The sequence below is a fragment of the Bemisia tabaci genome, chromosome 3 (genome assembly GCF_918797505.1).
Source record: "Bemisia tabaci chromosome 3, PGI_BMITA_v3".
NCBI classification, from domain to species: Eukaryota; Metazoa; Arthropoda; class Insecta; order Hemiptera; family Aleyrodidae; genus Bemisia; species Bemisia tabaci.
Window position 1 is genome coordinate 55949213 of NC_092795.1, and position 144179 is coordinate 56093391.

The following is a 144179-nucleotide window of genomic DNA, read 5'->3' on the forward strand; positions in this document are numbered from 1 at the left end:
TCCTTCCAATTTTATAGGCAATCGTGTTTGCAATTTCATCTGAAGTTTCTGAGAATTTCAAGGAAAAATATCCATAACTTTCCTGAAAAATAAACATTTTATCGAAGGAAATTTGGCGACTTTCGAATGTTCATACGGCGTTCTTCCTTAGCACGGCAGTATATTGGTCACCTCACACACCAAATGTGCAATGATGCAAGTTGCTCTCGAAGGGGTCAAGCAGGGATCAAATCCCTAGGGTCAAGGCCCAATTTACTGGCCGCTCCCTTTCGCTTAACCTCTACCTTTCTCTTTTTCTCGGTCAGTCGAATATCACTGCAGGGATGAAATACTGAAGGAAGGGATACTAACCACCTCCCCTCCTATCCTTGAGTGCATTAACTAAGAACTAACCCACGAAGAAAGCGAGAGGCCGGGCTGTCCCGTTGACCCTTTTCCCGGTGCACTTGGGTGCATTTTTACGTTTTCACCTTGGAATGCAAAACAAAATGATCGGGGATGCAAAGATGCGCTCGGCGCTGCCAAGTCGCTCGGAAATTCTACTGGATTCTGAATCTCCGACGAGAGTGATCCGTAATGCGCGGCAACCGTGTGTCCAATTGAATTAGCCTATTAGGCAATCTCATGTAAATAAAGCGCTCGATCGGCCCCTTCAATTCGTGACGTAGGCAGTCCGTCTAGCCGCGTCTGTGTTTTGTTTTGTTTACGTTTTTCACTTTTTATTCATCTCCCTCCGGCCCAGGTGCATCTGAAACGCGCGCTTGATGTGTGCCTCCGCGTGCGATTACAGACAGTGCTCGCGCTCGCCATGTGAAACCCGAATAATTCGTATCATGTTGATATGAAAGCCTATTTGGTGGTTATCATATTAGTTATCGATCAGTGTTTTTTAATCAGTTTCGGGTGTAAGTATCTTCTCATCGAGTGTCGCTTTTCTTGCGTGGAAAGCCTGGATACCCGATCAAAGTGTGTGGCGGCTATGCGCATGTTTTCGGGCTCAATATTATTCTTTTCCCTTGGTTTTCTCAGTGTGTTCTCTGGCGTTTCAGCGCATTACTTTTTAACGATATCATGATTTTCTTCCTTAATATCATGGATATTTCTTCGAGTTTTTAATCGACCAAATAGTCACGTGATACTGAAACATCTAGGACGGCCTGCGTGGGTACCAGCGCATCTATTCGGCCGTGCTAAGGAAGAACGCCTTATGAATATTCGAAAGTCGCCGGATTTCCCTGGGTAAAAAATGTATTTCTGACGAAATTCATGCATATTTTTTCTAGACATTTTCTGATATTTTAGTTTCTTGTGCGAACAATATTGTCTGAAAATTTTTAGGGAAAATTTCCAAAAGTTTCCCAGGAAATTCAGTTTTCATTGAAGGAAATATGGCAACGTCTGAAGTCTAATACGGTATTCTTCCCTGGTACGGCACACACTGTACTAATTGCATACAAAAAATCACAGGTTTTATTGTTTTTTTTATTTTTATAAAATCATAAAAATTGAATCTGATAGAAATCTTTTCTGAAGTTCGAGATGATGATTTATAAATTGGTATAATTTTACAATCTAACAAATTATTTTTAGTGCGTAGATGGTGCGCTCTACCCATCATTTATTCCGCTGTAGTGCTTTGATCGAGTATTCAGGCCTGGATGGATTTCTAGTTAGGGATATAATTATTACAGCATCGTCAGACACGATTCCTCATCAAAAATTTTGCGCGAAAAAGAGCAAGCGTATTTTAAAGTTATCGAATCATTGCGTCGCGTCAGTGTCTTTGTTATGTTATCAACTAACATCGATGGCTGTTTGAAATCAAAATCACGTTTACGGCGTTGCAAAAATCTCGGCATACTAATTGTTTTCATCTAAAAGCTATTGGGTCGTAATTTTCGTCTCGTTCAAAGATTACACGAAAGATATCTGTAGTAATTTGGGTTTTGTATCCCTTCGAAAAATGTAGATCGGGAATTTTGAAACTCTGCAATCGGGGGGAGTCCCCAAGTTTAGTATTGAAATGTCGAATCGAGCATTCACCAAAATAATAATTAGTGCAAGCCAGGTTTCGCAAAACCTGTCCTCGGTTTCTGATACTCGGTATTAATAAACTCTCGAAAATATTATGTGTGCTTTGGAAAAACTCTTCGATTACAAAACACACCGAAGTTAGCTCAATACGCAATTTGTATGGGGTATTTAGTGGTTTTCTGATCACCGAGACGTGTTTGTTGACGGATACAACACTGCAAAAATTAGTCTTGTTTTCGTGAGACGTTCTCAGAAATGTGTACCTGTCTCGCTTCTTTCTTCTATTTAGAATGAGGAAACGTGTCTTCCGGTGTCTATTTTTTTAATACATATCTGAAAGTTGACATTGATTCCGAAGGAAAACTTTTATGGTTCTGATTATTAAGGCCCCAAACGAAGTCGGAAACAAACTCCTTCATGGGTTAGTTGCGTTTGTCTTAGAATCTCAATTTGATTATTCAAGCTTGAAAATTAGCCAAAAATACCAAGATCTGCTCATTCGCCTATTTTCTACGTCTAGTATTAACGGAAATATTACCCTTCGGAAAACTCGGCGTATGACGTCATTCATTGCAGTAGTACATATCGTCACCTTCCGGCCAAAGTATCACAAGCTCCATCCGACGTTTCAAAATTTCCGCCGTCATTTTATTTTTTATAGAGAAATTGTGGAACGAAGCTGTCCGAAAATTTTACTGAATTTTCTCTAAGCTGTCGATAAAATTCAGTGAAATTTTGAAACAGAACCAACAATTTCCTCGTAAAAAATTAAAATGGCGGCGGAAATTTTGAAACGTCGCATAGCGCTTGTGATAGTTTGGACCGAAGGTGACGATGACGACGTACCATCGTTTCTTTCGCCTTCGATTGACAGTGCGGATTATCTCCGTTATTATTGGATAGGGAAACTTTGTGTTTGGACAGATCTTCTTATTTTTTGCTGATCTATGATACGGAATCTGTAAAACACTAATCTGTGACCAGCGCAACCGACCCATTGTTAGAGTCTTTTGTCCCACGCATCGTGTATATTCTGTAATGATTGTGTGCATAAAAGTGGCAGGGTGGTGTGTGTTTTGAAATGTGTAAAAGGTATGCATTTGTGTGGTTGAATAAAATAATACCGTGCTGGGCTTGGGCTGACCAATCTTCCTTTCCGCGAACGATAGATGTCTCCTCCCCCTTCGACGCATTGCACCCCAAACCCTCCGGTATGAAAATGGTTCATTCCTTTTTTACGAAATGAACATTTAACCTGCTATATCTTTTCAAATACCAAATGCTAGTATTGAAAGTTTGGATATATCTTATCATTTCTCACTCATCTCAAATACAACCATCAAAACACGATTTATGAATTGCGCAACCACGATCTAGATTATTACGTGTTAATGATCGGAACATATTAATATTCTCAGTAACATATCTCTAGAATTTAAATAAATCCAAAGATTGGTACCTACTCCGACAGTGACATATGATGATAATTTACGCAGGTTATCTTCTTCACTTTTCGGAGCAAAACGGTTCGAAGTAACCCAATTTTTTACCCTCTCAAAAAATGGAAACTTTTTCAGAGCTCTCCTTTTTTGAAAATACTAACCTGAATAATTCTAGTTAATGGCTTGAGTCAAAGCACACGTATCCACGTCATGACTCTAAAAAAATTCACTCAACTACGTCTCGGAACACTAAATATTATTTTTCTTCAGAACAGTCGTAATTTTTACTATCTCCTTTCTAATACCTACCAAGTATTTCAAAAATTTGGAAAGATAGTGAGGTCAAATCCCATCTGAGAAAATGTATTTATTCCCATCGGTAAAGAACTTTAATTTTTAATCATCACATGAAGAATGCGTTTTCCTTGTTTCAAGCCATTGATTACAACCTAACCATTCCGTGAATTTTTCTATAAGTGTATGAGTTCCTTGGATTTTTAACTATTTGTTTGTTTTGTTTTCATCCCGGGCTGCCAAAATGCATGGAGTATTCTTCAATTCTTATTCAGTGACTTTCACATGATATAAAAAAAAAATCTCTTCCTGCAATTTGGCAACCCTCTTTTAATTATGTGAGTGTGTGTGAGTGTAGGGTGTGTGTGCTAATCCAAAATTTACAAGGCGCCTAACCAGGGCAGGTTGGAAGAAGAGCAAAATCATCGGCTGCTACTGAAGCAATAAATATGTATATTGGCTTGCATTTTCTTCCAAGCAGCCCTGGCCGATTCAGGTGCGGTATATGCAAGTAGTAATACTTTCCAAGTCCCCCAAAAGAATCTTGTGGGCTTATTATTGAAAAGACTACCAGTTGACTAGTTGTTTGAATATGCTGATGCTGAAAAAAAATGGTCCGTGATTTTGCGAAAGTCCGAAAGTTTTTGAAAATAAATTTAAAATAATTATATCATTTTTTCTGTCGTGTTATGTACGTTCATGAAATACCGTCAATATATCTACATATACACAGCATGCATATAATTTTCAAGTCTTTGTTGCAGAGATGTGTCTGAGCGTTTTCTACTGCTTTGTCTGTGACTGGGAAGGGTTTTTTTTGTTTTTTTTTTTAAAAAAAAAAAAAAAATACATATCCTCGTACAATATAGACCGAGTAGAGGGTCATAATTTCTCCTCGTCGACAAAACATTATGTTCCGGCCAAAGTTACTACTTGCAAATCGCACCTCATTCTCTAGTTTATAGTCCTCTGGAAATCTAGCTGAATAGGGAATGCGGATGCCAGCTTCTTTGGCCGTAATTCTCTTCTTATATCGAGTTACGATAATTATGCAAAAGATTGAATCTTCCTCAGTCCACCCGAAAAGTCCGTACCAGTATTTTGACATCACTTTTTTTGAATGTCTTAATTTGGCGACCAGCTGGAAATCTTTATAGATATCCCATGTTTTGGAGGTTTCTCCTTTTTTTAACGCGAAAATAATTGGGACATTTTTTTAAATGAAATGAATTTTTCAACTTTTGTTTTTAAAATAATGACAGGGAAGATACTTTGACATAGATTCTGAAAGTTTAAATGTCCAATTTCTCAAATTTTGTGTTATCCTCGAGACGAGAAGAAGTACCGAAGGTCTCCGTCCGTTCTCAGCGAGGTTTTTCAGAACTAAAACAGAGAGTGATTTGTGTCTCCTTTTCACTCCCAATATTCTTCCCGGTTTCCTAAGCGCTTCTTTACGCATGGCTTTGACCTCGCAAAAGCTTTTCCCTGTTTATTTTTTTGGTTTTCTCCTGTACAACCTCTACAATCATTTTTTATTTTATCACGCAGACCTAAACCCGCTTTTATTTTGTTTTAAATAATATATACCATTGTTTGCATTGAGTATCGAGCGAACATTTTGCTCACTTAACGTTCACACTTTTTTTTTCTTCGGCTTGACTATTTACTAAGTTTCATTTTTGTAGCTCACTGAAAGTTAAACTGTGTTCCATACTTGTCGTCTTTTCTCTCTCTCTCTCTCAACCAAAAACTACTCTGTTGTACTCATAGTTTATACAAGACGCATCTCAAAATTTCAAGCCATATACGTAAAGTCTCGGTCAAGTATCTGTTTGTTTCTTTTTTTTATCCTACCGGAAGTAAAAAAAAAATAAAAAAAAGTAATTTTGAGGCTGCTTCCTCCATGAAATTTATACTGTATCCTTTGTAGAATAACTCGTAAACTTTAACTGTACACATTATATTTTAATAATTCAATTTTATGTCAGCACTGGCAGGTACTCTTGCAAGTGCATGTCGTGGTCAATCAGTTTTACTCTACACTCGACTTTTTTTTTTTTTTTTTTTTTTTTTTTTTTTTTTTTTTAATGTTGAAAAGAATTTGTATCTATGATTAGTTTCACGTTGTTTATAGCCTTTTTAAATTTGCTGAAAAGAAGGACTTGAAAATTACCTACCATTTTCAAAGCAGTTCATGAGCCTGTGTCGGTATTTTTCGTTTAAATCAAGAATCATCACTGAACCTCAGCAACCATGCTTTATTTGCATGCTTATCAGTTGCACAAAGACTTTGAGCAAACAGTTTCATAGTTCCGGATAAGTTTCTTGTATCGACACTAAATTTTTACAAGTATGATAACCGTTCAATTGGTCAACTACAAGTGTTCTTGGGTAAAGTTACGATTCAAAATGTTTCTCTGCGATCAATCACTCAGAAATGGCGTCAAAAAATTAGTGTTTGATGCAAATTTTGCATTATGGTTCCAATGCTCTAAGAAATGCAGTTACAGTTTGCACGACACCATTCATGAATCACTCAAAATTTTATGTTCTTTACTGTAATTCATTAATTTTCTCGCCCATTCACTATTACTTAGTTTTAGAGGTATTAACCACTCTCATGCATATACTTTTCGATTTTTGTCTTCATTTTTTTATTCTTCTAAATCTATCAGGTGGCTCACAGCCTATTCACTCTATAGTTCCGAAGTTTCAAATTTTATTATGTCTCAGCTAGTTTAGAAAATCTGTGATTACGCGTTGAGCATGCTTGCGGCAGACTGGCATGCAGAAATTGTCGGTAATACGTCGAGTTCTGTTTCGCCATTTGGGAATTTGTGTTGTCTCACTCTGGAAATAAGTAAATTGCGTCCTACTGAAGAAAAAATCTTCGTGATTTCACATGTGGTGTTGGAATATTTGCAGTTCTTTCTCTTAAGTTACCCTTGCTTGTTCATTTACCAGGCAGTGTGGTCTCAATTGCACATGATGTCGATTAGGTCTTTCCTCTCAATTGTCGGCAAGCAGCATAGCTCTGTATTCAGTGGTTTCTTCAAAAATAATGAAGACAACAAGCTATGATGAAAGCCAAGATGCTGAAACATTTATCACTCTCGGTCACCAGTACCTAATTTCGCGCATTGACTTTAAATGTTCTTCAAGCACAGCCAGCCCTCCTCGTCAACACATTTTTAGTCTCTCTACAAAGAAAATCTTCGCCAGCTTTTTCCCTTTTTATTTTAACGCTTCTCCACCCACCTCTCATCTGTTCTTGCTCACACCGAAAAATTTTATTTTCTCCGCACCATATTCTCCTGCTGAAGTCATCATCTGACTTTTATCCCCTGATCTCCCTTCTCCTTCCTCCCATTATCCACTTGATTGAATGAGTCTTGTGATCAGTGCGCTTTGTTTTGTCAGTGTTATCGATGGAATTCGATAGTTCAGTCTGTTTCGATTCAAATCAAGCAGCACTCTGTATCCATCCCTTCTTTTTAAAAAAAAAGTCTCATTTCGGCCTCTGCTTATTTCAAAAAGTATTTGGAAATTATTGCGTCAATTTGTTGAATTGATTAGTATATATGTGTGAATTTCTTATGATAACGTATGGATGTATGAACTACGGGTTGATCGTATTATGCGTTCAACGGAATCTCTTCCTCTTAGGTGAGTTCTTGAAATTGTATACTCAGAAGTATAGTGATATTACCCTTTTTTCTTATATTTGTACTTACTCGGCTGTTATATTTTTGGAACTCTCTAGTGCACACTGCTTCAACTGAAGGAAATGATGGCTCAGTGGATTTTGATGGTTCCAAAACGCAAAATCAGCCCGAGACATCCATTTCAGTTCAACCAGATTTCAACGAAGAAGCGACGTTACCTAAACCCAGTGAAGATGAAACTGTCTCTCTTCTCTCTATCAAATCACAAGAATCAAAAGCCAAAGAACCACTGCCAAAACCCTGCCCTATAACAAATCCCACTACTAACGTTATTTCAATAATAAGCAAGTATGAAGCTTTCAATGCCCAAAGTAGAAGTCAAGAGCACGATTATTCCTCTCATGAAACTCTGGTGACCGCAAAACAGTCTAGTTCCGAAGAAGGTGAAGGAAAACCCGAGATAAGTTCAGCAGACACAGATGGCAGTACGATTATATCTTCACAACTGTCCAAAGTTGATCCACAAGATGACGATGCCATAAAAAAAAGTAAATTAAATGCTCCCTCTACGAAAACAGTGGCTTGGTCTCCATCAGTTCTTTCAAGCTCTGACAGCTCAGAACCTAGTGAAAGTGATCCAAGAAGCCCAGAAAAAATCAACGCAACTGAAATTAATCAAAATAAGCCACCCACTCCAAAAACCACGTTTTTAGAGTTGAATTTATCAGACACTCGACCAAAAGGAAAGGATTATTCCGCACTTGAGATCAAAATTGACTCCAAAATGTCGCGATTTGAAAGCCTCACCGAAAAGTCAAATACTATTCACATCGAAAGAGAGTACCTTAGCACGAGTACCGTCTTTGAAGGGTCAACCTTAATGATTGAGGAATCTGTCGTAAGCGAGAAACGAGTTCACCATCGTGCTTCAGAGGAAACAACAGTCCACATTGAGGATTCTGTTACGAATGAGAAGCGTTTACACCGTCATGGCTCAGAAGAACCCACTCTTTATGAGAGTCCAATAACGGATGACAGTATCTCTCACCACATTACAGATACGGGAATTAGTCTGACTCGTGGAACGGTATCATCAGAAATGAGTGGCTCTCCACGTGCAGCTATTCAGCCGACTGCTTTCACATCTGACACGGCAGTTGACGTCGATATCGAAGAGGAAGAACTAACGGATGCTGGTCTTAGTCCAATCCATCCAGATGCTACAGGTCTACGTCTGGCAGAGATGCCTCATGATTTAGAGTCTAAAGCTAGATTCTGTGATGTCGCCACCAGCCCATTAGAACTCAGGACTGACCAAAGAGATCACACCGATTTGTTAAAAGTTGAGAAGTCTGATGCCGAGACAATTACTGACGAGATTGAGAAGCGAGATATCGGATTAAGTCCAAACATTTCACAACTTCCGACTCCTTCTGTCCCGAGCACTCCTGGAGATTCGAAGTACGAAGATGCGCCGAATCTAAATGTGCTTGATTTTGGAGTTTCCAAACCAGGAAACGAAATTAAACCAAGTTCCACATCAAATTTGAAATCTGAAAGTGAGCCCAAGATTCAAGAAGAATCTAGCTCTTTGAATAAGTCTACTTTGGATGAGACAGTAAGTAAGAGTGGACTGAACCCCATGGAAAAACTTTCGTTGTCAACGAGAGGAGACGCACCATTGCATCAGGAGGAATTTGAATACAGCGGTGACAATGAAACTCTGCCTCATGTCCCAGAACAAGCCATTGAGAAGTTCAATCGTTCTGATGTAAGATCTAATTGTTCTGAATACCGAACCTCGGCAATTGCTCAAGTGACCGCTGAAAAAGATGCCACCGACCCTGAACGACATTCCCATTGGGATTCCAAAACTGTAGCATCATTAGAAACTTCAGAAAAAGCAGATCATAAACACTCAGATCAGTCAGAAATTTCAGATCACAAACCTTGTGATTTAGATATTAAACAAACGGAACAAGTATTGTTGGTTAGTGACCCCATCCCTGATAATTTTGAAGAAAAAATTTCATCCTTGCCATCGCAGGTCCAAGATGAATTGGGAGTAGTCTCCTCTGCTAAAATATCACTTAAAGAGCAAGGTAGTAAGCTCACACTAAACGCAGTTTCAGACTCTGAACTTAATCTCAAACCTGACACTGAAATCGATTACAAACCTGATATAACCTCTTCCGGTGCACTTGAAAGTGAGACGCCGGGAAATTTAGTTCCTAAGTCTACACATGACATTGACATTGAAACATCTTCCAATGATCTTACGAGAGATTACGCAATTGACGAGCCTCTAAAATCGAATTTAAAGCGTCTCAAAATCTCTGATTCCGAAACCGTAATAACTGAACCCGTCAACCTTGATGTAACATTTAAACTTCAACATGACAGCAAGACCACCTCCCTAAACCAAAGTTTCTCTATGAGGGATGACTCACTTTTTAAAGTTGAAGAAGAATCAAAAGCAAAGGAAGCCGCTCCAATTATTCTCGATGAAACCAATAGTGAACAAAGGCATGCACAGGAAAAAAAATTAAGTGAGTGCGTCAATAAAGAATCCGAGGGACGTTCAGTTGGAGGTGATGGAACAGAGGACCAGTCAGTGTCAGATGCAGTATCCGTTACATTAGCTGAATCACAATCACAATCAAAATCTCCCTCCGAGAAAACCTCAGCTGTGAAAGTTTTGAGTACAGATTTTGAAGCTGGAGGAAAATCTGATTCTCCATCCTCTGATGACAATAAAAGGCTTGTTTTAGATTCAGTGAAAGAGATTACACTCATTACTGCTAGTACCGTACCCCTGAGCGGTGATACGAATGAAGAATCACCAGCACCAGACCCAACAAAACGCAACGAAACCACCGCTGAGGCTATTCTGGACGCAGGTTCCAAAGTTGTAAGTGAACCTGACTTGATCTACTCTAGTAATGAAGGAAATTTGCTGCTTGAAAGTATGAAATCAAAAGAAGAGCATAGAATGATATCTCAAAAATTGTCCGAAAAAGAGCTCATATCGGAGAAGTCTTCGACGGCTAAATCATTACTAATAAATGTTTCGGATGCACAATCAACAACCGCAATCTTTACCGATGAAACGATTACCAAAGTGACGGATGCTGGTGGTTCAAAGATCGATCGCATTCTTGAAGTAGAGTCAGTTGTTCATGATACAACTGACAAGACTAATACCAAGGACTTGCACTCTGAAGGGGAAGTAATAAATGAGGATGAAGCAATCTCAAATGCTAAGATTTCAAGTGAACCCAATACAGCTGCGGCGTCATCCGTAGGGAATCCTTCAGCTATCGAAATACGTGAAACACTGATCTCAGCTAAAATATCCTCTCATGGAACAAACCTTGAGGAATTACAGAGTTCAGATTCAAAGTCTGAATCTAAATCTGATGATTTATCTGGTAAGTATGACGGAACTCTTTCAGCGCAGCCTTGCTTTGAGACACGAGGAGCAGAAACTATCAGTGAAAAACTATCCGAAGTTATGAGTTTTGAGGAGAATGTCCTCTCGAAATTAGAAACAGCCGTGAGACAAACGCATGATACCAGTGAAACGAATGAAGTTCTGTCCAGCATTATAAGTATTGAGGAATCACTCAAAACAATAAATGAAACCCTAGAATCCGTCCCAAGCGATCAGCAACGGCTCGATACGAAATTGCATGATGTCTGCAGGTCTGCAGATAGTATAGTCTTTACGACAACATCTGAAGATGTTTCCTCAAGGATATCCAAGACGGAAACTCTCGCCGAACTTCCGATGCAAAAACACTCAGTATCAGCTTTGTGTACTGAAAACCGGATAGAGTCTAATAAGATGGAAGTTGAAGACATAATGATTAAAAAAGAAATTCATGTTTCCATTGATGAACGTGCTGAAGATGAAAAGGAATCCTTCCCAGAATTTAAATTGGATCAAGATACTAAAACATTGATTAATGATATTATGTCAAGTGAAAGCCATGCCACTGTACCTAAGGTCAGCTCTACTTCACTCACGTATGAAAGTAGAGATGAAGTCGTCGAAGAGGTAATTGTTCCAAAAAAAGTTATGCCGACCATGGAACGCCTTGAAGTAGACGGTATCACGCGTTCCGATTTCGACTCTCAGAGCGTGCGTGTATCTAGCACTGCATTCGATGATGTGGATGTACACCACGAATCACATTCTGATGTGGAATTTGAAAGTCAGAGCACGTATTTCAATGCCACTTCTGCCAACGCTGACTCTCATGTTGAAGTGAATAATGACAACCAAAAGATAGACTCATACTCTACCGATGAACGTGTGATAATTACTGCCAAAAATGACACGCGCACACATTTAACTCAGAATATTATCTCCGACAATGACAAAAACCCATCGGAAAACATTTCGGTGGAAGAACCACGCACGTCTGAAGGTCTAGATTTGCCGCTCTCAGTAGCCAGTGACTCCAAGAGCACTGAAAATGTGCCCTTTCTAACGGAATCATCGTGCACATTATCTTTGGAAAGTGGTCTTTTGTCTGAAACTATTCATCAAATCGCAAGCACAACATTGGCACAACATGCTTCTCCCTCAGTATCTACCTCTGAAGCACTAATTGATAGTGCTTTTGATAAGAAATCAACATTTAATCACGCACATGCTGATACCAGCCCCACAGTACCCTCAGAAACTCGACTGCCCTCCAAACACAAAAATCAACTGTCAGAGAGTTCTATTGAGGACAGTTTAACGTCCAAAGTAGCCATCAGCTCACCGGCAGATATGCAAGACTCGATACCTGAAATACAATCACTCATTAAGATCTCGGAAACACAAGTAGTAGATCAAACAACGGATGAAACTATGGAGCAATCAAAAGTAAATTCCAAATCTGAAGAAAAATTACTCACAGCTGACATTTCCAGCAATGATAATAATGTAGAAGTAAGCGTTGAGCATTCTGTGGAAGCACAGTCTCAAACAGATGGTACGTCTAATATCTCCTCAGCTTCAGAATCTCAATCCCTCTCTAAATCAGCAAAGGTGCTAGAAATTTCTCAAATTGCTTTATCGACTGAATTATCAGACTCTCAACAATCATATGACATTTCAGAAAATTTGTCGAATCTTCAAGATATGGACGATGAAGTTTTGCCCCCGCATCCAGGTGCAGACAATCCAGGGCAACCGTTGAATTTTCCATATCATCCTATTGAGGTATTAGCAGATGCAGAAGCAAAAAAAACAACTGTCATTCTTCCTTCGGGTCTTTCGCTAAGCAGCGGAACTGACAATGAGACGATTGTTCCAGCAGCTGAACTCGTTAGTGAAGCTTCTAAAATATCACGCGACTTCTCATCTGAACCAGGCCAGACTACATCACAGAATCTTGGTGAATCAACCCAGATCATCGAAGAATTAAATAAAGATGAAGTTGTAAGTACATCATCTGTAGAACCCTTTCAAAAGGAAATTACCAATGTGGATTTTAAGATGGAGGGAAGTATCATTGAACCAAGCTCACGTTTACATGTAGCAACGGCACCAATTGAACCAAACGGAATTAGTTCCACCCCTTTGCAAAACGAGCCGCATCACGTCGGAGCGCCTATAAAATCTGCAATTGTGCTGACTTCCGACGTTAGCTCTCAGAAACTAACTGAAAAATTGAAACAACAGGCTCCTGAGGTAGAAGAAAGAAATGCTGACAGTGCTTTATCCACAAATATTGAATTCCCAACAGAAACTGAAGATCTCGCAACACATGCCCACCAAATTTCTCAGACAATCAGTGTTTCGCATCGTATGACCAGTGAGTCTCTTGAAAAACATGATGAGATACGTGAAACTCCACTCAGTAAGTCTACACCTGAATTTTCTGTGCAAGGTATTTTATCTATCTCACAGTTAAACCAAGCCACCGCAGATTTTACAGGAGGAAGTGGCACGGTCCCTGTTGCTGATAAATCTAGTTCGTCATCTCTTATGTCGAGTGGAGATGTGAATAATCAAAAACTCGAGTCCGCAAAAGAAGGAGCCAATTCTACTTCTATGACGGGAATTGATGAGCATCTTGATCGACGAATCGTCAGTTCTTTCAAACCAGACAACGAAGAACCTTTGTCCCCTGGAAAAGAGCCTTTGAACATCTCTTCATCGCCCAAATCTCAAAAAGAATCAGAAAATGATGAAATTTTGCTTGAAAGGCATTCCATTTTGACAACCGCTTCAGAAATAAATCTAAATGTAAAGTACAATACGACTTTTGATGAGGTAGATCCAAAAATTGGAAACTTAACAGGCTACTCAAAGCTAACGCGTGCAGAAAAAGACGTTCTCATGCCTACGCCTGATATGCTTATGCTGGAAGGCCAAGTTTCAAAAGACGAAGAGGGTACAAAATATATAGAGGTTGTGTCCGTCATCGAAGAAATCAACTCAAAGTCCTCAAATTCTTGGTCGTCAGCCCAAGAGTCTGGAGGTAGCTTATTTGAAAAGGCTCCAGATCATGCTGAGGTTGAAATTCAGCGGTTTGGTACCAGTCTGGAAACAACTGATAAATTACAGAAAATGAGTAAAGAAGAGCTAACAGAAATTGACATATCACAAGAAATCCTTGTGCAAGAATCCAGGAATGACAAATCTCAAGGACTGGAGGATTTGTCGAAATTTAAGGCCAATGAATCAATTGAAACTGAAAAGACAACTCTAGCGAGAGAAAACACGGTTAAACAAGAACATGTTGCAACCGAGGCTAAGAAAACACATGAAGATGGTTTGGATGATGAAGGTGCTCAGGATGCTGGGGAGGAAATTGAATCATCAGATGTCCAAGAGACAGAGCGTAAGCTGATTGCAAGGTTCGATGTTGTAGCCGTTGATAGCGACCCACTCTTTGAAAAGTTACATAAAGGTGACGAGGTGTCAGTAGGGAATAAGATTGATCAAGGAGAGGATGGTCAGGAGACAGGGAGTAAACCGGTTCCAAGTATTGATGATGTAGCTGTTGATAGCGACCCACTCTCTGAAAAGTTACATGAAGGTGATGAGGTATCAGTAGGAAATAAGATTGATCTGGAAAGGGATGGTCAGCAGACAGGGAGTAAACCGATTCCAAGTTTTGATGATGTAGCCGTTGATAGCGACCCTCTCTCTGAAAAGTTACATGAAGGTGATGAGATATCGATAGGAAATAAGATTGATCTGGAAGAGGACAGTAGCATATCGCAGCAACTTCAACACAAAGTCGGAAGCGATCCAGTCGAGCTGACCAATGCACGTCAGGTTGAAGCATCAGAAACCGAAGGCCTTGAATGCAAAGAAGCCTTGCAATCTCAACGGACAGTCCCAGACGATGCAGATGAGCAGACTATTGTAATTCAGGCTGAGGTATCAGAACTTAAGGAGGTTGAATGTAAAGGAGCCTTAACAGATTCCTCGAGTCGGGGACAAAGTGGGTCTTCTGCTGAAATCACCTCCAGAATGTTCGTCAAAGCAGATAAAATCTCACAAGAGCCACCCAAGTCAATTGAGTTACTCTCTGGAACCATTTGCACCCAAAGAGCTGATACAGTCATGCCTAAAAAATCGCATGAAGGAGTCTCTTCCGTTACGGCTGAACGGATTTTTGAAGAGGAGACTGAAATTTTATCCGACAACAAGGCTCTTGAAACAAAAAACATTATTCAGGACTCTTCCACCTTCATTTCAAGTGAACTTTCATCAGTTGAGCCTATCTTCACAAGCACTGCAGAACCAGAAAATATTTTCCAAGATACAGTCAAAATAGAAGGTATCTCTTTTGAAACTAACGATACATTGATAAACGATTTAATCGAGCATAAAGAAGTACAACTAGACAAACTAGTCATTAAAGATACAGTCGAATTACCAGATGTGAAAGATCTAGAAGTGCACCCTGAGGGTGCTCTCACTAAAATTGCTCTTGTTGAAAAGGAAACTACCGAATTCTATGATATCGATGAGCCTGAGAAGAAACCAATCCTTGAAGATTCTTCAAGTGCCGAAAATGGTGGACGTGTAACATCCGAACTTAGTTCTGGAAGAGTCTTTGAACCAACAAAGATCTCTTTAAGCACAGATAAACTAGAAAAAGTCTCATCTAAAACGGAAAGCACACAGGAAATAGACACAATCGAGGTGCAGAATCAACAGAGAGCCTTCGGAGATGAGGGTGAACATGTTTTTCAAAGTGAGCTTCCAATGTTGGAGGAGGAGGATTTTAAGAAACAATGTCTGACGGAATCTTCGAGCCTTTTACAGACTAAGGTGCCTTCTGGTGAAAATACTCCTAGTATGTCCGTTGACGTACAGCAAATGACGGAAGAGGTACTGGAAACTGATAAATTTTTCTCTGAGCGGCGTAAATCCCCGAAAGATACTGCTGATGAAGCTCATACGGAATCCCTTTTGATTCAAAGTGAACAAATTTCATCAGAAGACCCCAAAGTAATATCAGAAATAAAAGAACTGGAAAGAATACGAGTTTTTAAAGATGCTTTAAATTCAGAGAATTGGGAAATTGAAGATGGACGAAAAAAGGAGGAGGCTCATACTGAGGAAAGCCAGCGAAAAGCCTCTGACGAGGAAGGCAGACAGATCGTTCAAAACGTGGTGACAGTATCACAGGTGAAGGAATTCGCGCATGAAGAGACACTGCTAGAATCATCGAGGCTTTTACAAGCTAACTTTCCTTCCACTGAAAGCAGTCTTCCCTCATCTAATGGAGCTCAACGAATAATAGAAGAAGGACTGAATACTGATGCAATACACCTAGATATGAGTAACTCCCGAAAAGAGCCTACGATACCAAATGAACAAGCAACTTCGGGAAGCACTTTGATCGAAGTTGAACATATTTCTGATAAGGAAGCTGAAGTATTATTTGTAAAGGAAGAGTTTGACAGAAACCTTTTTCTTGAAGATCATTCTAGCTCTAATAAGGCCGAAGTTATGTCTTTTGAACTTAAACCAAGCCCTTCAGATATGATAAAAGCCGAAGTTACTTCTCTTGAAACTGAAGACCATAAAACCGACAAAATCCGCGTTGAAGATCTACAGGAAGCAGATTTTGAAAGTAAGAGCAAACAATCAATCCCTGGTGAGGTTGCAGTATTAGACGTCGAGGACCTTGAACGCATCCAAATTCTGACGGAATCTTCGAGCCTTGAACAGGCTAAGTTTTCCTCCACGATACTTACATCTGATATGTGTGTTGAAGTAGAACAGCATTCGCAAAAAGCTTTGGCGAGTCAAGATTTATTATCCAGAAAAAGAGACTCTTCAAATGATTCTGTGATCATGATTGATGAAGCAAAACCCCAAAGCCTTCGAATGGAACTCGAGCAGGGTTCTGAAAAGGAATCAGGAGTTTCCATCAACATGGATGCGAAGAATCTGGATACCAAAAAAACTGTCATGACTTCGTCTGTTCTTTGTGAGGATGAATTGAGATTAACTGATTTTAGCCCCAGGAAAGACGTCGAGCCAGGACATATTCCCAAAGATGCAGCCAAAACAGAAATGACTCCATCTGAAATCGAAGACTCGCAAGAAAAGGTCACGACCAAGATTGAGGACAAGCCGCAAAAATGCTTGAACGGTGATAAAATACAGCAAATTCAAGGTGGAGATGCAACTTTTACAGTCAAGGACCTCGGACCTGAGTCAAATCTTACAGATCATTCGAGTCCTAAAGAGGCTGAGTCAGCTTCCGGAATGATTTCAACCATATCTGCTGAGGAAAAAAGAATATCAGAAGAGGCACTGAAGACTGATGAAAACTTACTCTCAGAGACAATTAGCTCCCAAACAGAGGTTGCCGTCGTGACTGAAGATACTCATCCGGAAGCTCCTCTCCTTGATGTTCAGCAGGCTTTCAATATAGAAACTGAAATATCACTTGAAATCAAGGAGCTTAAAGAAGGAAGTGCCCATCAGGACTCGTCTGGTTTTGAAAAAGATGAATCGTCAGTTGAACATGGTCTCGAGAAAGTCGCTGAATACGAACTTATTCGTGAGTGCGTGGTCAAACCAGAAAAAATTACATCCGACACGGAAGGTATGATCGAGAATAAGGGGCAAAAAGGCTGGGATGATGACGAAGTACAGCTAATCCAAAGTGACGTTTCAGCATCCGGTGTCAAGGATGTTAGACCGAGGCCAGTTCTGAAGGCTCCTTCAAGTCTTGAAGAGACGGGGTCACCTTCTGCTGGAGACATTTCTGCCATGTCTGCTGAAAAAGAGAGAACGACAAACGAGGCTCAGCAGCTTGATGAGTCACTTTCTAAAACTAGTAGTTCTCAGAAAGAGGTTCCAATCGAAACTGAAGAAGCTCATCTGGAAGGTATTGCCCTTGAAGTTCAACGAGCTTCTATAATGGAAACTGGAGTAATCCTTGAAATCAAGGACCTCGAAGGACAAGCAACTTTTTCAGAAGCGTCGATCTCTGGAAAGGATGACTTCAAGTTACTTGAAGCCAGCTCCAAAAAAGTTGTTGAACCTGAAAATATCTCTGGCGTAGTAGCGGTAACTGGAGAAACTTCGCGTGAAACTGGAGATACGCAAGAACCCGACACAAACGAAGATAAGGATCGAAAGCAGAAAGGTAGTGAAGATGATCGCAAGCAGGATATTGAAAATGAGGTTGCAGTGTCGGTTTTTGAGGAACCTGCAAGGAATCAGATCTATCAGACCGTCTCCGTTTCCGAGAATAATGAACGTGTATTAGACCAACTTACCTCTGGGAAAATCATCGAGCCTGAGCAGTTTCCTCGAGAAACAGTGAAAACTGAAATGACTTCATCTGATACTAAAATCAGACAGGAAGTATCTACTATGGAGGCTGAAGATCAACAGCAAAAACGTTTAGACGATAATGATGAACACTTAACCCCAAAAGACGTTAACATAACAGTAGTGGAAACTGGAGGCCGACTAGAAATGGATACAATTGAGGCTAAGGATCCTGTACAGAAAGGTTTCCACGATGATGGTGAACAAGTTATTTCCAGTGACATTGGAATAGTAGTAGTCGAGGAGCTTAAAAGAAATCTATTGCATGAAGAGTCTCCCACCTCTGACAAAGATGAACTTATGTCATTAAAAATTAGCCCTCAAAAAGGCGTTGAATCTGAGAATTCTTCACGGGAGATGGTCAAAACGGATTTTATTTCATCTGAATCTGAAAATGTCCAAAAAAAGGACCAAATAAAGTCTGAGGATGGACAAGAAGAAGCCTTACAAGATGATGGTAAAGAGACCATTCAGAGAGATTTTACAAAACCGACTGTCAGTGATCTTGAAAATAAAGCAACTGGGACGGATACCTCGAGTCTTAAACGCACTGTGTTATCTTCTTCGGAAATCTTCTCCACTGAGGCCTCTGAATCAGAAGAAACGACGGAAAAGGTACCAGAACCTGAGGAGTTTTTCGCGGAAAGAAGTAGAACTCACGCCGGAGCTGCTATCCTGATAGAGGAAACGTATCCGAATGATACTATTCTTGAAGTCGGGTTGGTTCCTGAAAAGGAAACTGAAAGTATGATTGATGCCAAAGAGCTGGTAGAAAGTAAGATCCAGGTGGTCTCGTCAAGTTCTGAAGAGGATGAATGTGGGTCAGTTGAATGTAGCACAAGGGAAGTTGGTGAAGCTGAACATATTCCTCGAGTGATGATGAGAATTGAAGAGACGTCACGTGAAACTGATAGCGGACAGGAAAAAGGTGCAATCAAAGGCGAAGATCGACAGCAAAAGGGCTCTGAAAAGAAGCTTGAACAAGATGAGGATTTAGATCAATGGGATGTCGCAATTTCCGCTGACAGTGACCTTCGATGCAGGCCAAATTTAACGGATTTTTCGAGCCTAGAACAGGCTCAGCCAACTACTGCAGAAATCATTCCTCGCTTGCTTGATGAACCAGAAAAAATGGTAGGACATGAACTAAAGACCGACTTTCCACTCTCTGAAACGGATCGTAGTCAAAAAAAGGGTGCAGTAACGATTGAAGGATTCTATCAGGAAGTTTCTTCAATGCATTTTGAACAGATTTTTGCCGAGGAAGATAAAGTTTCATTGTATACTAAGGATCTGGACAAAAAAGAAACTGTTCAGGGGTCTTCAATTTCAGGGGAAGATGAATTCAAATCAGTTGTAGTTAGCTTTGGAGAAACTGATGAGCAAGAACAGATGCCCAGGGAAATAGTTAAAACAGAAATGATTTCGTCCAGAGACACAGAAGAAAAGATCACATTTGAAGTTAAGGATCGACAACAGGACAGCTCCGATAGTGACAAAGTGGATACCATTCAAGGTGAGATTGCAATTTCCGCTATCGAGGACTTCGGCTGTAAGTCAAATGTGATGGCCCATCCCCGTCTTGAACAGATTGAGCCAACTGCGGCTGAAATTACTTCTAGTATGGCTGTTGAAGCAGAATACACGACGAAAGGTGTACTGCAAACTGATGAGCTGTTCTTTGAAGCGAATGATTCCTCAAAGGAAACCCCAATCGTGATTGAAGAGCCACAGGCTCCCGAAAAGCAAACTGAAATATCCTTTGAAATGAAGGAGTTAGAAAAGGGAAGAATCCTTACGGATACCAAAAGTTCTGAAATAGGTGAACTTACGCCAGAAGAATCGAGCCTAGGGAAAGTGGTCGAGCCTGAACACATCCTCCAAAAGGTAGAGAAAACTGCAGAGACGCCATCTAAAGCGGAAGATGAACCAGACGAGGCCTCAATCAAAGCAGAAGATAGGCGGCCAAAAGGTGCTCATGGTGGCGAAGAGGACATTCAAAAGGAGGTTTCCGTTCAAAATTATATCCTTGACGCCTCAGCCTCCCTTGAGAAAGATAGACGTGTATCAGCCGATGTTAGCCGTGGTATAGTCATTGAGTCTCAGCAGTCTCCCCTAGAGGTCGCTGCAGCGATAGTAACATCACCTGACAATGAAGTCAGAGAGGGAACGGACACTACAGAGGGCAAAAATCGAAAGCATGAAGGCACGGTAGATGACGACGAGCAGGCTGTTCAAAGTGAAGTTGCTGAATTAAAAGTCGCCGACCTTGAAAGGAGTCAAATCATTGCAGCTTCTCTCACCTTGGGAGGAGATAAACGTGCATCCGCCGATATTAAACCTGACCAAGTCGTTGAATCTAAACAGTCTCCTCAAGAAGTCATCACAGTAGATGGAGCTTCACCTGAAAATACAGCCATAGAAGAATTGAACACTATTGAAGCCGAAGATCAAGAGCGCGAAAGCTGCTTGAATGAAGGCGAACAAGCTATTCAAAATGAAGTTGCAAAATCAATTGTCGTTGATCTTGAAATGAATGAAATCATTGAAGCTTCCTTCGCCTCTGAAAAAGATGAACATACATCAACCAGTGCTAGCCCCAGAAAAGTCGTTGAACCTGAACAGATTTCTCGAGAGATGGTGAATTCTGAAAAAACTGTCAATACATATGAAGTCGGACAGAGAATGGACACTATCAAGGTTGAGAGTCAAGAGGAAAATGACTTTGTTGATGACGCCGAAAAGTCTGCTCAAAGTGAATTTGCAACATCAGGAGTCGTAAATCTCGAAAGGAACCAAATCGTTGAAGGCTGCTCCACTTCTGAGGAAAATGAACTTAAATCAGTTGATGTTAGCCCTAAAAAAGTTGAATCTAAACAATTTCCTCGAGACATTATGGTGAACAAGGCAGTGATTTCATCTGACACTGAAAACAGACCTGAATTGGACACTACCAAGGCTGAGGATCAAGACCAGAAATGCTTCGACAGTGATGATAGACAGGTTATCCAGAAAAATGTTGACATCGCAGTTATCAAAACTGAAGTCGGACAGGGAACCGACATTATCGAGGCCAAGGATCAACAAGAAAGAGGCTCTCACAATGACGATGGACGGGTAACTCAGAGTGATGTCATCATAGAAGTAAAGGAGAAGCTTGAGAGGAGTCAAATCCTTGAGGCCTCCTCCATCCGTGAAAAGATTGATGGTCTATTAGTCGACATCATTCCCAAAACAGTCAATGAATTTAAACTGACCTCCCTAGAAATAGCCGAAACAGAAGGCATGTCCTCAAAAATGGAACTAAGGCAGGAACTTGACCCTGCCAAACCTGAGGATCAAGAACAGAAAGTCTCCGACGGTGACGGTGATCGAGCTGTTCCGAGTGAGGTTGCAAAATCAGTACACATGGAGCTCGAAAGTATTCAAGCGCTTGGAGGCTCTTTCACCACTGAGGAGGATGATCGTACGACAGTCGACGTTAGTCCTGAAAAAGAAGTTGAAACTGATCAGAATCTCCGAGAATTCGTCGGAACAGAAGAAACTTCATCTAGTTCTAAGAAAACACGTGAAATGGACACAGTCGAGGGCGAAGATCTTCAGCAAATAGCCGGAAAACTCGAAAGAAATCAAGTTCCTGAAGACTCTGTCACTTCTGAGAGAGATGCCCATGTCAGTCCCGGAAAAGTCATTGAATCCGATCAAATCCCTAGAGAGACGTTGCAAACGGCTCCATCTGGAGATGAAGTTAAACAAGACGTAGGCACTATCAAGGATGATGATCGGAAGCAAGATGGCCGGGAAGATGGTGATAAACACGCTGTTTTAAGTGAAGATCCAAAATCGGAAGTCGCGGACTTTGGTAGGAATCAAATCTTTGAAACCTTCTCTGAAATGGATGAACATGAATCCGTGCATGTTAGTCCGAGAAAAGATGTTGAACCTGAACGATGTTCTCTAGAGATCGTCAAAGAAACTTCATGTAAAACAGAGGAAGCACGTGAATCTGACCCCGCCGAGACTATGGATCGGCAAAAGAAAGGGCTTAGCGATGATCGTGATCAAACCGTTTTAAGTGAGGAACCGAAAACAGGACTCTTGGATCTTGTAAGGAATCAAATCTTCGAGGGCTCCTCCACCTCTGAGATTAATGAAAGTAAATTAGATGATATTAGTCCCAAAGAAGGAATTGAACCTGAACGAATTTCTTCTGAAATGGTAAGGGCGGATGAGACTGCATCGGAAACTGAAGTTAAACAGAAAATGGACACTATCGAAGCTGAGAATCGAGAGCAAAAAAGCTTTGACAATGATGATAAACTAGCCATTCTAAGTGATGTTGCAAAATCTGTAGTCTTGGAGTTAGAAAAGAAGGAATTCCTCGATGACTCCTGCTCCTCTGAAAAGGATAAACCCAAGCTTAGCCCCAAGAAAGTCGTGGATCTTGAACAGATCCCTCAGGAAACAGTTAAATCAGAAGATACCTCTTCTAAAAATGATGTTGAGCAAGATGTAATAAATTCTATCGAGGATAAAGATCGAAAGCAGGGTGACTCTAACGCTGATGAAAATGAGTCTAATCAAAGTGATGTTGCAGTACCAACTGTCCACAAACTTGAAAGGAATCAAATCCCTGAAAATTCCTCAAGCTTTGAAAGAGCTGACGTTATTTCAGTGAATCGAAACCTCGAAATGGTGGTAGAATCAGAACCTATCCCTGACGAGATAAGGACAGCGGACGTAAATTCCTCCGAAAGTAATGATACCACGGAAAAGAGTGCAATCGAATCTAAAGGAAACCAGCAAGAAGACCCTTCTCTAGAGGTTGCGGATGTGAACGAGACGAAAAAAGAAGGCGCTGTAGAGGACTTTCCTGGCTTAAAAGAGAGTCGTTCAGCCCAGAGCCCTATTAAGGACTCTCACGGCATGTCTATAAAAACGACACATGAGGAGATTCAAACTATTACTGATGTAGAAAATTTAACAAACAGAGACCATGATAAGTTATCACTCGCATCCCATGATACGACAGACCTAGAATCCCCTGAAAATTTAAAATTCGATGAAGTTAACCAGTCTAATGCTTCAACAGAATCGCATTACGAAGGAAGGAGTGAAGGTTCACTTGATGAAGTTTCGACTGCACAATCCATAATAAAGGATAGAGAGGATCAACAAGACTATCCTGAATTGTTGGTGAAGAAACCTAAAACATGCACAAATCTTTCCAAAGACCCAAAAGACATGCAAACCAAACTTATTTTTGAAGATTCAATCGAACCAATTTTGGAACCTCCGCTTCCGAAGTTTGAGAATGCTGAAGAGCCAGCTGTATTGGTGAAAAAATTATCAAGATCTAAGGTTGGGGATACTGGAGAGTCTCTATCATCACATCTCATCGCAGCAAGAACCGAAGTTGCTTTGGTAGATTTACCTGAAAACATGATAATTTTGCCAGTTCATGCAAATGAAAGTCTTTATTCGTCTATCGGAGAGAATGCACTTTTAGTCTCATCTGTCTCAGATAAATCGACTCCTATAGAGCCTGTAGGCTTGGTAAAATCTGATTCTCATAAAGACATCGATGACAAGGCAGATAGAATTACTCATGTGGAATGCAGTTCAACACCCAAAACATCAGAGAGAGAAAGTGTTAATCCAGAATTGGAATGCACCCCAAGTACAAAATACGAAGAGACGATGGACCCAGAAAATATTTCATTACCCTCTTCATTATCAAACAGATCTGGTGAACTTGCCGAATTTCCCATAAAAGCTGAAATATCTTCTGACTTAGGAAATGAAAACAATTCCAAGCAGGTTGGTGACTCTGAAAAACTATTGAGCCAATCAGATTCTAGCCTCAATACATCAGCTCCTGTTAAGAAAGACTCCCATAGAACCCAACTTGATCTTACATCAGATGTACGAGAAGCAGACACCGGAGACTCATATGAATCAGGAGCCTCCACCGCTCCCACCAGTCTAACCAGCTACTCCGAGAATGATTCTCAAGTAACATCTCAGTCACTAACTGAAGAAGACACTAATAAAGGAAGCAGTTTTCAAAGTGAATCTTTTTCTGATAATTCTTCAGGCCCTGATTTTGCCTCTCAACGCAGCACCGGTTTTTCTGAGGATTCGGAGGAACAAGGCAGTCTCTTCACTACAAAATCCGGTTCAACGTATGTTTTTGTAAAATCGACCAGCACTAATTTATTATGCTCCTGTGATGAAATTGAGACAGCTCGAGATGTAACATTGTCAAACAAAAACCATGAAGGAAAAGTTGAAATTATGGCAACGACTTTGCACGAAACAGTAGCAGTGGAGGAGTCGCAGAAATCTCCGGCGCAAAATGTTCAAGGCTCTGAAACAGCTGAAACTGACTTTTCAGGCTCTACTGTCGAGCGAGCTGCCCCCACTTTCAAGGTAAAGTCATTAGTTTCGACTCAGGTCTCTATTATAAATGACGATGCTAGCAACATTGTTGCCTCCGATAGTGATAAACACAGAGAAAAAAGTGTTAAAACACCGAAACGACCCGCTTCACTGGCATACGCAGAAAAAGCCAAAGGTACAAATAAGAAATTGTTTTCTTCCTCTTTAGCTCAGAAAGCCGGGCGTGATACTTCCGTTTCATCCCTAAAACCTGCTTTATGTCAAGAGCAATCTGAAGGAAAAAGGCCACGTAAAAGGTTTACTTCCTCCGGCTTGCCAAAACCTATGATACCCAGTGACTCCTCGCCAATGAAGCATGTATTTGCTAAGACTGATTCAGGTTTTAAACAGCGCAATTTAAGTTCATCGGATTCTGAATCAGCAAATAAAGTGAAACGTGTCATGCATTCTGCTAGAGATAAAGTAGATTCCCATGTAAAAAAGCCCTCGCTTTCATCTACCCAACAAGTAGCCTCTCAGAAACGTAGTGTAGACCTTCCCAAACCCAAAAATGAAGATGTCAAGTCTTCTTTCACTGAACGCCATCCTCAAAAAATTGGAAATTTCTCCAACAGTAAATTTTCCAATGAAATGAACACAACATCCTCTACCATTCGCCGTACAAATGTAAGTTCTAAATCAGAAAGTAAAAGTCAAATTTTGAAGCTTGCCAATCAGGGTGACTCAAAATACTTGGTCAGACCCTCTAATAGAAGTTCTTTCTCTGATAAAGATATCCCCAAGGAGCAGCAAATAATTAATCAATCAACAAATAGTTTATCCTCTGGAAAAGTTGAGAAAGTTCCTGAAGTAACTAATGAATCAAGAAAATTTGCCTCTAAGCAAAGATCTGATATAAAAAACAAAGGCTATGCTGCCTCTACTCTCTCCACTACCATGAAAACTAAGATCACAAGTAGCACTGAAATTGAAGTAAAAGTAACGAATAAACTCAGAAATAACTCGGCAAGTCGATACCAAGATTTGAGCAGTCATAGAGTTTCGGAAAAAATTGAAAAAGATGTGAAAAACTTGGTCATGAAAAATAGTAAACTGAAAACATACAATACTATCACTTCATCTGTTAGCACAAAAGAAACAAGAAGAAATGTTAGGAAAAGTTCCGGTAAAGATACAGAAAAATCTGAAGAAGGCAGCAACATGGCACAATCTAAACCAGGTTCCAAAACTCAAGGTAAAGTCACAACAAGACGAACATCTGGGGAAATAATAGCTATGCCTAGTGAGCAACATAAAACTATTCACAAAATATCCAGTTCAAAAGAAGGAAACAAATTTAAAAATGAAAGTAAGATCATTTCTTTTGAAAATAGGAGCAAAAAAAGTGTCAGTTCTTCCTCAGCCCTCTCAGATTTGCTCACGACTTCGGACAAAAAAAATGTTCATTCAGTACTCTTCAAAGACGAATTTTCTTCTGGCACATCGAATGTGGCTGAACATTTCACCTTTTCAGAAACATTAGAAAATCTCAAAAAAGTGTCCTCTGCAACTCTTGGTGTTTATTCTTCCCCAAGAGAGCAAGAAAAACTGCGACTAAGGCGCAAAAGTGATCCGAAATTTAACCTTAATAATCTTAGTTGTTACGATCCTACTTTCATTGGATACCGTGGATCATCCTCTCTCTCATCAAGTCCATGTCATAAACGGAGATTTTCCAATGGAACATCAAGCTTCCTCACATCTGAAGTATTTACACAGTACAAAAAAACAGGACCAAATTCTGGTTCCTTAAATGTTCTGTTTTCGCAGCCGTCTAATTCAGTCGTGAAAGAACCCTCCTCCTCTCAAGGAAGTTTTCTTGTAGTTGATCCGAACATTAAAACCTCTCCGTCTGTTAGCACTAATATTTTGCTTAAAACTGACTCCTCTATGCTACCCTGTTCCTCCATTGAAAATTATGTAGAAACTAGTAGTAACGTCCATTCAACAGTCTCATCCTCTAGTCACTCCTATACCTCTAGAATTTCGACTAAATCTTCTCAGAACCAGACTCAGGCAGACAGAGTAGTATCACATGACCGAAGCATCTGCTCCAAAGATAGTATTCTAACTCATACTTCTAAAAATATTGAAATGTCTCCTTTTCACAAGGGATCTCATGAATTCAAAGTTATTAAAAAGTCACCGGGTAAAACGAACCTGACAATATGCTCGGATGATGAATCGAAAGTCAGATTAACTCAATGCTCAAAAAAAGTTTGCGAAGAACAATTGTCTCCAGTACTTCAAGTCCGGGCAAGGACACCTCCCCGTGTCAAGCATAGCTTTCAGTACCTAGATTCTGATGAAGAAGAGGGTATCGGCTCTTCATCTGATAAGTCTGCTTTAGTGGATGTAGACAAGCCTCTTCCCTCATCTAAAAAACAGTTTTGAGGTATTATTAATTATTTTTTTTTTTTTTTTTTTTTTTCCGCTCGATGTATGCACTGTAGTGCCCGTAGATAAGTACAGCTCATCCTGTCAGACATACCTACATTTGCTGCTACCACCAGCCATCTCAGCTTCACACACTGTTGAAACCGTCATTACAAGATAATTGACCCGATAGATTAATAAATTTGCAGTGCTACTCATTAGGTTATTGTCAATATCTGTTAATTATTTTAAGAGATGATTTATTGTATGCATGGACTCTCGGGTCAAAATATTATCCATAAGCTTGGCTTATTCGCAAGCATGCAGCTTGACATTTGCATTGCTTAGCACCTTTTTTTGAACATTTATTCAAGACAGAAAAAGAAGCTACTGAATTGATTATGGATAGAATTTCGAATGAGCCAATAAATTTTCTAAAAATTATCCTATGATTAGCTATCTTCTTAAATATGAAGTCAATCGTACCTCCTAAGTTTTCTTCATTTCTCTCTTCTTTGCTTGTTGATGCCCCAACATCCTGCTGTTATTCATGCTTTTTTCAGTGCTGTACACGCTTTAAAGTCATACCTCTACTTAGTCACATTTTGTCTGCTCCAATTTAAGAAGCCATTGCCAGTGGCAAGATCTTTACAAAAAATGGGGCGAAAGAACGCTATATTGTATTGAATTTTTTAGTTGGATGTAATGACACTCAAAGCTGTTTTTCAGTTTTCCACTTTTTTCGCGCTTGTCCACCCGAAGTTTTTCTGCCATCTTTACCGACGCATTGAAGTTATGCTCGCATTGTATGCTAGTAGAAGCTGTGATTTTATCAATCTCAAGCAATCAGTTTGTTTTTATTAAATTTTATTTAAGGATTTATGTGGCACACAGCTCTATTGCTACCTTCAATCCTCAATGAAACTTGTCGGTTGAAATTACGTATCAAACACATTTTCTCCTCAGCTTTCGCTTAGACCCATACCTCTGAATAAAATTGGGGTAATTTTGCTAAATACTTTGTACATTCATCCTATTCGTCCTTCATTTACAAATGAGAATCCGTGTACTATCATCAGTCTAAAGTTGAACAATCTTTACTTCATTGGAGTAATAAATGAATGTCCTGCAGGCCTCTCCGTCTTAAAATAGTGCCAGTTATTGCAGAATTTTATGCGCCTAATTCCTTGCAATTTATTCAATGTGTTACATTACAAGGATGAGGTTTTCGTTGTGCCCGTCACTTGTTCAAGGAGTTGGAACTATTACCTTTTTCTAAAACTTTTTTTAGCTTGCTAGCATATGGTTTTTCGCAAAACCTACCTACAGCAAAATCTCAAAAATCGTTGACTCTAAATCATTGTAAAATTTTTCATTATTTTATCCATGCCTAAACTTCAACAAGAAACGTCTCATGCATCGATAATAGCCTGTTAGACAAATTTCAATCTATGTTTTTTCATCACCTTCAAAAATTTGTTTTTGAATCTCCATCAAAATCGCCACTTGATATTCCTTTTTTGTGGTTTTTACATATACTTCTTACTAGTGAAGTATGATCGTCTTCACAAAATGGTGAAATTGGCACTCGGAAATATTTTGTCTCGAAGAACTTATTTTTTTAAACAATAAATTTGATCTCTTCACAGGTTGAAACGTGGCAGCAATCTAATATCTCTCTGTCGTCGATCGGATGTATTTCATGGAATTTGCCTGACATTGAAGATAAGATAGCGCCTTTTAGTTCGGAACAAACCGTAGTTCTGAATACAGTTTTGACGGAGGACCACTGCTCCTATGATAGTGCTGACCAAAAATCGCAGCAATCATTATCTGAAGAACGCAGCAAAAAACCCCCTTCCGTTCCTTTGGAACCTGGCTCACAGATGTTAGGAGCAACAAACCTGGAGCTTAAAAATCTTGAGGAGAATAAATTTGGCGAAATGAATTTGAGTGGAATGGCGTCTTCTCAAAATCAGAAAATTCCTGTGATTGCAATAACGCCAGAAGATGGGCCCAAACCATTGCCCTTGAAATATCTAAGAATTGGATCAACACCGGAGCCTTTAACAGACACGGAAGACTTAGAAGCTAGCACTGACCAAACCCTCAAAATTATTAGACTTGGAATGGATGATGCTGCCACTACAGATGTAGAAGACATGCAGGATTCTGATGACAATGATGCCCAAGAGAGGAACATCTACAAATATCCTAAGACATTCTCCGTAGACGATATTCTAGATCCTGGCTCTTTTGAGGAGTCTATCAGCATCAAGTCCAAAAAAAATGGAATCAAGAAATTGCTCTCTTCATTCACCAGATCACTCTCTGAGCCAGCTTACAAAAATAAAGGACTCCAGTTACCTGTCTCTGATGCTGAAGAATTAACAGACGTAGACCTGTTAGACTCAGATTGTGATGTCAATCCACACTATGATGAAGATCATTCTGTCCTATTAAATCATCTAATGGATACTGATGATACCCATATTACCTCTGAGGATAAATTCAGAAGTTTAACGCCCTCTCCGAGTGTTACCCCTGAGCCTTATTTCTCCGAAGGAAGGGTCAAGAAGTTTACTAAGAAGTCTGGAAAGTCAGGGGCCAGTCATCTTTTATCCCCTCGGTCACTGTCACCCCACTTGAGCGACTTTACAGACACTGAAATTATTTACTCTGACAATGAAGATGGCCATTTTGATGATTTTCTAACAGTCGACCCTGTTGGACTGAAAAAAAGAAAAAATCGCAAGCGAAATATTTATACGAACTCTTCGGTTTATATCGCTGAAATCGAGCCTCAAGCGCAGCCTGCTGATTATAGTACAGACACTGAAGATATGCTTCTCACGGATAGAGAGGAGTTGTCTCCTATGCCTGCAAGAAATGTTTTGTATGAGGAACCCAAAACTCGTTCCCCATCGAGACATATAATGAAACCTGAAGCATTGAGTGCAGAAGTTAGCGATGGTAACACGGACATTGAAGACTTCTTCTCAGACACAGATGAAGATATACCTCATACCTCTCACATGGTTCCAAAAATAACTAAAAGTCAGGATCAGTCCAGTTCCGTTCCTCACTTTCAATCCTCTCAGGTGTTACCTGATATTGAAAACGATTTTGAAATACGATTTGTAGTTATTCATGGAGAGAAGAAACCAATGATTGTTACACCAGAGCCCATGAACAACGAGGGGCTGGTCCATGGCACACAAGATTGGGCAACAGATGTTGAAGACCTCTCAGATGATGAAGGAGTTCCCAAAAAAGTACCTGAGCTTGGAGGCTTTTTGACTGTCAACCAAGCAGCTCCCTATGACAAATTAACAGATACTGAGGACATTGATTATGACGGAGAACTGAGCCGATCGAAAACTCCTGAACCTGAAGATGGGGACGATATATTGGATGAACTTTTGACACCTGTCAGAGAAATTCATCTTGTGAAGGAGGATGAAAGTGGGGCTCCTTCAAGAATAATTCTGCCATTAGGAGATGCAAACCCGTCAGGCTTGTTGTCACCAAGTGAGGAGACCGGAGGGACATCTGAAATTGAAGAAGTAGCAGACTCATCTGATGAGTATCAGCCTACCAGTTATCAGTATCAGTCCCCTGAAATATCGGACATCGATGGTGGTTTTGTTGAATCTAGTGATATTATTAAATCAGTAAAAAAGAAAAATAGGTTAACTGTCGATTCTCAACATATAGACCCATCAACAGACACGGAGGAAATCCTCCTCTCAAGTGGCGCGAATAATGGTCTGCGGAAAAGAAAAACCAAAGGAAAAAGTAAGAGTTCATTGAATCTTAAGGTTCCGTCCGTAACTGGCTCTGGATTAACTGATACAGAAGAATTTGTGTTAAGCGATTGTGATTCGAATACCATTCTTGGAATTCCCTCGGTGAGTATTTCAAGCCCTGCAGTTGCGACTGAAAACATTCCAACCACCGATGTCGAAGACATGGAAGCATCTGATGATGAAGACTATGAACGTGATAGATCGCTTTCAGTCACGCCCGATTGTTTGAGCAGTTTAAATAACGAAACAGTGACGCTCTTCCAAGAAAGTGACAAACCATTCTCGAAAGAAACTGAAAATAACTTTTTTAAAATAATGCAAGATGTGAAAAGACATAATTTCACAACGCCAGAACCCCAGATTACAACCCATACAGACACAGAAGAGCTTCAAGAATCAGCTCCCGAAGAAGAAGATCTGAAGACTTGTGTTCAGAATTGTGATTACAATTTAGATCTGGAAGACGGGTTTTCAACAATGGTTCACACGAAACATACTCGATCCTTCATTATCGATCAAAATGAGCTCATGCATGTGAAGGGTGCACCACCTGTCCTCAGAGATGTAAACACTGATGTGGAGGATGTTGCATTGTCAGAAGACGAGGCTCTCAACTTGATATCTGTCCACGATAATGAAAAAGATGTTTGCGTCTGCATCCAACCAGCTGGGGATAAAAAAGTATGTGTCTGTGTCACACGGGAAGACAACGAGTTATCCCTTGTTTGGGATGCTACAAAGTCTTCAAATGATACATCCAAATCTAAAGAAGGTATTCTCATATTGAGATCTCGCTCCTCTTGTTTGATGGAACCCCGTAAAATTAGTTCCCTTCACAGTATAAAAAGGAAGCCTTTGTTGCGCATTAAGGAATGTAGTGCATCTCCAAAGCAACTTACAAAGTGCTCCTCTCCTGTAAAGTTTTGCAATTCTGATGAAAGTGTATCTATAAGCTTATCCTTTCTGAACCGAAGTATGATCTTTTTGAGGGAGATTTCAAATTGCTGTAGTGTAGTATTCAGTTTTAAATTACACACTGAAAATAGAGACATTAATTATTATGTTGAAAAAGAGGCTAATAGTTCAATTCACAAATCGAAAATAGATGTGTTTATTCCAAACTACAAGCCCAACGTTGTTTGTGTATTTTTTTTGTACCAATCTATTGAGTTTGAGCTGACACCTTCCCTAGATCTACCTTCCAGCTGTTCCGGCGCTCCCAAAAAAATATTGAAAACCTATGAACGTGCGTACACAAGTAGTTTTATCCCTGACAAGAACATTATCTTTGATGTTTCTAATGTGAAACGTGCATCAAGTGTCTCGAAGCTAATTGAAAAATTTGAAAGCTTATCCACCAATTTGAGTTCATTTTGCTGTCAATCATCACCTGCCTCAACGCATACGTCTTTTACGAATGAAAAATGTGGAAGTTTCAAGAATAATTGGTCTTTGTCTCTATTTAAAGATGAAATTATTTCTTTAGATAATGACAGACTCAAGAATTGTCTTACCCGGCCTAGCTTCAAATTCGAGTGTTTAAAAGATCGAAGTATTAGTCCTCAAAGGTTAAATCCTGCCCCAATCGCCCAGACCGCTGCTTATCAAGCTATATACAAAAAAACAACAGTAAGCGTATAGATGCTCCGTTCCAGATAACTACCTTCCCATTGGAAGCCGTAAATTGTTATTCTTTTTATATGCGTTCCTCATCAGTAATCCTGTCGCGGTGCAGAGTGGGTCATAATTGTCTGTATTTTTTCTCTTTTCCCGGAAACAAGGATCTGCCAGATATCTGACCAAATATTGTTCATATATTGCATTTATTTTACTGTTATTGGCTCGATGAAAAATTGTATTTCTTCTCAGCGGGTTGATTAAGGAGAAGTTGTACATGTACATTGATAGATATTATGTCTTCTCAGCACTTTCTGTGGATTTTTTATCATGCAGTCTTAAAATATTTTTAATCTTAAGTAGGAACTCAATGAGAAGTCGTTGTTGGAGTTAATTAAAGTTCCTCAGTTGATTCTCTACCCCTACAACACTTTTTAGAGGTAAATAGATCATACTTTAATTTAGCACTCTAATTCTAAACTCATACAATTATCGCCTTAGGATTCATATCAGATTAGGATTGGTTGAACAGGGTCTACCGATTTTGCAACTTAATTTGAAAAGCTCTCACCCCTTTCACCAATAATCCTTGTCACTGTCGACACAGTTAACATGGACTATGACATGGATGAAATTATAACCAGAATCTCTTACTTATTTGTGTTTAATACTGAATAGAAACCTGGTTTTTTGCTTACTTATTTTTTGCTGTTTGCCATACTAACAAATACCGACTGACCTTTCTCATCCCTTCCTATCATGCCCAATTGTTTTTAATTTGCTTATAAGTTTTCACCTAGCATGCTCAATATATGCTTGTTTGCTCATGACTTTAATTTGACTTAAGAAGTTTGGCGTATTCTTGCTGTATCCCCTTCCTTTGCAATCCTTCTCTTTTGTGCCTCATAGTGTAAGTCAGTGTCTCCCAGGATTCCTTTAATATGTCTCATCAGGCTCTGAGGAAAACTAACCCATAGTTTTTACCCCAATATTGATTTTGCTTGTATAAAGTAAAGCATCCATTCTAATTATGGAAATGAGCCATGAAAGTGGAATTCTTTTGTGGGGATCAGTCAAGTAAAAGTAAGACTTTGAGAGTGGCTATCTCACTTGCACAGTATCTTACCTACAGGCATGTATATGTAATGAGGCTATCTCTTCCTGGTATCCGTTTTTGAACGAAACTGTTAGTATTTTGTTGTAGCTATGGTAGTTCATTTTTCCTCCTGTACATGAGACATTTTCTCTTGGCTGCTTCCTTCCTTGATGATTTTTTATTGATTCTAATGTGATAATGAATAACACGCATATCCACTATGGCATCTGTACTAGTGTATAAATTTTTAGAAATGTCACAATAATTTAGCTAATTCAGCGGAAGTTGTAAAATCCAAGCATCTTAGTCTTGGGTCTCCTAATTTTTATTGTGATAGAAGTGGGAGAAAGATTTTTCATGTTTGCACTTTTACATTTTTAAAAAACTAATTTAAAAAACAAATGATATTTCCTCAATCCTTTTTTTTCTGTCACTATTTTTCCTCTGTGATTGAGTTTGAAACTAGAAGCCACCATAAAATAGTATCATTTGTATACAATGAGTCACAATTTTTTGTTCAGCTCTTAATTTTTAAATGTTTTATTTTACTTTTCAGAGGCCGCTAAAAACAATGTAGTAGATAGCCCAACATCAGATACAACTGGAAAATCAGGTAATCTATTATTTTTGTTTGCTTCAGTTTTTTAATATTAGACTTATTTGTTATGGCTTTGGATCCCTAGGAAATTCTTAATTTTTTTTTCTCGGATCCTTAGGCCCTCTCATTCATGCCCCATTAAAAAAAAAAAAAAAAAAAAAAAAAAAAAAAAAAAACTAAATATTAAACATATCACCTTTATTTTTGAGTTCCCATACATTTTCACAAACACGGGACATTTGTCATTCGGCTTTTTACAAATTTCACTATCACAAAATAGTACTCATCACTCATTTACCCATAGATTCATCAAACATTAGAATCTATTTATTAGACTCTTCTTATTTGAGTCTTTAACTCATTCGTGTATGAGTTATCAGTGTCTGTCACTTAACTCTCATGAATGCTAATCTATTGGTTGCCTTGTGAACTGTTACTTGTGCTTCTGAAACACTGACGATAGTTAGTCATTTTACAATTCGTGACCTTAACTGTAAAAGGTTCTTCTTCTATTTGCACTATTTTCCTTCTCTTTCTCCAGTATCCATTTCACTTTATGCCTTACTACGAAGAGCAGCAGTGATTGCCCTCTGTGAATAAGCACTTCAAGTATTTATCCTCTGTGGATGTTTTTTCTCTGTGTATGAATTAATTAATTTTTATCCTCTGGCACTGAATCTCACTCTTATTGAATGATTTTTAAAAGCTAGCCCTCGTAAAACCTGAATTTTCAGAATCCTCTCTTTGAAATGAATTCCTCAATTCCTCATCTCTAGTAATTTCTTTTGTCTTCTCATAATTCTTCATATTTTTCATGCCGCAGTAATATTGACCCATCGTTATTAGGTGGAAGGAGTCTTCTCATATCCCTCATGATCCTCTTTCATAACTTTGGGGCGTTTGTTTATAATTGGATGTGCTCGAAAAGTTTGCATTTTTTCCCATAAAATTCTTGACAGGAGTGTGTAGCTCATATGGTTCTAAGAAGTTTGAGTGTGACTAGGACTAGTCAATTTTGATGATCACCCAATAAAATACCCATATATTACAGAAAGTATTGAAGTCGGTAAAGGCATCCCTCTTTTTTCTGTGCTTCTAAATTGTAAAGTATCGGTGCCCATAAATTGCCATGCATATTCAAGGAATTAGGAAAAATCAAGCAGATAGGAACATGTCAGAAGGTATTTTAGAGTCTTTGGTATTGGAATATCGGCATCTTGGTCAGTGGACATTAAACAGCCTGATCACATTTCAACGGTTAACCCTCCCTGTTTAGGCGTTTTACAAACTCAAAACAAAATTTGTACTCGTTTTTGGTCTGGCGAGTCTCTTTCATGCCATAATTTTATCCTTACAGATTTCCGTAAAAAAGGTTGTTACACAATTTTAAATCATCATAACACTTTACTGAAGGAAAATAGAATCAAGATATTTGGAGTTAAACCATGATTATCAAGTAGATTACTGGCGTTTGATTCCTTATGCTAATGAATGCTTCAAGGAAAAGAAGTACTCTCTATTTTTTGAATAATCTGAATAACAGTACCCATCCAAAATGGCGTAATCCCCCAAATTTTTCAACGAAGTTGCTTAAAGTCCACTTTTTCATCATTGAGTATCTACTTCCAGACTGCTTTTCTCTTAAAAACTGTCTCTGTCAATGCAGTTTTTATAAGAATTGAGGATTTTCAATCTCATCAATTTTTTCTCTGATCGAATTCTCATTAAGCATGATTGCGTTGCTGGTTTGGCCCTAGATCAAGTCCAAAGCTCAAAAAAAGATTTCTAAGGTAAGCTCTTAATGGAAGAGCATTACGTCAATATGAAATGAGCCCACCAAAGCAAGGCAAGCTCGATTCGGTCTAATTCTCCTGAAATTTTTGCCACTGACTCAGTGTGTCAAGAACATGATTTTTAACGTTAACCCTGAATCTGCATGGAGAATTAGACTAGACAGAAAATAGATGTGAAGTTCTGTCTACTATCGTACGGTTCCTTCTACTCAGCCTCAATTTCAAGGGGTTTTTTTTCTGTTTGTTTAAGCTTTGGAGTTCATTTCAGACAAAACCTTTGCATTGCCTCGTTATACTCATCAAATGTTATGTCAAAATTGGTACTTCAATAGAACTTTACATCTTTTTAGTCCTTGACGCTGATAAGACTGTAAAACTGCCCATCAGAATTTTACACTTCAAAATGTCCATTTGTTGCTATTTTTCTTCTTTTTTATTTTTTTGATTAAAGTCAAATAAGCCAATCTTATAATTTCTAATTTTTACCGATTATTTTTCAGAGGGAAACAAATTGAAAGCATTATAAAATAATGATGAAAAAATCAAAGTCTGATGTAAAATTGAATCATGTGTGATTGAATCTTTGTAATATTCTCCTCTGATTTTCACCGAAGTTTGCTTGTATTTGCAGAAATATTATCCACCGTCCTTTCATGTTTTATGAAACTCCTAATGTTAAGTGTAATCTTCTCCTAAGCTTTTCCAGGGCTGCTTTAACTCTAACTATCCTCTTACAGCCTTTGAAGTATTTGTGAAGAAGCAATACCATTTTTTTAAATCTTTCCTTCTTTTATTAATTAAACAATCCCAGGGGAAAATAAAATGTCAGCAGCTTATCCAAGGTATTGATTCAATGTTGGATATATTAACCTTTTTAGTACAATCATTGCATGATTACTCTCTTTATTCCTGCAAAAAGAAGTGTACATCATTGAAATGGGTTCTTTGTCGTTTTTCCATTATAGCAGAGATCTGGAGTGTTTCTGAAAAGTAAAGTGTGAAAACTAAAAGACAGCAGAGCTTGTGTAGCTACAAATTCTTAGGGTTAGTCGTGATAAACATTTTAATTTTATATCAATACAATTCTTCGTCAGTTTTCAATTTCTCACTAAGTTAAAAAGTATGTTTTTAAATGTACCGCTAACTTATAGTCAAATCTAAATTTTTCCCAATTCGTACATTTGTCTCAACAGATTTATGCGGTTGTTCTATGGCTGGTGATAGGTTTTCGGAGAGGAAATTTTCGGCGGAAAGGACAAATACTGACCTTTTAAAGCAGCAATCTTCCGATTCCTGCTTCATCTCCAACATTATAGATAATGAAGGAAAGCAGCCGAAGAAACAAAATAATGCTGATGAAATTTTGTATGAAATGAGTGCACAGCTGTCGAAAGTTTTACAAATATTGAAACCATGTCAGGACGTGACTGGAATCTTCAGGAAGTCAGCATGTGTCTATTCACCAAGTGACCCATTTTTGTTGGAAGATCATAGCACCTCTGTTTCCAGTGCAAACCATTCCACTAAATGCTCTAATATTGACGCAGAATGTGATACCTTGGATGAAGTCATAGTGAATCTCATAAACAGAGTCAATAGTTACTATCCTCAAAATTTTATCAGTGACCATAGGTGTCTCAATGAAAAGGTCAACTCGTCTTGCAATGAAGTCATTCGTTTTGAAAACTTGGACGATTACGGTAGTCATCTTCACCTGACTAGTTTTCAACCGAATAGGAGAACCAGCGGCCAAGAAGAATTAGAGAGAATTGAAAGGACTGTTGAAGATATGCTCGCCCAGGTTCAGTTGCAGGAGGAATTTCTGGCAAGAGATGAAGAAAATCTATCCTCCCAGAGGAACCTTCCAAGAGATAATGAAATTTTTCATTACTTTAGTCATCACCAATCTTCCCCGGGTGAAGAGCTCCAACTTCTTGAAAATAAAACTCCATCTTGTAGAACTCGTTTCTTTGATCATAGCATGCCCCGAAGTTTAAAGAAGTATGAAACCAAAGTCGGTCTGAATTCTGAATGGAAAAAGGCGAACCCAATATTAATCAGTCATGCTGAGATCCAGGAAAACCGCAACTGCCCCCGAATTAGAAATTATTCTGAGAAGACATCATTGAAAAACAGTGAAGTTCATGAACCTAAATTGTCTTATAGTCTTAGACCAGAAACTTATCTTTTCCGCAGTATTTGGTATGAAACCGAGCAGAGAAAATATAAGGAGCATGAAAATTTGTACTCAGATTCAGAATCTGCCGCTTCAGATTGCCGATTACACAAAAGCACGTTCCCTGAGAACGCATACTCCTCTTCAGAGGCAATTGACTTCAGTCTCAGTGATTCAAGTCAAGGAGATGATGCTGATTTATCAAGTTTTGCTGATAACAACGAAAGAAGATACAATCGAATAATGGCAAACAGAGAAAATTGGAACCCACAGCAGAATTCTCAGAAATTTACTGCATTGCCTACCAATTTTGAAGAAATTTCCAAGCAAAATAATTTGCATTTAATTTGCAGGAGTAATTCCTTTTCTTCATCTTCTTCTCTCTACGGTCGAGCGTCTCCAACAGCCGTTGATAATTATTACGGGAGATACGTATCCTTTGATAATATAAATGAGATACCTCACGGCTTAGAAAGAGATGAGAACATACGATTCTTGCAACAGAGGAACAATTTTAAATCACTTCAAGTTGAGTACTTTACTCCATCTCAAGCAGCTGTACAGACAACTAACAATTCTGGTTATTGCACGTGGTACTCAGAACCTGACCTTCACCCCGAAAATAATTCCTCTCAAGGTAAGAACAAATCAGCGAGAAGAATATTGCGTTCAGATTGTTTGGACATAGTTGCGATGTTACCAGCATGATTGATAACTACTGTTCTTACTAATCGAATAACTTCAATGTGCTTTGTTTGCAATTTGCTTGACTGTTCCTTTCCATCAAATATCTGGTGCTGATTTTGAGGTGTAGAAATAACATATTTATTTTGAGAAAAATAAGCTGTTCAGTTTTTGTTCGATTTAGAGATTTTTAATCTTTATATTTTAATTAGTTAGGTCTCATCCCATTAACGACGAGTATGCGATCAAAGGACCTAGACTTCTGGCTCCAATTTGGCCAGAATGAAATCCTATCGATCCCTTTTTTACCCGTAGGATATTTTTCTGTATCCACTTCTTTTTGGTTTTATAGAGGGTTCAATTGCGGCAAATTTGATTCAGTAGTTTGTATTGAAATTCATGTCAAACGTTATCATCGACTCTGAAACTCACTTTAACAAACAATTGCTTACTTTCACGTAAATTTCACTCGGAAAGAACGAAAAGCGTTTCCCAACTCGTAAATTTTAACAATTTTTGTATGTCTCCTTGAATTCCTAATTCCACAGTCCGTGTTACCCAGGATAATTCCTTCTTTGTTACTCTGCCTACTGAATATGGTAATCATATCAAATACATGTAATATTTCTGGATGTAATTGGTACGCACTGAGGTTATACCAAGAATTCTTCAAATAGGCATTAAGATTTGTATTGAATCCTCCTTTTTTTAATACGATTTGGTGTGATAATATTTCTGCAAACTTCTTCTGTCTCCATATTTCATTTCTATGGAACTGTATTGGAGAAAAACGCAGGATAGTCTGCCTTCATCTCGTCTAATGTTAAGTTGAGCAGGCTTTTTTAGGCCCTTAGCATTGTATGTAATCGAATTTGTGACTTTGTATAGTGCTCCACAGCATTGTTCTGATTACTCCTGGGGATCATTTGTAAGAATGATGAGCATGAACTCAGTCATGTGTCGCATATTGAAAATGCGGAGATCGTACCGTGTCTACAATTTTTCTATTCTCTCTTTGATTTTTTCATCTTTATTTTTCCTCCTTTTTTCAGTAGGTAGTTGCAAACATTTTTGTCCAGCCCCTACAATAAGTTTACTTTTACACGTGTGACTACCCATGGGAAAAGAGAACTTGGAGGACCCAGGCAAATTTTTCATCAGAATGATTTTTGACACATTGGGTGGAGAAACTGGATTTCAGAATCTAGTGTCACAAAGAATTAGTTTCAAATGATTTAGTCAATTTTTGTGCCCAAAGACAGCATGAAATTATATTTCAATTTGACAATTGTCAACTTCCATCGAGGACTAACAAAACTTTCAATAGCTCTATATCTAAGTAAAAATTTTTATCAATGTCTTTTCCTTAACTATGAAATATTTCATAAGTCTTAAATTATTAATTGTCTATTTGAGGAAAAAGAAACAAAATCTTTTCTCTTGGACCTACAGATATGAGTACGCCAGTTTCCAGTGTTGTGATGTCCATTGACGTGATGGAGAACCCTAAATCCTCTTCACAGAAAACAAAAAAGAAACTTGTCAGCGGAAGTACTGTAATATCCGTTGACATGGCTTCTGCATCAAAAAATCTCAACGACTCAGCCATAGAATCATTCATGGAAAATGAGAAGTCATCTCAACCTGATCCACTACTAAGTTCTGGAAAGAGCTCAGAAACTTGTGGTTCAAGAACAGTGGAAAACGAAGTTCAAAAAACGGTCGAGTCGAATCAGTCTGTTCCGAAATGCTCTGAAGTAATGAATATTAATTCTTCACACCAGCCAGAGAAAAACAACGTATCAGGTTCACCATACAATGCTTTTGCTCAAAATGGCCAAACTCAAAATCCACTCAAGTCAGCATTTTGTATTAGTGGAAGCACTCCTTCAAATAATTCCTCTGGTTTTTTAAATGGGAATAGTCCCATCAGTATGATTTCAAAAATGCCAATTTTAAGTTCAGATGTGCCCAGTTTGGATGTTAATGAAGCATCCACTATTCCGCAAGTAGAGATAGATTCTCTCAGCTCAAATCTAGTTACTGCCATTGAGAATGCATCATCTGTACTGTCTACAGGTGGTAAAGAAAATGAAGAACATGACTTGCTATCTGACGAACTGATGAAAAGTAGTGAAAAAAGTATAGAAGAATGCAAAGCTCTCGTTGAATCTGTGATACATCAGAAAAAAGACTCAGAAAGTGATGAAACCCTGGTTAATGTGAAATCTGATCCCCATTTCAGTCCAAAACAAAACTTGCAATCTGTGGAATCTGAAAAAATGAACATAGTAGAATCCTCAAGCAATTCTTCGAGTCTATCTTCGTTCAACACTTTAGAAAACGCAGATTCCGTAAACCAATCACACGCAAAAGTTCTCTCTGCTCTAGAAGACGTTTGTAAACTATCAGAATCTCCATTAAGTAGCTTACATGATAAAATTCAGAACGTGGCCAAAGCAGCCTCAGAAAGTGTTTTTGTCACTCGTGCCGAAGAGGTGGCAGATCTAGAGATTAAGAAAATCCCTCCTCTTCATAAAGACATGGTGGACGAAGTCCTTGTTAATAGTTTTGAATTACCTGTTGATGAACAATCCAAGGACAAGTTTATTGACATGCTAATAGAGCAAGAAACAGCAAAATTAATATTGTCTGATAATGAGTCAATCGATGACTCCGACGAATCAACGGATAATGATCTTGAGAGTAACGTTAAAGGTATCGCACCGGGCTTATTCACAAAGCCAGATACCGATGAACAGAGTCCATTTTCTTCTGATGATGAAAATGCATCGTATATCATCGAAGAGCCAACGCCAAAAAAGAATGTCACCTTTAAATTGGACTTCAGAGACTGCGATGATAACGAAAACGAAGGTGGTGTTGAATTTGTAGAGATCACTGATGAGGAAGATGAGGCCCAAGACTCTGGAGGAGAAGAATTGAGTGATGAAAGCAAATTTATTCCAGTAGAACGAAAATTTGAAAGAATGGCTTCGCAAACTCTGGATGAAGCGGAAAAAAACAATCCTACTTTTGATCGAGAATATCAAAGAATCGTTTCCCAATTATCGAATGAAGAAGTTGACGAGTGTTTGCTAATTTGGGACGAGTGTGCATTTGCTCCTGGCAAGGATCGGCCATCCAAACGAAAGCAACCAGGAGAAATGAAAAATGCTGTACAGAAAGAAGGTATTTAATGACTTCTAGAACTGAGTTTTGCTCTAACATCGCATTGCAGTTTGGTAGAGCTAAATAATCATGCTTCTGAGTTTGGATTTCCTGCTTTATTTTACAGTTTACTTTCTACAGTTAGTGTGTCGTGTAAAACAATGGTTATTTTTATGCTGAATTCTTGCTATTTTATTTATGACCATGCGTTAGATGACAACATTTGGTGGACGGATTTCCAGCAAACTGAGCAGATGCCCACTTCAGAAACCTTTTAAAACACACTTTTCCGGGTCGATAGTCCATTTTATTGGAAACTTGGACACAAATATGCTAGCAATTACCTCAAGAGGAATTATCTAAGCAAGATTTGTTGATTATCAAAATACCTTTACCAGACGAATTAATTTAGGGGATAATTCTCCCGAAAATGGCAGTGAATAAATTTAGCTCAAGTGGCTGTCCTTTCTAAAGCTATTTGAGAAGTGTGAAGTACATCAATTGTGTACATAAATTTTTGCAAAATTGCAGCACAGTCAAGTTCCATTTATATTTTTTAAATGCTCAGCAGTAATTCTTTTTAATTCCCAACAATGACTTTTATTCGTAACAACTAAAGAACTGTTACAGTTTGTCAAATGTAGAGTTTTTAGGAAGACCAATAGAAGTCTTCTGAATATACATAGTTTCCTTTTATGTTCTCATGATTTTTATGATAAAGCCTTTTCTAAGCCTCAAGTTCCATTTTCGAATGGGATTCGAGTTCGTCCCCCCCCCCCCTCCCCCCTTTCCGTGCAGTTTCATTTTTCTTGCTTTGTCCAAACCTTTTACTTTCAATTTATTATGATTTTAAGTATCATTTTACAGAAGTTTCCATTTTTTTCAGTGGCTTTTGATTCCTCTAATCAGTTTGAGCTAACGACAAATTCTGTCTTATCCTCTCAACAAGATCTTTTGAATGACTTGGTCCAAGAAACAAGTGATTTTCCGTCCTCTGTTTATTGGAGTTTTGAGCCCAGCCCTCAAACAACACCACGACTCAAGAAACGCCCCATGTCTCCCTCAATACATCCAATTCACAAACCATGCTCCGTCAGTGAAAGCCCTTTAGGATCTTCTTACGAGTCTAGAAGCTCGTGTGAAGGTAATGAATAATAAGAAGAAGCTCTCTCGTGAGTTATCCATCACATCTTTATAACTTCCAACACATGGCAGAATTTGAAATTTTGAAATTTCATATCCTTATTTTTGGAGTGGCATGTTATTCACCTGCTTACAGCTCTAATCATTCGTTTGCCCCCTTTATAACTAGAGTTCAAAAATAATTTTAACAAACATTTCATCTGTAAATATACTTCATTATTCCCTCTTAATTATTTCAATTTAATTTTTTTCTTTTGGTTCAACTGGAAATTTCCCGGAGGGGTTAATCCTGCGGATGGAGGTAATCCAGGGAAACAAACCCGGAATCTTCAGATTATAGAGCCAGAATATATATGGGGAGTTTTGCATCGAAAGTAGCATTGGTGCAATCTCAAAAAATTCAAAATTAAGCCTGATCATATCTATAAAATGTGTTTCTTCTTTGAAACATTATGCTTATTTTGAAGACTTTGACTGCTGGTCCTTAGCAGTCTTTTGAAGTTGCAAGTAATGTTTGGACCAAGCCTGAATTAATCTTTAAAACTCTGAGAACACTTGTTTGTTCCGCATTTTTCTTTTCACTTTCTTTCATCGTGGGAGATATTTCAATTTATGTCATCGTTGCCTTTTTTGCTCTCATCCACCAGTAAAATGATGCTATAAATGAGGATACTCGTGCAGTAGGTTTACATTGTGGTGACAAATCAATTTTTTGAAAACCCTCATAGATATCCACTGTTTTTTTTAAATCCCCGCGTCCTTAACGATGCATTGAAAGTGATACAAGGTTGTTGCATTGTTTGGTTTTCGAGTTTTTATTTTTTGATAGAAAATTGAGTTGTTGCTACATTCCTTGAAGACTCATTGGGCAAGTGTCAGATTGTTTTTGCACGGAATTTGCAACCTTTCAGTTGGTCATCTTCGTTGACTTAATAAAGTTGATCTCTCTTTTTTTTCTTGCGGTGACATCAATCAAAGTGAACATCGACGGTATTTGAATGCCAATTAAGTATTAGATCCTCAGCCTCCGGTAGGAATTTTCGTCTCTTTTCCCTCCATCTTTAAAATTGAATCTGCTGTGCTCTATGATAAATAACTCCTTTACCTTTTGATTCTTCACTTTTGACTGACAACAGCTTTTACTTACTCTGATCTTGTCTAAAATATTTGTTGACAAATAATACAATAATCTATTTCTTGTGTTTTAACTGGTTTGTGTGATTATTAAAATTTCTAATACTCGGTTGTCCGTGTGATTGTGTGATCTTTAGAAACTAATCGGAAGGACCCGCAAGCTGTGGACAAGCATGAACAGTTAACAAGAGCTCCAACCATCTCATCTCCCTCTCCCCAAGTACTTAACCTAACAAACCTTTCCTCCAATCCTCCCAAGTCAGAACAATCCTCGGAACTCAGCGATTCAACCACTGATGCACAAACATATTCAGTTCAAACAACAAAAAAATTCTGGGAAAAGATTTCATCCAGTAGTACATCATCCGATGACTCTCCTGTGAGAAGTGAAATTCCTGCTCCTAAACCAGAAGCTGTTTCAAGAGCTGTGAAACCAATTGCAAAACAACGAACTCTGTCTGTGACATCCTCCGTTTCTATAGACAATAGCTCCGGTTCAATAGATGTAAACTCTACTGATACTTCAAGTAAAGTTGAAGTTTTAGGTAGGGACGACAGCAGTGCAAAACCTATGCAACCCTCTGCTGGTATTCCATCTACAGATAACTTTGTAAATGTTGCAACTACCATCGCAGAATCCTTTAAAGAATCACGGAACACGAAAAGTATCGATTCTGAGACTGAGTACATTGGTAGTCATCCATCTGAATACTTTGCGTATGAGAATCCCGCTTTGAAAATCGACACCACAGACCTAAGTAGTAGATTCTTAACAGAAAGAGAGAGTGGTATCTTTGATAAGAGGTATTCAGAATGCTTGAATGAAATTCCGCCCATCACTATCCCTCGGAAAACTATCCATGAACGCTCTGCATCCTTACCGTGCTCTGAGCTGTCAGACGAAAGTATAAGAACTCGAAAAAGAATTTTTGAGTCTCAAATTAAAAAAGAAATGGTTGTGGACCAATTAATGACTCAGTTGGAAGAAGAATCATCTCTAGAATACAAGACTATCTCAGACACTGAGAAAAGAGTTACAGAAGTAACTCAAGAGGACATGATAAATAGGCAGATTCATACGCATATTTTCCGTTCTGAGATTAACGAGCAGATTGATTCCTCCGTTCCTGAACACAAACAAATAGGCTTAGAAAAAACGGTCAAAGAGACCCAGTCATTAGAAACCATCGAAGCCCCTGATGATGATGCGATCCAAGTGGTCAGTTCAGAGGTTGTGAATGAAATCATATCAGAATCTATGCACCAAGTAAGTCACCTAAGCAGCTACGACGAATCTAATTCATCTACTGATCTTCCAGAGACGTCATTAGAACCTCTCTCTTCAAATCTGAAATCCTGGCCAAAGGACATTGGGGAAGTGCACATTGATAAAAGTGAACTGGAATCAACGGAAAAAGGAATAGAAAGAGAAGGACCAGATCGTAGAACATTTGACCCAGACAAAGAACCGGTACCCTCTATCACTTACTCTTTATCTGGGAAGCAACAAACAGACAGTTCAGACCAAAGTGTTGACACGCAGTCCGAATCTGACGTTACCCCGGCTGACTCCAAGGACAAGCAGATTTGGGATACCATAGAATATGACATTGCCACAAGTACCTTGATCGATAAACAAGTAGTATGTACGCCCGAAGAGCATGTGCCAGATACAGTCTGGGAAGTTCCAATTCAAGAAAATGAGCAAGAAGTTTATGATCAAGGTGTACCGATCGAAGCTCAAGAGCATTTTGAGGGTGGACTAACTGAAAAAATGATCGAATCCTCGAGTGTTAACGAGAAAGAAATACGCTCAATGGCAGAAGGAGTCATAGCAGACATTGAATCGGTGTTGAGTGGGAAAAACATGGATTTCCTGTCATCAGATGCTGCACAATCCAAATTATCAGAATTTTTGGAATCGATGCATGAATCTGGAGTAGACAAATCTGTCAGTAAAGATTTAATTGAATCAGTAATTGCTAAAAAGCATAGAGAAAATATGCAAAGAATGTTTAGAACAGACACCAACACATCAAGTGTCGAGATTACCGACGAAGACCTCAGGAGCACTGGTGTTGAAACTGATTTATCTCTGCAAGACTGCAAAGTTCAGGGGTCACTTGAAACTCGAAGAATAAGTTCTTATGAAGATTTAAGTGCTGATGTATTTGAGAAGTCTCCAGAGGATGCACCTCAGGTTGAAAGCTCTACAGAATTAGAAGATGCATCAGGACTTGGGGAAAAAGCGACGCAACCTCCATTTAAAGTAAAAGACAAAGAAAGCGATATCTGCACAAGCAAGCCAACTTCTGCATCAAGTTTAGAGAGTGAAGTGTTACAAATAAATAAACCTGATAAAGACATCATCGTCTTTACAGAAAATAGTGAACATACGCCCCCATCTACTAAAATAATTGAAAGTGATGCACCATTAGATAAATTGATTGCAAATGTACCAGAGATCCCATTAGATCTACGAAGTACAGAGACATCAAATGCAGAGAAAACAAGCGGTCCAACAGTTCCGCTGGATGTTGAAATCAGTCAGATCTCTGCAGCCAGTGATCAATTTGGTCCATCAGTTCATCAATCTTCAGAGAAAGGAGTTAAGAGCTGCCCCAATTCTTCCGGGATGTTTGAAGGCACCAAAGAAGAACTCTCAAGGATCGAGTCTCGAAAAAAAGATGTAGAAGTAGGTGAGGCGGTTTTCCTTGATGCCTGTCCAGAAACCATGCCATCATTAAAAGAACACTCTGAAGAGACAAAGTGCAGTATTTCAGAACCGTTCCTTCCTGAAGAAATTGATGAACCAATCTCTGAATCTAGTGGCGTTGATGACGACCAATTGGTTGCTCTATCAGATCCTCCAAAAAAATTGCTCAAAAAACGATCGAAAGACATAAAAAAAACTGGTAATCGCAGATCTGGAGCTGACCATGATGTGAATTCTAGTTCTAGTGAAAGCAATTATCAATCATGTGAACAGACTGACACCAAAACACCTAGTAGGCCTCTTTCCTCTGATGTAGAGGCTCTTTTAACAGGCACTGCTGGAACAGCATGCTCTTCGGAGTATGAATCAGCCATGTCACGCGAGATTTCCTCTCGATCCAACATTGGGACCTCATCACACGATTATCACACTGCGGTAAGCTCTTTGAGCTCTAGAGAATCGATGAAATCTTTGAGCTCTGAAAGTTCAGGAAATTTGGCTAGTGTAGAGATATCAAGCGAAGCGTCTGAAACTCTGATTGCCTCAACACTAGAACTTGATAGAGATGACGTGATGTCTGCCACAACTATTGATGAAGACGAGTTCAAATCCCAGCAAGTATTTGAGCCGTATGAAACAGACATTCCGACGCATGTAATTTGTGGCGATTCATCTCCTTTCAAGACTCACAAACAAGATACGTACGATGACGATTACGATAGTGAAGGAATGCGATACCCAGGAGGGTCTCAAAGAATGAAAAGATCTCATGAAATGACCTTTCAGCCTGAACCGCATGCAGTCATTCCCGAACATTCAACGAGTGATTCTGTTACACAGGTGGCAACTCTTGTATCGAGCACTGAAGATCCTATAGGGAGTCTTGCATCAAGTTCCTCAGATATGGCATCTAGCCGATGTACCGTTATTGAGATGGAAAAGAAATGTGCAACAGGGCCATCTTCAGAACAATGGAGTTTAAATATATCTGGCTCTTCAGACCAATTCAGCCTCTCTTCAGAATCAAAGGAAGAATTTTCATTAACCCCTACCACCGTCGGAACTGTAACCAACGAGGCTGTTGAACCCCAAGCCTGCTCATCGGTTACTATTTTAAGCTCAGTTGTTAGTGAGAATGGCATTGAAAGTGTTGGCACTCAAATCACTTCCAGACATTCTAGTTCGCCACAGCCCGAGGTGCGGAGTAAAATTCCACAACCCAGCCGATTTTCCACTGGCTCTGAAGATGATGCTGATAGTAATGTAGGCAAAAAAGTAGGGCACAGGAGAAATGAAAGCACCTCCATTTCACAGTCAAGGATTCCTGTAGCCGTTAGAGGAGAAACTCAGTCAGGTATAAAGTTTACCGAGGGGCTAGAAGATGTTGCTGAAAGCGACAGGTACACTGAAAACGATAGAAAATGTATTTCAGCCTTAGATCGAAGAGAACTGGAAGAAAGGTATGAAGAATCGCTTCATACCGAAGCAGACCAGGGATTTTATAGAGATATTAGAGAGGGGAAACTTCTTCTAGATGACTGTTTTCCAACTGAGGATGACTCTAGAGAACTTGACAGCAGACCCCACTCACAAATCAGTAAAAGTGACTCAGAAAGTGGTCAGCGGCTCCCCTCCTCTACATTCTCAGATGATCGGCCTGATTCTGAACTGGCAAGTCTCCTTCAACAGGGTTCATCAGATGGTGCATTTGAAGATCCAATCGAGCGACCCCCAACTCCTGAGCCACCTGCGACACCAGAAACGCCAGACATTTTTGATAAACAGTCAGAAGCAGAACGAGGAGACGATGGGTTTGCACTGAAGAGAGATCCCCACTCTAATTGTTACGATGGAGATGATTACCCTGATTCTCCGTCCAATGCTTCACCTGAGGTTCAGCTGGAGAAAGAACGTGTTTATGAGTTCTCTTGTTCACCAGAATTGGAATCTTGCATGTCTGTTGCCAGAGATAAAACTCCATTCCAACACAATGGTGATCACGAAGAAGAACTTGCCGAGGCTGAGGCTGCTTTTCATGTCGTACCGCGGCTAACGCCCACAGTTCCAGCTTCGTTGCCCCCCACCATTATAGAGGACCCTGCTGCTGAGAACTACGAGTTAGAGGAAAGAGAAATGCAGATGAGGAAAGCAGCTTTACGCAAGGCAGAAAGGCTGTCTGTAGGTTCTATCCCTGATATAACTGTCACGCAACACATGGCTCCACTGGACGATAAAGAGTTTCAGTATCCAGATTTAGAGAACGAAATTGCAGCTGATTCAGCTGCTGCTTCAATGTCCAGTAAAACATCTTCGGAAACAACAGAGACTGATCAAGGACAAGAATACGTCGTCAATGATGATGAAATCAGTTGCACAACGGGAGAAACTTCAGCAGCTACAGAAGAAAAAACTGCGTTTGAAACCGAGTGTGTCTCCAAGCAGGGTAGTAATGATGTTGAGAAACAATCCATTACTGAATCTCCGAACAGTGACTCATTTGAGCTGCTAGAAAAACCCGATTTGATTGATGACTTTGTTGTAATCGAAGAGGTTGCTAAAGAGGCCAATGAGCTAGACACCGAAGGGAAAAGTGTTCATATTAAAAAGAGAGTTGTCGGAAAAGTCTCAGCTTTAAAATTATCTGAAAATGATGGTGACACTAATAAAATAGGAAAAGCAGACAATGAGGATGGTGATGAAGATCCAACAGTTTTTAAAACCCAGGCCAAAATGACTAATATGACTTATTATGGAGCTGGTGGATTACCAGAAGATTTGTCTTTCCCTTTGGATGAAAGTCCCACCGATAAAAATTCTCCCAGCAGTGACCTCGACTTCAAGGATGAAGTTGAAGATGGTAAAAAATGGTTAGAAATGCAATTTGAAGGTGTAACTTCAGCGGCTGCTGAATATGGATATGAGGGTGAATTTAGTCATGCACCGCTGGAAGACATCAAAGAAGAGGATGTAACTGATCTTGAAAGTAGCAAAGTTGGTAGCGCAGGTAGTCAGGTTAGTCAATCCTTTGGAAGCCTTGGAAGTGACAAAAAGTCTCTTAGTAGTACACCTGAATATGATGTTCTCGCTGGTAAAAAATATTTCTCTAAATCCAACGAAAAAGATAATATCTCTGTCAGCTCCTTGCAGGAGTTCGAAAAACTCGAGCAACTCATGGCTGTTGAGGCGCTTAAAAGGTCACAAGGCTCTCAAGACTCGTTAGACACATGGAGTTCTGGTAGTAAAAAACCACATCACAGCTACGATAATATTTCTTTCACTTCTTTGAAAGAGTATGAAGGGTTAGAGTTAGCCTGTATTGAGGCAGAAATAATTCAGAAAAAAGCGAAAGATGAAGAGGCTCTGCTCTCTCAAATAGAAGAAGGTCATGAGAGTCAAGCCTCTGAATCTGAGAGCTGTGAAACAATATCTGCCATGAAGGGAAATGACTCTAACTCTGAAGACTATGAGAAACGTATGTTTGAGATAGACGAAATCATTAGACAAGCTCAGTCGAATGTGGAGCAGTTCGCGGAAAGAACCGAATCGATGGGTCGCGGAGACTCTTTAGAAGAAGTCTCAAGGGTTCCGGAATTAGAACTTGACAAACCTTTGGTATCTCCAATCAGATCTCAGCCTGAAATTTACAGTGGCAAGAAGTTTATTCAACAATGGCCCGATGTTGATGATGAAATGGCTATCAGCACCGATTCTCTAGACTTTAAACCACCCCATTTAAAAGCCAAACTCTCTGATCACCTAACATCCAGCACTGACTCCCTAGAGCTTAAATCCGATGTCATGTCAGCCAGTACAGACTCAATAGAATTCCAACAAAAGCAGAAGAAAATGAAACAAAGCTCTATGACCGACTCACTGGAAATGGAATCCAGAGTTTGTGCCAAAGTTTTTACGGAAACTTATGAGGATAGTTCAGGGTATGAACTGGACAGTGAAGACTATAGGTATGGCAGCCGTAGTCAAACCACAGACTCCTCCAATACAACTGTGATTTGCAGAGACGTCATGGGAAGTAGCACCGATTCTTTAGAACCATCTAGCTCAGCAGGCACTCATGCAACCTACCATTATGAAAATGAATCTCTGATGTCATCGAGCGCAGGCTCCAATACATTAATGTCTTCTGCTGAAAATCTGGCCAACTCTGCGAGGGCAGGAATATGGTTTGAAGATGGAAGACCATACGTAACAGAAAAAATAGAGCCCCTAGAAGGCGACGAAGAAGGCTACACTCATACCATTCACAGGACAGTTGAAATGCCACCACAAATTCACAAAGTTACATTTACGGGTCCAAACGCAGAAAAGGCTCTTCAGGACTACATTGCAAAGTTTGGTCCAGGAGAGGATGTCTCTGAGACACATGAGGTGGACTCTGAAGGACAGTTGCACATTAAACGTGTTGTTCAGAGACGAGTGGTTTTGAAGCCTGAAGACCTGCAGACTGAACCTGATGTAGACTGTGATAGTTACTCTAAGCATTCCGAGGAAAGAACTGAGTCATTCCCAGCTACTGAGCGACAAAGCTCTGACGATCTCTCTGACTTTTCCTCCTCCATCAAAAGTTCTGTAGAATTCCATCATATTTCCTCTCATCGTCATTCCCCGTCTGTCCTAGACACCCGTGGATTTACTAACATTCCTTATTCAGGTACATCAAAATAATCCTCTGATTTTGTTTGTTTGTGTGTCTGCTTCTTTTAATCATTCATTTTCTGTGTTTTAACATTCTCTCAATTTTATTTTTAATCCTTTGAGGTGTAGCAGAGTATATGTATGAAAAAAGAAGGATTTTTATATTGACTTTGGTCAGCAAGTTTTCCTACTGACTAGAAATTCATTTTTTCTCAAAATTTATCGTGGTTTTTTTCCTTTTGTATCCTTGCTCAATTACTGCTGCCCAAAAGCTGCAGAAAATGGAAAAGAAAAAAAAATTCAAGATAAATGAAAAAACTGCTGCACAGAGGAGAGGACTTTCAGACCTTCAGAACTTGCAAAGCGTGAATCTATTGATCAGCAAAAAATACGGGTCCCTCGGTTGTGGTTGTCAAGCAAGAAAGAACATATTGATTCGTTTACCAAACATATCTTCGGCAAAATTTGGAAACAGTCATTGCTCAATTTTTCATGTGCTCATACTAGAGATCATTCATTTTTCATCTAACCTCATCCTCATTTTTCATTCATGTGATTTTGTATATATTCTAGTATTTGAAGCCTTAAAAGGAGGCTTCACCATTGTTCATTAAGTATTTTTCAAAGCCATTCATACCCTTTTACCTGATTTCTCCCCCTTTGACGCTTGATACCTTCATCATTCATTGATTGAATCATGCTGACTTTAATTTAATTAAAATTATGCATGTGCATTGTGTAAGTCCATTTAAATATCCTGTAGCAATGTTGGTCGCAATGATTTCTAAAAAAACTTCATTAAGAGCTATCTGTTAGCGCAGATTTTTTGATGAAAATGCTTTTGAAATTAAGTGAAAATTTTTACAGAGCACTTCCTTTTTCACCCAACTATATTTCCAACAGCTTTTCAAGCCATGTATCTGATACGGAAGTAACGTTTTAGGAAAGAGAGGGCATTTAAAGCATCAGCAGTACTTTTTTACTGTAGAAAAATTCTAAGCTTAATTACCCTCCTATCTTCTGTTCTGTTGCACGATGTCATTGCCTATCAGTTTTGGGGAAAAAAATTGATGTCGAAAGAAAGTGGGAAGAATCTCACATTTTGTCGAAAAGTATGAGTGTTCAAAGATTTATTTTACTTTTAAATCTATTTATGCAGCTATGATTTTGCTTCCGATTAAAATTTTTGTCACGTTTTGCCATGTTCTTTTAAACAGGAATGTTTCGATCCTTTTTGTGAAATAACATTGAAAATCTTAATCATTGCATTGTCCTTTTCACAAAAGTTGAAAATGAAGGCATTGTGCGAAAACTAAAATAATTATATGCTTTAATTTAAATGTCCCTTAAAGTAATAAGCTTCTGGATATTTATCATATCAAATATTGTAAAAAATAAAAATAATATGATCGTAATAATTTTTGGATTTGAAGGTGAATTTAGTGTGTGTTGTGACTTTAGTCACTTTTTATCTATTTTTAGTCTCAAGAAATCAATTTATTTAAGTTTTGCAATATGTAGGATTAAATTTTTCTCAGTAGCTGGCACGTAATCCTAACACTCTCTTAAGGTCAAAGAATCTAGTGAGACTCAAAGACTTATTTTTCTGAGTGAATGGCTTCTTGTTAGTTTTATCATTTTGTCCTAACCGCATGCAATGTTTTTTGGTTGTTTCGTCCTTAATTTCTGTCTCTCCTTGTAATAGAAACAGTGGGATCTAGTTTGCGTAAAACTTTCAAAGCATACACTTTCAATTTTTTGTTGCATCTGTTGAACATGCGGATAATGGTTATACTCACTTCCGTCAAAATAGGTGAATTTTTCTCATCAGAGAAACTCGACCGAAAAAAGCGTTTTCTTGAGTTCCGGAGTGATACGTTGCAAATTGTTAAAAATTCTGTCGGAATTTGCACATATTTGGTTGACCAGTATTATTTTACAAACATGATTCAACTTTTTTTCTAAGATTAGGATGCATCCGATTTATGATGCCTTAATAGTCCCCACAAAAAATAGATACAAAACAAACAAAAAATAAGGTTTAGATTTGAAACTCTAAATTTGCTCAAATTAGAAGAGATCAGAGGAAGAGCTTGAAGTTGGTATCTTACCTTCTCTCTGAATGTTGTTGTAATGACTGCTCTAACCTCTCATCATTCTATTTTTTTCAGAAGGCGAGCAAGCAGCTGTGGAATCAGGAGCTTCTGGAGTCGGTAAGGATTCATTCTTAGCAAATATACATAGCATTAGTTGATAATCGTAATCTATGCATGGCCGCTAGCAGCGTAGCTTTTCAATAGCACTTGCCTATGTATCGTGATAGTTTTTTGGAAAGGCCTAAATACTTGTCCATGTTAATTTCAATCAAGTTAGACGACGTCTAAATTATTTAGATGAGAAAGAAAGGCTCCAAAGTTTTTCTAGATTGTAATAAGAAGTCATTAAAGTTGCCATTCAGTACTATCAACATTTGACCTTTTATAGTTTTCTCCTGTTACAAATCATTTTAATTTATTGAAATATCAAATTTTTTGCTCTTGGGTGAAGACATTATTGAAGAATAGCATTTGATAGTTTCTCCCTCTAAAAAATTAATTATACCAGACTGTTTTGATTCGGTCTACGTATCAAGGGTCATTCTATGAGTGAGTTTCCGTATTTTATTCCCCTGAAACCCATGAAATTTTTCTCAACTTGAAAAACAGAATTATACGTTTTTTCTCAATTTTCTACTAAGCAAGAGAAAAAAATTGATCTCGTTTCCACATCATTGGAAACATTAAATCCAAGTCAAAGTACACGAGAAGATAAAATATTGTAGGATTCACTGTACTTCTCACTCCTTGATTGACAACTGTCGTTGATTCTCAAGAAGATTAAGTTTTACCTATCTATCTAACACTGTGATAGAGTCGTCTGTTGTAAACCATTTGCCGGGAGTATGAAAAAACTAAGAAGTATTAACGCCAAAGTATCAGGAAAACGAGTTTGACTTCCGTTTTTCATTTTGGTACCATGGAATAAAACTGAGAATAGTCTTCATGGTCCATAAATTGTGAGAGACATTCGTATGGTAGAACTGGCATTGTGTCTGCAAAAAGTTTTCTGTAGTTTATCCAGTGGACAACACCTTGTAGCTGTAATACAGTGGCCCTCTTTTTAATCTGTAACACTCTCGTTTTTAAACAGGAAGGAAAACGAAATATCTTGTTAAGTTCGATAAAAATTCAATTAATTGTAGCTAATAGTTTGTTGCATGATCTGTTCACAGTATCTCAAAAAAGTTACTTTAATTTTAAGTTAGATGATACTTTCACATCTTTAGAGCCAAACGAAGGAATTTGCAGCCGTTTTCTATTGTTGAAGTCAAATTGTCTTTCTCTGTCTGGCTTATTCTTTGACTCATTATTGAACATTTTTATCATTGCTCCCTTTTTAATGCTCTTCACAACTGCATTTAAAAATTGATTTCAGTGCAAGGTCTCATCAAATATGCAATTTAATCTATTTTCTTCCCTAAGACAAGAAATTGAACTCAATTCAAAAAAATTCAGACCTTTTGAAATGAAAGGAGTCTACCAGAAGCAGCCAGCTGTACTGCTTGCTGAAAAAAAAACTTTGTAAGAACATTCGAAAATTGCAAAATTTCCTGCAATAAAATTCTCATTTCTGAGGAGAGTCATTCCTAATTTTTTTTTTTAAAAAAAAAAAAAAAATTTCAAATGATTTAGATCTGATTGCGACTAAAATTTTCTATAGAATTGGTGGAAAAATTTTTATAGATCACCCTGAGAACTCGTATTTTAACAGGAAATTTAGCAACGTTTGCAGGCTCATATGGAATTTTTCTTCAGCACAGCAGTACAGAAGATTTGTATGATTTGGAGCTCAAAGTGACCCTAACGTTAAAGGTTGCTCAAAACGTGAAAGCTCTAAATCACTTTAATAGTTCTTTTGAACGATTCTCTGAGACAGGTTATAATGGTGGGTGTCTTAAAATTAAAGTAAAGTAGTATGGTGCGTAAAGCTTTGCGAAAAGTGTATTAATCCTGACCGTCAAGAATAGCTTAAATCCATGTTTGTTTCAATTTATACTCAACGTAAAAAATTAACAAAAGGTAGAATTGAAAGCAGGGTTGCAGAAAATGCTTGATCACGCGCCTACAGGTTGGTGCGTGAACATGTGGGAAAGCCCCTAAAAATACGGAAAGAGGGAACATTTTGAAGGGTCTAAAGTCGAAAGTGAACAGAAAAAAGAAAAAAAGGGTAATCTCTCTTTTAAATTGGTGGGAAATTTTGTTGAAAACTGATGAGAAAAATGTGAAAAGCCGGCAAGTAGGCGCGTGAAAATGTGAAAGCTTGGAAGATTCTGCACCCCTGATTGAAAGTTATACTTCATGCTTTATGTACACCCAATTTTTTAAATTGATAATGAAGGACTAATTCATCAAAGTTTAAAAAATTAACCTATCTGTATGCTGCTGGTATTCTCGGAGAATACTATCCGCATGATTTGAATGTAGCATGGAGGGATCAACTTGCATTAAAATAGTTCTCAAAAATTCAACTAATATTACATGTTGATGGTCAAAGTGCAAAAGGACGTGTTTCCATTGCGGTGTCTCAAAATTTTCACCCTAATTCGTTTTTCCGAGAGAAACGTGCCAATTTTATAGTTTGAAATGTATACAGAATATTCCAGGTAATAAGAGAGGAGAAAAGGCAAGAAAGTTTTTAAAAAAATAAGTACATACGTTAACTAGTTTCCCAAAGGAAAAATAAAGTATAGCAGGATGTCTGAAACATCGCAAACGGAAATGCAATGTTTCACATTTTGGCCATCGACATGATCATTTCCTTCTTTAAATGGAAAGCAGAGGCACAGTGTTCATATGAAAGACATGAAGGCTACAATAATTTACAAAGCCACGAAAAATGCCTGTTTTCCTCTGATAGCTGATAAATATAAATGACAGGGTAACTGCTCCCTGATAATTGTGGATTTACCACTCCTCCTGCTGGATTCAAATCTTGTGTAACAGTTCATAGGTACAAGTCTCCACATTTAATACCATTTACATTTACCATTATGCATCCGCAAAGTCTAGCTTTGTAAGTTCTGTTCACTGTAAATTTAATTAATTTAGCTAATAGATCGGCTTTTTGTGCTTTTCTTTGTGTATTGGGCTGGATGATGATTAGTTGAAGCTAAACCTCGTAAACTACTCAAGTATGACATAAGTATGGATGAAGAAATAGAAGTTGATCCTAGAGAGCATGACTGGAGGTTTAATTTAGACTTATCCTCTCATAATGGTGAGTATACCCTTAAAAATTACTTTTTGCATTTGATTTTATGCGCTATGACTTAGTTCGAAAAGAAAGCCAAAGTACATCCTCTTTAACGACAGCCCACTTTGAAATAGGTTTGAATAACTGCTTGACAGAAAAGATTCTTTCTCACAGTAGATGAACGCTAACTGTTAGGTAATTGCTGTTCAAGCATGTAATTGGGCATTTACTACAACAAAATAAAATGAGGAGAAATGACAGTGTGTAGATTAAGAGTAGTCCAGACTCCAGAGTAAGAGCAGTGCAGGAAATATGAAATTTGCCAGTCTGGTTTTGCAGATTACATGGTGGAGTAATGTTTATTGAAGTATTTCTTGGCCTTTTCTTGTTGCTCATGCTTATATTATGCAGTGTAATTTTCGCTCTCCTTCATCTGCCTCTTACACTTCAAAATAATGTGATCCAAATAATAGAAACCATGATATTTCAATATCTGTATTCACGAAAATATTATGATTAGAGTCTCTTCTTATAGGTATCTATATGTTATGTCCTGATGCTTTTTTAATGTTTGCTTTTTATTCCACAGAATCATATTCTAGAGATAGTTCTTTGGAAATAGTGCAAAAAGTTTCCCTTACGTATTGTCACTCGAAAAAAGAGGAAAAAAATATGAATTTTGGGATGAGTTTTGCAAATTAAAACCAATCAAGATTTTAAATTTGCTTTAGATATCTCCCCTCTCTCCCCCCCCCCCCCAAAAAAAAACTGAGTTAGGTCCTCCTGGCATAATGTAAAAGACCTGATGAAAATATTTTTTTATTAGGTCTCGTTGAGCATACTGCTTATGAAAACAATTTAATTTCGGAATAGTATTTTGTCCAATGTTTTTGTCATGTTCACCTTTTATGACAGAATATTATTCTCTGCCCCTGATCGAAGGAAGTAGTAGTAAGTGACATAAAGTTTGGAAATTGGCTGAGAGGATATTGTCTCGCTGTAGAATGAAAAAGGGCTGAAACAATTCAATAGTTCAACCGTTTAATTTTACTGTTACAATCTTTTTATATGGCTATTCAGACTTCAAGTAATCGTTTCTGATACACATCATAAATTTCCGTCTAGTTGCGACATTACCCACTTTTATAATGAGATAAAACGGTAATTGCTTTTGGTGCCCCGCATGAGAATAAGTCTACCATTGCTTTTTGGTATATAGTCTAGGAACAACAATAGTTTCTGGCATGCTTAGCGAACACTAGAACTACAAAAATTGTTACTGCAGCAATTAAATATTAGTCCTAGTAGTTCTAGTTTGACTGTCTGTAAGTTCTTACCCATGCATGAAAGAATGTCGGTGTTGAACATCTTGAGAGGACGTACAGTTGAAATTCAAATGTATCAAAATGGACTTTCAAGTCTTGTTCTAGATCCAAGTAAAAAATAGCTCAAAAAAATTAAGTATGAAAAAAACTATTGAACAGAACTCACCTGCTAGTCAATAATTTAAAACAGCAAGAGCCCAGAACACTTCTGCTGTTTTTGATCATTGATTGTGCAAGTGAGCTCCTTGTATCATTTAAAATTTTCATATTTAAGTCTTGATGCCTGAATGCAATATTCATGAAAATGCAAATTTCCCAGAATTTATTTTTTGCTGCTCAAAGCTGAAGAGGCCAGTTTTTCTGAAATGAGTATCATCGTTTTCATAATGTTTTTGTTGGTGAATATTGAAGATCCTTCGTAGAGTGAAAAGCACATGTAAGGTAAGGAAAAAGTGAAGGAAAGGTAACAAAAGAAAAAGGATATTTAAAATCCCCCAAAAAAGTAATTCCTGGGAAAATGAGCCTAAGAAGTTGAACTGTCCTAAAAGTAAAGCAGTCACACAACGAAACGATGGTAGACGCACAATGCATTGAATAATTTTAAATACCTAGCAGAACATTTTTGTAGATTCATTGTACAAGAAGCAACACACATAAAATTCTAGATAAATTCTGCCAAACCAGGGTGTCTAGCTTTTTTATGTTGGGAAATCCTGATTTCATAATTTTTCCAAATCCTGATTTTTTTGTGGAGAAAAATTAACAGACGGATAACAGATAATTAACGGAAAATGAGCAGACGGCCGACTTTTCTTAAATCCTGATTTTCAGACTGATTTTTTCTCAAACCCTGATTTTTTGCAGAGAAAAATTAACAAACGGATATCAGATAATTAATGGAAAATGAGCGGACGGCCGACTTTTCTCAAATCCTGATTTTACAACCGATTTTTTTCTCAAATCCTGATGGAATTTGGATTAAATCCTGATGGAATTTGGATTAAATCCTGATTGATGTCAAATCCTGATAGAATCGAGAAAATCCTGACGCAAGACACCCTGCAAACATTTCGAGTTTGACATTTGTTTCACCCAGCTCTCACTCTTATTATATTCAAAGTAATGCTTGAATATACTCAGCAGTAAGCTTAACCTGCCAATGTCCAATTTTAGGGACCTCATAGCTCTTTACAGTAATTTTACACGGTTTAGTTTCAGACAAACTGATTTTTTCGGAAACCTAATGCGGAATTCAAAATTCCTGTAAATATATATTTCAAATTTCTTGTACAATCCTCCTTTTATGATGAATTTGAATCAAGTACAAACATTCTTAAGTTCGTATTATCGCCTCAGTCCTCCTAATTCAATGTTCCTTCCTATTCCAGAAAGTGAAGAAGCGGCAAGCGGCACTCAAGGAAAAACTGATAAAAGCTCGTAATCAGGAATCATCGACTGATGCTCTTTGCTGCCACTAGTCATCAAATCCTGGAGCTCGTCAAGTAACCCAATAGAAAATTTAATGTGGTTGAAATACTCTTTTATAAAATTTTCATAACTTTTAAACATGATTTGTATGTCCTGTTTAAGAATTAAATTTAATTTTTTACTAAGTGGCCCATATTTTCAATCTATGGCCTCAACAAGTAAATATTTTGACAGGAGAAAAAAGTAAACTGGTTCTGATTAAGTGTTTTTGTTTTCAATTTTCATGACTTGGACATTTTTGCATTTACCATGTAAAGACCTTGGATCACCCCCTTTAACCTCTCTACTTTATCTTAATTTTTAAAAAATCCAATGCCTCTGCGAAGATCCATGAATCAATTTAGCATTTGTTAGCCTCTTTTTATGGATATGTGTCCCCCCCCCCCCCCCCCCCCGAATCTGAGTATTTATCCCAATCTCATCCCCTGTAATTTTACCGATGATAAATCTCATGTTAAAATTATCTGTTAACTTTTGTCATTTAATCTGTAAGTAGAAAGTCATTATAAAATATTGCATTCATTATATTTTTGACCATTTTTTATGGTTATCCCTAATTGAATTCATTAAAATTAGGGTTTCTCTTAAGAGAGTCACTGTTGAAGAAAACTTCTGACAATGAGATTTTAAAATATATGATCACAGCTTGTCTTGGCCATAGAATATCAGTAGTTAGCGGAATTGGAATTTCAGTATGTACAAATATTTGGATTCCCAGATTTGGAGTAGTGAGGAATTGACATGTATCTTTCAAAATTAGCGATGTTGTATCATCGCAAAATGAAATAAGAGATGTGTACTTTATATCATCCCCTCATGTTTTAAATTATTTGATCGGAATGACATCACAATTTGACAACATTTTATCATGCTAAGTATTTTTATATACATTCAAGCCACCAGTCCATCATGAACACTATAGATATTAAATCCACCGAAACGTTCACGCTTTTGCATGTACAAAGTAAAAATAATTAGTTACTTTCACCAGAGCTTTTAAAATTGAAACTGTCCTTTAATGCATATTTTTTTAATCATGAGTCTCATAAAAGAAATAGGATGTTGCTTTAATTCCAGTTGTTCCTCATTCACCCTCTCCTTCATTTCTGTTGGATTCCAATATCCGCAGCATGAAAACTTCTTCATGTCAATTGAATTAATCATTGCAAGATATGATATCTCTCTCTTTCTTAAAACATCAACCCTCAACTATCTTTTAATTTAAACCGTTCTAATTTTCAAATTGGAAAGGTGTGAAACTTATACAACATTTTCTATAGAGTCAAAAATTAGAACGGTCTTTGGAGAATGGAGATTTTTGTAAAAAAATGTTTTAGAAAAAGAATGTGAGTTGTTCTTGCACCCACATTGATTCAATTGAACATCTGTTCAAAAACTCTATTGATTTGGATTACTTCAGTTTTCATTTAATTTGTGGACATAGTCTGCAATACATCTATATTTTTATTACTTTTATTGTTGTGGATCAATGGTATGCAAACCGGAAGCCAATATCTCTCGCTTGTTTCAACTTAAATTTTTGCTTGGAAGTAAAATGTATTTTCTTTCTGCTTTTTTAACTGAAAAAAATTAATATTTTTGTAAATAGCATTTCGTTGTTTTTTCTCTTTGTTTTTTTTTTTTTTGTTATTTTTTATCTTTAGCCGAATAAATATTTTTAAAAGTAAACATATTTTATTTTAGTTATCTCTTTTTTGTTGGCTTTCGTTTTGTTATGCTTTTATTCTAGTAATTACTTAGATATACTTCTTCACATTTTCTCAAGTTATTTGTTGAGTCAGTACCTTAATATTTTGTTTGATGTTTCATAAAATCTTTTCAAAGCCTGATTTTCTTTTGAATGTCAGAAGTTTGATTAGTTAAAATTGCATTTTTGTGGAGTATTACCCTCGGCTTACTTATGACATTTTATGTTCTCTGACAGAAAACATGATTTGCCTGGGTAATGTAATTATACCCACCATTTCTTGGCCAGGCAATTCATGTTGTTCTTAATTTCCGTTTGGCTTAATTTTGACGGCAACTCTCATGTAAGGTTACAAAACTCTTGTTTTTTACAGCAGGGTAATTTACTCCTCGCTAGCTATACTGAGTGTAAGTTTCAGCTCACTGCATTACTTATGTACTTACTAAAATCCATTTGAAAAATGCTTGTAAATAATTTTTTTTCTTTGTTGCCCGGAAAAGTTTCTGACCACCATTTTATGCTATTTCACTAGAATCAATCAAAGTCTCTAATTTCATAAGAGTCGCAAAGATTTTTGTTGTCATTTTTTTTTTTTGGCTGGGTTGTCCTGCACATTATTGGCCTCATAATAGATAACTTTCAACTTAGAGTTACGACCATCCTCTTTTTTCATACCTACCTACCCGAATTGTACTCATTATAGTTGATTTTCATTTCCATTATTTGGATGCAATAAAAAATATATTTCTTGTACAAAAGTTATAATTTTCTCATTCCTACCTCATGATAACAAAAACTATTTGTTTTCTATCTTTTTCCCTATCATATAGTTAATATGAACAGCGTTCACTCATAAGAAATGAATATTCGGCCTCTTTCTTCCAAACAAATGTTCCTTCAAAATGTCTGCTATTTATTCCTCCTTAATAAGTGTTTTCATGTGTGAATTCTTGCCTTTGGTCTTATTTGGATGAATCATTTTCATTTTGAACTCGATGAAAAAGAGTAAGGTAGATAAAAATGCCGAATTCCAGAGCAAATGAATTCTTTAATAATTTTAAATTGACCAAGACCTTAACTTCTCTATCATGCAATGAAAAAATAACAAACATTTTTAATTGTGCCAGTACACCTATCTCTGTAAGTATTCTTTCTAAAATAATTCTTAATTATCTGATCCGAAAAAAACAATTATTCTTCCCTCATAATTGGAACAGAAAATTTTTGTACAGTACCCTTACTGTCTAATATGCTTAAATTTTTTTATGTCCTAGTGCCCTACCTACTTAAGATGAAATAAAACCCATGTCTTGAAAAAGTCGTAAAATTTCTGCACTTGATTAAGTCTTTGAGAGAAAACTAGCCAATCTTCTTGCATAACATTTTTGTAGACGATTTTCGATAAGATCGAGAACAATTATGAACAATTTCATAAATTAAACCAGAAATTGAACCAAGCAAAGAAATTCGCAATAAAGAGAAGACTGCATATGTTTTTAAATTTCAGGAGAAGAGAATGTTAAGAATTAACGATAAAGCACAAAAACATAGCCCGAAAATGCAAACACGATAGATTAAAAAAGTAAAATATGAGTAAACAAAGCTGAGAATACTTTCAGCCTTGTTTTACCCAATTTATACTTTTCTATTGTATTGTCTTTAGAAATAACTTGTTGGCTATGTTGACTGTGGAAAAGGATAAATTTAGGGATTTTTAATTTATAGAAACTACAAGCTCGACAACCTGATTGAAAATTAGGTATTAAGTGATGTCAAAAGAAGATTGTATCATATCAACCAAAAATATAAAATTTATTTCTTAAATTCTTTATAAACAGAGAGAACTAAATTGAATGGGCTTACATTATTCTTAGAAAATGGAAGAAAAAATCTTCAGAAAAGGATTAAAGTAGGGTTTTTAAAACCTCATCAAGAGGCAAAATTCACATGATGAGAGCATATCAAGCTTGGAAATAGGACAAACATTCAGCTTGATCTCCCATTTACTTTCAATTTGTTTTCAAATCTTAAAATAAGCAAAGATTCAAAACAGAAGGAAAATAGAGACACCTCATAGTTACTTGAAATACATCCTTTTGATACACACGCAGGTAAAATTGACCCGTTCGTGTAGTGGCAGTCAATATAGACCCGTTGAACTCTATCCTCTTTTAATTATTCTTGCTGTAGTAAGATCAAGATTCGTAAAATCCTGAATGCGATACTGTGTCAATTACTGCTCGTGAGATATTACCTCTCTAAATCTTAAACCCAAAACAATATGCAAGAGGCAAGTTCCCCTCACTAATTATACATTATTGAAGGTATACCTTACAGGTAGGGGTTTTTTTTATCTACAGACCATGGTGGATTCAGTGGAATGTCGGCAGGAGTTGCTCCGCAATCGAGGGCCACAACAGAAGAGCAATCCAGCATTCCATTGGACCGCGCCCGGGGACCAAAATGAAAAATCATATCTACGCATCTCGCTCCATCGTGTTCCACTGCGGTCTGGATTAAAAAAGAAATCCCTATTGATGTACATTTTGTTGTGGTATCGTAAAAATTTGCACCCTCAAGTTCAATTGAAAAGAATGTGATAATTTTAAACTTAAAATCATGTTTCCATAATCGATTTAAATTCTGAAAATATTGTACAAGTTTCAAACAATTTCTTTACATAACAACGACTTCTTGAACTGAGCTAACGCATTATTTTACGACTTTAGCCGTTGATATTAACTTTAAAAGCGTTTGGTCCGTTGACAGAGTTGCTAAAAGAAATTTCATCGAATGAAATTTCTTGAAATTTCACAAGAAATTTCATGAAATTTCTTTTTTTCCCATGAAATTTCTTTTTTCCCCATGAAATTTCTTGAAATTTCCTAATGAAATTTCTTTTTATAATCTTTCATGAAATTTCTTAACTCTGTCCGTTGAACTGGACCTTCCTGTCCCATCAACCAAATAAGTCGGTTCGCTCGACTACAATAAGAGGTGCGTCATCCTTTGAACGACCACTGAACCTGCCTATTGGTTCGTACCGTTAGGAGATCCAGCAAATCGGCATCATTGTTTTTTCTCCATTCAAACCTATGGAAATGCATAGATTCTTGGAGGGGCCAGGTGCTAGGACGAGAATATATTATTGAACATAGGCTTAGTTGGAGGAAATTGCTAGATCCGCTTCTGGTTCGTATAAACGAGGTTTCTTCTCCATGTGCGTCTCCGCCTCTGAATTGAGCATGACATGGAGAGCTCTCACAGCGTGAAAGAGGGCGCGCGTGGACAAAGATGGCTGGGCATGAAGGTGAAGAGAAAAACGGCGACAAGCGGGAGGAGTAGAATTTTGCGGGGGGAGAATGGGGCTCCGGATGCAAGAGCGCGACTCCTGGCGGCCATCTCCATGCACTGCGAGAAATCCTGGTAGACGAGGCAAGTGACGGCGCAGTAGTGCGTGTGGGCGCACTCCTCCTCGCAGCTCCCCCTCTTGTACTGCACCGAGTTGGCCGAGTAATACCTGCCATCAAAACAACAAATATTTCCATTCAACAGAAAGTCAAGAGGAGGAAAGACCTCAGCCCAAGTAGCAGAGGTTGCAACAACTTGCAACAAAATCGTTTGATTCTTGCAACTAATAGATTGATGTGCAGATTGCCTACTCCCTCCCCCGAAGGAGCTATCATTGTCGGAACTAGTTGCGATTAAGTTGAAACATGTTTCAACTTCAAAGTATTGCTGGTTGCTTATCTTTAGATTTTAAAAAAACTTTGGTGCAGCAATTTTGCAATCTCAGCAGGTTGCAACTTTGTCTTCCGATCAGATCGCCGAAAATCGGCACTTATCGACCAAAAGTCGACCGAAAGTTGCAACTTTGTCGCAACTAATACCAACGTAGTTTCAACTTGTTGCAACTTTTACATTGAAAAATGCTACTTGGGAGCCGAGGAATGAGCCGACTGATTGGACTATATTTTGCAATTAGGAACTATAAATTCCGGCCCGGTTTAAAAACAACGTATGTGCCATTAGTTTCCCTATGCACATACTTGTTTCTTCAGATGAGACAAAATTTATAGCTCCAAATTGCAAAATGAAGTACAATTATTGAAATTGATTCGGAAGCAATAGCCAAAGAGGACATCGGCACGTTACGGTCAAACTATTACAAGCGCCAAGCCACGCTTCAAAATTTCCGCCGTATTTTATTTTTTTACGGAGAAATTAACCAACGAAGCTGTCCGAAAGTTTCACTAAATTTTCTTTGCGCCCCTCATAAAATTCAGTAAAATTGTCAAACGGATTCAATTTCAAACAGTATCCCATAAAGAATCACTACAAATAAAAATAAACGGAGCCAATACAATAAGGAAATAGAGCAAGGAAAAAGACGCGCGTTGCTGACGGCGCAGAGATACAACTATTCGTACTTGATGGATGTCCGTGTTGCGTCTGCAAAATTGAAGGCGCGCTGGCGCGACGCGTGAACTCGCAATGCATCGCTGTATGCTGTCATTATAGTCCAGGCAAACAAGGAAAAGAGCCTGCAAAAATCCCGGGTAGCAATGTTTTCATCGATTCCTATGTAATTTTTGACGCTGAATCCGAATTTCAACTTTGCGCCATTAAATTCGGACCGGAAAGTTGCCAAATTTGGCAAAAATGGCCTAAAATCGGACTTTTTTCCGGATTATGGCCTGTAACTTGCCAAAAATTAATCTGACGATAAAATTAGTTATTTTCAGAAATAAAGCTCGTTAAATTTCCTATAAAAAAGTTCCTATACACTTTTTTGCTCAAGACAAAATCAAGCGCGCTGGCGGGCTCCGAACTTTGTGAAATGTGCGAAAATTGCGCATACTGTAATGTGTCGGATTATCCTTATTATTTACATCAATTCATTTTACTAAGTGTAAATTTTATTATCTTCACTTAATTTGTCCAGAAATTACTCGTCGGACGATTAAAACAGGAGACATCGGGCAAAAACCGCGAAAAACACAATTTTTGATCATTTTTCAAAGTTCGGAGCCTGCCAGCGCGCTTGATTTTGCATTGAGCAAAAAAAAGTATTGAACTTTTTTATAGGAAATTTAACGAGCTTTATTTCTGAAAATAACTAATTTTATCGTCAGATCAATTTTTAGGAAGTTACAGGTCATAATCCGGAAAAAAGGCCGATTTTAGGCCATTTTTGCCAAATTCGGCAACTTTCCGGTCCGAATTTAATGGCACAAAGTTGAAATTCGGATTCAGCGTCAAAAATTACGTAGGAATCACTGAAAGCATAACTACCCGGGATTTTTGCAAAAACCGCGAAAAAACGCAATTTTCGTTCATTTTTCAAAGTTCGGTGCCCGCCAGCGCGCTTAATTTTGCCTTGAGCAAGAAAGTGTATAGGAACTTTTTTATGGAAAATTTAACTAACTTTTTTTTTAAAACAACCAAATTGTCGTCACATCAATTTTGGACGAGTCACAGGCCATAACCCGCAAAAAACCAAGTTTTCGCACATTTTACAAAGTTCGGAGCCCGCCAGCGCGCTTGATTTTGCCTTGAGCAAAAAAGTGTATAGAAACTTTTTTATAGGAAATTTAACGAGCTTTATTTCTGAAAATAACTAATTTTATCGTCAGATCAATTTTTGGCAAGTTACAGGCCATAATCCGGAAAAAAGTCCGATTTTAGGCCATTTTTGCCAAATTTGGCAACTTTCCGGTCCGAATTTAATGGCGCAAAGTTGAAATTCGGATTCAGCGTCAAAAATTACATAGGAATCGATGAAAACATTGCTACCCGGGATTTTTGCAGGCTATAGCCCTTTTCGTGGCTTATTTGCCTGGACTATCAAGGTGTCGCTCAGATTCGGAAGAGAGGTTATAAAAGAGGCCCGAGTGCGTCACAACTATCTTCAGCTGAGTTGATACTCGATCCTTTTTTTTTTCAGATTCATATCTGATTCTTTTTAGGATGATTTGTAGACCCACATCTATCCCTTAAACCGCAGCTTTAGCTCGGTTCTTTTGGAATTAATGGTGCTTGGATGCGTCCAGTAGCTTGATTTTTTATTATTTTTTTAATTAAAAAATGCAATTGATTACTTCAATACGTTTAATTTTGCAAATTTTACTGTTTACGGTTAATCAACTTTGAACCTGAAAATAACGTAGACTTGTGCTGCTTTGCCAACATTTTCTGAGCCCCCTCCACGTAGGGGGTACCCTCCGAGGGAAAAATCAAAATGCGCCCCTTTAACCAGCCAAGGGTCTATACCCTCCCTCAGATGAGAATGAGAGCCAGTCCGACCCTGCTTTGTCTGTCAACTTCAACATCGTCTAATCGTTTAAGTTAGATGGGATTGCTATGGGAACGAAATTCCCGTGAGCGTTAGAAAAACCTGTGCGCCTTCATTTGTTTTTATATACAATTCGGGCATCCGTCAAGCACGAATAGTTGTATTCAAATTGAAAATTTGAGTTGAAATACTTGAAATTCGAGTTCCTCGTCAAAAGATGCCACCAGATACCAAGTTTCACAAAAATCGGTCGAACATGCGTCAAGCAATTCGCGTTTGTCACGCCTACTTTCTTTGCGCTGCGTTAAAGTCTTTGAAGTGATTTCTGATTCCTGCATCAAGAGTGCTGTGATTCTACTAACCTGTTAAATTCAACGGAAGACGAGTCTTTCAGCCTCTCGGCAAGACTATGAAGAGACGAGGTGGAAACCTCCCTCAATTGATAATAACTAGTGAGATTGTATTCGGGCACCCAATCTGCCTGCCCTCTTTCATTTGCATTAGCTAGGTCAAGGTAGTATTGCGTGTAATCTAAAACCTACGAAACAGAGATGAAAACAATTTATCTTAAAGAGGATACAAGTAAAAAGGCCAAATAGCGTACCTAACACTGAAACTCAACGTATTAAAATCATGGGAAACTCATACACAAAGCCGTATTTCAACAAAAAAGTTTGGTTAATACGGGAAGTAAAACACAAAATAACCCTAGCTCTCGGTTGACAATTACAAGAGAAAATGCCAGCTATTTTTCTTGAAAAAAAATGCAAAAACGAGTAGTGAATGCCCATCTTTGTCGCAATAGGAGGAATTGTTATATATGTGTAATTATTATATATTATACATAATTATTAAATATACCATATAATTATTAAATGGTAGTATCTCCATTATTTGTTGCGCTAAATTCACCACAAACTGTACCAAATCAACACAGAATTTGTGTCAATTTGTGTTTCACTTCCTATATTAACCAAAAATAACACGAGAACACACATATTTCTATCAGTGTAGAAAGGATAATGTCAAATTCTCACTTTCATCTTTTTTCTTTCTCTACTTGCTCATACATTTTTAACATCAGGTTTCCTCGATTTTGAGTTTCATTTTTTTCCTCCTCTCTTCTTTTTTTCTTTCTCTCGTGTTCATTTTTATTTTATTTCTGGGGAATTGAAATCAAAATCATGGATAATTCTTTTTGCCGAGAATGCCTCTCACAATTGTGCAGTTGGAAAATTCTTCAAATCGTGGATTCAAACCGCTAGAAAGAGCGTCGTTGAATGAGTGAGAGGGTTTACCTGGCCTGTGTCGGTGTCGAATTTGTAGAGCCTAATTCCGGGGTTGTTATTGCCACCGGATGGGACACGAGGGCTCACCGAAGGCGCCATCATCATCCACGACACCGGATGACCTACGGATGGGTAAGAATAACTTACGTCAGTTATGTGAAGACTCGACGAAAAGAGCTTAGGAACAAGGAAAATACTTTCTCATGTGACAACATTGGATCGATCATTTTCCAAATCTTGTAAGCGCCAAAATTGCATATCGACGGTGTGAGTCAGCAATCACATAACTCGGGTTGCGACGTCGCAAACTTCCAGTCATCCTTCATTTTTTAAATGGAAAACTACTCAACGAAAGTTCTTTCAAACTGCCGTGATTTTTCTTCTCTTTCCGAAGAAAATTCTGCAAAAACTTCAAGGAATGATGTCAATTTGTTCTCCTTTTAAAAAATAACGTAGAGGCGAAGATTTTCAGAGACCGCAAACGAGATATGTGATTGCGGACTTATACGCCGTCGATTTGCGGGTGGTTTCACGATAACTGGAATAGTTTTGTCGCCGTTACAGACAACACATTTTTCGGTCATATTCTTAGTAGTAATGATAATCACTCGAATTTTTTGCATCAATCTACACAGGGTTACGTATTAAAACGCTTTTCAAAGATTTATCGCTCTACTTTTCAATTTTAATATATAAATGACCGAAAATGTGCTGTACGTTACGCTGAATTTTTACTGCATAACAGACAGCACATTTTCGGAATTTACATACTATTAATTGAGAAATATGAAAATTTTGTTATTTATTGCGTTACAATTTCAATTTCACGGGTGGATTCCGACAGGAAAATTTACGAAAAAACCAATGGAGCCACTTTCACACTTTCCCGTGGAGACAAGGCGGTAGAGAGATGTTGTTGAGAGGGATCTTATTATTTTCAGCTGTTCTACAAGAGTCAAGCATGAAAACAGGACTCTATTATGAGCACAACTGAGCCATTTAAAGGGCTTTCTGGTGAGGTGCCTCTTTCATGGATTAGCATTCTCTAGGGGGACGGACTCGAGGGACTCACCGGTCTCGTTGTAGACGATACGGAAGGTGTCCGAGTGTAGGTGGCCGAAGAACTGGCCGACGATGATATCGGAGTACTTGCGGACAAGTTCGAGGTATCGACGGGTGTGCCGCTCGGAGAAACCAGGCGAATCCTGCGGATGCCGCTCGTCCACGCCCGGACCCATGTGCCCCATTATGTAGACCTGCAACAGGACAAGCCTCCCGCATCAACCGCAAAGCATTCCATTCATAGCATTATCCAATAGCTTTCAAATAGCGCCGAAAATAGCTCCCACCTATCCATCCAGCCCCAAAAGCACGAATTATATTGCCCGAATGCAAGTTCAAAGTGCAACCATGTGTGAAGAATACAAGTTTAAAACGTCCTAAGTGCTGTCAAGTGTGCTGCCTTGCTAAGGAAGAACGCCGTAGGAGCCACCAGGCGTTGTCAAAACTCCTTCGACAAATCACGAATTTCCAGGTAAATTCGAAAATATTTTTATTCTAATTTTTCAGGGGATTTCGGTCGTAATTTCATTAAAAAAGTATGAAAATGTCAAGGAAAAATATTCATAAATTTTTCCCCAAACAAAAACATTGTGATAGGAAATTTGATAGGAAATTCGATATAATTTGATAGGTTTCGAACCGAAAAATAAATCCACCATCAAAATTTACGTCAAACATCGCATCATTTAAAAAAATGTTTATTTTTTGGAAAACAAAATTCGAGAATTGAACTGTGTCAAATTCTCATAATAAATTATAAGCATCGTATCTCTCAATCGAAAAGATACGATATATCAAACGTCGATTCAACCCCAACGGCAAACACTGTCAGAACTCCATTATAAAGAGCTGAATCGCTAAAAGCGCGCGAGCCGGCACGGGAGCGCTATTTTGAATCTGAGCGCGCCTCATGAGATAGAAATTGAATTCCGCGCCTTTTCTGAATCCATCCGTCAGTCCTCCAATGAAATCGCTTCCTTTTGCCGCCACGGGATGGTTCCATTTTTCAACTGAGCGCTGTGGACTCGAGACGAGGAATCAAATGTTCGGAGTTTTGTTACTTAAGCGAACACAACTTCAGAAAAAACACGACCTTATCCAATTACTTATATACGTTGTCTAATGGCATTGGTGACACCTTTTTTCATTTCTGGAGAAACAACTCTGGAGGTTAAACATTGCATTGAATATTACGACCAAAAATTGTTAGCTAATATTGCAGAGCAAAAAATTTAATTTTTAGTACAATTTTTTTAGAGAGTATATTTTAAGATAGGGGTTTCCCCTAATATGAGGATTGACTTTTGAGCTAAAATACCTATGTAAAATTTTCACTCGCTACTGGCGTATCTCGCGTATGTGCGTTAAACTCGTCCAAAGATACAGGATTAAATTTGTTCCAAATAATGGTATTTTACATTTTTTTTAAAATTATGTTTGCCACCTGCTTTCCATCAGAGACTTGCATTTTTTTTTGCAAGTTGATGTTTTTTAAATTCAGACTAGATGCTTCTCATTCTAATCGCTCATGCCCATGAGTTTAATCTCAGTAAGAAATTTCGGCCTGTAAAAACTCGAATTCCACTCACCGTTTCCTTTTTCAGCTGAGAAGTTGCTAACACCGTTTTGAGCCAGTTCCATTGGCCGGCCGGATCGTCATCATGTGAATTTCTTTGGTGTCTCGTCGTCGTGTACAAGTTTGTGTTAAGAGCAACAATACGCAATTTGTGTTTCTTCTGCTCGATCGTGTAGTAACCACCTACACACGAGAAAACGCTTCATCAGTCATTTATTTTAATCCGCATGTTCAAAAATAAACCTTGCGAGACATATAGGATAAAACGTTCGTTTTCGTTCATTTCATACATTATTCCTGGAACATTCTGCCAAACGGAACTATGTGCATCAAGACATGAGCTCCGAGACTCATAAGAACACATGCATTAGGGCTCACGTCATAATGCACATAGTTCATTGGCAGAAATACAAGGGGGGCACAAAAAAAGCCGGAATTTTGCTGTAACTTGGCAACGATGGAAAATATTAGGGTTACACCGCTAGGAGGTGTAACTAGGAGCTATCAAGAGTCACTAGGCCGCAAATTGCAACATTGTAGCACATTTTACTTCATTTTGGCGAGACTTGCCTTTCGGGGGTTTGGCGACTTCGTCGTTTTTGAAGATGGGTCAATTTCGGTAACAACACTTTTAGCGCTCAAACTTTTCTCGCTTACTCGATAAAAATACGGCTTTCTCTGTTAACCTCTTGAAGTGCTGCCTCTGAAGGACAAGCTTCATCAAAAACTTCAGTGTAAGTACGTTATTTTGATAAAATAAGGATTAAAACAGGAACCTTGATGCTCATATTGTTTTTACTTACATAATATAGTACATGCAGAGGTGGGGGCCGAAGCTTTTGAAACGTCTAGCGTTCATCATCAGGGACTTCAGACAGGGACTTTAGGGACGGACGTTTGAAAAGCTTCGGCTCCCACCTCTGCATGTAGTATATTATGTAAGTAAAAACAATATAAGCATCAAGGTTCCTGTTTGAATCCTTGTTTTATTATTCAAAGATGCTACTCCAATCATGTTTAATTACGGTATTTTGGTTTAAAAATGGTGCTGTATCGCCCGAAACTTGTACGGCTTTAAACCTCCATCGCTGTTCGCTAGAACCAATGAAAACATGAAAAAAATCGCGTTTTTGTGAATGAGGATGGTTCAATATAATTTAATTACCTAGCAGATATCACTTGGATGTAATACAGAAATATTCAGAAAGTTGGTGTGAAAAATTTGGGTGTAAAACGCGTTGTTGCCGAATTTATCCCCCACTTTGCGCTCTAGCCGGCGACGGCTGCTTGGCGTTCAGCCGACGTTCGAGCGATAAATCACACATTAAAAAGGGGAGAGACATTATTGTTCACTTCTGTAATAGGTGAAGCATGCGCCCTGCAAGATTCACCTCAAAAAATTGACTAAAGTTTTACTTTTCGCGCCAAATACAGCGCGGTCGACGCAAGCCGCATTCTAGCACCTGCAAACCTGGAAGAATACTTCACGCATTGCGCCAAACACCATGCGGTCGGCATGAACGCATATGAACGCCTACAAGACTGTAGGAATACTTCAAGCATTGCGCGTTCATTAGGGTGCGCGCTTTAATCGTTGAGAATTCGTAATTTCTCGAAGCTATACTGGACCTTCCGCGACGTGCGCCATTTCCGATCAGTGCGCACTCCGAGTCCCTAATTCTGGGATTCAGGGATCGTGGAGACTTTACACCCCTGAATAGTACTTCAGTCTATCACGTCATTGATGATGGAGTTTGTCCGTCTCTTTCTGATCGAAAAATTGAAAAAATTGAGATATTAATAATTTCCAGTAAAACTAGTCATATTTGCTCCGAAATTCAAATTTTTTAGCATCGAAAAGTCAGTTGAAACTTTTTTTCTGCCATGAGAATCCGTGCAATTTCGAGACTTGAGACACCTATTTCTCGAAGTGGGAAAAATTGCACTTATGCGCCTTGTCCTCCAAGCTCCTCATCTGATGATCTACAGGCTTATTATTGAAATGAATAGAAAAGGCTATAGACAAAGGACATAGAGGGAGCACGGAGTGATGGTGTCGGTTGAGGTAATGCTACACAGGTGGTTCTATTACATTAAGGCGGAAAATGATGGACTAACTATATAGGGAGGTCTCTGATACCTTTATAAAAAGTCTGCAAGGCTTCGGAGGGAAGCCAGTGGCTCCAGAGGTTGGCGACTTTTGCCAGTGCTTGCTTCTCGTTGGTTCGCGCCCCGGGGTCATCGTGGCCCAAAACCGGGAAGATGAACTGGCTCTTGAATGTGAACCTCAGTAACTGCGTCAAGTTTTGCAGCGCCTCCACGTCTATCGACTGCCCGACTATGTGCTTAGAAAGACCGTCTCTGAAAACGAAAAAATCACCCTCTCTGCACAACAAATTCTACTCTGTAATATCAATAAATCACGAGACGCATCATTACCGCACACACCTGAGGCTACCCAAGTAGCAAAATAGAATTTTTCTCTAGAAAAAAAATATTGAGAAAATTTCTAGAAAAAACAGAGAAAATGAGAGTTATCCAGAAAATAGAAAGAAAAAACATTGCGAATCAAAAGTCTGACCAAAGAAAATAGATCTATTTCATAGGTCTACATTCTGTCAACTTCCCATTTGGAAAAAAGGTAGAAAATTTATTGAAAGTAGAATAATTTTCTAGCCAATTTCTTAATGTTTTCTTTTAAGAAAATGCAAGGAAAAATGTATTTTCTTTCTATTTTCTTGCGTCTATTTTCTAGATCTACTTTATACCTATTTTCTTTCAAGAAAATTGTTCCATCTAGAAAGTAGACATTTTCTTGATGAGCGCCACCTAGAAAGTAGATGATAATGCTACTTGGGTAGGAGCGCTTCGAGGGGTTAAACCGCCAAGCGCCCAGCGGGGCGATTATTGAAATGTCATCGACTCTGTGTCGCCGCTTACAAGACATAGCCCTATCTTAACCGTGCAATATTTCGCAAATTGATGTCTAATCGGGCTGGTTTAAATTTCAATAATCGGCCCGCAGGGGACGTACCCCTCAGTAGTACAAAAATCCCCAGGCTCATTGCAAATCCGAGGTCTTGATTGATTTCCGAGAAAAGAGAGAGAAAATCTAGAGCATTTTTAACCCAAGGATTGCGTCAAAAGTATTCAATTTTATTGAGTCAACAACTGCTCATGGCGAAACCTCATAGAGTACATAGAGTCGCAATTTAAATGGGAGAGCTGGCGCCATGTTCTGCTCAACGGGTTCCGAGCCCGGTGTGCGCCGAGCTCGGGTCACTTTTCCGATGCACGTTCGATCCAAAATGGCGGTGTGGAATACGCGGTAATTCTTATCTCCTTCGTTTACATCGGATTGCCGGGTACCCGTGTATCGCAAACAATCGATCGTGTATCGAAAAAGTGACCCAGCGTCACACAGGACTCTTGGAATTCGGGACCTGGAAAATGCTTAAAAGTGGCGCCAGCTCTCCCGCTTACATTACGACTCTACATATCGACGGTGTAAGTCGGCAATCACATAACTCGGTTTGCGACGTCGCAGACTTCCTGTCATACTTTATTTTTTAAACGGAGAACTACTCAACAGCAATTCTTTAAAACTGCCGTGATTTTTCTTCTCTGTGCGAGGAAAATTCTGCGTAAACTTCAAGGAATGATGCCGATTTGTTCTCCTTTAAAAAAATTACATAGAGGCGGAGATTTTCAGACATCGCAAACGAGTTATGAGATTGTCGACTTACACCGTCGATATGTACTCTATGCAAAACCTCTACCTTAACTCTCTCTTTGACGCCACTTTCCAAAATCCAAACTTTCTCGTTTAAGTGAGGCTTTTTCGGGCGAAGACGCGGGGTGGCAGAAGGGCATAGTTCCGTGTCAAATTAAAATTAGATAGAAACCCTGGTTAAAATTGGCAGTAGAATCTGTGTTCCAAAATACCATAAACCTACGGCCGGCTGTAAGATTTCAAATAGCTTCTATAGCCGGCTACACAATTTCTTTTAGCCTTTTATAGCCAATAGCGACTAAGCAACTCACAGCCAGGCGATAGAGTGTATGCTAACCGCAAACGTCATTAATTACGGATAGTAGGACTTAGTGAGTTTTTGAACCACTGCTCTCTTTTTGGGTCGCAGTATCTAGATTTATTTTGAGAGGAAAGCTCCGTGCTTTTGATGGATGCTTGCCATTCCCGATATATTAGAGCGCCTTCAGTTTCGTATGATACTGTGCAATACCTCTGGTGTGAAATAGTTGCTTCAAGCGCCGTGGCACGCTGCGGTGCGGCAGGCGGGCAGCCAGCGCGAAACGCGCATTGGCGCCTACAAACCTAACGGGGATACTTCACGCGTTGCGCAATGCGCAAAGTATCCCTGTTGGGTTTGTAGGCGCCAGTGCGTCGCCGCTCCGCTTTGTGTTAGGCTGTAATATTTAATCTGGCGGAGTCAGCGTTATTCAACTCATGATTTTGAAATGTTTGCACATTCTGTGCGGATGATTCTCGTTTTAATTGATGAAAAAAATATGTATTCAAGGAAAATTGAACGTGTGTTTTGTAATTATTAAGGTGGTTCCGTATCAAACTTAATGATTTCCAAAGCACACAAATTTCTACACAATTCCTTATAGCCTCTTATAATAGATGGCGAAAAAGCAACAGCAAGGCGATAAAGTTGTAAAGCCCGGCCGTATGATTTTCTCCGCATTCTACAGCCAGCTATATGATTTTCTGTAGCCTTCTTTAGCCGGCTAGGAGAATTCCTATGGTATTTTGAAACGCACCTCTTATCGCCAATTTTTACCAGGGAATGGCAGAAAAAAAGAGAGCATGAAGACACGTATGATTATGATTATATAGGAAACTCGGACGAGGATGTAGTTTGATTGTTCAGCGTTACCCTGTCCAGATGATGAATTCAATATCGTCGCCGTGTTTTGCTTTCATCGACATGACCGCCGAGATGACGAGTGACCAAGGTGAATCGCAATCGAAATGTCCGTATAAACCCGCCATGTGCCGTCCTCTTCCGCCTGACAGCTCATTTCTCCAGCAGTCTAGACACAAAAGTACACGCAAACACAAATAAGTCGATTAAGCAATATAAGTTCCCCGAAACTCCTCGCTCATACTGCCGTGCAAAGGAAGAACGCCGTATGAGCATTCGAGAGCTGCCAAATTTCTCCGGATAAAACATGTATTTTTGACGAAATTTATGCATGTTTTTCCATGAAATTTCAAATATTTTAGATTAAAGTGTGAACAAAATAGTCTGAAAAATTTGAAGAAAAATATTTACAATTTCCCAAAGGAATTCGAATTTTATCGGAGGAAATTTGGCAACGCCTGAAGGTTCATACGGCGTTTTTCCTTAAGACGGCAGCATACCGCTCCCCCTCTGTCGCAACTGGAGGTATTTCTGCCAAACGGAACGATGAGCATTAAGACATGAGCCCCGAGACCCATGAGAATGTATGCATAGCAGGGCTCACGTTATAATTCACATGTAGTTTCGTTTGCCCGAAATACGCCCGAATGATCCTTTTCAAACTATTTCGTCAAAAATCGCAAAAGAACCGTAAGTGAAAGAAGACGAACTGAAGCATTGCGGTAGCATTGAAGTACAGCAGGGCTTGAAAAAAGGCATCGGTAAAAGAGCCTCCCAAAATAAGGGCTGCTTTTCGCCCCTTTTTCGGCATTCGATTCGACCATCAAACCAAGATTTAAGTGGAAGCTTATAATGACAGAAAACTCAGGAAAAAATTTCAAGATGAGTACAGGAACCGTTTTCGAGTTACGGGTGGGCAAAGGGGTCAAACTCTGGCCTTATTCTTCGCTATTTTCTTGTTGAATTGATATGTCTACGGGGTTGTTATCGTTGTATACACACGTTATACACACCAGTTCCTACGTATTTTTACACGCAAAGTCGAGTTTTAATGATGACGAGTCGATATATCGATCGGTTATGTCGATTTTTTAGGATTCTTTACGGAAAATCGACGATTTTTTTAGATTGAAATTGTTCATTTTTGGTACATGGATGACTAAATGTACCCAATACGACTGTAGCACTGGAAGCGTTGCCGTCTGATGTCGGTTCCTCCTCGTGGTGGACGGTGGAAACGAGGGTTTTACCCTCGGCTAAACGCCGACCAAATATGTGCTGGTTTGGTAGTAACACACACACAATTCTTTTATTTTTATTTGTTTACTTATTAAATTTTTTTTCTCAGTACTTGAAAAAATTGCAGACTTGGAGCAAATTCCCTGACTTTTCCATGTTTTCCATGCCATTTTTTTCCCCTGACTTTTCCAGGTTTTCCAGATCGCTGGGAACCCTGGTAATTTAATCATTTCGGTTGGTACAACGGTCGTGCACCTACCTATAGTTTACATATTTCTCGTCCTGCTTTGCAATGGAAACTTCAGGTATGTTACAAGACAATGACTGTTTTGGATATTGCGAATTCCGTACATAAATAACGTAAATGAATAAAAATTTGTTGGGGACGTCGTCAAAATATTTGATTATATATTTAATTCCTTATAGCCTTTCCAAAATGTCATCAAGAGTGATTTTCTCAAAATTCAAGTAAATTCAAGAGATAAAAAAAAAAGATTGCTCTTTTCGTCGAAAAAATTCAAGTAAATTCAAGAAATAAAAAAAAAGATAGCTCTTTTCGTCGAAAAAATTCGTTTTAGACGCGATAGATGGCAACACTGTCGTCGGAGGAATTAAAAAAATGGTTGGGAAAACAAACGGTCCGTCCTGCCATTATTTCTGGAGAGCTTTTGTCGCCTGCTCGGACTTGGGACTCCTTTGCCTCTTGCTCATGAATATTCAGTGCATAGTTGCAGAGCTCTCCAGACAGTCCTTTCTCTCGTGTGATCAAGACTTGAGGGGAAATAACCTATCTACGTGGGAAACCAGAGGTAGATGGGATCCCTCGCTGAGAGCTGACTTTTAATGCGTGTTTGCGGATTAAACCGCGGTCCGACAATGCATTCAGAATCGTTGCCGATTTACGAAAAATCGACTGAATTTCCGTACACGAGGATTCAGTCGGCATAAGAATAAGAGCCCGCGTCGACTCAATGGCCCCTTTCCGAGAGAGTGGGTAGTTTTAATTATATCCTAACCTCCATGAAGTACGCCGGGTACTTGAATTTCATGCCATAATACTGATTTTTTAAAATGCTTGAGGAAAAATTGCTATCTCAACTGATCGAAAAAACTGATGAACAAATACCTTCGCAATAAAATTGCGTCTCTCAAAAGAATTTTGTCTATTTTAAAAAGAATTTGGGCTGTTCCAAACACAAATACTCATTTACTATAACTCCCGTAGGCTGAACTAAGATTTTTTTTGTGTATCGAGAGGGGGAGGGGGGGGGGGGGGGCTCGGAAATAAGGCATCTCGTAAAAGGACGTCTGGGGCACCGGAGGGTACCTCACTGAGAGGAGTCTGGAGGTTCGGGAAAATTTTGAACACTATGAGACGTGCCAGTGATAACTGTGAGCTGTAATCGCCGCCTAAAAATCTATTACGGCACAATTTTGAAGATGACAGTTATTGCGATTATTTTGCAAGATCCTAACATCGTCTGAAGAGTCCCGGTAAGACTTTGGGGAATGACATCCTCTGCTTCTTCATATTCCCAGATCCATTCACGACTTTCTTCCTCATTGCTTGCAATCCTCTTGCAAAGTATCAGAACATGGGCTGCGGCGTTTTTCTCAAAAACCAAGTCATACCCAATTGGCTGAGAAGTTGTCAACGGGATAGCGCTGTCTCCACTCGTCAAAATGGAAGCTCAAAGTGAATCGATTTCAACGATAAGTGGCTTAAAGTTGGGACTTGATACGATTGATGAGTGTTGCAACTCAAAATAGAGTGGCGCGACTTTTTTTTTGATCAACAATCGCAAACAGATTGTATCTATCGATTCACTTTGAGCTTCCATTTTGTCGCCATTTTGACGAGTGAACACAGGGCTTTAAACAGGTTCCATTACTCGTTGCTAATCTATGAGATTCCACCGTAGAATCCGGCTTTCTTAACACCCACACACAAGGCACTATGCTCCGGTAGAGTATGACGAGAAAAGCAACTCACCTCTCTTGATATCACCGTGCTTCTCGTACTTCAGGTCGTAGTGGATATCGCTGATTTGCCAAAAGTATCCTGTAACAAAAATTTCAGGATTCATGAATTATTTCAAGTTTTATTTAATTCTTTTTTTAAAGCTAATTGTCACAGATAGTAGATGCAGAGCCATGCGCTGCTTACGAAATATTCGACACATCAAACGATACGCCGGTGCCAACCGTGCTATGTGAGTACATAACTTCGTTGATAAGAGGAAATCCAAAGCGCCTTCATTTTCTTGAATATGCAATACGGACATCCTTCGGACATAAATAGTTGTATTCAGGCGTCGGCTGCATTACGTCACGCGTCGCGTCGTCGTCTGTCGTGCTAAGGAAGAACGCCGTATGAGCCTTTAGACGTTGCAAAATTTCCTCCGATAAAAACCGAAATTACTGGGGAAATTGTGAATATGATTTTCTCAAATTTTCAGAGATTTTTGTACACAATTTAATCTAAAATATCTGAAAATTTCAAGGAAAAATATGCATGAAATTTCTCAAAAATACTGGTTTTATCGAGGGAAATTTGGCAACTCCCGAATGTTTATACGGCGTTTTTCCTTAGCAGGGCAGCCGTAAAGTTTGTTACGTGCTGTATCATCTGAAGTACCTGTGTTGGTATTTCTCTCAACGGGTTAGTTGCACTGGTCACAGAGTTGTGTTTTAATGCTTACTCCTTGTAGATTAGCAAAAAAAATTAAGATCTGTCCAAACAGCAACTTTCTACGTACATTATCAACCGAGAAATCAGCAGATTGTTTACACTTTGAACAATAAAAGACGGGAAAGGTGCAATGCTCGATTGAGATGCCTGCTAAACCCGTTTTAAGGCGCGATTTGACTCGCCAGAATATTGCGTTTCTTGTGACCGGGCATTCAAATTTCCTGTCACCAATGTAAAATATAGACTTTAATATCTTATTTAAGAGTTACTTTTAGTAATTTTCGATGTAAAAATCGCGTTTCACGTGAAATTGTGATCAAGAAACATGTATCAGAATGCTTCAATTCATACCTTGTCTAGTGGTCCATTGTCGAGAATTTACTCAATAGTCGAGTATCCTCAATTACATGTTTATTATACACACAATGGCACCGCCGACTGAGTCTGAAATCAATTTCTGAACGCACAAAAGGCTCTTTGATTTGAAGTTATGGCGTTGGTAATAATTAATAAATGATTGGAGAGTCTACCCCTGTAATTAGACAAAACTCCATGCAAGTATTGAGGTGAATGCATGAGAATAGTTGCCGTTCTGAAGGAGACTTCGAAAGTCAACAGGAAAATTTTTAGCCTACAATGATAGAAGCCTTCCTCGTGTATTCGTCCCTCCTATGCGTAAATCATTTGACTAAATTCAAGGGTGTGCTCTTTGAGAGTTTAATGATCACACTGGGAAAAAAAACACATTGGATCTAGAGTCCAGACACTTAAAAACATCGACAAGAGGAAAGCCTCTTGATTCAATCAGATTTAAGCTTAAATCAAGAACCAAGTCTCTTAATTTCAGCGGATTTCCTTTTGATTTAAGCTTAAATCTGATTGAATCAAGAATCCTTTTTCTTGTCAATGTTTTCAGGAGTCTGGACTCTAGATCCAATGTGGTTTTTTTTTTCCAGTGCAACCAATCAAGAGTAATAATTAAGAGCTTTTTATGAGCTTAGTATAATAGACCAATCTATAGAAATAATTAAGAAGCTGTTTGTGAGTTTGGAAGGAAACTAGAGGACATTTAGGAGGGCAAGACCATGTATGAAAGTCCAAAAATCCATCAGGGACCTGACAGGTCAGCCGACCCAAAATTTCAAAAGATACATTCAACACGGAGAAAACTGACTGTTCTGAGCCAAAGACTCCGTGGTCTGTGTATGAGCATATTTTGGCGGGCGGTGATTTTGCCCTACCATTGACCATTCAGTAGTACGAGAGCAGTTGATGCACAATCGGTGAGTATCCTCAGTGCATTTTCACTGCATTAGGTGACATTTGGACAGGAACCAAGCCACATCTCCTATTGTCAAATGTAATTGGGCCATTCAATTTTTTACATGAAAACGGTTGTGCGTATTTTTGAGCTAATTTAAGTGATTTTTCTGCCTAGTAAAAAGCAAATTCCTCAAAAATTTTAAAGGAATCCGCACGAACGTTCTCTTGTGAAAAATTAAATTGACCAGTAAAATTTTTCAATAGTTGATTTGGCTTGGTCCCTGTCTGCTAAACGCGGTCCATTTGGGTTCCGGGACTTTTCGGCACGACCGTTTCGGCGCAGGACTTTTCAGCGCGGGTGTTTCGACACGGGGGGTTTTCGGCGCACGGACTTTTCGGTGAATTTCAGTAGACAATAAAACTGGGACCTCTGAACTCATCGCACTGATCCTTATCTTGATATGAAATGTGTTTGGTGGAAGGTGTTTTGTCTTTATTTTTTAGTGACAAGGGCTCTTTACTAAGGACTTAGCTACTTTTAGTAATTTTTACGAATTTATAAATTTTTAAGTGCCAAGGGATAAATATACATATACACTTTTTACACTTCCACGGCCTTCTATTTCGTTAAGTCTAGCTAGTGGGCCGAGCTGGTGACGTTTCATTCCTACTCCTTCCCCTCTCATTCCTCTCCTATCTCATCGTTGTTTGGACACTTATCTGGCTAGAGCGGGGTAAAAACTTCCAAGACTTGACTATCTTAAAACATTTATGTAGCAAATTCTTGGAATTTTTGGTCAACCATACCCACAACTTCCACTTTCTTTGTCCTCCTCTCCGAAATATTCTGACAGGAAATCGTTCTGGATTAGAAGGTGAGCAGTCCCTTCTTGTATTCTAAGGCCTTGTCCACACGAGCGCGGTTCGCGGAACTTGGTTCGAGGAACTTGTTCCCGGAACAAGTTTTAGCTGAGCTGAAAACTTAATCCTCCTAAACCCGGAACTTCCCCGTACTCCGAGCTATTGCATAAGTTTCTTTTGACGTGAATTTGTTTGTTTTTGTTTTTTACGTCCTTTACATGTCTTGACATTTATTTTTGTTACTTTGGCGGCCGTAATAATCTATTATCTTGCAATAATTGTATAGTTTTATTGAAGTTCCGGTTCCAGTTCGGGCGAACTCGTGTGGACAGCATCCCTCCTTTCAAGGAACAAGTTCCGGGAACTGAAAAGTTCGTCGAATAAGCTCCTCGAACCACGCTCGTGTGGACAGGTCTAACAATATAGAACGTGCGCCAAAAAATCCGAACACCAGTGGTACCTTCGTGCTTTCCCAGGAATCAGTACTTGAAAATAGGCAATCCACCTTACTTGCAAAAACTCCATTGCCCACTGAATTACTCAATACTCGGTCCTGATGTCATCTTGTTGTGTACTTCTATTACATCCAGGCTGTCATTCGGATTTGATTCGAGTTCCTTAGATTCCGGGCTCCTCCTTTTATTGCAGTTGAATGAGACACGGCTAAATGGACGATAAAACGGCGACTTACTACCCTCGTCTACCCTTGCCACGTACTCTCCCATCCCGACCGAGAACCACTCAACCCCAACAGAAAACCCCACGCAGTTGTGCGGTTCTCCCTTAGCCTCGGCAATAACAATCCCGGCCGGAAAAGTTACGCTGCGTCTATGCCGCGATGAATGGGGGAACCGCGATGTAAAGGAGAGCGTGCGATTACCAGTGTTGCCAATTCGTGGTAGCATCGTATTTCGTTTTGAGTTGTTTTTTGGGATTCTTACGGAATTTTGGCAACGTTGCGCGACTTCTCGCGAGCTAAGCTCGTCAAGCTCACTCAAACTTCGCGCGAGGAATCAAAGCTTACCGCCGATGCCAAGAGGTTGCCTATTATTTTAAGAGCTTATAAGTTGCTCAAGCTACGCGCGGCGCGGCGGACGACCGAGAGAGCACCCTACGCACGCTGGGCAAAAGTTGCAGCTTTGACGGGTAATGCTAAAAATTACCCCGATCGGATCCAACTTCGAGTGGAAAAATTTCGTCGTGCTTGTGCTTGCTTTAAATTGGACGTATTTCTATCAAACGGAACTATGTGCATTGTGACGTGAGCCCTGTAAGACATATGTCGCAGGCAAATAGTAAAATTAGGCGTTTTGTCAAATGCCTAGGCGAATAGTCAAATATTCTAACTTAAATTGAAATTCTGATTCTTTTCCTAATATCAGACAAAATAATTCATTGCCCCTGCAAGAAAAAATCCTCGGTAAAAATTTGCACACACAATAGTATTTTAAACAATTTTTAGCTCCTGAAGAGACACTGATCTTGGATTTTCAGCAGGTTGTAAAATACAGAATTTTTGGAATTTCAACATTTAATGATATGAGAAGCAATTGAAGAGGAAGAGATAAAAAGAGTTCGAAGGTTTGATGAGTTATTTATCCAAAAATAGTGAAAAATCGTGAGCTCTTCGCCATGAATTCACAAAATTTTGTAAACCGTCAATATTTGACCATCTGCCTAGGCATTTGACGAAATGCCTGAATTCACCATTTGCCTGCGACAAATATATTCTTATGGGTATCAGGGCTCATGTCTTAATGCACATAGTTCCGTTTGACAGAAATACGTCCAATTCTTTGCTTGCCGAGAGCCGAATCAAGCATTTTCTCGAATCCTTCAGCAGATTACCTATCAATCATTCTGGAAAGAGCTATTTCAACGTTTCACTCGCAGCTTACTGTATGTGTCAATTCTCAGAGAAATAGTATACAATTTGGACCGAGTTCATCAGGAAGGAACCAACCTCGATTAAGTTAAAACTGAAGAAAAGAGCTTTGAAGTTTTATTCGTGCATAAAGCTCAATGTAGAAAATAAACTTTAACCCCTCTTTTCACAAACTAATTTCTGATTTTCGCCTTTCATTTTTTGGCAGGAAAAAATATACGGATAGTGGAGCTCAAAAACATTATTGACTCAATTTTTCCGAAAATGTGGGTTGGTGCCTTTCTGATAAACTCAGTCCAACATTAAGTGAGATTTCACCCTTTGAAAAGTCGGGTTTTTAACGTCATCCACCGCGGTAGTGACACGCCCTTGGTTTCTTCCACCTTGCTTTCATCAGTCGGTGTGACGCACATGTGCACTGATTATTTAACATGGAACTCGGATGAAAGCAACGTTGAAGAAATCAAGGGTGTCACTACCGCGGTGGATGACGTCAAAACCCCGACTTTATAAAGGGCGGTAAATCGGTTATTATTGAACGTAGAAAGTTGCGGTTTAGACAGATCTTATTAGTTTTAGCTCATCTGTAAGAATCAAGCACCAAAACACGATTCGGTGACCAGCACACCTGACCGATTAAATTAAAAAAAACCTTTGATACTGATTTTCGTTCAACTCCTCGATGCGACCGTAAAAAATATGTTTTGTGCACTGGGTGCCGGGAGCTGTTTGTGGGCGCGATCCACCCCCCACCGCCGCCGCTCCAACCCCCTCCTACCGTGTTCCGCGCGGAGCGTCGTGTATAAACTTTGGTACAAACTTTGAGTACAAGCTCAAGGAGTCGGGCCCTTCGAGCGAGGATGATAGCCTATAAAGCTCTGCCGTCGAGTCTTCCTACCTAAAGACGCTATCTCCTCAGGTGTGATCGACGCCCTTAGCAGAGAGGGCCCCTATACTCACATCCACATCGGCGGGATCTATGTGAAGCGAAAGGGATCCCCTTCTCCCCACACTTCCCTTCCAGGAGGGTGGAGTAGAGTCCCTTTATAGAGAGAGTTGAGACAACGCGGCTAATAGATGTCACAAACGGAAATAAAGGTTACACAAATCGGACGTTTTTTGAAATCTTCCATCAACCCATTCCCGAATTCTTGTCTCCGTTTCCTCTCTCATTCCATTTGTTCCTTGCCGTACCTCCAGTTCCCCGGTCCATTCCAATTTATAAATTTTGTAATTGGTGAAAGTGTAATCTTTATTCCCGTTCGTGGCACTGTAAAGGCCTACAATACGGGAACCAATCGGAAATGGATTTGCATTGTCTTTACTCTCTGTATGAGGGGACTCTAGGGTGGAGGAAAGGGAGGCCGATAGATAACGGAAAAATTGAACAATGCGCCACTTTCTAGGTACAAAACCAGCACCCAAGCGCCTCTCCGCACGAGACAGGTACAATCGCATCCAGCATTCGTTCTTTTACTTTTTCTTTATTCCAGGAATGCAAAAAATTCCAAAATGAGAGAGTTTGCCTCAAATTGGTGATTTCCTAGAAAATTGCTACATTTCTCAGTAATAGTGCGATTCGTCCCTCTTTTTTGAAACATAAGGGGAAAAAGAGAAATTACTTTTTGAAATTGCCACCCAACCGAAGATTTGGCTCACGTATGCCGCGCGGTCCTACAGGATCGCCATATAGGACATTTTCTGCACCCCTGCTATATTCTTGGCTAATTCACCTCTTTCAAGGGCACGGATTTACTTGTCGATTAGAGAATATCCATAAGGTGAGGAGAGCGTATCTTCTATTGGACTACATTTTGCAGCTAGGAGCCACTATTTTTAGCTCATTTGAAAGAGTACCTATCTCCAGAGGGAAATAAAAAGTGCATATGTTGTGTCTGAAATGAGCCGGAAATAATATTTTCTGATAGCAAAATGTTGTCTAATGGGTCAGTTGCGCTGGTAACAAAATCGTGTTCTGATGATTGATTCTTGTAGATACGCTAAAAATAATGAGATCCATCCAGACCGCAACTTTCTACGTTCAATATTAACCGAGATATCGCCCTTTGAAAAGTTGGGTTTTTATCTTAGACGGTGCAATGAGGGTAATACTTTTTAGCGGCTCTGGTGCTTGCACTAGAGCTGCTATTCCGGACGGTCCCAGCTGGGAGTATCAATGCAGCATGTTACATTGTAGAGACCGCGCGTTGGTTGATGGGAATCGGCGCCATTTTCGGCTATGTTCCTTGTCATGACTTTATTTTATTGCATACTGTTTTATTGTTAGTCAATGCTATGTTGTGTATTGTATTTTTGGAATCATGGTGATACAGTCAACAATTCAAAACTTGTTTGTGCTTTTATCTCGTGATGGAAAAAATGTACTTTACGTTCAAAATTTGAAAATTTGAATTTTAAAGTTTTCGCGGTTAAGGAAGCTTTAACCACTGGGTTGGAGCTTCCTAGTCATATTACTTGATATCAGCTGATAGCAAACAAAGGTTACCAGGGAAACCGTAAACGTCTAACAACTATCGTGGCCATTGGGGCGATTATTGAAATGATATCGACTGTATGTCGCCGCTTACGACAGGACATAGCCCTATCTTAACTGTGTAATATATCGCAATTCGATATTGTTTTGATTTTTAAAAGGAGCAATTCATTCATACAGTTCCGATTAATTTTTGCGAACGGGCCCTTAACCTATGGCACTCGGCTACAAAAGTTACAAAACATGAATCGACAGTTGTCGGATTGTACATCAATGACAAAATGTGTCTAGGCCCTCATTCTTGACTACAACTACTGCCCCCAGAGCCGCTCTCCGACGCCAATGCGTTGGAGCTTCCTGCTTGTTTGGCTTTACATCTTCCAAAGTATTGCCAAATAGGTAACTCGAGTCAAAGTCGCAGCATGGAGGTCTGCAAAGTCTTCATTGAGGGATTATTGTACATGTTTCCAATTTAAATTATTAAATTGCATAAGAATTTGAAAAGACTTTTGACTTTTAAGAAGTCCACGAGTCCACCATAACTTTTTAGCTGTAAGTAAAATGGAATTTTAAAATACTAAGTTTGCAGCATTTTTCTTGTCTAAATATTTAGGAACTTTAAAAATGAAATTTTTTTCTCCTCTTCCCCGGATTGCAAAAATGGTAGACACATTTTGAAAGATCATTTTTCTACATTTGAAGAGGCATTATCTTAATTTCATATCTTAGAGAAAATTTACTTTTGATGGAAAAAAATGATGAATTAATGAAAACATGCTGCGTGCGAGAAGGGAAACAATGCAAACGATTAGAAGCTCGAGGAACATATTTGAACTGCAACTTTTGTTCGGCAATGCTGCTCCGACCGCTAAATATTTCATTAACGCTGCTTCTGGAGTTATGAAAAGTTAAAAGTTTCTGTTGCTCCGGATCTTAGCGCTGATTTATGAACTTGGCTCCGCGAGTCTCGTGTTTGACTTTGACTTTAAGCGGTAACGTATTCGGGTGAGAAGTGCACTTTCGCTCAGCCAGGGGCTTTTCTCGGTATTTCAGATTCGTAAAACTACCGTTCAGTCGAGTTTTAAGTGGCATGAAGAAATGAATTTCTTGATTAATTACGGCGGGTTTTCAAAGAAACAATCTGAAACTTATGCTCCTACTCAAAAGCACATACGTTTCAGTAGTTAACTCTACGCAAAATCCTTCTCCCTGGGCCAAGAAGAGGAAAGAATCAGCGTTGGCTTAATTGCCGTAGCTGAATATAAACTTAGAACGTAGGTGCTTCTAATCTCACATAATTCAGATTTTAGATACTTTACACGGTGTATTGTAGACCAAAAATAATGTATTTAATCTCATTATGTATTTATGAATAACATATTCTTAATCCATGACAATTCAATCAAAGAAAACTGCACGAATATTATCCACCCCGTGGTTGTAAAAAAGTCAAAAGCCAAAGCTAATGAGTTTTTCGAAAGATATGTATTATAAAAACTTCTTTTAAGTTTATATTAAGCAAGGTACAGGGAACTTAATTCATTTGAATTACAGAGGATGTGGCGTAAAATACCTGTTCGGTAAAGTATACGGTATACTCGGTACGGTAAAGTACCTGTCCTGTTTAACTCTACCATCAGTTCGTAGGACATGGTCGGACCAGTATAAAACGCCTTCAATTGCGTGTGATATTGTGCAACACACCAAAGTTGATATAGTTGTATTCTTAGGTTCAAACCTAACTCGAGTCTGTTACCTGCTGTACTTTAAGTTGTCTCGCATATTTTTAATGCACATTTTTCCATATTTGTTTGAAAAAGTAGAATATTACTTTAGTTTAACCCGAAATGTAATTTTCGGCTCCTCTTAACATTTATATATCAAAAGTATTCATCATTTTCCATTTCCTCCTGTTTAACTCTACCATCAGTTCGTAGGACATGGTCGGACCAGTATAAAACGCCTTCAATTGCGTGTGATACTGTGCAACACATCAAAGTTGATATAGTTGTATTCTTGGGTTCAAACCTAACTCGAGTCTGTTACCTGCTGTACTTTCAGTTGTCTCGCATATTTTGTGCCCATTATTGCCCGTGGAAAAAATGTAAGTTTCAACTGGTTTTAAAAAGAAATAATTATCATTATTAATGTGACCAAAGGAATAAGCTCATCTGATGGAAAATCTGTTCCTGAAATTTTCATAATTTTTGATCGAGACTGTTGTATAAGATGGAGGGGGTGGGGGTTAATTGTTTCCGGGAAACTTGAATTTTTAATTAAATTTTCAAAATTTCAAAATATAAGATAGCGGCCTAAAATGCTATCTCGGCTTCTGCTCGATCGATTTTTGTTCATCTCGAAGTTAGCGGGTATTTTTTTGCGGGAATCTCAAATTTTTAGTTCAAAGAAACTAGTGATCTATCTTTATTTGGGCCGCGTATAGCGGAAAGGAACCAAGCCAGGTCAGCTTTTGCCAATTTCAACAGGGCAATTCAATATTTAACCAAAGAGAGTTTATGCGGATCCCTCTGAAAATTTGAAGGAATTCGCGTCTTACTATGCAGAAAATTCACTGAAATTTCCAGCAAAATTTGGACAACCGTTTTCATGTAAACCATTAAATTGTCCAATTTGGCAATACCTGATATGGCTTGCCTCCTTTCTGCCTAACACGGTTCATCTGTGCTCTATGCTCAGTTTGAGCTGCGTAGATTTTGTCCTTACACCAAACGAGACCGAATCGAGTATTGAGTATAAACGCGAGGATCTCGGATGAATACGTGCTAAAAGGAATTATGTGCGAATGAATGATATCAAAAGGAACTATGCAGAAGCACGTAAAGCCTATGCACATAGTTCCCTTTGGTATAAGTAAATCTACTCATGAGTTGATTTTGGGCATTGTGCTACGTGCTCGACATAGAATTCCGATGAGGAAACACGTCTTGCGGTGCCTCAAATCATACCCTCTCTATCAGTCCATCACTCTCTCCGTAAACGAGGATTTCACAGAGATACGGCAACGCTGTCACATCCTCATAGCTTACCATAATTAAATTATGCAATCATACCTAATTGTTTGACCACTACGTCTGCCGCCGGTCTCAAAGGCGGTTCCGGGAATGAGTGGCGCATGTTGCCCACTTCAAAGGCGTCCAAGTGCCTTACGACCTTATTGCATGACCCCCGTGCCCACTGCCCGCCCGCTTTGAGTGGGAGCACAGTCGTCGATTACGATTCAAGTGACTGCATAGCTTGTGCGCCGCCGGCACTTAGGTGGAGACTCTTCGCTATCTTAACGTAACGTATCAACGATCTTCGCTTTTGCAGCTTATCGGGCTAATGTTGGGCTTAGCTGACATAAGGGCGTAATGGACCACTAGACAAGGTACGAATTTCAGCATTCCGATACAGGTTTCTAAACCGAAATTTCACGTAGAATACGATGCGCGCAACAAAAATTACCGAAATCAACTCCTTATGAAGAAATTAAATGATTCTTGATGCGTGAATTCAAACCACCCGCTCATGAAAACTCAATGCTCTACGTGATTCACATCGCGCGCGAAACGTTATCATGAACGTCTCTGCGATAAAAAAATCTGGCAACCTCAATCTTGACGCTTTGGCTCAGCTATACCAAATTGCTTATAGTTTGAACGACACAAGGTGGGAAATGAACGTTTGCTCGATTGAGAGGCTCGCTGAAACCGTTGTGGCGCGCGATTTGACTCGCGTAGAGCTTTGAGTTTCTTGTGAGCGGGCCTTTTTAAATTCGTCGTAACCAATGTGAAATAAAAACGTTGAAATCTTCCTTAGGAGTTGATTTTAGTAATTTTCGTTGCGCGAATCGTGTTCCACGTGAAATTTTGGTTAGGTAACATGTATTAGAATGCTTAAATTCGTACCTTGTCTAGTGGTCCATTGGCATTTAAGATGATCCCGGATAAGTATCGGGTCATGTGGACACTGAGGCTCATCTCGAAGTGTCGATTCGTCATGCTAGGAGGGCAACGGACGGTTGATTTATTGACGGGTTGCGTTACGCGTATCTTAACGACGACGAGGGAGTGGATAGGTCAGTGCTCATTGATATTAGAACGTACCTTTATCGATTTGGACACGAGGCAGTGGCGTGGCGTGCTTTTCGATACATCGATTGATCGGCCTTTTAAACGTAAGGAAAAGTATCGATAAACAGGGTGTTCGCAGCGAACACCTTAATGATCGATTGTTTACCACAGCTTCAAATGGGGAAATATCGATAGATCGCAAAGCACGCCACGCCACTGATACGAGGATATGTAATGCATTTCTCCCGGGTTCAAGCTCATATGTTAAACGAAGGGATGGACATCATATTATGTCGATTGGACTAAATTTTACAAATAACTCAGCCACTAATGGGTCTTCAGACAAGGCATGAATCAATACATAACGCTACGTGTTTTCTCTTTGAAATTCCACAAGGCAAACGTATCACACAACGGGAGATCTGGAAATTAGCTCAACAAGTTGTAAGTGTTTTCTTTTAACATTGCTTGAATGGCAAAAGCACGAATGGCGTCATTTGCATAATCCAACTTCCATGTGATCTATGTTTGACAGACTTATTAATATCTTGTTCAGGGGTTGATACAAAACCTCCCGTTGTGCGAATTGCTTCAGATGTAAGATTTAGAAGAGAAAACATGTAACGTTTTCTCCTATTTCAGACCTTGTCTAGTGGCCCGTTCCGGCTCATGTTAGAAACAACATAATCGTCGTTTCTTTGGGGTAAGGGCGTAACGCCTGTGTCACACTATCAAAATACTTCATCAAAATATCAAGGTGAGGTGTTGTAATTGGCTTATTCGATGACTCGGACCGCACTTGACCTTGACATTTTGATGGAGTATTTTGATAGTGTGACACAGGCTTAGCTCAATTTGCAAATGAGCCCTGGGCTTCGTATACCTCCATGCTTTCAAGGGCTTACGTAGGAATAGAGACAGCCCCTTGTATCAAAGGGGCAACGATATGGACTATATTATATGCTATATATAAACGAGAATAAAAGATTTCTGAGATTTATCTCAGTTTGCAAACAGAATCAACATTTTACCTCAGAGGTGAAGGTAGAAATAAATAATTACTGGCAAATAAACTCCGTAAGGAATGAAACTTGAGGGAGACTGGTCCGTATATATTCCTTGCTGCTACACGTAATTTGATGAGAATTTCGAATAACGTGAGTAGGGCATCGCGGGGATAGTCCAAGTCATTCAAAGGCAAAATCTTCTCAATATCCATCAGCCCCTGCCTATCGTGCATATTAAAGGCGAAACGTATACCATAATTTAAGATCTTCTCCCACCATAGTATGTGCCTGCATCTTCAGCTTGTCCTCTTATGACCTCAATATTGCTGTTCGCAAAACAAACTGATGAGCCGGACCTAAATCGTATGCTAGTATACAGGGGCCGCATTGGTAAACATCGGTCGAGATAAGAATGCCCTTTTCACGGCATTTGTTCAAATATTTGTCTAATGTTGGAAAAGGGCATTTTTAACTGGAACAAGCACTCGCCAGCCACATTCTGAGGATATTTACGTTCCAGCTACGGAAAGTTGATCCATACTCTAGGAGAAATTGCAAGAACCTAATAATTTCAAATTAATTAATAATTATTAATAATTTTAAAAAAAAATCAAAAAAAATTATTAACAAATAAAAGAGATAAATTTGAGAAATTGATATGATCTATCTTATTAATAAAAGTTCAAAGTTCGGTATCATAATAATAAGCTTCCCACCGCGCAGTGAAGATCGAAGATCTTACCACAAAAAAAAATGAAAAAATACGCAGTCTCCTTTAAAGGTCACCCTGTCTTCTTTTCAATCTTTCACAATTTCACCATTGGTACGTCACTTATGTCCTTCATAGCCCTCTCCGCCCCCCCGCCCCCTCCTAGACGAATCCCCAGAGAAGCACTTCCTGAGCCCTACCAATAATTGACGGATGAAGTTCGATCCGTGTGAGCGTTTTCGCCACGACCTGTCCACCTTCTTTCGTGAATTGCCCGTGTTGTCAAGTTTGTCGATAAAAAAAATTTCCCAATAATTTCTTACTATGCATGGTTCGGCAAATTGATTTGAGCTTAAGAAAACATATAGGTACTTACGAAAAAGATGTTTTTCAGTTGAAGTGACGTAAGTAGCCAAGGGGACACTTGAGTTTTTATTGCTTTTTGAGGGGTGGGGGTTTTATTGCTTTTGCAAGGGGTGAGAATAGGGAGGGTGAGAACAATGGGGTTGAAAGTTGTGGTCAGCTGTCGCGGAATCTGTGTGGTCCGCGGGATTTGATGTTTGCGATGAGTTTTTGTCCTACACGTGAGACTGTCGTGTGGGAGGCAGATGTTTGAAGGATAAAGAAAATGATGTGTATAAAATTATTAGTTTGTAAGAAAAAAGCCAGCTTTAGAGACATAGAGAATATGAGCAGATGGTGAATAAAATTTGAACTGAGAGGAAGTTTAAAATAAAAGAAATTGAAACATGGTCAAAAGACTGATCGGCGGAGAGTTGGCGAATGAAGCGTGAACTGGCGGAAGAATTTTGGAAGCGATCGAACGACTGCCGAACTGTGACATTTATGGCCGCAATAAGTTTGATTGACAAAGATGCGGTCGTCCGGCGCTGGCTCAGCTGCTTTGTCCGATAGATGGTCTAATGGGTTAGAGCAGATGCGCTTTTTTTAGAAAAGGTAGGAAATGTAAGATTTGTAAAGACAAGACTGTGTTCGTCTAAGACATGTCTCTGCGGTGAACATTACGGTGATAACATATGATATTGACCGGCATGTTGCGGGGGGATGGGGGGTAGGCCCGCTACTTTGACAGGAGGGTGAGTTTTATGAGTTAAGAAATGCAGTGGCGATGCAGAATGTTGCATAAGGTAAGAAAGAGGAAGGAAGACGGGAAAAAGGGATGCATAAGAGAAAAAAGGACAGATTTTACAAAATCCTTATAAAAACTCGAGTTTGAGGGGGGGTGCGAACCAGTCTTTTTCGAACGACCCTGTCGCTGTGTCGAGTGATAAGCTTCTGTTTTGCAGATCGTGCGGACGCGTGTTTCGTTTGATTTTTGTGACAACTTGTTTTACTTTACTGATTTCATTTTAACCTGTGAAATATTTTTCCGTGCGCAACGATTTTCGAATCACCGTGTCTCTGTGACCATTTTGTGTGATAAGCTCTTTTTGCTGACCGTGCGTGTCACTCGATTTTTTGAGAACTTGTTTCGTTTTACTTTTATGTTCTGAACTTTTCCTGCAAAACTTTTATCCGTGTTTAGCTGTTTTCGGACCACCCTGTCAGTTTGTTTGATAAGCTTTTCTAGCTAACCGTGCGTTTCGCTTGATAGAACTTTTTGATTTTTCGAATCACCGTGTCTCTGTGACGATTTTTTTTGTGAAAAACTCTTTTTCTGACGGCGCGTTTCATTTGATTTTTGAGAACTTTTTTCGTTGTACTTTTATGTTCTGAACTTTTCCTGCAAAACTTTTATCCGTGTTTAACTGTTTTCGGAACACCCTGTCTCTCTCTCAGTTTGTTTGATAAGCTTTTCTAGCTAACCGTGCGTTTCGCTTGATAGAACTTTCGTACGTGTGTTCAACCCTGCTGTTTCTTCGAAAAACACTATCCATTTATCGGTGAGTACTAAAACCTACTTTATATATATATATTTTTTATTTTTCTGGGCGAAACCTTGATTTCAGTTGTCAGTTAAGTAACACCATCCTCACCTATCATTAATTACTGAGAGATGTTAAAGAGAGAGAGAGAGAAAAAAAAGAGACGGCATTGAAGTGATCCACCATTCCAAAAAAAAAGAAAGAAAGAAAAGAATCTTTCACACTAAAATAAGTTTTTTCCCTTTGTTTGCAGTTTCAAAATGAGCTCTCAAGCAAATTCCATCTCTCCCGTCCCCTCTGTAGGACTTGTCCCGATCTTGACTCCTGAAGGGAGCCCCATCCAAACCCCCGAGCCAAATGCTCCACGGAGATGGAGCCTCTCGTCTGACGAGGATTTGGTTCTGCGGAGAGGTCCTCCAGCAGCCCGCGCGCCTGTGCCAGTAGGGAGGGTGTTATTTTTTGAGTCAGCTTCAACCTCGGGAGTTTTTTCTATGACGTCGGAGGAGTCGGTCCAAATAATAGAGGAGGAGGATGACCGAGTAGAGCCCGAGCGTATTCCCCCTGCTGGCGAGAGCCCTAGGATTGAGGACGAGGAGGAGGAAAGGGCTGAGGTAGAACCTGTCGCGGGGCCAAGTCACAGTCTAGAGGAATACTGTGATGGGGATGAACATTTTTACTTCAATTTTTCACCCCGCATGTATCAACGTTGTCAGGACAGAATGCCGTGCACGTCAATGTGTCCGACATATCAGAGACACCGCGATAAGTGGCATGTCGAAGAGTGCGACGGGTACATACACCGAGTGGTGTGTACGTCCGGCGGCTGGCCCTCCGATTGCAGGGATAGGAGAACCGGCATGCTCCCAACCCGTGTTTGTAATCTGGAGTGTCCCGTGCGACTTCTGTCTTGCGAGGAGGGTGACGCCGCCGTTGCGAGCGCTATTTGGTGAAGATCGGCGCACCGAGGGAAAAATATGGAAATTAATAATTTTTTTTAAAAAAAAAAAAAAAGGAAATTTTAACGAGTGATTATATTATAAATAAGGAAAAAATTTGTTTTAAAAATTCGCAGCCGCATAAAAAAGTGATGTATCTGATTTTCTTTTTTTTCCCCCTCTTGTTCACAGAAAAAACAATGTCCCTAGCAATTTCATCGATCCGCTCCTTATCTATAGATGAGTGTCTATTGTGCCTCTCCTTAGAAATGCCCAATCGGCTCCAATTCATAAGGCGTCTCGTTAATTTATATTTTCCTCGGCGGTTCTATGAGGAAATGGCAGCGAATAGGGAAGATGAACGACAAGGGTTTATTCAAAAGTTTGTGATGGCTCGAGTATTGGCGAGATTCCTAATAACTTTACGGCGTTTTGTAAGCAGGGAAGAGGCCGTAAGATTTCTTGCCCTAGCGTATAAAATAGAGACTTCCCGTGACTGGAAATGTGATAGACTGATAAGTGCAATTTATATGAATATACAGAGAACACTGGAACTAAGTCCCTCCGTAAAACGGGAAGAGTTTGAAACTATCATATCCGATTATTCTAATTTTTAAAAAGAGGAGGAAAAACTAAGAAATTAGGTACATCTCTTTTTTATTCGTGGCTGTTCGACTTTTTGTAATATACATGTATTTTATATTTTTTACGTTTTAAGGGTGGGTGTGGGCAAAATTCTCTTTTCTTAATTTTTGAAGTACAAATTGTTTCTTTCCCCTTGACAGTGGTTCCTCTTCCCCCTGGTCCCTCCTATTTGAAAGCTTGTAAGGATGAGCGGAAACGGAGATGATGGAATTGCAAGGGACAACGCGGAGGATTGCGTGATGGCCGGCGTCGAAGACTCGCTTCAAGAGGAAATCCTTAACAACTACGAGCGGTGGATGGAGGAGCTGGGAGATGAATATTATCCCGGACATTTTTCTTGTCTCGTAAGTATAATCGATCAATAGATCTATGTTTCATGAGATAATTTCGCATGGCAAAAATATCAGTTTTCAGGCATCAAAAATCAATTTCTGGGAGGGTTCATCGAATTTTGTCCGTCACGGAGGGCCGAACTTTGGTTCCTTCGGAACTCGGTTTTCTTGTCAGAAAGAATTGTTCAACAGAAATGGAAAAGTAATTTGTTGTAATATTAAACAAAGTTTAATAACTGAAACTGAACTTTTTTCTCTCAGCAGCAGCAGCAGAAAAATTTTGTCGTAAAAACGAAACATGGAATATTCAAAATCTATTTTTTCCTTTTTAAATGATTGATAAAATAAAAAAATGTAGAGAAAAAACTTTTATCACTATAAAATTCCACGCCGAAATATTTCATTCATCGATATTTAAATTATATTTTTTCCCCGAAACAGAGAAGCCCACCATCGTTGCAATGGCCACCAGCGTCTCAACCACCAGTGCCTGGCCTACCACCACCACCTCACTCACCACCGGTTCAGTCACCAGCGCCTCTGCCTTATTACGATGCTGAAGACTCATTTTCCTCCATTTTTCACAACACCGATGATTTCCTTTCTGGCTTGCTATACGAGACGAATGATAGCTTTGTAAGTTTGATTGATTATGCGTTCATTTTTTAAACAAAAAACATACTTTTTTTAGAACTGGATACAATGTTCAAGCCTTAATTTCTTATTTTGGTGAAAAATCATTCATCGACTTAAAACAAAAAGAACCTATCTGCACTTATTTCTATAGGCAGATAGGTTCTTTTTGTTTTAAGCGGACGAATTGACTCATTAAAATTTGACGGCAATTAATTACGACGTGTGCAATAAATAAACAAACAAACAAACAAACAAACGAACAAATTAACAAACGAGAAATTGATCTTTAGAGACACATTTTTTATCCACTCCGTGTTCCACGCGTCGGCGCGAGCCCTGACCACCAAAAAGGTCGCCTTTTATTTAAAATCTGATAAACATAAAAGAACTCTCTATTGTTGCTCTATTGAGCCGATTCCCACGTCTACCTTTTTTCCTAATAGTTGATGTTTGCTTTACAGAATTTTGACTGCGCACGCGACCAATTGTGGTCCGACGACAATATCGATGCGGAAGACCCTTTTGGATGGCTATTCTGTTATACTGACAATGCTGTTGACACTTCAACCTTCGAATCGCTACTCCAGGCTCCACCACCACCGCAACAATGGATTGAATGGGGCGCCGCTGCACCTCACATCTCAGGGGTGGACCCCGCGACCCGCTCGCCGCCACCCGCTCCGACGCCGACATACCACGAGCTCTCGATGCCTCGCGCCTCAACACCGCCCCCTCCTCCTGCACCTTTCGTTGACCAGTGCCGACCCTCTTGTAGCGGGACGGCTCATTCTTCCCATCCAGTGCCGCCAGCCCTGGCCATCTCTCTCACTCCGGATGACTCAGGTCCGAATCAGATAGGAGGTAATTTCCCTAGCATGGCCTCTAATTCAAATCTGCAATTTGACGTAATTCGTGAGGAGTTGTTAGAATATCAAAACGTTCCAGCTGCCCAAAAAAATCTATTTTTACATTTAAAGAAAGCACCATCCGCACTTAGCGAGCAGGTTAATTGGGTATTTCAGGTTTTTACTCAGATTTTAGAGTATCTTTACTCGAAGATACATGTTCGCCCCGGAGACAGAGTGCAATTAGAAATTACGAGTCCTGCAAACCCTGCGAAGCCTTTATTTGTTTCTCCCCGGCGCAACGACCAGCTCTCCGCCGAGACGATCCTCAGCGTCATAGAAAAAATTTTGAATTCGAACGAAGAATTCCTAGTCGCTGGTACCGTAATAGTGAAATTTAGCGTTATAAGGTTACCGGCGGGGTTTGGAAGACTTCCAGTGTATGTTAATTTGACGCTCCCGTTTGATGTCTACTGTTTACGCAAGCGCTCTATTTTGTCGATAAAGGATAGAGACTTCCTTTGTCTAGCGAGAGCTATAGTCATATCGTTGGCACACATTCACAAAAATGATAGCGAGGAGAGCCTCCTAATGTACAACAGAATAGTCAAATCGCAAAATCGTAGACATCAAACGGAAGCGGCAGAACGACTTTGCACTGATGCAGGAGTAAATTTAATGTTTGGGGGAGATTTGGATCACGTGCGCACATTCCAGAATCGCCTTGTGGATTATACAATCACCATCTGGAATGGCCGCACCGGTCGAAAACTTCTCTTCAAAGGCCCTATCTCCACCGAGGAACATCCACGCCGTAATATTGATTTAATATTTGAAGATGACCATTATGCCGCCATAGCTGACTTACCCGCCGCTTTTGGAGGGATTTTTTTCTGCAGAGATTGTAATGTTCCGTACAAACATGAGCGTGCTCACAGATGTTCCCTGTCGTGCCAAGCCTGTAATGCAGTCACCAAATGCGACACGGCTCTCCCGATTGTCACGTGTGATGGGTGCAATAGAAATTTTTATGGAATGCTTTGTTTCGACAATCACCTTGAACCCTATGCAGGCAACTTTACAGTGTGTCAAGCTGTTAAAAAGTGTAAAGATTGCCTGAAAGTGTACAGGGTGATTGATAGAAAAAAGGTGCCCCATTTCTGCGACGAGAAATACTGCTCCATCTGCAAAAAGTTTGTGCGGCGCGATCATTTATGTTACATACAAAAAATCTCGCCTGATAAAAACCCCTCCAAAAAAGGTTTCATGTTCGTGTTTTTTGACTTAGAATGCACGCAGAGCACTCCCAGCGAAACACCGGGGGAATTCATTCATCGCCCTAATCTGTGTGTCGCACGACAACACTGCTACCGCTGCCTAGATGATTTAAATGCGGAAAATGATTGTTTAGTGTGCGGTCGTAGACTACACATTTTTAGAGGCGATGAGTGCATTGCCGATTTTTTCCAGATTTTGTTAAACCCTAAGAAACAATTTTCGGAAATTGTAGCATTGAGTCACTATGGAAAAGGTTACGATAATGTATTCATGCTAGAGTATATGCTCAAAGTCAGAAAATGGCACGATACGTCCGTAATCATGACAGGCTCTAAACTGACCCAGATCAAATTTCGCCATATTAAATTTTTAGACAGTATAAATTTTTTGTGTTCTCCTCTGGCAAAACTCCCGTCAGTCATGAACCTCGGTGGTGATATAGGAAAAGGGTACTTCCCGCATCTAATGAACAGAGCTGAATACGAAAATTACGTAGGTGTAATGCCTCCTATTGAATTTTATTGCCCTGACGACATGATGCCCTCGGCTCGCGAAGACTTCATCCGCTGGTACAACGCCCGTGTCGCTGAAAATTATGTCTTTGATTTTAATTATGAAATTACTTATTATTGTAAATTAGATGTAGAAATTTTGACAAAGGCGTGTCTAAAATTCAGAAAAATTTTCCTGGAATTGACAACGGTGGACGCTTTCAGAGAATGTGTCACCATTGCCTCTGCGTGCATGACAGCATATCAAAAGCTTTTCTTGAGAGAACGCACGATAGCAGTGTTACCTAGAGGGGGTTACAGAATGGCGGATCGCCAAAGCGCTCTCGCTCTTTCATGGTTGGACTGGGAGGCTCACGAGCGTAACATCGAAATTATTCACGCCGGCAACGCTCGAGAGGTTGTTCCTCCGGGTCTCAGCGTAAAAGTCGATGGATTTTGCGCCGAAGAAAACATCATTTTTGAGATGAATGGATGCTATTACCACGGATGCCCTCAATGCTTCCCCGAGGGCCGAGACGAGCCCCTCGCCGGTGCACCCGACGAGACGATGCATCTCAGATTCGAAAGAACGCTGAGTAAATTAGGTGCAATAAAGAAAGTCCTAAACCACACGGGTGAACCAAAGTATCGGTTAGTTGTGAAATGGGAATGCGAGTTCAATTCTTTGAAGGCGCTTCGACCGGAAATACGCGATTTTTGCAAACGGAACAACGCGAATTATGTGATAGAGCCCATGGAGGCACATATGGCCTTTTACGGGGGCAGGACTGATTGCGCTAAAGCCTATTACAGGGCTGATGTCGCCGCTGGAGAGAAAATAATGTATTATGACATTACATCGCTCTACCCGTACGTTTGCAAATATCGTCCATTTCCGGTCGGTCATCCTAAGAGAATTCTGATCGGAGACCAATGCAACACCAACATAGAAGAATATAATGGCCTCATTATGTGTAAAGTTTTGCCACCTTTCAACCTCTACTTCCCGGTTTTACCCGTGAAGTTCGACGGGAAACTCATGTTCCCGTTATGCCGCGCTTGTATGGAGGAAAAATATCAAGACGATTGTCCTCACACAATCGAGGAGCGCTGCTTAACGGGGGCATGGGTCAGCTTCGAACTCAAAAAAGCCGTGGAGAAGGGGTATGAAATTCTCCGCGTTTTCGAGGTCTGGGACTACGAACTCACCGTCTATGATGGCGTTTCGCAGGGCGGTCTCTTCGTGCAATACGTGAACCGATTCCTGAAAATTAAACAAGAGGCAAGCGGTTTTCCGTCCGGGTGTGAGGCGGACGATGAGAAACAGGCCTATATCGATGAATATCTGTTGCACGAAGGGATCGCACTCGAGCGCGAAAAAATTGTGAAGAATCCGGGGTGGCGATCATGCGCAAAATTACTTTTAAATTCCCACTGGGGTCGCTTCGCCATGTCGGAGAACTTCGCAAAGACGGAATTCGAATCAGACCCCGAAAAGATCGTCGGGTTGTTCACGAATCCGTCGTTGGAGATTAAGCGTTTCAGCATAATCTCCGACGATATCCTCATGATCAACTCGGCGGCGCGGGAGGAGGCCGTACAGCCAGGTAAACGCCAGAATAAAGTCATCGCAGCATTTGTAACGGCTTTTGCGCGTTTGAAACTTTATGAAACTTTAGAGGCCGCGGGAAAATCAGCCGTCTATTTCGACACTGATTCAATTGTACATATTGAAAAACCGGGCCAAAAGCTCAACGTGAAAGTTTCTCAGTACTTGGGTGACTTCACGGACGAACTGGAAGCGTATGGGCCAGGTTCGTTCATCAGAACTTTTGTTTCCGGCGGGCCGAAGAATTACGCCGCCGAGATATGCGTCAGAGGTGATGAGAATAATTTAAAATACATTTGTAAAGTCAGGGGCATTACACTGAACCACACGGCATCCCAATATGTCAATTTTAATGAAATTGTCCGCCTCGTTCTTGGTGAAGACCCTGACGAGGTCGTCAGGGTGCCGATCCCGAGGAAAATCGCGCGCATCTCCGATCAGTATCGCATCGTTACTAGATCGGAGAGTAAAACATATAGGCTTGTTTACTCCAAAAGGCGGCGTATCCCTGAAACTTTTGATACGCTGCCTTTTGGCTTCAATGCTATGCGTGGCAATGTACAAATTGAATGATTCAACCAACTAAGTGTCCATTTATTTTTGAAATTACTCTGATGTATTTTTATTTTTTTGTTATGTTTTGTTTGTTTTCCATCTTTTTTTGTTAGAATTAAATTTTGCTTCATGTTCGTTTCTCTCATTGTAAATTTTGAAGTTTTTAATTGTATAAATATTGTGACATCCTGAAAACTGTAAAAAAGAAATCTTTTTTTTTTTTTTTCTTCGTTTATATTTGTTTCTCCCCCAGTGTAAATGTTGAAGTTTTTTGCTAGTGTAAATATCATGACTCCTTGAAAACTGAAATAAGAAAAAATGTAAGTATTTTACCAGAGGAAAAAAAAATTTAATAAATGTTTTTAATTTGAAGAGAAATTTTTTTCATTTTAATTTTCTTACCAATGTTTCACTCAAACATTTTTTTTTTTTTACTTTGAGAATAAAAGTACTTTCAACAATTTCCAGAAATGAAAAATTTAAGTATTTTACCCGACGAAAAAAAATTCAATAAGTTTTTAATTTGAAGAGAAATATTTTCATTTAATAAATAAATAAATAAATAAAAAGTTTGAGAACTGCAGAGTAGTTTGCACACTTAGCGACACTGGTGTCATCAACACTTTGATACCCACGATCTTTCTATGCTGTCAAATTTCCTCTCATATTTTACTTTTTTTCCCGAGACATCTCGAGCTGTCACGTTTTGAATATTGTCACGCCCAATTCCAGAGTTAAAATAATGAAAATCTAGTGACATTTTTTCTTTACTTCTCAATACTTAAAAAAAAACGAGGTGTAAAATGCGGGGAAATTTACCAGCATTGAAAAGTCTTATTCAAAACTAAAATTCGTGTGGAATATCATGGGAGGGAAAAAATAAGAAATAAGATTAACAAAAAAAATCTTTAAATATTCAATTTCTTTTAAAATTAACACAGTCATCAACATGGACTCCTACAGATTTGTTGCACCATTCAGTTCGATGGTCTCCGGACCATCCTCGTGTGGAAAATCAGTTTTTGTGGTGAATTTTATTAAAAATCTGGACAAAATGTGTGATACTTTTTTCGAAGAAATTATCTGGCACTACTCTTTGTGGAAACCAGATTTAAACATTCCGGGTGTTAGGTTTGTTCGGGGTTTACCCGATCCAGATATTGAACCTGGTGGTCCTAAACTGATAATCTTAGATGACCTTATGACAGAGAGCTCCAACAGTTCCGCAATTTCCGATTTATTCACAAAAGGCTGCCATCATAAAAACTTAAGTGTTTTCTACATTACTCAAAACTTATTTTACAAGGGAAAAAATCAGCGTGATTTGAGCTTAAACACTCATTACTTAGTTTTATTCAAAAATCCGAGAGACAAAGCTCAAATTAGACACCTCGCTCAACAAATGTATCCAAATAATCCTAAGTTTCTGATAGAGGCTTACATGGATGCCACTGAGCGTCCGCACGGATACCTTCTTCTGGACCTAAAACAGCGCACAGCTGAAAAGTTAAGAGTGCGTAGTTCAATTTTTCCACACGAGGGCGGGACTGTTGTCTACGTTCCACGCAGTAAATGAGCTGTTTTTTCTACCAATAAAAAAGTAAATAAATAAATAGGTTCTGTCGTGATGAATTCAGTATGACGATGGTTCGCGAAATAAAGAGTCACGAACACCTACTCCGGGCGCTGCTCAAAGTAAAACCGGAGCAGAGACTCGCTATTCTGAAGACAGCAGACAAAAATCTGATTAAATGTCTCTGCTCGTGTGCTCTGAATCTCATAAAAGGGAATGTTCCAATTAATTTAGCTCAGAGACGGAAGTTAGGCCGGTATAAAAAGTCGTTACGTGCGCTGGTAAACCGTCGCGGAAGTTGGAAAGTAAAAAAGAGAGTCTTGATTCAGAAAGGGGGTAATTTTATACCGCTGTTGCTGGGACCTATTTTAAGTGCCGTTGTGAGCTCGGTTCTGAATTAGTGGTCTAGTGAGAGACATGGAGCATGCTAAAAAGATGATCTTGGTTCCGTCCGAGACTGTTGAGAGACTACATCAGCCCTCTTCTTCACGTGATCCATTGAGGGATTTACACTCCGAGTTGAGCAAAATTCTTCACTCTCGCAATTTGTCTGATGATGAAAAATGGACTATTTATGAGCAGATGTTACAACGGAGCATGCGTTATGCTGAACAGCGCCGTAAACCCTTGTCTTTTACGGTAAAATCTGAGCTCATACCTCCTGCAGAGCACCCTGACCTTCCACCGGCTGTGGTACACAATGAGCCCGACGAACAGGGCTACCCACTACCCCCCGCCCCTCCAGGGCCGCCTCGTAACAATGTAGGGGTTCTTCGGCCCGGTGTCGACTTTCAGTCGATTTTGGATACGATCCCACACACTTATAGAGGAAAAGCGACGGCTTTGTTGAAACGATTAGACAACAGCGGACTGTTTGAATGGGATCGAGATGGACGTGTCTCCATCGAAAAGATCCCCATTGCAGGAGCAAATATAGCGGATCTGATAAACGATGCGATTCGCAGGCGAAAATCAGGTACTAAACCGGTGGGTCATGAGCAATTCTACAAAGCTTTAATAAAACTCCACGTCCCGCAGGAACTTATAGGTAATCATGAAAGATGGAACCTCATTCGTAGATTAGACGCCCTTCCTGGCGGACCGATTCTGTCACCTCGTGAGTCAAAAAGTAGGGCCTCCTGGCCGTCCACGAGAAAACCGGTGAAGCGTCTCGAGAAAGGTGAGACCAAATCATCATTCACCTGGGAGCCGTTTGTTTTTGGAAAAAAGTAATGGATAAAATATACTATGACCCATCCCACCCTGCAGGCTTCTCCAGCATTGCCAAATTGGCTGAAGCGGCACGCGTTCATCCTAACGTAGCGAAAAAATGGCTTCTGGCCCAAGATACGTACACTACACACAGAATTGCTAGAAAAAAATTCCCTCGCAATCGATATGTTTTAGATAATATCGACCAACTCTGGCAGGCGGACTTGTGCGATATGAGGCGGCTGAGCGAGCACAATGATAATGTAAATTATATTCTCACAGTCATTGATTGCACCAGTAAGAGAGCGTGGGCTATTCCTTTGCCTTCGAAGCATAATCATGCCGTGATTTCGGCATTTAAGCATATTTTTGAACAAGGGCGTAAGCCCTATTCGTTAATGACAGACAAGGGGAAAGAATTTGTCGGGAAATCTGTATTGCAATTCTTCAAGGCTCACAACGTCAATTATTTTACGACACGGAATCCTGACGTTAAAGCCAGTATTGTAGAGCGGTTCAATAGAACACTAAAAGAGCGCATGTATCGATATCTCTCGTACAAGAATACTTATCGATACGTCGATGTATTACAGGATTTGGTTCATTCGTACAATAATACTGTCCATTCGAGCATTTTGATGAAACCTTCAGAAGTGAACGAAACTAATTTGCTGACCGTGTTGCGGAACCTCAATAGAGGTCACCGAGGATTAAACACGAGAATCAAACCGAAACTCAAAGTAGGCACTCATGTTCGGGTGGCTGTTGAGCGTTCGGTGTTTGCCAAGGTTGGAGAAAAGTATTTTTCCGAGGAAATTTTTAAAATTAGTCGTGTGGTCCGGAGACCTGTGCCTGTCTACGAACTGGAAGACTTCGGTGGCGAAAAAATTGACGGACTTTTCTACGGGCATGAGTTAATGCCAGTCATCGTGTCTGACGATAAAACTTATAAAATCAATAAAATACTTGGTCGGCGCATGAAAAACGGCAGTCGTCAAGTATTAGTCAGCTGGGTAGGGTACAACGATCCCAAGTTTAATCAGTGGATAAGTGAAAAGGACTTGATAACATTAAAATGAGTGATCATTTTTTCATAACTTTACCATCGAATAGTTCCATGGATGTTTTTCCCGATAACAAAATAACCCGTTTCAAGACACAGCTTTCTAAACGGGTTACGCTGATAGGGGAGTGGGAATGCAGTGTTTGTGAGATCCATTTCCCATATGTTTTCAATACTATTTCGGCGAAAGATTTTTGGGTGGCTTTCGAAGTTCCTCCTACTGAAAATAGTGGTTCACAATCGGGGAACTCGTCGTCAACAGGGCAGGGGTCGTCTCCAGGAGGGGCGGTCCTGACTTTTGCTGCTCAAGGAGGGCACATCTGGACTGTGTCAACTTTTCCAGAGGGTATGTACTCTACCATAGACAACCTGTTATCCGTAATGCGATCTGACCCCGCGTTTAAATCGGCTGTAGACATTTTTGTGCATTCAGGGAAGATTCAGATTAGACTGAAACAGGGCACCCACGCCGTCAACATGAGTCCTGCTTTACAACGCATTTTGAATTTACCCTCTAAAGATTTTCAGTCTTATACTGAAGCTGTGAACCCCTTTCAGCTGGACGCACTCATTCCCACACAAATGTACATCTACTCTGATATAGCCGAGCCTCAGCATGTGGGTGATATCTGTGCCCCTCTGTTGCGCATCGTGAATATCGAAAAACATAAATACCCTTTAGGGGCTACAATAACGAAAACATTCACTCAGCCTCATTACGTCCCGGTCTCAAAGAGGGAGTTCAACCAGATTGAAATAGATATAAGAGACGATCTGGGGAACCCTTTGCCATTCCTGAGCGGACAGTTGAACGTTAAACTTCATTTTCGAAAAGTTAAGTAAAATTCCTCCTACACTGTTGACTTAGTTTTTCTGAATACGTAATGGAACTTCATCATCATCATAATCAATATGGTTCGGGGAGGATTGTTGTTTTTCGCGGTGCACCGTATCAGCGCGGCCATGGCGTCGGTACATTCTTGAAAGGGCTCTTCCGTGCATCAGTACCTCTTTTGAAACGAGGAGCACAGCTAGTAGGAAAAGAGTTCTTACAATCAGGGGCTAATTTTGTTGGAGATCTGGAACAGGATATGCCTATGAAAGATGCTTTTAAAAACAGATTCTCCGAGGCTAAACAAAACATAAAAAGAAAAGCCCTTTCGACTCTCCTCAGAGGCAACGGTTATAAAACTAAAAAACGCCGTAAAATATCTCAGTCTCGTCGCGGGTCCCGCAAAAAGCAGACGCTCCAGAAAAAGAAATCGCGCCGCCGCCGCCGTGTAGGTTCTCGCCGTAAACGGGTCGGTAAAAAGTCGAGAAAAATTGTCAAAAGGAAAACGCGCAAACCGCGATCCAAGCGTAAGGTAGTGCCCGATATTTTCGGTTGAGCTCAGGTCTATCCTAACCTAACCTAACCTAACCTACCCTAACCTAACCTAACCTAACCTAACCTAACCTAACCTAACCCAACCTAACCTAACCTAACCTAACCCAACCTAACCTAACCTAACCCAACCTAACCTAACCCTAACCTAACCCAACCTAACCTAACCTAACCTAACCTAACCTAACCTAACCTAACCCAACCTCGACATATTCGGTAAAAATGTCGTTTGTTCATTCTAATAGCTGTGATTGCTCTAAGACTGAATTAGAACTCTTCTCCCTACCACCGACTCAAACCCATATCGAGACGGGGGAATGGGTTTTATACAAACCTGTTTCGTCTTTAAGTGAGACAAGCCCTATAGAGTTCTGTGTTGCCGGAGCTGGGTCACAGTATATCGATCTTTCTCAAACTCTGTTGCATGTTAAAGCTAAGATTGTGAAAACTGATGGAACCGCTAGAGCTGCCGCGGATGACAATAAAGTTGGTCCCGTGAATAATTGGATGCATTCTCTCTTCAGTCAGGTGGATGTTTGGCTTAATCAGAGGATTGTTTCGTCGCCCAGTAATGCTTACCCTTACCGCAGCTACATTGAAAATTTGCTGAATTATGGGCCGGCGGCTAAAAAATCACATCTTTCCTCGATCATATGGGAGAGAGACACTCCGGGAAGTATGGAGGTGGCCAATAACGCGGGACTCACAGCCCGTTGTGCATTTACGAACCGCGGCAAAACAGTGGATATGATGGGGAACATTCATGCGGATATTTTCAATTCTGAAAAGTATCTACCTAACAACGTGGAACTCAGGGTGAAGCTCGTTAGGTCTCGTGACGAATTTTGTCTCCTTGGTGAGGAGGATTGTAAAGTCTCCATCCTCGAGGCTAATCTCTATGTCCGCCGTGTTAAAGTTTCTCCATCAGTACTGCTTACCCACGCGAAAAACTTTGAAAAAACCAGCGCGAAATTTCCTATAACCAGAGTAGACGTTAAGACTCATACAATTTCAGCAGGCGTTCAGAGCGGATCCCTGGACAACATAGTTAACGGACAGCTCCCGACTCGCATTATCGTGGGTATGGTTAGCAATGGAGCCTTTACAGGCGGTTTTGCATCGAACCCGTTCAACTTTCAAACTTTCGATCTCAATTATGCGGCATTTCATGTTGACGGGCAACCTATTCCAGGACTGATCTTAACGCCCGATTTCGACTCGGACGAGTACATTAGAGCCTATCACACTTTATTTTCGGGAACTGGGATTCATTACTCAGATTCGGGGAATGAAATAAGCAGAGACGATTACAAGAAAGGCTACACATTAATAGCTCTGGACTTTACACCCGACTTAGAAGCCCATATTAAGTCTCATTGGAGTCTAGTGCGTCACGGTAGCGTGCGATTGGAGTTGAGATTCAAAAAAGCTCTCCCCTCATCCGTGACGGTTATAACATATGCAGAATTTGATAATATAATTGAGATCGATAACGATCGGAACGTCGCGGTAGATTTCGGGGCGTGAATCCAATAAATAACGTTGTTCGAAAGGAGATCCTTCAGTTCAACTCGTGAATCCTCCGGTTCAAGATGCGATTTGTAATAAGTGTTCACGGTTTTAAAAGTAATACAAACAGGTACATCGTCAAAGAGTGTAGTCTCATCACTCTCGACGGAGAGGCACTCTACCATTGGATTGTGAAGTCTCCCTTCCAGCTCTCTGAGTTGGATCATTCGCGCAGGAGAGAAGCGAGCCACGTAACTCATCGTGTTCACGGCTTATCTTGGGACGACGGCGATATCGAATACGGAGACTGGGTTAACAGCCTGAAAACCCTCGCCGACAGAGCCGAAACTATCTATGCTAAGGGGAAAGAGATCGCCCTGTTCCTCTCGACTCTCCTCGGAGTTGCTGTCACTAATGTTGAGGACCTGGGGTGTCCAGCACTGAAGAACTTAACCGGACCAGCGCTCGAGTGCCTACATCACAGGTTGGCACAGTCGTCCGTCACTAATTGTGCACTGGTCAACGCTAGTCTTGTGCGTCATTGGCTTTTCAACTATGAACACCCAGCAGATAGCGGCTCATCTGCAAACTCTTCCGATTTTGACGAAAGTTTGCGCAGCAGATCGGCTACCAAACACAATTCCCGTTCCATGTGGTATTGTAGTAAATTCGGATCCCGAAAATAAACCCGGTGAACACTGGTCTGCAATTTTCATCGATAAATTCAGAAACGGAGAGTATTTTTGTAGCTACGGGTTTCCACCAATAGTTAGCCATCACAAGCGGTTTCTCATCGCCAATTGCCGGAAATGGTCGTATAATTCGAAGGAACTCCAAGATTTCGGTTCTACAGTGTGTGGTCAATACTGCTTGCTGTACCTCATGTATAAATCTCATGGCGGCTCATTAACAGAGTTTCAAAATCTATTCACTAAGCACAGGGCTTCCAACGATAAACGTTTGACAGCTCTGTTCACTCTTCATTTCCCAAAAGTCAAAAATGATCAATTTTCGACAGCGCCCGGATGTCAAAACTGCCGCTGCCGAAGCGTTTACAAACTCTAGCGGGTTTCACCCTCTTCTGTTAGACATCGCTCTTTAGTCTCCGCAATAGAGTGTCAGAGTGTGTAAGTCTCGTCTCTGGCTCTTTCTAAATTTTTCCCTGGCGAAGAAGAAAATGGGATCTTCATCGGAAGGCTCCGTTTACTTGCAATGCATCAAAGTTTCCAACAGACTACGTGTGCGCATTATTTCGAATAATTATTTTCCACACCTAAATTGCCAGTTTCCCGTAGCATTGCGCGTGGAAAACCAGATATATCGTGTTTCGGCTAAGGACGTTAAGTTAGTCAAGAACCGTTTTACCGACTTTTATTCCATCGCCAAAAAGAACATTGTGTTGGTCGAAGAGGACATAGGTCAGTCTCACATTAAAATCTTCACAGAGGAGGATAATGAGACGTGCTGCGTCTGTCTAGATGCGCAGAAATTCTATGTTTTCATCCCGTGCGGTCATTTTTACGTCTGCAAAGTTTGTCAAGACTCGCAGAATTTCAATAAATGCCCAATCTGCAGATTTGATATTTTCAAAGCTCTGCCTTTCTCGGAAATTAGAAGCTAAAGGGGTGAGAGAATTTTCTTCCTTAAAATTCTGTATTCATCATGATCGCCTAACTTGTGAAATTTCACCATGTCGGCATTTTACCCTGGTGTATTCCACCCCTCCACGTTCCACCCCTCCAAATTCTCCCCCTCCACATTCCTCCCCCTCCACTTTCCACTCCTTCGCGAGGGACCGGTTCGCTCCAACCATAAAGGGGGAGTTTGTAACGGAAAAGAGGGTGCGTAATCATAAAGGGGGAAGACACTTACTCACCAAATCCCTGCTCGTCACATCAAAGTTTCCTTAGTCGCTTCCTAACACCCCTAGCCGCAAGACTTCCCCCTCTTTTCGTTCCCAGTTCGAAGTCAAAGTCGCGCGTATCATCATGGCCAGTTCAGATTCGTCTGTCAGTGAGGATCAACTCAAGTATCAGGGACACCTCCAAGTCCCATCACTTTTGAATCAAGTGTTTTTCGTGTCGCGCAACGGAACGAAACAAATAGTGATCGGACACCGGGTAGAAAAAGACTTTCCAGTGATCATCTTATTCTACAAACTAGATAAGCCTCAATCGGGTTTAGAACTCAGCGTCCAGGAGTGGAACGAGCTGGTGCAGAGCAAGTCCTCAATCAGAGAATTTCTACGCAAAGGGACCCATAAGCCTACAATCCTACTCGGCTCCGTCAATCGTGCAGTGGAGTTCGGGAAATATTACTCAAAAAGAACTGTTGTCATCAAGGAAACTGTACCTCCAGCCGGTTATCATCCAAGACAAATCGCCCTTCAGGAACCTAACTGGGCCAACCTCCAATCAGCCTTTCCAGCAATCAACCAGTGCATAGACTTCGCCTCTTCGCAGGTAGAAAGGATCAAATTTATATTTAATAGAATCTGTCAACTTCTTGTACCACATGTTGCTAACTTTGATAATGAAGGAGTAAAATGTAAACTAGCTGAGTTAACTTGTGCGGATGTTCTGCAGAGCGTGTCTCAAAGTCCCACGCCGGACGATTTAATCATATTCACACAATTACAACATCATTGTAAGGATTTCATTTTTGACCATATTTTAGCCGAAAACACTGGTGTAGGCGTTCTCGGCGGTTATTAATGAAAAATCCACTTTTGTTGGGAACGGGTTTACAAGTGTGTTCCATCAAGGGTTCAGGCGTTGAGGCCTTCTGATAGAGGTACGATAGACGGTACGGAATCCGAACGTGTGCGTGTATGTTTGATGAATCTCGGCCATTGAGGTCTTTAACTAGATTCAACAGATGGTCTGGGGTCCGTGTGTGCTCGTGTTAACTTCCAGCCCTGAGGTCTTTAATTAGATACGATAGGCGGTCTAGGAGTTGTTTTCTTCAGAAAAAACCCGTTCGCAACTTTTCTACTCACTCACAAAGTGGTCTCCTATTTTTCTGATCCTTGTAATCCAAAATTTCTACTTCTGTCACTATCAGTGCTTCTTAACTCCGTGGGTACGTTTTACACTTCTTGTTTTTTTTTTAAAACGAAGATTACTTTCAACTTTTACATTGTACAGATTCAGCTTGTATTTTCATTTTAAAAATGTCAGATAAAACAGATTCCGATGTTCTAGTGCTCGATTTTAATAGTGTATCGGCTGAAAACTGGAGAGGCGTGGTTAGAGAAGCTGAAAATTTTGTTCTAAAGATCCAAAAAGCATACGATAAAACAATAGTATATGTTCTCTGTAAATATCTACAAGGCACACGCGTTAGAACCCTCTGTTATTTTTACCTAGATAAACTACCTCCAAAATTACTTCCAAAATTACTTTCATTTTTTTATTTCATCGAGAGAAATTCCGACTCTATCAAAGTAAACATCTCTCTTGAATCAATTTTCCTTAAAGAAGTAATTCGCGGGAGATTCAAAGTAAAGGCTGACCCCGTTTCGGATACTCAAATCTCCGAACTCGAAGAAATATTTTGTAACCTAGACATGACTGCTGTTCATAATAATTTCAAACAACATCCTTTCTTCCTTTTAAATAGTATTTCAGACCACGGTACAGTTTCTGGCATCATTAAATACGTGTCAATTTATTCAAAAAAACAGGAAGAAAAATCTATGTAAATACTTTTCATGTATTCATTTATCTCTATATTTTTAATTTTAATTACCTATTTTAAGAATCTATTTTAAGTCTTAGTTTCAAGTTCTAGTTTGTAAGCATAACTGTAGCACTTAAGCTTGTATTCCTCCCACCCACATTTTTTGTAAAACTTCGAATCCCAACGTAGGTAGGGCTTAGATTTCATTTTATAGGGAAATACATTTTTTCATATCCTAACCTCATATCTTATCCTTTTCGTGTTTTACTTTGCAGAGAATTTCCAGCATATTCTGTGATGCTGATTTTTATCACTCGATGAAAGATCACTAAAACTTCTTTTTTCACAATCCGTCTCATCGCCTTTCCTCGAGTTTTAGAAACGTTGCATCTAGATATATTCTGCAAATTCTCAGTAATAATTTTATTTAATTAACTTTTTTCACCAAGATGAACGGATGGTTGACGAGGAGAATACACAACATCAAAATGGATTATTCTTTTTGATCTTATTATTATTTATTCAATTATTTACTCACAATTCATATTTTCATAGAAAAAGTCATTTATTCACTCACTCTCTCCCGTCAATCTTTTTATTTTTTCAATATTTTCTCAGAATGTCATAAGAAAAAAAAAAAAAAAAAAAAAAAAAAAAAAAAAAAAAAAAAAAAAAAAAAAAAAAAAAAAAATTACTCATTCCTTACATTGCATTACATTTTTTTTTCATATCACATATCTTAAAAAAATGATACATTTCTTACAATGCATCAAGCCAAATAAACTCAAAGTAGCCAAGGGATAAATAATCAATAAATCAATATTCATTCCAAAGTCACCCTCCTTAATTCCACCCCTTCACGAATTCTCCCCTCTATTCCTCACCCATTGTTCTCACCCTCCCTATTCTCACCCCTTGCAAAAGCAATAAAACCCCCACCCCTCAAAAAGCAATAAAAACTCAAGTGTCCCCTTGGCTACTCAATCTCACTCGTCTTAATGCATATTCTGTGAAAAATTCGCTCCCAAATTCCACTTTTTAAGCATAAAAAAATCAGTTAGAACTTTCTTTCCGCCATAAGAATCCATGTAATTTGTAAACTTCAAAACACGTATTTCTCGAAATCGACGGTGTAAGTCGGCAATCACATAACTCGTTCGCGGTGTCTGAAAATCTCCGCCTTTATGTTATTTTTTAAAGGAGAACAAATTAACACCATTCCTAGAAGTTTTTGCAGAATTTTCTTCGCACAGAGAAGAAAAATCAAGGCCGTTTCAAAGAATTGCCGTTGAGTAGTTTTCCGTTTAAAAAATAAAGTATGACAGGAAGTCTGCGACGTCGCAAACCGAGTTATGTGATTGCCGACTTACACCGTCGAAATGGCAAAAACTGCACTTATACACCTTGTCCTCTGAGCCCCTCAAGTCATAAGTTGAGCCAGTTTATTTTTCAGTTTCTCTATACAGATTGGTAGAACGGATGCTAGAATTTAGTGCGTGTTGCTTACAGTAATTGGAAGGTTGAAAGTCACAAATACCTAATTGTACTGCAACGTTGTTATATTTCTCTTAACAACTTATTTACATACATTATTTCCGGGTACTCCGGTCTTGACAACTCCCCCCCCCCCCCCTTCAAGTCCTATCAACTTGAGACTTATGCTTTAGATAGGTACATGTAAAACCACGAATTCCCCAAATTTTCGTTAAACGGGCTCGTTAAACGAGGCCCCTTAATACACGATCAAGTGAATTTGAAGAGGCATCTTGCGGCAACCATTTCTCGGTCTGAAAAGGAGCTAGAGATCTACGATTCGTTTTAAAGTATCAAGAAATGCTCTGGTTATTATCTGACAGAACCAGATGAATAAATTTTTGACTGAAAGTTTTTTTTCTTAATTTTTTTTTTTTAAAGACATGCATTTTTCCCAAATATTTTTGGGGTTTTTGTTAAAATATTAAATGATCAATGAAGAAAATAAAAATTTCGGCTTTATCAGATAACAGAGCATACATGATCGGTCATTTTAAAAAAAAAATCGCAGGTCTCTAGCTCAATTAGAGCCTGAGGAACGGTTGCCAAGAGATGAAAAAACTTGCAGAAAACTGGTTTTTTTTTGGGGAAAGCAATATTAGTAAAAGTAAGTGAAAAAAAGCGATGTGCAAAAGCAGCACTTCACAAGGGATCATCCCTCTTATCGAATTTTCTCCAGTTTGCATGATCATGATAATTACATGGTGGATACACTACCTTCTTTAGCAGACTAAAAGAAAAAGAAAAAAAAATTTGGGCCATTTTTAGATCGGAGTACCCCCTTCATCGACGAGTTCATGGTTTGTGTTACCTACATGCAACTAAGGATTTTTCGTCGACACAAAACAAACGCGCGACGGGTGTCAAAAGAAAATATGCACCCATTCTTGAGTAAATAACCACCTCGCCAAGGAAAATTTCACAACGATGTAATGTAATTAAGCCCTTCTGGCTTTCACCCCTTCCATTTTCCTCTGTGGAAATCTCCACTTTTCCGTTACATCAAACCAAGACTCCCTCCGACTGCCTGATACTTGGGTGACTATTTCTTTCGAACGGAGCACTGAACCGAGCAATATTCTCACCCTCCGGGCAAATTCGGTGCGCTTTAAGGGCTATGCATTCAATATAAAATATAAGATAACTTTAGCCGAGCGTTTTTTTCCGGAGTCACTCACCATTCGAACACACGGCGATATAAGTCGCTTCGGAGGCAGGGAGCGCGCGGGCTCTCCTTAACGTCCCTGAAATTGTTTTAAAACACTTCGGAACGAGCAAAAATGTCGGTGAAAACACGTTAATGGATGAATAATTTTCCCCGCGGCACTCGCGGCGGATTCCGCTTGATTTACAGTGTCATAATGTTCCGATGAACGACTGTGGCGCCTAGAGAACTCTCCGCGAGGGGAGGGGGGAGGGGGGGATAAATAGGAAAACGAGTCAAACGACTCCCCGGGTCCCCCAAGATGGCGGACTATCCCTCACTCGGCGCACATATTTAATATTGGGAAAAGCTGGAAAAAGTCGGCGCTCCTAATTTATGCACCCCGCCTCGTGGGTGCGCGTAAGGTGAACGCAACCATCATCTCATTGCCAAACTGCACATGGCTCATGGGATGAAACGCGGAAAATTTTGGTCTAAATGCTCGAAGCACTTCGGTTGTGCGTTTCGAGGTATTGCGTTTTTGACGGTCAAGTACACTGGAAAAAAAACACATCGGATCTAAAGTCCATACTCTTAAAAACATCGACAAGAAAAAATACTCTTGATTCAATCAGATTTTTGCTTAAATCAAGAACCAAGCCTCTTAATTTGAGCGGATTTCCTTTTGATTTAAGCAAAAATCTGATTGAATCAAGAGTATTTTTTCTTGTCAATGTTTTCAAGAGTCTGGACTCTAGATCCAATGCGTTTTTTCTCCCAGTGTATACAAGATGGTATAAATTGTGATTAATGTATGAAAACCGTGTCTCAAGGGGAACTTAGATTGATCAGTTTGGCGAAAAAAATGTCGATGTGTGAGGAACACGAATTGGACTACATTTTGCAATTAGGAACTATAATTTCTGGCTCATTTGTAAAAACACTTAAGTGCTAAGGGAAACTAATGGTACTTACATACGTTGATTCTAAACGGAGCCAGAAATTATAGTTCCTAATTGCAAAATGCAATCCAATTATAACGTCCCTCGCCCAGATAATGCAGGTCATCGTTGGATTTGCTTCATTTAAGTAAATTCATTAAATATTCTTTACGTCAATGGAAACAGACGGTGTAAAATTGAGAGAGAAACGTGTCGGAAACTAGCACCACCACTAATGGGTGTGCAAATTTGAATTTACACCATCAGACGAAGACCTCGATTTATTCCAGTGGCGTGGCGTGAACAATCGATTATCGATATTTCCCCATTGAAGCTATAGTAAAGAATCGATTATTAAGGTGTTCGTTACGAACACCTTGTTCATCGCTTCTTTTTCATAGGTTCAAATGACAGATCAGTCGATAAATCGCAAAGCACGCCACGCCACTGATTCATTCAGTATCCTCCCATCAGTTCGATCCTAAAGCTGAACTATCGGATATCTAACATTAGACCATCGACAGCTCCAAGTTCCTTCATTTCTACGGGATCGGCAACCCGCGCTCCGGGAAGTTCGAATAGTTGCTCGTTCTTGAGAATCCGAGTTTCAGGTTTCACGCATCTTCATGTAATCATCGCTGGGCAAATAACCACGCACTCCAACCTTCGGCAGCCTTGCTTAGTACACGCTTTTTTGGTGCAGGGAAAAAGAAGAGGGAGAATAATAATTTCAGTCTCCACTCTTGCTATTTAGACCTTAAGAACAGGGAATCATTTTCATAGCTGGTGATGAGTAAGGAAAAGGGTTTCTTTCTTCTTCTTTTTATATGTTTTAATTTTTCTACTTCGTTTCATTCTTTTTTTATTTTTATTTGATCTTTATTGGAATAAAAAAGTTTAAAAATGGAGGGTGCTAAAGTCACATAGACATATCATCCCCCAAAACAATATTGCAAAAGTTTTTAAAGTTAGTTCACTGTAGTTGTGTCACAAAAGTTAGGTCTGAAATCAATATTAAAGATAAAAATTAGTTATCAAAAGTTTGTTCTCAAATTCGTTTCATTCTTCAACACTGTGCCTAGATGATCAATTTGTATTTCACTTTACACACCTTTAGGATTGACAGATCGACACATGGAAGATCTTGAAGGAAGAAGGATAAAATTTCTGCGGGGGGAAAATCGATCAATAAGGAGGAAATGGGGTGCGCAAGTCGTGCCTGGACTTTTTCTACGTGTTTCGTTTGGATGTGTTGAATTTTGTATTGTGAAAATGACAAAGTGACAACACCGCCTGTCCCAGCTAAAAATTACCCGCCGAAAAAGGAAACGGATTTTAAAATACACGGAAAGTGAACTTCTGTCGATGGCATCTCTCCATTAGGCGTGATAAATCGGGAAGATTGCTGCTAACACGCGTGGCCCGTAGCCCTCGTACGTGCATTTCACGCTTGGAACCCTAATTTTTTGCCCCCGCTCAAAACTGATAAGGCCTCCATTTATCCGGTTGGGTTTGGCGCTTCACGCGTACGGATCACAACGCATTCATTAGACTACTTACAAAAGCACATCGGGGACAATTCATGAGCAGTTTAATGTCACTTGCAACACGTGCTCTACGTCTTCTGAAAAGAAGCTTTATTAGCTTCTGAAGCATGAACTTTAGCCGCTTCTTCTTAAAACTCATGTAGACTTTCCGAGAACGGAAACATTTAATATCTGTTGGATAGAGGTACGTTTTTTGAAAAACGATGAATCCGTGAATCCACGATTTTTTGAAGAATATTCTATCGAAAAAAGGAGTGCGTCCTAGAATATTTATGAAAGGCAATCTATTGGCAGACACCCTGTGTATTTTTATGCTGTAGGTTTACCTGCTTTGACGATAAACATGATGAAAGGGGAGGAAATCATCGATGTTCATCTTTTGACTGTGTTTTGGGGAATTATGAAGGAGATAGAAATTCCGAGAATAATTAATTTTCACGATGGAACTAACAATTTAGTAGTCTGCAAGGACGTTTACACGGCGTCATCACTTTACAAACGATAAAATGAAGTTCATTGTTATCTTCCTCTTTCCCTCCTAAAATGTTCGTTGAAATCTTATTTAAATTTGATGATGATTCGTCTGCTGTTACAAACTGAAGATCACCAATTATGAAATTCTACGAAATTATGAGCCTCAAAGCATTATTAACGATATTTTCTCAAATTCGAGTTTTAATTGTGTCATTTGAGCACACAGCTTCTAATTATGTATCAACAGTTTATCTTTCTATTTAAATCTCCTCAGCGGGAAAAGTAAGCAGTGTTACACGGGCGCGACAAAACTCATCTCTAAGGATTTACAAATGAATGAGCTATCTTTCAGACCTTTTCCCTCTCTTTCTTCAGAGACTATGTTAGCGTTTTTAAATTGGAGTGGGAGAGCAAGGGCGCACCGCTATTCTGTCATTTGTCCACGCCTAAAATAAGCGACAACGACTTGGTCCAAGCGTTATATTTTAGTCCGTACGTAAAATTAGATTGACATTATCGGAATGAGAAAATTGAGAGAGAAGGAGGTGTTGTTATTGTAACTCATTTTTTAAATGGAAGGTTACTTTCTTCTTTGGATTCATTTTTTCAAATAGTCATTGGTGAATATTTGCTCTTATATCCATTCTTAAAATTTTCGATTTAAGATATACCGTATGTAGTTTTTTTTTTTTTTTTTTTTTTTTTTTTTTTTTTTTTTTTTTTAATTTTTTTTTTTTAATAAAAATATAGCTTTACTTTGAAAACATTTACATTTTTAAAACGTGGCACATATTTGAAAACCTTATCAAAGCGATGGCATCGACATTAATCTCAATGAGCCATGAATGTGTTGAAAGAAACTAGAGAAAAATGAATAAAAGAGAAAAAGAACCAAGAAGCACGCATTCTTTGGTTTTAACCCATTTGTACATCGACTTTTTAGAGTCAAATACGTCCAATTTTGAGCGTTTGGTTGCGCATACACCACGCCGCAGTAAAGTAAAAGCACAAATTATAAAAGAAAAAGTTTAAGTGCTTTGGAAAGTATTAAATTTGACACGGAACCACCTAAACATTTACAAAACACTCATTTTATTTTTTCATATCTTTTTCATCACTTTAAATGAGAATAATCCATGCAGAGTGTTCAAACATTTCAAAATCATGAGTTGATAAACGCCGACTCCGCGAGTTTCAAGAGCCAAACAGAGCCATGCGGCGTGCTGCCTTCGCGACACGCGCATTGGCGCCTACAAACCTAACTGGGATACTTCACGCATTGCGCAATGCGTGAAGTATCCCAGTTAGGTTTGTAGGCGCCGATGCGCGTATCACGCCATGGTCGCCCTCATCACCCGCCGCGGCGCGGCGCCTCAAGCAACTATTTCACAACAGAGGTGCGACACAGTATCACACGAAATTGAACGCAGCAGCTTAAGCTGCAGAATAAATCTATTTATGGACACTCAAGTATAACTCATGGATATTTTGTACCTATCAAATAAAGTAACGACAAACTACTAAGTTCCCAATGCACGAAACCTTCGTTTGAGAGGACTGCGATTCATATAAATCTCTTGAGCGCAAATTGCCTACCGTGTAGAAATGAAGGCACTTTGAGCTATAGAATTTCCGGAAGAGGCGTCGAGGGTTCGATGGCAGTGGAGGGGAATACTCGAGTGATAGGCGTGAGCTACGACTCTCGACAATGGAAAGAACGGTGGAAATTATAGGCGAAAGAGCGAGGGAGGTGGGACGCGTGCATAACACTTTGAGTCTGCCATTTTTTATACTTCCCTCTTACAGGTAGGCTCAAGGGAAAAAATCAAAGAATCTCCACCTAATTACTTCCCTGCAATTCCCAAGGGAGAAACTTGTTAGATTTATGCAAATCTTTGAAAGCTCCGGAAGTGCTTGAATGTGTGCATAAGTACACGGGCAAAGTGTGAACTTTGACTTAGAATCGGCGCGTCGTTTAGAATGTGCAGTCTGAGAGCCGCTCAGTGTCGCACAATTTTTTCTCGTGTGAATCTTTTATTTTAGAGTAGCAGCGCGCAACCTCCGCGTCATCAGTCTATTAACTGGACTCAATGATGCTAAACTTTGTCGCACTCTCTTGCGCCTCGTGTTTTGTAACCGTAACGCGTTTCGGAGCTTAAAGCTCCATTCATGAAGCACTCAGCGAACTGATTATTGAAATTCATAGACATACTGGACAAAAAGACATTGGATCTAGAGTCCAGACTCTTAAAAACATTGATAAGAAAAAATACTCTTGATTCAATCAGATTTAAGCTTAAATCAAGAACCAAGCCTCTTAATTTGAGCGGATTTCCTTTTGATTTAAGCTTAAATCTGATTGAATCAAGAGTACTTTTTCTTGTGAATGTTGTCAAGAGTCTGGACTCTAGATCCGATGTGTTTTTTTTTTATCCAGTGCATAGCGATAAACATCTGAGGGTTCTCGATACTTGGAGACCCTAAAAAGAACCGTTTGAGGAGAAGAACTAGACCAGAAAGGTCGGTAGCGTGACAAGAACGAACAGGAGCGCTTGAGCAGCACTGTCTTGCTAAGGAAATACGCCGTATAAACCATTAGGTGTTGCCAGATTTCCTGTCATAATAGACGAATTTATTGGAAAAGCTGAGAACCTTTTTCTTCAAATTGTTCAGATAATTTTGTTCGCAATTTGATCTAAAATACCTGCAAATTTCAAGGAAAAATATGAGTACCTTCCCTAAAAAAAATACATGATTAATCTGGGGAAATTTGGCAACCGTCGAATGTCCATACGGTGTTCTTCCTTAGCACGGCAGAGTAGCCGCGAGACACCGTCGGTCAATGGGGATCTCTCAGATGGATCTAAATGGCTCATTTGCACTAATTACAGAATCGTGTGTTCATGCTTGATTCTTGTGGAATAGCTAATATAATAAGATCTGTCCAAACAGCAACTTTCTACGATCAATATTGACCGAAATATCGCCGTGTGAAAAGTAGAGGTTTTGACGTCATCCACCGCGGTAGTGACACCCTATGCTTTCTTCCACCTTGCTTTCATCGACGTTTCATGTTGAATGACCAACTGTGCAAATGTGCCTCACACCAGTGATGAAAGCAAGGTGAAAGAAACCGGGAGTGTCACTGCCGCGGCGGATGACGTCAAAAACCCGAATTTTCAAAGGGCGATATCTCGCTTAATATTGACCATAGAAAGTTGGTGTTTGGACGGAGCTTATTATATTTTCGGGTGCAGCCTGATTGTTGAAATTTTTTGTTTGTGGGGACGACATAGATGACATAGGTGAATAGGCGGAGCGTGATTGGTCGGCTATGTTTTATCGCTGCTTTGTCGTGCATTTGTCAGGCAGAATGGACGACAAACTGTCGGAAACTTAACAGCTGCCGTTAGCTTGTCGTGAGTTCAACCCCACATAGACACGACAAAGCAGCGATAAGACATAGCCGACCAATCACGCTCCGCTTTTTAACCTATGTCATCTATGTCGTCCCGACAAACAAAAAATTTCAACAATCAGGCAGCTGATCTACAAGAATCAAGCATGAAAAGACGGTTCTGTGAGCAGCGCAACTGCGGGCCGATTTTTGAAACTTATAGGCAAAGCTATAGACAAAGACGACAAAAGGGATTTGGAGGGATCCTATTGGTGGAAGCAGGTGGTGGCAATGGACATAGAATGTCGGTAATAGACTAACTAACGGCAACCCACTGAAGACCCGACAGTTAGTCCATCATTTTCTTCCTTAGTCTATAACAACCAACCATGTCAACCAATAGGATCCCTCCATACTTCCTATGTCTTCTTTGTATATAGCTTTGTCCATCAGTTTCAATAATCGGCCCGCTGACCCATTGTCAAGCCACGAGTCGCCCATGACTTGGACGTAGACGACAACTAATCTTGACTGATACAGACGTGGCCAGTCGGTGTCTGGACGTCTGGATGATCTGTTTTATTATGATAATATGCACACGATGCGGAAAGGAAAATAAAAAGTAGTGTCGGTCCACGCGGGTCGGGCGGGGGGCGAGGGACCGGATGCAGGCTGTTGCTATCCATCTGGTGCCCCTGCTTACTGCCCGACGTTCACAGCTCACGTTAGGAGTGGAAATATGCTAGCAATTTGTTTCTTTCATAGCCAGAGCTCGTCTAACGCCAACTCATCTTGAATACGGAATAAATCTATTTCGCCGTCCTCTCGACTCACTATTATCTCCCTACCCCTTTTTTCCCCCGTGTCTCTCAACAATACTGCCCCCTTCCGTTCTCCCCTTCACCTACCTCTGCGATGCCGCTGCTGCACCGGGTCGCGAAGTTTTGTATCGCTTCCCTGCACGCTCTAATCCTACAGAAAAACACGTTAAGATCATTGGGACGTATTTCTACCAACCGGAACTATGTGCATAGAGATATGAGCCCTGATATCCATAAGGATATGTGCATAACAGGGCTCACGTCATAATGCACATAGTTCTGTTTGATAGAATACGTCCATTTGAATGTCTCAAATTTTCGCCGATAACGATGACCAGTATTCCAAACTCCCCTCTCAGTTTACGGAGCCATGGGACCCATCAAGCTCGATTTTTACGACCAGATTGACTTTTTGCCTGTACACCACGGCGCATGTAGTGAAAAATTAGACGCAAGATGTTTTAGTTAAAAAAACTAGTAGCTGTAACTTGGGGCAGAGAAAAGCTCTAACAATGACATTGTGAAAAATAGAAAAAGCTTTTACTTGTTACACTGAAAGTTTTGAGTTTTCTTCAATTCAAACAGATTTATTTTTATTTTTATTTATGCGTGACTTCCTACTGAAACTATTATGGTAAAGGTCCCGTTTAACACCGATCCTTATTCTGCTTGCGCCGCGGCAAATTGTGTGCGCAGCCGCTTGTTTTTCGCGAGTACAATCGGGTGCCGTGCGTCGAAATTTCGAAAAATCACTTGACAGAAAAATTGAGATTTTTTTTCTTTTTTTGGGTGGAGGGGATTTTTAGAGGCCACGTTGGCGCAGAGTCTTCATTTTTTAGAATCCATGACCGATTACTAAGGCGCATTTAGCGCGTTAGCGCCTGTGAGTTATTACGATAGTGTTGGTAACACGTTTAGTGAGTGAAATATGGCTTCATGCGTTGACGCCAACATGGTATCATCTGGATATCAAAATGTTGCAAACTTGATTTCAACATCGTTCCATGTTGGTACACTGTTTGTGTCGTATTGATACCGAGAAGCTGCACAAGAATAGGTGTCTAAAATTAAAAGAGCAGTAACTTTACTGACTTGCCCCATGTTGATACCATGTTCGCATGAACATGATACCATGTTTCACTCATCACCGACCGACATGGTCTTCCCCATGGAAAAAATATATGTTCCAGAACATGTATGTTTTCCCCCTTGAATGTTTCCCCCGATATGTGTATATATATCCCCACTATATATTTTCCCACCTACTCGTTGTATTGCGTTAAATGTTTAGTTAGAAAATATTTTCTCAAATAGTTCACGAAAGAAAAAAACGACTACATCGCAATTGAACGTGAATTTCATGGAAAATAACAAGTAAAGATTTTATCGCAATAAAATCGAGTGAGATCGCACGTGCGATTATAATCTTAGAGCTATTATTACGATAAACTAACAATGCAATCTTGACTTATTTTTAAACTCAAGAGTAAAATAAAAAAGTAAGGCGTGAAGTATAACGCTTGAGGCGCAAAGTGCATTGGGGGGGGGGGGTAAGGGGTCAAGGGGCGTAGCCCCTCGTTTTGAATAAATCGCAACATTTCAGTTGAAACTGTTAAATTTGAGTTCCTTTCTTGCACTGGAAAAAAAAACACATTGGATCTAGAGTCCAGACTCTTAAAAACATCGACAAGAAAAAATACTCTTGATTCAATCAGATATAAGCTTAAATCTAGAACCAAGCCCCTTGATTTAAGCGGATTTCGTTTTGATTCAAGCAAATATCCGATTGAATCAAGAGTATTTTTTCTTGTCAATGTTTTCAAGAGTCTGGACTCTAGATGAAATGTGTTTTTTTCCAGTGTGTGAGTCTCATGCATCAATGAGATGGGATGAGAGAAAAAAGGGCAAGGGTGAAAAAGACGTAAAATATGAAAAATGTTGGTGAAAAGAGGAGGCATAATTTGAAGAACTGGCATCGGAGCCCTCTTTTAAGCCGAGCGGCAGAGCGGCACGACAGCGAAGGCATCATGAGCTGAAGGTGCATCCCCCTCCCCCTCCCCCTCGCTCTCACCCCTTTCCTTTCAGCCTGCGCCTGGAAGGCACTGACATACTCCAGCATCCGTTTTGTTCTTGACCGCATGCGAGTTCACATACCCGTGTGAGAGCGGGCGTTATTCTTTATTGACTCAATTTTTCACCCGCATATTTAGTTCCGCAGAATTCTCCTGCCGCGCCTTTCATTTCCGCCTTGGGACAACTTTCCGAGCGATGCCTTCATGTTCGAACATGAAATACGGGCGCGAACACGCGTTTGCATTGTTGTAGAGAATCCTTTCGTCTGACAAAATATAAAAACAAATGATAAAATTGAGAGACAAACGACTCCGCCTTTGTTTTGAAATAAAAATCAGAGGTTCTCAAGAAGGCGCGCGGCGGGAATCCATATTAGAACCTCACACCCGTTTGTTCATTCATTCGTTGAATGCTCTTTGTATTTTCAGGAGCTGAAGGAATAATTATGTGAGAAAATGTAAAAATTGAAACGAGGAATTTGAGCTGCCCGCTGACAAGAAACTCAAAGCTCTACGTGAGTCAAATCACCCAATACAACGGTTTCAGCGAGCTTCTCAATCGAGCAATGTTCATTTACTACCATGTGTTGTTCAAACTATTAGCAATTTGCTGTAACTGAGCCAAAGCGTCAAGATTGAGGTTGCCAGATTTTTATATCGCAAGGACTGATTGAAGATAGATGACCTTCTGTTGGCTCTAAAAATGCGTTTTAAATTCATTTCACGTGGAATCGAGAAATATCATAGAACTACTTAAAAAGAAAAGTATATATATTTCAGCTATGGCAGAGTTTCTTTTAGATACGACAAAGCCTGCCTACATCCCTGCTTCCTTCCTCGGCGGTACTAAACGTGAGAACGCAACGCAACCTAACTTTACCAACCCCTAAATGCAACTATTCTGGCTCAAATGCTTCGCGAGTTGCCTAGACAAAATGAAGTGGGCGCACTATATTTTATTTGCGACTGGTGCATCGCATCGCTGCACCGTGCACCCGCAGTTTCAGCAATTCCAGGTCGCTAAAAAAACCTTTTTCTGCTGAAGAAGGAAACTCGCAATTAAAAAAATTTAGAATTAATCTTTTGTTGCGTGATGGTGATAAAGTAAAGTGTAAAAAGTGCACATATTTTTGAATATTTGCATTACAATTTGTATGATATTTTATATCGTAGATTAAGTCGAGTTGCATTGACCAATTTGGTGCACTTTTTTAACCTAATCGAGGATTTGGCTCGTTTTCTTCAGGATTTGGTTGAAAATCAGTTACTCGATTCTGATTGGTCCAAATTCCAACGGCGTATCAACAGTCATCTATCCAAAAAACTAACCGAATCCGGTCGCGAGAATTTGCCTAAAGTTATATACGCTCTCAGTTATGTGTCTTTTGTGAAACTCATCTTTAAAACGGAACGGATTACGAAAATAACGTATTTAACTCCTGGTTCCTTGTTTCAAGTGCCCGTTATAGCTTTTTAGAAAAAAATTGACTGTTTTCGCATTGATGTGTTTTTTTTCTATTGATTTATTGTGACCCTCTACAGTCTACATGATTAGAAATATACTCATTGTACATAAAAGTAGGATATAAAGAATTAGCAAGCGACCGAGTGACTTGTATCTTATTTACATTATTAAGCATTGAGGTGTGTTGACAACTTTGACGATTGGCACAGGCATCGAAATTCAGTCTAATAATCCTTCAGAAAACCCGTTTTTCAAAAATGAGCACAGTAGAGAGGTTTCCTCTTTTGGTCCTCTAGATCCTCGCCTGGCTCCTGGTCGTCTCTCCCCTCTGCAGTACTGCCACGCTAAGGAAAAACGCCATATGAACATTCAAGATTTGCCAGATTTTTCCGGATTAAACATGTATTTCGGAGAAAAGTTATGGATATTTTCAATTGAAATTTTCAAATATTCTAAATTAAATTCTGTACAAAATTGTCTGAGAAATTTAATGGAAAACATCCAAGAGACTCCTCGAAAATTCGCAATTTATCGGAGGAAATTTCGGCAACGGCTGAAGGCTCTTACGGCGTTTTTCCTTAGCGCGGGGGAGTGGAAATCCGGCGGCAACGTTTCCCGAGGCAAGTTGTGCGACGTCAGTCAATAGAGTCGCTTCTCGCTTTTCAAATTTCAGTCCCTCTCCATTGGCGGCAATTTCGTTCCAGTTATTGAATGTCCCTGTCTCCGGAGCCCGCGCATATTTTCTCAGGGTCCGGTCGCGTCCTCCTCCTTCACTCTTTTTATGGCCGGACATGAGCTCTTCATTTTTATTTGAAGCTACTCCGTTCCTCCTCCGTTCGTGTCCTCCGTGTCCCTTCCCCTGTGCCTTCCCCAAAAAGTCCAGTTGTATACAGGGTGTCCTAGAGTGCCGGGAGTAATTTAATCGGCTCCTTGTCCAATGCAGGCTTTCACTATGGGTCAATTGCGCTGGTCACAGAATCGTGGTTTGGTTACTGATTCTTTTAGATTATCTGAAACTTATAAAAACTGTCTAAACACCAACTTTCTATGTTCAATATCAGCCGCGATAACGCCCTATGAAAAGTTGGGTTTTTGACATCATCCACCGCGGTAAAGACACCCTTGGTTTCTTCCACCTTGCTTTCATCCGAGTTGAATAACCAGTACAAATGTGCGTCACACCGACTGATGAAAGCAAATTGGAGGATGGTGGCCATTTTTCATGAGTTAAAGTCCATAAATTTTGGGGAAAATATATAGTGAGATGGTTTTTCAAAAAATTGGAAGGGCATAACTCCAATTAAGGGCACTTTTGAAAGAAAAAATATCATCTTAATTATGACTAACAGAACGAGTTCCTGCAGTCTCTCAGTTTAGCCCTGGCACATCGTGCATAGAGCAATAGAAGCCAATGTGAATATTTCGCAAACAGAACATCAGAACTTACCCTGGCTTAATAATTTAGGATAAAAAAACCAAGCGTGAAAAAGGCCAAAATAATGGGGCAAAATAAATATTTTCGAGTGATAGCGAAGTACCGTCTTGAAAAAAATGTTTGACCGCTTCGGGAGGACTTGATTGCAATGACGGGGAAGTGCGATAACTTCTACAGAATGAATCTACTTAGCCGCGAATTCCATTAATGACCACCACGTATTGCGTTATGCTGCAAAATTATGACTCTGGTAACTAACATCATAATTTTAAGCTGACTTTTATACACCAACTTATCAATTTGCGGTTTCTATAAGCGTAAATGCTCATAGGCAGTGTTCGAAACTCACATTTGAGTTTTAGGAGCCATGTGGCGCATCAGGCCCGAATTTTAGGCGCCATTGAAGATTTTTTAGGGGCCAAGTTGACTTTTTACCTATATATGACGCGCATTTAGTGAAATGATGTTTTCATAAAAGAACTAGTAAGAAGCTGTACCTTAGGGAAGACAAAAGCACTAAGAATGAAATCGCGAAGAATAGAAAAGGCTTTTACTTGAAGTGCTAAAAATTTCAAATAATCACCTAATATGAAAATTCGGACTTTTAGGGGGAAATTTTTAGGAGCCACGTTGGCGCAGAGCCTTCATTTTTTAGGCGCCATGATGGCCGATTTTTTAGGCGCATTTGGCAGGTTGGCGCCTGTGAGTTTCGAACACTGCTCATAGAGGTACTCGAATAAAGGTAAAAGTGCTGATTTACGGAACAATATCTGACAGCAGCGCTAGAAATATCAAATGTCAGTTAGTTCCCATGCGAGCGGATTCCTCAAATTTCAGCGCATGCAGTTATTAACAGCTCGGTTTGTGATGTGTCATTCTTCGCAGAAACTAGGCAGAAACTTCCCTTTCCTCATATATAAGCTCCTGGATTGGAACTCAAAATGTCGCGCGGAGAGCTTGATGCAGCCCAGTCTGACGGATGAGCTTAACAATAAATTTTTGTTGCTTCTTGCCAAAGTTGAGTTGATTTGTGAAGCTGAACGTGTTTGCCGATCAATGCGTCAACTTTTACTGATAAAGTGCGTGAATGTTGATTTTATGGTTATGATGCGTCTATTTATACCATGGACATTGATCCATCTAACTGTAATGAACCGATTCTCGATTTATTGTCATGGGAACGGAGTTCCCCATGATATTACAATCGTTCCGTTGCTTTCGCTATGGGATTCCCTATACCTCTGCGACCTTGAGCGTTTCGCCCAGTCTCCGATTTTTGGTTGATTTTCCGATGTATCAAAAACCGTTGTATTTTTTAGCCAATCATGTCTCTACGTCAAGTTGTGTTGATTTCTAAAATTCGCTTTCAGCGAGTTTTTTTCCACCTTGAGATGTCGTGTCTGACTGGTAAATCTGCGCAGAACCACGAAGTTCCGTTTTTAGGCAAATTCTTTTTTTTGGGAGGTTTTCATTGGCTATTTTTCGCCATCAGTTTTCTGTTCGTTGGTGCAAAAGATCGCCTACCTCGTTGCTCTTGAGAAGCCGCCATTATCCCACCTCAAATTTTAAACATAGATATAAAGAAATAATAACCATCGTACAAGGCGGAAAATTGTTCTGGAGGACCCGTTACGGATATATGAGCCAAAATCAGAACTCGATTGATGGATTTAATCCATGAATACAGAAATATTGCCTCAGTTTACTGCCGCGATAGCAAATGCAACCTGAGATGAACCTTGTGACACATGAAAGCATAGGCAAACAATGTCTCACAGAGAAATGCGCTTAATCCGCTGTCTCTTAACAGCAGTGGCCGGATGTCAAGGTCGTCTTTTGTGAAGCCCCGCTCAGCGTCCGAGATCACTTAACTGTTATCTTTTCTCCATTCGTGAATGAGCGTCGAGATAGCTCGGTTGTTTGAGACGCCAAGTCAGCGCTTCGTTCGTATCCTTTTTGTTGCGAGCGGGGGTTCGAATCTCGTAGACGACAGTTAATTTTTACTGGTTGTATTGAATGTTTTAGACCAATCATCTAACAATAATTAATACTTGGCAACTTAGGAAGCACATAGGTCCCTTATGATGCGTATTCGGGCATATGTGTAGAGTAAAAATATCATACGTAGGGTGTCCCAAAAGTACCGGGACTGGTTCTGTAACTTCAAAAGTAAGATAGATACAGACATGATTTTGGTCTCATTTTGAAGATCAACTCAATACCTATCGATTAAAACCAAGATCAGCTCAATCGAATAAAAATTGACCGAGTTATGACAATTTGAAATTAGTGAGGAAAGTTTACCCCTACGGTTTTTAGGAAGATTTTTCGCTTACCAGGATTCAAAAAGTTAATATTCGTATCCACTTTCCTCCGAATCTTCCATAACTTCCTTTTGCTTTTCAAAGTACCGTCCATCAAACCGGATGCACTTTTTCATGCGCTCTTGCCACTTATCCAACATTGTTTTCCTGAATTCTTCCTCTGGGATGGAGTTGAAGAAGTTTTGAATTGCATTCTGGATTTTTGTCTTCGATACGAATCTTCGTCCGCGAAGCTCCTTTTTAAGCGTAGGAAACATCCAAAAATCACATGGAGCCAAGTCAGGGCTATAAGGGGGATGAGGGATTGTTTCAACTCCATTTTTACTCATAAATTCACGTGTTAAGCTCGATGTGTGAGGCCGCGCATTGTCTTGATGGAGTATCCACGAAGCTTTCAAGTCCGACCGTTTCCGGGAAATGTGCATTCTCAACTCCTTTAGTACTTTGCAATAATACGCACTGTCAACTGTTGTGTTTGATGGTACAAAATGTTGATAAATGACACCTCGAAAATAAAAAAACACAATAAGCATCACTTTATCGGCCGACTTTTCGATTTACGGCGATGAAGAATCTTCCTTAAAAACCGTAGGCGTAAACTTTCCTCGCTGATTTCAAATTGCCATAACTCGGTCAATTTTTATCCGATTGAGCTGATTTTGGTTTTAATCGATGGGTATTGAGTTGATCTTTAAAATGAGATCAAGATCATGTCTGTATCTATCTTACTTTCGAAGTTACAGAACAAGTCCCGGTGCTTTTGGGACACCTTATGTATACTTTACGCCGAAAAAGCGAACCTGAAACTTAAATGCGTTAACTTCCGAAAACCATATATAATCCAACGAAAATAAATAATTGGTACATAACAGCTTTCTTGTATGCAAAGAAAATAATTAAAAATGTTAAAAAAGAGATGTCAACACAAAATTACATAGCCCCTTCAATTCAGAAGATACTACAAACGAACTGTACCTTAACATTTTCATATCCCAGAAGCTAACGTTCCCATGACGAATATTGCCATCGCTAGCGATTGCAAAATCCAACTTGTTTCCTATTTGCCTTTTCATTCTAAGCACCGATTTTCTGTTCGTGGCTGGAAAGCTTGAAGTCTTTGGAAGGTTGGGAATAATTTATGCCATAGTAACTATTAGCATTTTAGGTTTTATTGTTTGAGGACATTACAGTCGGTATAGATGTCGATACTCGAGCATATTTTACTTCAGCTACTATAATTATTGCTGTTGTTGAGATTCTGCTTAATTTTCCTCTTACATTCTACTTACTAACTTACTTAAACTGTCTTCTCTTCTCCTCTGTGCGAAAAAAACTCTGAGAAAACTTCAAGGAATGATATTGATTTGTTCTCCCTCAAAAAATAAAATAAGAGCGGAGATTTTTTGACACTGCAAAGAAATTTTCTCACCGGATCAATAATTACTTGGTGCTACGGAGAGAATTATTTTCTCTCCGGAGAAATTAGGTGGTGTTCCGGAGAAAAATATTTTCTCCTCGGAACCAAAAGTTATTGCTGGGGAGAGAATTATTTTCTCTCCGGAGAAATTAGTTAGTGTTCCGGAGAAAAATACTCTCTCTTCGGAACGAGAGGTATATTTTAGGGAGAAAATTATGTTCTTTTCGGAAAAACTAGTTGACCCCCGCCCTCGGGAGGTAGGGCCGCGTAGTGACTAGTAATTTATAAATAATATATACAGGTCGGCAAGTCGTTACAGGTGAAACGCCTTCAATTGTGCAGATACAACACGGACAATACGGTCATCCGTCGAGTACGCATAGTTGTATCTCTGCGCCGTCATCAACGAGCGTCCTTTCCGTGCCGTCTACTTTCAAGTTGAGCTTGTTCCTTTTATTTATCGTGGTGTTTCATGGGCTTCATTTTAGCAATCATGGAATTTGCACTACCTGGGCGTCCAAATAATTTTATCACACTTCAGCTTTCGATTTTCTCTGGAATGAGATACTTACTGGAGAACTTTAAGTCTAAAAAGATATAATTACAGTCTGAATTTTGAGATACATGATCAGTGAAATGCTGCTTGGCTTACTATGAATGAATGCAATGAAACCTATCAATTTAGCCTATTTCCTTTAATATGTAGAACCCACCCCACAACAAAAAATAATACTAGATAATTTAATAATTACGCTGTAAATTTAATTCATTACTCTGCTTTCAGTGGCTCCAACATAAAACTGTTCTTGACTCCTTCCAGCAAAATGCAGTCAAATTCATGAGAAGGGGGGGGGGGGGTGTTTTTCTTCTAACTGTCCTTACTTTCGAGCAATCAATTATTATATCCTGGCTTTTCTCCTTGAGACGGCTAGTAAATAAACTTGGAGTAGAGAAGAAAGAAAGCAGCTAAAGTAAATTAAATAGCGAAGCATAAGATTTGACTTCCTTTCATTTTTAATTTAATAGTAATTTCTTAATTGGGTGATTTTTCCACCCCCCCTTCTAATAAAAGAAAAATGATAATAGTAAATACTGGGATGATGGAAAATTAAACGAAGCGGATGATCATTCTCCCGAAAAAATCGGCTAAGTTTTTCACAAATTACCGTTAAAAAATTGATTTTAAATTGTGAAAGGGAGGGAGGGAATAGAGAGGGGCGAAATCGTGTTGCGGAACGAGCTCTTAACCCGGACCGAATTTCAAACGGAGAGAGGCGGCGCCGAAGACCCGGAGCTCAAAGCGAATTCACAATACAATCTTGAGTTCACTCTTAGCTACAAGTGCCAATATTTATACAAGGAAATACTTTGTCGCGTCTATAGTGAGACACATAAGTAGATTTACGCAGCCGGCAGTGTTTACCCGCCCCTTCAGGGCCCTCCCCGAGACCCCCCCCCCCCCCCCCCGAGAGCCTCGCCGCGCGCCGCTAAGAGGAAAAAACGGGTTCCAATTTATTTCGGGGTCCTCATTTCGATTTTCCTTTAATTAAATTTGTTCATCTTTTCCCGGAACCTTTCCCTCTCGGTCCTCGGTCCGCTCTGTCTTTTAGTTTTCAATCCTCGCCCCTTACCCCCCCCCCCCTCCCTCCCCCGGTCCACTTAATCGGCACTGTTTTAATTGAACTTGAGAAATTATCGTCGAAATAAATATCCGATTTTATCGACGACCATCGTCGGGATCGTTTTTGCCTCTCGCCCGTGCTGCACCCCCCCTCCCTTCCACCCCGCCCCCTCAGCCCTCACCCCTTTCCCGATCGGAGAGATTACTTGGTGAGTGAGCGGTGTCCTTTTTATAGGTGTCGAAACTTCGGTCCTAAGACCGGCACGCTCCCGAGAAAATCTAATATTTAAATTTGAAAAACTTCGGTTACTATGCAGGATAGGTCAGGGCATTCTGCCAGAAAAAATTATAGTTTTTTAAACCCTACGTAAGCAACATGTTCCCTCCTCTTTTTTTTTAAAAAAAAAGTTGTAGATGTAACTGGTTGGTTTGATGTTACCCGATTGTCACGATACTCTAGAAACTTGGCCACTTTGAAGTTGTTGGTTTTTATAGCAAGTTAGAGACAGCGGTAGGAAATGGGGCTGACTAATTATAACGTACAAGTTCATAACTTTAACTCTGATACGTTGCTAGCGAGAAATTCTTGATTCGAAAACATCCATGTATTTTAAAGTAATTTATTCGATCAATAATTTTGTTTTGAGAGTGTTGGGATTTTTTTTAATTGGGGCTCTTTGGTCCTCGTTCTCAACAAGATATTCTTCATCTACAGAATTGGTCATTTTTTTCTCTTCCATCTCTTCCATCGTCTTTTTGAAAACGCCTAAGAATAAATTTTTAAAAAAATCTAAAGGAAATTCCATAGGGAGCAGTGTCCGACGATTTTAAAAGAAATTCAAGTTTATTTAAAAATGATCTCTTGCCTAAGAATGGTCAGTATTGGAAAAGGGGAAATGTCGATCTATGCAGGACCCTGAAGTTTTTGATCCAGGAACCCATAGTCATCGGTCATACGAACCGATGTCAGGTTCGAGAGATCAAAATTAATGGTCAGCCATACTAAGACTTGTATTCTTCGCCGAAATTCGGTCTCTACGACAGAAGATGTCAGTCACTTGGACTAAAAACTTCAGTTCGGTTTAGTTCTGAGCCAAGTTCAGTCCTCAAAGCAGAAGTTTTTACTCCGGGAGAAAAATTTTCTCGGAGCACTATCTCTTAATCCTGGAGAAGAAGTTCCTTGCGGATAGTTCGTGCCGCAGTCTCAAAGATATTCTATCTCTGATCACGCCCATTCACCTAGTTTTGAAGCGTTGACTGAGGCACACTTCACCCTCTCGATGCAGCAATTACGGCTAGGTAATTCTTCTGGGTGACTTCTTCTCTCCCTCCTCTCTGATCTCCTTTCCTTGTCTTCCGTGGCTCATACACTTCCCATTGACAGGCTCGCGCCATTCCCAATAATTTATTTGCATCCCCTGTCCTCCCCGCACCCTCTGCGCGATCGTACCATGTGCCAGCGGAGTCGATTTCTCCTTCAGGTCTGGAAAAGCTCATCAAATTAACTTGGAGCAACGTTGCCACCGCTGTGGTCTTCTTCGGAACAATGAAATTTAATTCAGTTCTCGGTGTTCAACAAATAACAGGTATTTTTTTAAAAACCTTATCTACTGCACAAAATCAATGGTCTAATTGTTTACTTCATCTACCTCACAAATGGGTCAGTTGCGCTGGTTACAGAATTGTAAAAAAGAGATAAAATTTCGCGTACTCACTTGCGCTATTAAACAATTTAATGGGACGCGTTTCGAGGCCGGCTGATGATGGGGCTATCTCGACCCCGAAACGCTTCCCATTAAATTGTTAAAAAGCGCAAGTGAGTACGCGAAATTTTATCTCTTTTTTACAATATTGTCTCGTAGCTGTCCCCTACAAAAGTTTCCACGGAATTGTGTTTCGATGCTTGATTCTTGTAGATTCAACTAAAAATAATACGATATTTCCAAACATTTACTTTCTACGTATAATATTAACAGATATATCGCCGGATGAAAAGTTGGGTTTTTGACGTCATCCACCGCGGTAGTAACACTCTTAGCTTCCTCTACCTTGCTTTCACCAAAGTTTCACGTTGGTTAACAAGTGAAAATATGTGTCTCCCTGACTGATGAAAGCAAGGTGGAAGAAACCAAGGGTGTCACTACCGCGATGGATGACGTCATTAACGGAATTTTTCAAAGCGCGATATCTCGGTTAATATTGAGCGTAGAAAGTTGCTGTTCGGATAGATCTTATTATTTTTGACTAATCTTTGAGAATCAGGCATCAAGACATGATTCTATGAACAAAAGTGCATTTTTCTACCAAAAAGTCCCTTGAAAAAAAATATAAACGCATTGAATTAGACACATGCATCCGTTTTAGTGCTGTAGAACAAATTAACAATTTCTGCTGATTACCGTCAACTCTTACTTAACCCTTTTTTATTTTACAAAGTAGTGATACGAATTCTAAGTATTCTCTAGTTGAAAGATATTGTGACTGAAATGTCTATAAAGAGAAAAGGACAATACAAAAATAGATCCAAGCTTACCTAAAATCGACAAAAATGATTCAGATTCCCTTAAATTGAACTTTCAAAGCTCATAGCTACGTACTAGCTACTACACTATGACACAAATTATCTATTTATTTGAAGTGAGTTCACCGAGCATTGTTAAAACCAGGTACACTTCTCGCATTTTCGACACTATACACGACGCATCGACTGGAGGAGGAAAAAAACCGAAACTGCCGTTCGGAGACGTCGAAGGAAAAGTGTTAAAAACAAGATTAACAATGCATGTTTAACTGAGTTCGCTCAAGGAAGCTAGTTGATAAAAATAAAAAATTCATCCACCGCGCTGAGTGTCCTGAAGCGATGAAACTAGGAAACCTTTTCTACCTCACACGGCGAAAGCGAGGTAATTCTCGTCTCCCGACGTCATTCAATCATACTCGCCAACTCTTAAATTCACGCGGCTTTTATTTATTCATTTATTTTTTCCCTCCTGCGCTGCGATCGGGACGCGCGTACACTCAAAAACACACATCTATTGAAAATAAATCTTGACATCGGCAGTTCGCCACGAGTCAAACCCCCCCCCCCCCCCCCCCGCTCGTGGCGCGAGCCTTTAAATCCGGGGCCCTGACGCCATTAAACTGAAGCAATTATACGAATCGCTCCACGAAAGGCAGGCGGGGCAGGCAAATACCTTTTAGAAGAATTGAGTTCGGGATTGAGGATGCGTGCGTTGGAATTGCTAACTCAGACTCTTTGATGCAAATGCGACTATTTACATTCCCCCCGACCCGTCGCCCCCCCTCATCTCGGAGGGGGGAGGGGGGGGGTTCCCCGAGGGACCCGGCGAAGAGCGAGAGACTCAACAAGGCTTTTACGGGCGCCGAGGCGGCCGCCCCGGCTGATGGAGCAATGCTCACTTTTCCCTGGTCTGTGGTCAGTGTAATTGATTAAATCTCTTCCGGTCTCTGCTCCGCCTCAAGTTCGAGGCGTTCGCCGTGAGCGCCGACTTTCTAAACCCCAACGCTCGCCTTAGCGGTTTTTAAGGAATAACTCGGGGCCCCTTAAACTTCCCGCCTGCTAAGGAAGAACACTGCAAATGAAGAGTTCAGCCGTGTTAAGGACAAACGCCGCATAACGGCATAAACAATCGAGGTTTCCGAAAAATTTTCACGTAAAATGTTTATTTTTATAACGAAGATTATACATATATTCTTCTGAAATTTTCGGGTGGATTAAATATGATTGAAAATACAATTCTCTGAAAAATTCAAGAAAAAATATTTTCAGATTTCCCTACGAATTCGTATTTTATCGAAGGAAAGTTGGCAATATCTGAAGGCTCATACGGCGTTCTTCCTTAGCACGACAGAGTAGGTTTCACGAGAAAATTAAGGAATATTGGTTTAACCTTTGATAACATTTTAAAACTCACTTGTACGTAAAAATATTAATATTTAATGCAAATGTATATTTGCAATAAATATTTTAAGCGCAATTTAATATTTTTACGTGCAAGTGAGTTTTAAAATATTATTGATCAATTATCTTGTGCGGGTCTCCAAACGAATCTTGGTTTAACCTTGGCTCGATTCTCCTACATCTCACGGAACGGTCTCTAGTTTATTCTTGCTTTTCACTCATTCATGATTGGAATCTTGTAGAAACTAGGAGGCAACGCCCCCTTACCGCCTCGCGGTTCAACCCCCTGAAACGCTATATACCTCACGTGTTAGGCGTTCCTACTATGATTTTACTGAGGCACTGCGCCTTCTGGTTCTTTGTGGCGATCGTAATCAAATTATGAGCGGTCAACAATAGATTGAATAAACGTACTTGCAATCAGGAAAATTACTTAGGCGTATTTTCCCTTAGATGACTTGGGATGTTTGCAGGAGCATCCTGCACCCTTCCCTCGAGTCGAATCCGTCCGTATCTACTGCCACTGAAAGACCGAACTACAGGATACAACTATATCAACTTCAAAGTAGCTCAAATTGCCTAATCACCAATTCGAAGGCGAACTCAGTTTTTTAAGTATTTTCACACACTCGAGTCGGATAGCAATACGAAATAGTTAATTACGCCCATTTTTAGGGCGTCGAAAGGGAACCTTTCTCAAAAATGAAAATACCTATTTTAAAATTTATATTTTGCACTTGTAAAAGAGGTATCACCGCATGGGGCGTTTCAATAAAACATCTCATAAACGTTTCCTTTTTCATGCGATTTGCTAGAGCAAAAAATCAGAAAAAAAGTAAGTATTCAAGTTAAAAATACCAAACTGCATAGAATGAAAATAAAAAACTTTTGAATAGGCAGATTCCTATCTAAATTCTGCAAGAGGGAAAAAATTGGTAATATGACAATTCGACACCTGGCCTTCCATTTCGGAAAAAAAACTTCGAAATGCAAAGAGAGGTGTTCACCCTCACTTGAATCTAAATTATTCTCTGTGCGAAAAATACTCCGTCTCTCCTCTTCACCTGGGAAAGAAGTGAAACTGGATATTTATGTTTTTTCCCCTCTTGAAGGATGCTATCGTGCCTGTTGCTACTGCTACAGCTCCAAGTGGCTCCTCCAGTAGCTATGCATCAACGCACGCTGCAGCCTGATTCAATTGGCTGTATCGCATACGTCCGGACTCAGGATATGAAATGCAGTCACTTTTCGAGAGTGCCCCATAAAAAATTTAATTTAGTCTCGCCATATTTCACATTTAAACGCTTCGATGACCACACATCTAAAGTCGAGTCTTATCCGGAAGGGATCCCGTAGATGTCGGATCAGGCAACCTTTATTATCTCACGCCTGGACTAGTTCCAACGTGATATCTCTCTCCTCCAGTGATATCACACGTTCAAAAATTCGACCCACACAGAAATGTGGCCCCTACCCATTGGACTAAATTTTGCAATAGGGAATCACAATTTCCGACTCATCCTTAGGAGAAACTATTTGTATGGGGAAACAGATGACATGCGTCTGAAGTTATAGTTCCTTATTGCAAATGTAGTCCAATTGGACCGAGTTCATCAGGAAGGAACCAACCCACATTAAGGTGAAACTGAGAGAAAGTGGTTTGAAGTTGCATTCCTGCATTAAGCAGTAACCCCTCTTTTTGCAAACTATAATTTATTTCGTTTTTTTGACTTTCAGTTTTTGAGAGGAGAGTATACGACTGGTGAAACTCAGAAATATTAACTCAATTTTTTCGAAAATTTGGGTTGGTTCCTTTCTGATGAACTCGGTCTGAGCCCGTTTTCTTAAAATTTCATTTTTGTTGTTGCTTAAATTGGACTGCATTTTGCAATTTGGAACTATAAATTCTGGCTCATCTGAAAAAAACACTTATGTGCATAGGGAAGCTAATGGCATATACGTTGTTTTTAAATCGGGTCAGAATTTATAGTTCCAAATTGCAAAGTGTAGTCCAATTGAGGATGCAGGGTTGCTAAAATGTATTGTCTCTAGCTGGGCGAGTTTTTGCTAATTCGGTTAGCTTTGCTGAACCAAAAGATCCAGAAATATAATCTTAATCCAAAAACAAAATATAGCAGGAAGTTTGCGAGGCATAGCGGGAAACCTGTTTTCCAGTTCTCTCATCGGGACACAATACAAGAAGTCCCTCCCCCGGAGAACGGTGACATTTGACCTCCGAGTTCGGCAACGAAGGGATGAATCGAGTGTGAAAGGGAGAAATATATCTTGGAACGGACAGGTCGGCGCGCGGCGGAGAGTTATGAATTTCCGAGGGAATTGGGAAATGTCGCCGCTTCCGGTCAGCAAATAAACGAACAAATGGAAAAGTAAACTTGACGATAAAGAGACAGAGGCTGCGGCTGCGGCTTGGGAGGCGGGCCGACCGTGAACCGTGAACCGCGACCACGCCGTGGCGCAGCGCGGGTGGCTGGTAATTAAGTGAAGGCGCAGCTTTTAAAGCATCCGCATAAATCTTCATTTCAGCTTTGACCGCGGGAGCAACAATTTATGACTCGCCGGCCACTTCAACTCGAACCTTGGGCTCATAAAACATATTTTCGCAGCAACCGAAGAGTGAACAAGTGTTGAAATGTAAGGTTTTCAGCTGTAAGGATACCCGCGACAGCTCATGTGCCACATCGAGTGAAAAAAAGGAGAAAATATTGCGCTCGCTAAAGGAAGGTTGATTTGAATTAACCCGATGCCGCATGAGAAAATGTAACAATCGACGGTGGAATTGCTTGAAAAGTGATTTTTGATGAAATAAAGTAAAAATATGGTTAACTTAATCAGAATTCGCACTGAAAAAAAAGATTGTGAGAACATCGTCTAAAAGTGTTGCAAGTGGCAGCATGACTGTACTTATTCCTTTTTAGAACATGGCGTCTAAAAGTGTTGCCAATGCTCAATTATTGATTTTCAGGAGCTCATTTCCTCATGAGAGATTAAGGTTCCTTCCAAATTTTCTAACTATATTAGCTTTTCCAAACTATATTGTTCTCCGGAGTTCCAGATACGGAAATCGATTTTTTTTCATTTTTCAGTTGATTCTTTGGCGCAAATTAGAATTTTTAATTCGGAGGGTGTGTTTGATGTTTACGTTATCTGGTCAATGAAAGCCTCTCTATTATTTCAAAGTTTTGAAGATTTAGGAGGTCAATAATGACGGGACAGATGAAAAAACACCTTAAAATGGTCGCAAAATTGTATAAAAGATATTTCCGGTTTTTGGAACGAAAATTAGGAAAAAATGGGTGACGTGACTTATGGATGGTCCCCAAACCTGAACATCATGTTAGAGAAATAACTCGTTCACATTGGCTGCATCATTTAATTTCTCTCTCAGCCGGCATTTTCTCTTGTATAATATCATTACGATGAGTGAACGATCCGGCCCTCGGATTCCATGCCGACCTATTCGACCTCGAGGAGTCGAGAGAAAAAACAAAAAACCGAAAAACTCCCTCCTAGACGGTCGACCCGGAGAAGAAGGAATTCCGCGGTCCCTGCGATATTTTCATCCCTGAAGACCGCGGGCGCGGAGCCGGGGCGGCGCCCACGAGTAAATTCGTCGCCTACCTGACATAAGGGCGTAACTACACTCTGCAATGAACCCTACACTCCATATAATTCAATGCTTTTCCGGGCTCATCTCAAAATGTAGTCACGCCTTTATGTCAGCCAAGCGACGAATTCCAAGAACGAGAGATCCTCGAGCCAGCGGCGCACACTGGACCCAGTCAACGGGGGAAGTCGGACAAAACCTGAAAACTTTCAAAGCACTGGAAAAAAAAAACACATTGGATCTTGAGTCCAGACTCTTAAAAACATCGACAAGAAAAATACTCTTGATTCAATCAGATTTAAGCTTAAATCAAGAACCGAGCCTCTTAATTTGAGCTGATTTCCTTTTGATTTAAGTTTAAATCTGATTGAATCAAGAGTCCTTTTTCTCGTCGATGTTTTCAAGAGTCTGGACTCTAGATCCAATGTGGTTTTTTTCCGGTGAGCTTATATTTTCGAAAATATGAAACCAAGAAGTTTAAGAATGCTTCCGTTTTGTTTTTATCTGAAAGATTCTTTCAGGAACACCTCTTGAAATTGAGTTTGGCGACGAAATAAACACGAAAATTTGAAATTATAGCGTAAGATTTCATGTGCGACCTCCTCTATTTGCCGGTTCTACTGTGCGGCGCAGGTACACAAACGGAGCCCTCGCGAGGAAAGCAAAGCGTCCCAAAACGGATTACTCCCAGCGGCGAGAATAAAAGTGGATGGAGTAAATATCAAAGACACAAACACGGGGAATCTATCCCGGCTCCGGGAGGCGGCTCGCGGTGGGACATTAGGCATTACGCCACTAAGAAGACGCTAAGAGGCTAATAAAGTATAAATCACCGACGGGGGGAGGCGGGGGGGTTCGCAGTCGTTGTGACCGTAATATAATCCGTAACTCCTCGTTGCCGCACTCGCGGACGGAGGCGTCTTCGTCCAACTTTTCGGAACTTGCGGTATAAGACTTGGGAGCTCTAAAAGCGGAACGCATTGAGGTCAATGGTTTATTGTCTCTTCCGCGAGGAGGAAGGAGCTCCTTTTAGGGCCCGGGCGGTGGAGCCTGGAAGTGTCCACGCGACAAATGGACGTCATTAACCAAACGTGATGCATCTGTCTTCGGAGTTTTGAAAGAGTCGGTCCTCCGCATCTTCCTGCTTTTCGCGCCAAACGCGAGGTTCTTGTCAAACTCGGAATGTAGATGGCTAAGTGTATGCTGCTGTGCTAAGGAAGAACGCCGTATGAACCTTCAGACGTTGCCAAATTTCCTTTGGTAAATCGCGAACTTTCGGGAAAATTTGTAAATATTTATCCTCCGATTTCTCAGATAATTTTGTTTGCAATTTCAACTAATGTTCATGAAAAATGCAAGAACTTTTCATAGCTTTCCTCGAAAATAAACTTTTTATCGGAAGAAATTCGGCAACTCTTGAATGTTCATACGGCGTTTTTTCATAGCACAGCAGCATGGTTCAGTAGCTGAGTAGATAGTTGAGGAACATCGGTGGGTACTCCTTTTAGGAGGAGATGGATTTGGTCCGCACATGAATCGATCGACACCGATTTGATCGGCAAATTATTAAAGAGCCGTTGCTGCTTCGAAAATTAAAGCGTGACCGCTTGGACGTGACTCGATCGTCATAATTCGATCGATTCACGGTTTTGTCGATCAATTCAAGGTTTTATCGATTGATTCATGGTTTTGTCGATCGATTCACGGTTTGTCGATCGATTCACGGTTGTCGATCGAATGACATCGGTCGGTTCACGTTTTTATTTTCCGATCGATTCATGCAGATTGAATCGACATAGTTTTTTAATAATGTGTCGATCGGTTTACATCGCTCGATTCGCATTTTTATTTTTCGATCGATTCATGTCGACCGAATCCATACCCTCCCTTCTTTTTTTCCAGACAAAAAACTTGAGAGTTTCAAAAAAACTCACCTAGGCATAGACTGAACAACGCAGAGAGGAGCGAAGCCACATCTGGGAGAAGTGAATGAGGGGTACTTTTGAATTCAACCAATTGAACATTTTCTCCTGTGAACAGATCAAAGTTGAGAAATATAATTTTGGATGTTACGATAAGAGTTGAGATTCATCTTAAACATCGAGTTTTATGGAGGAATCAGCATTAATATAAACTTTGAAGGATTTCACCTTTTCACTTTTCATTTTTTCATTCATTCTACCTTTTATTCGAGCCTGGCGTAGGTTGCGCGAAGCGCGCCCAGAACGGCTAGTACATGCATATCATAATTGCAAGGATTGGTACTTAAGGAAAAGCTATCATAAGGGGTTAGGCCACGTCAACCTTCTTGGATTTTGAAGTAAAAATTCGAGATTCCCGCAAAAAAATACCCGCTAACTTGGAGATTAACAAAAATCGATCGAGCAGAAGCCGAGATAGCATTTTAGGCCGCCATCTTGGATTTTGAAATTTTGAAAATTTTTCCCGTAAAAAATTAGATCCCCCCCCCCCTCTTATACATCAGTCTCGCTCAAAAACTATAAAAGTTTCAAAAACAGATTTTCCATCAGGAGAGCTTATTCTTTTGGCCACATTAATAATGCTTATTTTTTCTTTTTAAAACCAGTTGAGACCTAAATTTTTGCCACGGGCTGTGATGAGCACAAAATATGCGAGGTAACTAAAACTACAGCAGGTAACAGACTCGAGTTAGGTTTGAACCTAAGAATACAACTATATCAACTTTGGTGTGTTGCACAGTATCAAACGCAATTGAAGGCGTTTTATACTGGCCGAACCGTGACCTACGGACTCATGGTAGAGTCAGACAGGAGGAAATGGAAAATTATGAATAATTTTCATATATTAATGTTAAGAAGAGCCGAAAATTACATTTCGGGTTAAACTAAAGTACTATTCTACTTTTTTCAAACAAATATTGAAAGTCTGAATTTATAATGTCGAGAAGTTTCTTTTCCATGTAAAGCCCTTGTCCCACGATCAAATGAACTCATCAAATACTTATCAAATGCAAGATGGCAGGTTCATCAACATTTGACGGCCCGCTAACTTTTGATAGCGGATTTGCGCGCAAACCAGTCGCCATCTTGCATTTGATGAGTATTTGATGGGTTGATTTGATCGTAGGACGTGGGCTTTGAGGACTATCACCGGCAGAACATACCCCGTGATACCGAGTTTCACAACCGGCACTTAGCACCAATTTTGGTGGTTTGGCCTACGTCAGGTTTACGGCTGAAGTATCACAAGCGCCACGCGACGTTTACAAATTTCCGCCGTCATTTCGTTTTGTTTACAGAGACATTTTTCAACGAAGCTGTCCGAAAATTTCACTGAATTTTCTTTGTGCTCCCGATAAAAATCCAGTGGAATTTTTGAGCAGACTTACCCAAAAATTTCTCTGTAATCTAATAAAATGGCCGCGGAAATTTTGAAACATCGCATGGCGCTTGTGATACTTTGGCCGTAAGGCGACGATATGCTCAGCTCATGCATATTGGGTCCAAATTTTAGTATCTCTATGTTTTTAAAGAAATCGTGGCTCCCGAACAACTTTAAAATTATTATTGAGGGGTATCAGCGAACGTAATTTTCATTGAGAGACAGTAATAGCAATAAACCGTTCTTACAGGAACACCGTTAGGACTTCAAATAGAGGTTCCGCGTGATTGCAAACCTAGTAGATGAGGGAATGGTCCAAGAGACCCTTTTCAACAGTTCTAATAACCACGCACTTCCACCAAACAATTACTTCGAAATGGATCGTGTTCCGTAAAATGAAATGACCTTTTGTGAGGCTCCAGTGAATACGCAATTTTAATTGGCGGTTTCAGGGATACTCAAACAGCATGACCGCATATATGGAAAGCAAAACAGCAAAAACGCGTACGTAAGTTTGTGACGCTGAGGACTTCCTGTCAGAATTTGTTTCTTGATGGAAAAGTACGCGGCGTTATTTCTCGAAAACATTTCAGATTTTATTTCTCTGTGTGAAGCTTATCCTTTCGAAAATTTCGA

General features: G+C 39.7%; 4 protein-coding genes and 1 long non-coding RNA gene across 5 annotated transcripts in view; 3 read left to right on the plus strand and 2 right to left on the minus strand.

Moving 5' to 3' along the window:
- The first annotated feature begins 580 nt into the window (after positions 1-580).
- LOC109035693 (uncharacterized) lies at positions 581-61343 on the plus strand. Its single transcript, XM_072298862.1, has 10 exons — positions 581-905; positions 7534-24683; positions 28718-31649; positions 34147-34203; positions 40294-42033; positions 42899-43156; positions 44427-51674; positions 53830-53871; positions 56861-56974; positions 59664-61343. Exons 1-10 carry the CDS (start codon positions 842-844, stop codon positions 59714-59716), a joined length of 29658 nt encoding a protein of 9885 aa, XP_072154963.1. The 5' UTR covers positions 581-841; the 3' UTR covers positions 59717-61343.
- Positions 61344-63264: 1921 nt separating this feature from the next.
- LOC109035727 (acid sphingomyelinase-like phosphodiesterase 3b) lies at positions 63265-79977 on the minus strand. The gene is made up of 8 exons (XM_072298864.1): positions 79818-79977; positions 76598-76754; positions 73834-74054; positions 71707-71876; positions 70128-70311; positions 69065-69177; positions 68129-68304; positions 63265-64991 (listed from the first exon to the last, which is right to left on the minus strand). Exons 1-8 carry the CDS (start codon positions 79909-79911, stop codon positions 64733-64735), a joined length of 1374 nt encoding a protein of 457 aa, XP_072154965.1. The 5' UTR covers positions 79912-79977; the 3' UTR covers positions 63265-64732.
- A 16478-nt stretch (positions 79978-96455) lies between these two features.
- On the plus strand, positions 96456-102355 carry LOC140224329 (uncharacterized). The gene is made up of 3 exons (XM_072298861.1): positions 96456-96618; positions 97048-97242; positions 97704-102355. The coding sequence occupies exons 1-3, from the start codon at positions 96460-96462 to the stop codon at positions 102036-102038; spliced, it is 4689 nt and encodes a 1562-aa protein (XP_072154962.1). The 5' UTR covers positions 96456-96459; the 3' UTR covers positions 102039-102355.
- Positions 102356-107474: 5119 nt separating this feature from the next.
- LOC140224166 (uncharacterized protein F54H12.2-like) lies at positions 107475-108779 on the plus strand. The gene has a single exon (XM_072297611.1). The coding sequence runs from the start codon at positions 107475-107477 to the stop codon at positions 108777-108779; it is 1305 nt and encodes a 434-aa protein (XP_072153712.1).
- A 17556-nt stretch (positions 108780-126335) lies between these two features.
- LOC140224162 (uncharacterized) overlaps positions 126336-144179 on the minus strand; it is a 66125-nt gene continuing 48281 nt past the window's right edge. Inside the window, exons 2-3 of the long non-coding RNA XR_011899414.1 lie at positions 142115-142210; positions 126336-126852 (exon numbers count right to left, since the gene is read on the minus strand). This is a non-coding gene — a long non-coding RNA (uncharacterized lncRNA). The remainder of the gene's footprint in view (positions 126853-142114; positions 142211-144179) is intronic.

Excerpts from the sequence above, each read along its gene's own strand:
- LOC109035727 (XM_072298864.1), bottom strand. The coding sequence starts at position 79,911 with ATGAATCCTGAAATTTTTGTTACAGGATACTTTTGGCAAATCAGCGAT. Across the intron at positions 69,178-70,127 it reads TATCGTCTACAACGAGACCG|GTCATCCGGTGTCGTGGATG; the intron begins GTGAGTCCCTCG and ends ACCCATCCGTAG. Across the intron at positions 64,992-68,128 it reads TCTTCCGTTGAATTTAACAG|GTATTACTCGGCCAACTCGG; the intron begins GTTAGTAGAATC and ends TTTTGATGGCAG.
- LOC140224329 (XM_072298861.1), top strand. The coding sequence starts at position 96,460 with ATGAGCGGAAACGGAGATGATGGAATTGCAAGGGACAACGCGGAGGAT. Across the intron at positions 96,619-97,047 it reads CCGGACATTTTTCTTGTCTC|AGAAGCCCACCATCGTTGCA; the intron begins GTAAGTATAATC and ends TCCCCGAAACAG. Across the intron at positions 97,243-97,703 it reads ACGAGACGAATGATAGCTTT|AATTTTGACTGCGCACGCGA; the intron begins GTAAGTTTGATT and ends TTTGCTTTACAG.
- LOC109035693 (XM_072298862.1), top strand. The coding sequence starts at position 842 with ATGAAAGCCTATTTGGTGGTTATCATATTAGTTATCGATCAGTGTTTT. Across the intron at positions 42,034-42,898 it reads AAATGCTGTACAGAAAGAAG|TGGCTTTTGATTCCTCTAAT; the intron begins GTATTTAATGAC and ends CATTTTTTTCAG. Across the intron at positions 53,872-56,860 it reads ATCAGGAGCTTCTGGAGTCG|TTGAAGCTAAACCTCGTAAA; the intron begins GTAAGGATTCAT and ends GATGATGATTAG.
- LOC140224166 (XM_072297611.1), top strand. The coding sequence starts at position 107,475 with ATGTCGTTTGTTCATTCTAATAGCTGTGATTGCTCTAAGACTGAATTA.